General features: G+C 56.0%; 5 protein-coding genes and 1 long non-coding RNA gene across 14 annotated transcripts; 3 read left to right on the forward strand and 3 right to left on the reverse strand.

The window, feature by feature from the left end:
• Window positions 1-1,513: 1,513 nt before the first annotated feature.
• MKNK2 (MAPK interacting serine/threonine kinase 2) lies at window positions 1,514-12,552 on the forward strand. Of its 4 annotated transcripts, none has more exons than XM_080633771.1 (13): window positions 1,514-1,833; window positions 3,669-3,750; window positions 3,890-3,991; window positions 4,099-4,196; window positions 5,081-5,160; window positions 5,543-5,616; window positions 5,699-5,803; window positions 6,072-6,127; window positions 6,265-6,390; window positions 8,083-8,277; window positions 8,365-8,529; window positions 8,628-8,671; window positions 8,913-12,552. In XM_080633771.1, exons 1-13 carry the CDS (start codon window positions 1,786-1,788, stop codon window positions 9,178-9,180), a joined length of 1,443 nt encoding a protein of 480 aa, XP_080489897.1. In that variant the 5' UTR covers window positions 1,514-1,785; the 3' UTR covers window positions 9,181-12,552. The 4 variants fall into 4 exon arrangements, with proteins under 4 accessions (XP_080489897.1, XP_080489900.1, XP_080489899.1 ...); XM_080633774.1 differs by having other exon boundaries at window positions 12,085-12,552; XM_080633773.1 differs by having other exon boundaries at window positions 12,209-12,552.
• Window positions 12,553-12,914: 362 nt separating this feature from the next.
• On the forward strand, window positions 12,915-15,950 carry LOC308229638. Its single transcript, XR_013958440.1, has 3 exons — window positions 12,915-13,177; window positions 15,421-15,616; window positions 15,825-15,950. It is a non-coding gene; the product is annotated as an uncharacterized lncRNA (long non-coding RNA).
• A 1,145-nt stretch (window positions 15,951-17,095) lies between these two features.
• On the forward strand, window positions 17,096-37,971 carry BTBD2 (BTB domain containing 2). Of its 5 annotated transcripts, none has more exons than XR_013958424.1 (10): window positions 17,096-17,710; window positions 22,946-23,065; window positions 26,380-26,536; window positions 28,537-28,642; window positions 29,422-29,619; window positions 31,744-31,936; window positions 33,572-33,659; window positions 34,691-34,837; window positions 35,518-37,650; window positions 37,731-37,971. XR_013958424.1 is itself a non-coding variant. In XM_080633770.1 (9 exons), exons 1-9 carry the CDS (start codon window positions 17,136-17,138, stop codon window positions 35,677-35,679), a joined length of 1,746 nt encoding a protein of 581 aa, XP_080489896.1. In that variant the 5' UTR covers window positions 17,096-17,135; the 3' UTR covers window positions 35,680-37,971. The 5 variants fall into 5 exon arrangements, 1 of the variants encoding a protein (XP_080489896.1); XR_013958425.1 differs by having other exon boundaries at window positions 37,756-37,971; XR_013958426.1 differs by having other exon boundaries at window positions 35,518-36,246; window positions 37,493-37,971.
• Window positions 37,972-39,931: 1,960 nt separating this feature from the next.
• On the reverse strand, window positions 39,932-72,790 carry CSNK1G2 (casein kinase 1 gamma 2). 2 transcript variants are annotated; one of them, XM_080633778.1, is made up of 12 exons: window positions 72,725-72,790; window positions 51,691-52,187; window positions 47,384-47,424; window positions 46,832-46,901; window positions 46,307-46,455; window positions 45,642-45,876; window positions 45,374-45,459; window positions 44,830-44,914; window positions 44,590-44,738; window positions 44,063-44,146; window positions 40,828-40,934; window positions 39,932-40,516 (listed from the first exon to the last, which is right to left on the reverse strand). In XM_080633778.1, exons 2-12 carry the CDS (start codon window positions 51,875-51,877, stop codon window positions 40,462-40,464), a joined length of 1,248 nt encoding a protein of 415 aa, XP_080489904.1. In that variant the 5' UTR covers window positions 51,878-52,187; window positions 72,725-72,790; the 3' UTR covers window positions 39,932-40,461. The 2 variants fall into 2 exon arrangements, with proteins under 2 accessions (XP_080489904.1, XP_080489903.1); XM_080633777.1 differs by lacking the exon at window positions 72,725-72,790 and adding an exon at window positions 72,515-72,718.
• Window positions 72,791-74,130: 1,340 nt separating this feature from the next.
• On the reverse strand, window positions 74,131-92,271 carry SCAMP4 (secretory carrier membrane protein 4). The gene is made up of 8 exons (XM_080633782.1): window positions 92,194-92,271; window positions 88,588-88,657; window positions 87,780-87,835; window positions 85,427-85,555; window positions 82,084-82,240; window positions 78,968-79,069; window positions 77,909-78,026; window positions 74,131-77,225 (listed from the first exon to the last, which is right to left on the reverse strand). Exons 3-8 carry the CDS (start codon window positions 87,784-87,786, stop codon window positions 77,049-77,051), a joined length of 690 nt encoding a protein of 229 aa, XP_080489908.1. The 5' UTR covers window positions 87,787-87,835; window positions 88,588-88,657; window positions 92,194-92,271; the 3' UTR covers window positions 74,131-77,048.
• A 6,367-nt stretch (window positions 92,272-98,638) lies between these two features.
• LOC308229886 (nuclear receptor ROR-beta-like) lies at window positions 98,639-106,690 on the reverse strand (the record flags this gene model as incomplete). The annotated part of the gene is made up of 12 exons (XM_080634214.1): window positions 98,639-98,800; window positions 99,274-99,386; window positions 99,542-99,652; window positions 99,958-100,065; window positions 101,396-101,528; window positions 101,841-101,962; window positions 102,356-102,769; window positions 103,320-103,461; window positions 103,561-103,646; window positions 105,406-105,520; window positions 106,014-106,082; window positions 106,484-106,690. The coding sequence occupies 12 exons, from the start codon at window positions 106,688-106,690 to the stop codon at window positions 98,639-98,641; spliced, it is 1,782 nt and encodes a 593-aa protein (XP_080490340.1).
• Between the last annotated feature and the right edge of the window lie 18,171 nt (window positions 106,691-124,861).

The following is a 124,861-nucleotide window of genomic DNA, read 5'->3' on the forward strand; positions in this document are numbered from 1 at the left end:
GGCTGTGACGTGGGGCGCAGTCAGCGCCTGCGACGGCGTCGGGGCCGCAGCCAATGCGCGGCGCGGGCGGTGAAGTCATGCACGGCGGTGCCGCCGCCATTGGCCCCGCGCAGCGCCATGAGCGCGTCTGTGCTCAGCCCCGCGGGCGTCACGCGAGGTGGGGGGGCCTCGGGGTGAGCCCGCAATGGGGGGTCCTGTTCACGGCGTCCCCCCCCCCGCCACCAGCGCTGGGCCGGCAGGGACAGAGGGACGTGACCCTGCGCCCTGCTCCCCCCCCGCCCCATCCTTGGAGCAGGCCTGGACGTGGGGCTGAGCACGGCCCCACTCGTGCCATGTGTGGAATGGGGGGGGGGTCAAGGCCGGCCCCCCCCGCCCTGAGCCTCAGGGGCATAGAAAGTGAACACGGAGCCGCAGTGTCCTTGTCACTGGGTGCAGGGGGGTCCCCAAGGGGGGCCCTTGGGGACAGTGTGGGGGGTCCAGGGGTGCCCACGTCCTTGTGCCGGGAGGTGGGGGGGGGTGGTCGGGGTGCCGGGGGGATGTTATTGCCCCCTGGTGCAGGAGGGGTGCCCCCGTGTGCAGTGCAGGGGGGTGCCCCTGTCCCCGTGTGCAGTGCAGGGGGGTGCCCCTGTCCCCGTGTGCAGTGCAGGGGGGGTGCCCCCGGGTGCAGTGCAGGGGGGTGCCCCTGTCCCCGTGTGCAGTGCAGGGGGGTGCCCCCGGGTGCAGTGCAGGGGGGTGCCCCTGGGTGCAGTGCAGGGGGGGGTGCCCCTGTCCCTGGGTGCAGTGCAGGGGGGTGCCCCTGTCCCCGTGTGCAGTGCAGGGGGGGTGCCCCTGTCCCCGTGTGCAGTGCAGGGGGGTGCCCCCCTGTGCAGTGCAGGGGGGGATGCCCCTGTCCCTGGGTGCAGTGCAGGGGGGTGCCCCTGTCCCCGTGTGCAGTGCAGGGGGGTGCCCCCGGGTGCAGTGCAGGGGGGGGTGCCCCTGTCCCTGGGTGCAGTGCAGGGGGGGGTGCCCCTGTCCCTGGGTGCAGTGCAGGGGGGTGCCCCTGTCCCCGTGTGCAGTGCAGGGGGGTGCCCCCGGGTGCAGTGCAGGGGGGGATGCCCCTGTCCCCGTGTGCAGTGCAGGGGGGTGCCCCCGGGTGCAGTGCAGGGGGGGGTGCCCCTGTCCCTGGGTGCAGTGCAGGGGGGGTGTCCGGGAGGTGCCCCTCTCTCTGACCACCGCACAGGAGGGTGCCGGGATCAGGGCGCAGGCACAGGCTGGTCCCTGCGCAGAGGGGAGCCCCAGTGCAGCGCGGGGGTGCCCGTGGCGGGGGTCGTGTCCCCGGTTCAATACGGGAGGGTTCGGGGGGGGTTTCGTGTCCCCGTGGGTGCTCAAGTTCCTGCTGAGGGGCCCGGGGGGGGGGGGTGTTTGTGTCCCCGATGGGGGCCCGGGGGGTGTCCCCTTCCCGGGGCGGGCCGGGGCGGGCCGCGGCCGCCTCTATAAAGGCGTCGGGGGCGGGAGCAGCGCGTCCCCTCCTGGCGGCGGCGCGGAGCGGAGCGGGCGGCGGTGCGGGCTGGGCTGCGGTACCGGTACCGGCGGGGCCGCGCCGGTGAGCGCCGTCGGGGCGGGGACCGGGACCGGGACCGGGGGCTCGGTGCGGGGCCGCAGCCGCTTGACCGCGCTCCTCTCCCGCAGGTCTCGGCCTCCCCCCGGGCTCCCTCCGCCTCCCTCCCCCCTGCCCGGTTTTTTTCCCACCCCCCCCCCCCGTTTCTCCCCGCAACGCCGCCCCCCGCACCCCCCCCCCGCAGCAAGATGGTGCAGAAGAAATCGGAGATCCCGGGTTTCCACCGCTCCTTCAAGGTAAGCGGCTGCCCCCCCCCCGCCGGGGGTGTTCCGGGGGGGCTCCGTGGCCGGGGTGCGAGCAGGGCCCGCGGGGGCCGCATCCTGCGCCTGCAGCGCCGCAGCCCCTGCATGGGGGGGGGGGGGGGGCGTTGGCGAGACCCCCGCGATGGGGGGGAAGCGCCGGTGCTGCCCAACCGAGCAGCGGGACCCCCCTGCCCCGGGGGTCGGGTCTGCAGCCGCCCCGGCCCTTCTGTCCCCCGGGTGGGTGCTTTATGCTGCAGGTTACATAGGGCCCCCCATGGGGTACGTGGGGGCTGCGCTGCAGGCAGCCGCCCCCATTCACCCCATTCTGGAAGCGGGGTGCAGGCCGGGGGGGGCAGGGGGTGCCCGGACCTGTCGTGCAAGCGCCTTGTGCGAGGGCCAGGTCCTGGCAGCACGGGCTTGGGCTGCGGCTGCAGCCGGGGGGGGGGGGGGGGGGGGCCGGGGTCACCCCGACCCCTGTGCCCCCCTCGGGGGGGGTCTGTGCGGGGCCGATCCCGCTCCCCGAGCGCTCGCTGCTGTCCCGGCTCTTGGGATCTTTGTTCAGTTTTGGCTCCCGGCGCTCCGAGGGATGCTGGGAGCTCCCCCCGAACCCGGCTCGTTTTAGCTGGGGCCTCATCCTGCTCTCGAGGCTTTAGGCCGGGGTTTGGCTCTGTCCGCACCCCCCCCCCCCCGGGGTGGCTGGGGATGGGGACGGGGCTGGGGGCACCTCGGCTGTGGGGATGGAGCCGGTGCTCAGCGCCCGCCCCGCACCTCCCATCCCCCAAACCTTTTGTGTCGTTGCTGCAGTAGCTGCCACGGCCCTGGGCCCCCCTTTTTCTCTCCCGCTTCCCCCCGAAGGCCTCATCCTGCCCGTGCTGCAGGGCCCTGGGGGGGGGGGGGGGCAGCTGGAGGGTGATGCTGCGCTCTGTAAATCCAGGGGTTTCTTGGAGGGGGGGGGGAAGTTGGCAAAGGGCTGGGCAGGAGCGTTCTGCCCCCAGGGTGATGCTCGGTGCGGGGGTGCCCCTCGTGGTGCGGTGGGGACCCCCCGAGAGCCGCCCCGGCTGTAAACAGGCACTTTCTGGCCGGGGTTGGCTGGGGCTGGCAGCCGGCCCGGGCACCGGGGCACCGGGGCGGGTTTGGGAACGCGGCCGGGAGCTGCCTCCTCCACCCAAACACATTGCGTAACCCTGGGGAGGAGGGGGCCCGTTCCCCGCCCCGGCCGCGCACCCCCGATGCTGCTCTGCCCCGTGCTGGGGCGGCGCGGGGGTGCCCGTGTCCCCTGTGGGGTTGAGGGGGCAGAACATCACCGTTCCCGTGCCCATCAACGATCCTGGGAGCAGGGAGGGTTTGGGGTCGGGACTGATCCTGCTGGTCCCGGCTGTCTCACAGCCTGATGGGCACAGCGCTCACTGGAGCGGGGCTGAGCGGGCTCCAGCCCACTGTGACCTTGCAGGGAGCTGGGAGGACAGAGCACGGTGGCTCTGGAGCCCATCCTGCCCCTGTGGCTTTCCTTCCCCACCGCTCGCTGTAGTTCAGGTCTGGGTGGGGAATTGGGGCTGGGTTGGTGCCGGTGTCCCCGATCCCTCTCATCATGCCCCGTGTGGAGGCAGGACCGCGCAGCACTGTCCCCATCAGGAGATGTGGTCAGACCTTTCCTCCTCCTCCGCCGGCTCTGCCGTGTGCCTCCAGCAGCACCATGACCTGGTGGCGCACAGCACCCCACACCGATGGGGCGGGTGAGCAGGGTGCGTGCCAGGCTCCATGGGCTCAGCACTGGTGGTGGTGGATCCAGCGGCTGCTGCCATCTCACTCCTGTTCTTGGCCCCCCCCAGGGACAAAACCCCTTCGACCTGGAGTTCGACCAATCCAACCACCTGGAGCCTGTCTTCAACTTCGAGTGCCCGCCCCGTCCCGGTGAGCTGCGGGTGCCCCCCCGCCTTCTTCTTGGCTCTTTAAGTTCCCTCGAGGGTTTTGGGGTGCCCAGGGGTGGCCGTGCTGGGGCAGCCATGGGCGGACGGGGGTGACTCACAGCGGTGGCTTTGCTCCGGCCCAGACATGCCTTCGAGTCAACCCATCGACATCCCTGACGCCAAGAAAAGGAACAAGAAGAAGAAGCGCTGCAGAGCAACCGACAGCTTCTCCGGCAGGTTCGAAGGTGAGTGGCGAAGGGCTGGAGCCCTCCTGGTGTCCCCAGTTTAGGGGCAGCGGAGGTGCCCGGTGCTGCTGTGGGGCCGGGAGCTCAGGCAGCCTCTCCCCTGCCAGATGTTTACCAGCTGCAGGAGGAGGTGCTGGGAGAAGGGGCCCACGCCAGAGTCCAGTCCTGCGTTAACCTCATCACCAACAAGGAGTACGCGGTGAAGGTAAAGCTCTGCTGCTCGGGGCCGCGCACCCGGCTCCCTCCCACCCCCTGCCTCAGTTTCCCTTCCCACCCTCCACATCTGGCTCCCGCAACCACCCGGTGCCGGCGCAGGACATGGGCTGGAGCGGTGGGGATGTGGCCGGGCTGGTGGCACATTGTCCCCTGCCACCACCCGGCGCTGGCACCTCGGACCCTCTTGGCCACGCTCCTCTCCTGTGAGGCAGGGCAGGCAGGAGGTTAAATTGATGCCCGTGGCACATCGGGGGGCTCAGGGCAAGCAGGGGCACATGGTGCTGGTGCCATGTCCCTGTGAGCTTGTGGGTGCTGCAGGAGTGGCCCGGCTGCGTTTGGGGTCAGGGGATGCTGGTCCCATGGCCCTGCACCCCATAGGCTCCCAGGCACGGTGTGGAGCTGGGATGGGTTCTGTGTCAAAACGCAGCCGGATCCAAGGGGATTATGGCTTTGCCCATCGCCCTGGGGAGCCTTTGGGTGCCCCAGTGGGGAAACTGAGTCAGCAGGGAGGGCTGCACGGTGGCAGCACCCAGCTTTTCCTCTATGAGGCTGTGTGTGGGGACCCCCTGCCCACCCCATGGCACATCCAGCACCCGCTGGGGCGCAGGGCCCTTCTCCAGCACCATGGCTCAGCGCCGGGCCAGTGTCACATGGACCTCGGCTTGGCTGTGGCCGGGGAGGGAGCGGCTTGGCAGCGCTGCCGGGAACAGGGAACAGCCTGTTCTGCTGCCTTAACCCCTTCAGGCAGCCCCTGCCTGCCTCAGCCGGCCCCAGCACCGGCTCCTTGAGTGCTGTGGGGGGGTTGCCGGGCTCGGTGGGTGCCAGTCCCAGCAGCGGTGCTGCTCCCTGAGCATCCCCCTTTTTGCCTTTCAGATCATAGAGAAACGCCTGGGGCACATCCGCAGCAGGGTCTTCAGGGAGGTGGAGATGCTGTATCAGTGCCAGGGACACAGGTACCACGGGACTGGGCTGTGCTAGAGACACCCGTGGGCTCCCTCCCCTTGGCCTCGGGAGCATCTCGGGGGGACATGAAGTGGTTTTGCCATGACAACGGGGGGCTGAGGCAGCCAAATTGGAGCTGAGCCGAGCATGGCTGCGGTCCTGCTGAGCAGGGCGAGCGAGCCAGGAGGGTCTGCGAGCAATTAGGGAGCAGAGCTGGGCGCCGGGAGTCCCTCTCCCCCCCTGGAATGCAGCCGGGGCCCCAACCAGTGTGGTTTCAATCACTGGGAACCCGGTTTTGTTGTCCCACGTCCTCACCCAGGACCCGCGCTCTGGGGCTGCGGGGATGCGGCAGGTTTTGGGGGGATGCTGGGCTGATGCCATTCATCCCTGCAGGAACGTCCTGGAGCTGATCGAGTTCTTTGAGGAAGAGGAGAGGTTTTACCTGGTGTTTGAGAAGATGAGAGGAGGTGAGCGTGGCGCTGGGGTTGGGGTTAGGGTTACCAGCAGGGACCCCCCCTGAGCCCCTGCTCCGTTCTTACCTGTCCGCAGGCTCCATCCTGACCCACATCCACCGGAGACGCCACTTCAACGAGCTGGAGGCCAGCGTGGTGGTGCGGGACATCGCCAGCGCCCTGCACTTTTTGCACAACAAAGGTGAGCTGTGCCCCCCCCCAGTCCTCCTGCCCAGGGGCTACTGCTGGCCCTGGGCACGCAGGGTCAGGCCCAGCCGCATCACGAGGCGCTTGGTGCGGAGCCTGTTCCTCCGGTTCAGCTGGGACTCGGGGCCAGCAGCGATCCCTGCCCTTTGCCACGATGCAGGCAGCGATTTGGGGCGGGGAGGGAGGGTTCCCTGTGCCACCCCCAGACCCGTCAGCATGGAAGGGGGGGGATTTTTGCCCTCATCCTCTCTTTTTCCCTGCAGGAATTGCACACAGGGATCTAAAACCGGAAAATATTCTGTGTGAGAGCCTGGACCAGGTGAGTGGGGTCCTTGGCGGGGGGGGGGGGGGGGGGGGGGGCAGATGTGGCGTGTCCCCATGGGGCAGCACATGTGGGGTGTGAAGCATGGCACATCCAGGCATTAACAGGAGGTGACACAAGGCTGTGGACCCCAGGGGTCACCACTTCTCCTCCCCCCCCCCAAGGTCTCCCCAGTGAAGATCTGCGACTTTGACCTGGGAAGTGGCATCAAACTCAATGGCGACTGCTCCCCCATCTCCACCCCGGAGCTGCTCACCCCGGTAAGCACGGGGGGGGTTGGCAGTGGTCCCCCACAGGTACCCCCAGGCTTTGGCCATGGGGCTCATTCATACCCCCCCCATCCCATCCCATCCCACCCCATTGCTCCGGGGGCTGACGCTGCCTGTCCCGGCCCCCCCGCGGTGCCGAGCTGCGCTTGCATAATGCGGGGGGGCCGGGGGGGGCTGGCGCACAGCCCGGGCTGCTGCGAGCCCTTAGCAACAGCCACGGCCCCGCGGCTGCGCCGAGGCTGCTGCAGGGAGAAGTGGGTCAGGAGAGGGGCTGGGGGGGGGGCCGGGGCTGCCGCTGTGATTCCCATGTAGTTGGGGGACAAGGGGTTCCCCCCCCACGCCGTGGGGTGCAGCTTGCTTGCAATGCAGGGGGGGCCCCCAAAGTTTGTGGGGTGAGCCCTGTGTTGCACAGATGTGTCCCCACGCGGCGGGGGGGGGCACTGAGCTTGTCTCCATCCACCCCATCCTCTGCCCGCTCCCCTTATCTCCAGCAGCAGGGATGCCCCCATGCAGGGTGTTGCCCTGCGCCCCGGTGTTTTCGGGGTGCTCACGTGCCGGGGTGCACAACGGCAGGGGTGGGGGCCAAAACGCACTGCTCCCCCCCTTACTCCTCCTCATTTATCCTCCTCCTGGGGCAGGCTCTACACCCCCGAGCTGCCCTGAGTCCCCCCGTTCTCAGCAAGGGCTGGGGCGCAGCACCCTGGTCCCTGCAGGGTTAAGCCTGGCGCTGGGTGCTGCTGAGGCTGGGGTTTGTTGGTTTGTGTTCGTGTTTTGTCTCTTGGGGTGGCATCAGCTGCCGGGGCCTCTCGCTGGGAGCCTCTCGCTCTGTGACAGCCGCTGATTATCTGCTGGCTGCAGCTTGCTTCTCCCCTGGTCACGAGGCCCGTGTGGGCTGCGTGCGGGTCATGCGTGCTGGAAAGCCCCAGAGTCCCTGGAGCGATATGGGAACAGGGCTTGCATCAGGGTTAACTCCTCCCGCCCCGCAGCCCTGCCTGCTCCCCAGGCTTTGCCAGCGTCAGGCAGGGAACAGGCAGGGAACAGGCAGAGCAGGCTCATCCCTGCTGCTTCACAGCCGCTCCCAGGCCATGGGAAAGGGACGGACGCAGCCGCGCGGAGCCGGTTGGGTGGTGTTGGGAGGTGTGGGTCCAGCTTCCATCCCTGAGGGGATGCCCAGGAGGACGGGGCTGGGCTCTGCTCCCAAGGAACAAGGGATGGGACAAGAGGAACCGGCCTCAAGCTGCACCAGGGCAGGTTTAGATGGAGCTGAGGAACAATTCCTGCCCCAGAGGGTGCTCAGGCATTGGAACAGGCTGCCCAGGGCAGGGCTGCAGGCACCGTCCCTGCAAGGGTTCACACCCCGTGGAGACGAGGCCTCAGTGCCATGGGTTAGGGGTGGCCTTGGCAGTGCTGGGAACGGTTGGATTGGATGCTCTTAAAGCTCTTTTCCAAAACAGCTGATTTTGTGATTTAGGCTTTTTTGGGGGTGGCAGCCCCACTATTGGGTGACCCCCAGGTCTGCGGTGGTGCGGAACCCATCAGTGGTGACTTGCCCTGCACGCTGCATTTGCACCCTCATTTCAGCGGGGGCAGCCCCATAGCTCTGGTGGGATCCCCCCCCCAGTCCCATCAGTCCCCCATCCTTTGGGACCCCCGTGCTGGGGCTCACTCCCACCTCTCCCCCAGTGTGGCTCTGCCGAGTACATGGCCCCAGAAGTGGTGGAAGCCTTCAACGAGGAGGCGTCCATCTACGACAAGCGCTGCGACCTGTGGAGCCTGGGGGTCATCCTGTACATCATGCTGAGCGGGTACCCCCCCTTCGTGGGTCACTGCGGCTCCGACTGCGGCTGGGACCGGGGCGAGGCGTGCCACACGTGCCAGGTACACGGAGCACCGCGGCAGTGCCAGAACTCACCTCTCCTTTGGCCGCACCACCCCCAGCTCACCCCCCTTTTCCTTCTCCCCTAGAACATGCTCTTCGAAAGCATCCAGGAGGGCAAGTACGAGTTCCCTGACAAGGACTGGGCGCACATCTCCTTCGGAGCCAAAGATCTCATTTCCAAGCTGTTGGTGAGAGATGCCAAGAAGCGGCTCAGTGCTGCCCAGGTCCTGGAGCACCCCTGGGTGCAGGGGGTGAGTGCTGCTGCCCCCCCATCTCTGCTGCCCAACGCTGCGGTGGGGTTCACCCCCCTATGGGGTGCCCGGCTCTGACCGGCTGCCTTCTGTTGCAGTGCGCTCCGGATAACACCCTGCCGACCCCCATCATCCTGCAGAGGTGAGCATCCTGCAGGGTGCCCTGCGATGGGGGGGACACATCCCAGCACCCCACATCCGGCCCCTTCTCCCCAGTTGCTGCTTTTGGGGGGGCTCTGTCATAGTTTTGGCCAGCGGTTGCTGCCGTGATTCCCGTTTAAGCCATGCTGCTGGTGCCTGACCGGCCTGGCATGGCATGCGTGCGGAGAGGGACACCCCAATACTTGCCCCCGTTGCCCCCCTGAGCCCCTGCCTCCCCGCAGGAACAGCAGTGCCAAAGAGCTCACCTCCTTTGCTGCCGAGGCCATGGCCGTCAATCGCCAGCTGACACGGCGCGATGAGGATGAGGAGGATGAGGCGGAGGAGGAAGCACGACCCATCATCATCAAAGCTACCTCACGGGCCATGCAGCTCTCCCCCCCCTCCGAGTCCAAGCTGGCCAAGCGGCGGCAGAAGAGCAGCCTGGCCAAGGCAGTGGCCACCGGGCAGCACCTCGTGGCCCCGCTGGTCCTGGTGGCCGACCAAGCCTGAGCTGTGCCCCGCAGACCTGCTGTACCCTGTGTCATCCCCCCCCTCCTCCTGTGTTCTTTCTCTCCCCCCTCCCTCCCTGAGCCCCACCGTTTCTGGCTGGTGACAAGATCAGGACTCGTCCCTGTGGCTGGTTTCCAAGGCTTTGCTGATCTTGTAGGTCGGGGGTGGGAGGGTTTGTTTCAGATGTTTTTCTTCTGTTAAGGTGTTAAATCAAGCATGAGGTTGCTTCACCCGGGGCACATTCAAGGACATCTGACAGACACACGGACTTTTGTTTCCTGACTCTTGGTTTCTCCTCTGACATTTCCCCCCTCCCCGGCTCCCCATCCCGACACCAAAGGACTCTTTGTACCCGCGGCTGCTTTGACGATTTCAGCTCGTTTCATACTGTGAACAAAAGACCCTCGGTCGCGTTTTCAGCAGCGGCGGTTGTGTATGAACCTCCTCCCTCCCCTCGGAGCTGCGGGGTTTCCTCCCATGTCGGGGTAGATCCCACAGGACCCGCATCCTGGGTGCAGGGAGCCCCTCCATGCTGTGCTCCGGGGGGATGCGATGGGTGTTGTGCAGGGAATCGCTTGGGCCGGGAGGAGATGGTGCCAGCGAGGGAGCAGCTCCGCATCCCACCGAGCCACCCTCTCTGCTCAGCAACCTGCTTCCAGAATAAGCTATTGACCCCCTTTTCCTTCCTTCTTCCCTTTAGTTAGTGTTGGTTTTAAACTGCTAAGCTGTGCTTCTCTACAGGGCACAGGGAAATGTCTTCCTTTGCTCCCGTGCTCCAGATGGCGGCTCCTGGGCTTAAGGTCAGAGCCAGGGGGATGCACAAGCATTGGGCCGTGCTCTTGTGCCGGGTCGGGTGTTGTATCCCTGTTTTTGGAGGGGCTGCTTGCCGGTGGATGTGCTCTTATGGAGGTGCAGAGGGAATGAGGTCTGCAGGGTGGCTGGAGCAGCCCCAAAATACCCCTCTGGGAATAGCAGATGCTCCATGGAAAGCAAAGGACACCCTTTAAAGAGCTTTGGGCTGGTCCTGAGGCTGCTGTGGCCAGAGGGGCTGGGGGTGCTGAGCACCCCAAGGTGCTGTGCTGGGGGGTGAGCACCTGAGTTGGTGGCAGCACCCATGGGCCAGGGGGAGCTTGGGATGTGGGGCTGGAGGGTATGGGGTCGGCGGCAGCACCGGGGCAGTGCAGGGTGTGATGGGCGGCCAGGGAGAGCTGAGCACGCTGATGTGTGTGCATGTGTCCGTGTTCATGCGTGTCCACGTGTCCACGTTCATGTGTGTCCACACGTCTGCCTGCATGGCGCTGCCCTTTGCTCAGAGCTTTGGGGAAGGAGGGAACGCAGCACTTGGGATGCTGCATCAGGACAAGGCCCTTGGCTGGTTGCTGCTGCGTGGGGCTGGGTCAGGCGCTCGGAGCCTGGCTGGCTCCAGCTCCTCCAGGCACCCCCTGCACCAAACCTGCTCCCCAACACAGCTCGTGCCACCGTCCCCACGTCCCACAGCGAGGGAGGGTGACCTCTTCGTCAGCAACCTCCTTTCCCTTCTCATCCACTGCTGTGAGCTTTATACCTTGAAAAAGCAGTCTCAGTCCCTTGTGTGCACAGGTGGAGGCTTTGGGAGCTTGCTTTGGGGTCTTCAGCTGAGGACAGTCACTGTCTCCCGAGGGGGAAAGTTCTCCTTTTGATTTTAAAACTGCTGACAGCAATACTATGCAATATGTGTTGGTTTTTGTTTCAGGGAGGTGTGCGTGAGTTATCTTGGGAGATGATGATCTGGGGTCTTGATGGAGTTTGGGGCAGGGGCTTCTCTTCTCGCCCTTCCACCGAGTGGCATCTGTGGGTCAGGGAGGGTGGTTTTTCCCCTCTCCATCCCCCCCAAAACTGCCTCACACTTGCAATCTCCTCTCTCCCTCCCGGTCCCACTGTGCAGGGTGGTGGTGAGGGGCCATCCCCTCAGGCACCGGGATGCCCTGGAGAGGCCTCCTTTAAAGCAAGACAAAACAAAATCCATCTTGATTGTACATTACTTTTTTACAGCTTATTTTGTTTTATCAGTTGTAGATAATTCCTTGTTGTCTTATATTAAGAAATACTTGAATGCTGTACAGTGTGCGATGCCTCGAGCTGGTGTTGTGAAAGCTATCGGCAGTGCTGCACGCCGCAGCCTGGGTTCTTCTTGGTTTTAAACCTCACCATGGGAAGGGGATGGCAGGGGGGTGGCTATAAAATCTGCGTTGTTTGTTCCTGCCACCCCCCCCCATGCCTTTGTTGGCAAACTGAGCTTCCCCCTCTTCCCATGTGTGAATCCTTTTAGATCTATGTATGCACCCACTGTTCCGAAGGCTGGTGAGCGGCCTGGGTGGCCCGTGCATGTGGGAGCTTGTCCCCATGGGTGTTTTGCTGGTGTGATGGCATTGAGGGGATGGACATCCCGGGAGCATCGAGCTCCTCGCTGGTTGCTCAGCCCAGGTTTGGTGCCGTGTTTTGGCTTCGGGGGTCAGGTTGGTGGTGGAGCTGGTGCACGTGGAGGGAGCCGTTTGGCCAGGATGGTGAGCTCCGGTCTGTGTGTTCATGGAGAACCTGAAATGCCTCTAGAGCCAGGGGATGGGCTCTGAAACACCTCGATGCACCCATGGGTGCCTCGCACCGCACTGGGCTGGTTGGCGAGATGCTTGTGCCAGGGCCAGACATCCCCTCCCTGCCACCAGCACCTCTCAAGGGGGAATGCTTCCAGACAGATGCTCCCTGACCCGTGGTCCAGCACCAGCTAACCCCTCTCACCACCACCCTTGTTCCTCCTCTTCCTCCTTCAAAGTCTTCCCCCCTTTCCCTTCCCCCATAGAGCATCTGTCTTGGAAACCAACTTCAAAAAGATGATGATTATTGTTATTATTATTATTTCTTTTTTAGGCTGGAAATTTTAAGCGTTTTGGCTTCCTGTCCTTCCCCCCCGCCCTTCCTTCAGCCCACTAACTCCACTTAGAACTGGTTAGAAACGTTTACTGTGAAGCTAACTTTGTTTTTATGAGAACAGGAGAGACTTTCTCTACTTTACAATGGAAGAAGACTGCCAAAGCCGGGTTGACAAGAGTCTCGTTAACGCACTGTTGGTTTGTACAACCGCGGCCTCTGCTCGGGGGCTGGCTGCAACCTGAAACTGAAACAGGGGCAAAGAAACCCGCAAGAAAAACCACAAAAAAAAAAAAAAACCAAGAAAACAAGGAAAAAAAAAAAGACGAAACCATAAAACCAAGCACTTTACTGGATGTACCAGGTGACCTGATACAGCTGAATTGAAGTTTTCCTTTATAACAATTGTTGATTCCAGAATTTTGTATTCTGTTTTGTAAGAATTTAATAAAAATGCATTGACATCTATGGGGTGAGGCTGTGGTTGCTGGGGGGAAGGGGGGGGGTAGCAACATCCATCCCAAGGGCTCTTCCCAGTGTTCTCCTGCGTCTCCACCAGGCAGGGCTGGAGCTGGTTGGGATGCCAGGAATGGGGCTGGCAGTGGCTCAGGCCCTGACTCACTTTTCCCAGTGGGGTGGTGCAAGCTGCTGCAGCCCCACACGGGCACTGCAGGGTCACAGTGCAGCACTGCTCCTGCTGCCCTGCCAGCCGGGGCCCATTCCCAACCTACAGCTGTCTGTCAGGGTGTGGAGGGGGAAACAAGCAAGAGGTAAGTGTGTGGTGGGATGGGAATGGGCTAGGGGAAGCAGGAGGGGCTGGTGATCAGGAGAAGGGCTGCCTGAGCCCTGCTGTGCTTTCTCCTGTGGATTGGGAAGATGCTGTTGAGGTTGGTTTTAATCTACTTTGATTTTTAAGGTATTTTCTGGGCTGGTGAGTGAGTTTTCCAGCCCTGTGCCATGTGGATGGAGCTGTAACCCTCCGGATGCCATCACTGTGGCTGCGGGGGACACCCTGCCTGGTGCTGTCCTGGCAGCCCCTGCTCCGTGGCACCCTCAGTTGTGAGGATGGGGCTGCTCCTGGCTCTGCACATGGGTGAGTGCAGCTCTGAGCTGAGGAAGCCCCAAAGTGGCCACGAAGTCCACTTGATAAATAGTGCAGCTGCTTCCTGCAGCATCTGGATCTGGACAGGGTGGCTCCAGGAGTCTCTGGGCTGCTCCAGACCTTAAAGCTCATCCAGTTCCAACCCCTGCTTAGAGCAGCTTGCTCCAAGCCCCTGTGTCCAACCTGGCCTTGAACACTGCCAGGGATGGGGCAGCCACAGCTTCTCTGGGCACCCTGGGCCAGTGCCTCAGCACCCTCACAGGGAAGAGCTTCTGCCTCAGAGCTCAGCTCAGTCTCCCCTCTGGCAGGTTAAAGCCATTCCCCTTGGCCTGTCCCTACAGGCCCTTGTCCCAAGCCCCTCTCCAGCTTTCCTGCAGCCCCTTTAGGCACTGGAGCTGCTCTCAGGTCTCCCCTTCAGGAGCCTTCTCTTCTCCAGGCTGCCCCAGCCCAGCTCTCTCAGCCTGGCTCCAGAGCAGAGCTGCTCCAGCCCTCGCAGCAGCTCCATGGCCTCCTCTGGCCTCGCTCCAACAGCTCCATGTCCCTCTTGTGCTGTTGCTCCAAAGCTTGATCAGGACTGCACGGGGGGTCTCCTCAGAGCTGCTCCATCCAGTCTCCTCCAGCCTGTGTTTGTGCTTGGGATTGCCCTGACCCAGGGGCAGGACCTTTTACTGGCCTTGTTGAGCTTCATGATGTTCGCTCGGGTCCACCTCTCCAGCCTGTCAAGGTTCCTGTCAAAGACGCTGTGTGGATCCAGTCTGTCAAAGGCAGCTTTGCTGCAGAGGATGCTTTAGTTTTGAATCTCTATAAAATTGCTTCATATGGTCCCTCTTTACCCCCACCCCTTGTCACACCACACCGAGAAAGCACCTGGTAGCTGGAACCCATCCCGGAGCACGTGCAGCGAAGAGCAGCTCTGAAAATAACCTGGTGCAGGGTTAAAATAACCTGCGCTGCGCTGCTCTGGTGCTGGAGCATCGGCCCAAAATAGGCTCTCCTGCTGGGAGAAGGTGCTATAAATAAGTCTGTGTTAATTTGCATTGAAGAAAAGCCCCACAGCAGGAGCAGCAACGATGTCACCCATGCTGGCCCCATGGCACCATGACAGTAAAGGGGCCACTGCAGAGCCACCAGGGTGGCCTGGCTGATGTAACCGGTCAGTGACTGGGGCTTTGGGTGACACGGTGGCTTGTTCTCCTGTGCTCAAGATTCTTCTGTTCTCAGGGGTAATGGCTTTAACCTGCCCGAGGGGAGATTCAGCTGAGCTCATAGGCAGAAGCTCTTCCCTGTGAGGGTGCTGAGGCGCTGGCACACGGTGCCCAGAGAAGCTGTGGCTGCCCCATCCCTGGCAGTGTTCAAGGCCAGGTTGGACACAGGGGCTTGGAGCAAGCTGCTCCAGTGGAAGGGGTCCCTGCCCGTGGCAGGGGTTGGAGCTGGGTGAACTTTAAGGTCCCTTCCAACCCAAACCAGGCTGGGATTCTATGAATTCCCATTAAGCCTCAGGCTTTGCACAGTGCAAGGAGCTGGATGCTGGGCACTCCCTGGCTGTACCAGGAACTCCGGTTGCCTGGCAAAGGTAGGAAGTGGCAAATAGAGATCCAAACGTCCGGATACTCCTGATTGTACCAGCTCTTTCGGGCTGATCAGTCATTCCCTGGCATCTGGAACACAACTGTTGTGCGACTGGTGGAACTCACACAGAATTGAGGCCAGGCTGGAAATTCACTGATGGCTAAAGCCACACACCTTATGACCCCATAAATAGAGGTCCCAAGATAGGACCTTTTGAGCTCTTTGTTTACCTGGGCTGTTAGTTCTGCTCAGTGATACTCAGCCGCTTGCCTGTTGAGGAATGCTGAGAAAGCTGATGATATCCTTTCATTGACTCCAGGGAATTTTTTTAACAGGATCCTTTCTATATCACAGAATCAGAGATTAAGACTAAGATTAAAACTAGATCCAGCTGCACCTATGCTCCCTCAGGAGTTTAGAAAGCGAGGGGGGCCAATCTGAACCTCAGTACTCAACAGGAGGGTCTCCCTTACTTTGTGCCTCCAGCCTCTGTATCAGTCATCTTTAGCTCAATTTAACGTTGATGTTCCTCATGTAAGAAGAGAGTGAGCCTCCCCGTTGAATTCTTAACTCATGCCTTTATAAATGGTATTAAAACTGCTCTTGCTAATACCTTTGATGGTCATTCTTTGAGTGACCCTAAACCACCCATCTTTCCACAACAGACCCTCCTGGCAGCACTCCTGGACCTGAAGGACCGGTGTCCACCTGCCCTGGGATGAGGATCCAGGCCACCCCTGTCAGAAACCCAGTGTCCAACCACCCACTTGGGTGCATGCAGCAGCCTTTAGCTCCCTCTAATGTTTATGGCCAGAATGGAGCATCCAAACAGGACTGAGCAGGGACCCGGCCGAAGTCCAGGTATCACCTCTGTGATGCTGAACTGCATGAGAACAGCTTGGCCAGCAAGGGGGTGTGAGTGTGTGATGTGCTAAGCAAATGCCATGAAAGACAAAAGGATGCAGCGTTTTTAACAGAGAATCCATCTGTATTTGATGCTTGGTTGTGACTAAGAAAGATTCCATGGAAAAAGAGCTGTTCCTCTAAAGGCTTTTCCTCCTTCCTGCAGGCACAGACCAGATTCCAGAAGGCAGCAGTAGGACAGCCAGCTCTGAACTCCAGAGCTGTGGCTACAAGGAGTTTCCCAACCTCCCCCATGGGAAGTGTTAACACAGCTTTAAGGACTGCAGCAGAAACCTGCCGGCACATAAGGCAGCAGGTACGGGTATTTGATAACATGATACAAAACCAGGCTGGAAGCTCTCAATCAAAATGAGTGGTGTAACACCACTGCTGCAATGTGCCACGGTGGCCATAGTGGCTGATGGGTGAGATCCCTGAGCTATACAAGCCTCGGGAAGCTTTGAATCAATACAAACAGCCTGTCTTCGTGTTCCAAACTATTACACAAAGGCACAGAAAACAAGGGGCAGACAGGACATCTCCCCACTGAACACCTTCGAACCAAGCACATTTTGCACGCGCACCCATCTCCAGGAGCCGAACAGAGATCGGGGGACGGAAAACAGAGAAAGGGGGGGACGGAATTACCCTGAGAAGAATAAATCAGTGCTCCTGCCTCCTGGTGCCATTCTCCACCTCACGCTGGCTGGGTGGCCATCGGTGAGCACGCAGCGGTGCGTGATACCTGCAGTGCTCCAGGCTCAGGCTCAGCAGCAGCCCATAACTCCAAGCTACGTACTCCAAGGAGTTGCTAGGCACAAAGCAGGGTGTCCTGGGGGTGGTAGAGGCTTGGGTGGCTGCTGTAGAGGAAAGGCTGCTTTGTGAGAGCAGGAAGGGAGCAACCTCCATATCCCCCTTTCCCTGCCTCCCACCCTGTGCTGCGCCCCCTCCTTCACCTCTCCGTGGCCCAAACTTCCCTCACCACTGACCCCCTTCATCCCCATAAATCCCAACCTCCCCTCCACGAACTGCCCCTCATAAACTGCTCCCTGGGCCTCCCCACCTTCATCCGCCCTGGAATGTCTCTGCTCTCAGGAGGGCCGCTCACCCCCAAAACAGCTCCTCGGGGATTGCTCCCCTTGTCCTCCGCCCCCTTATTGCTCCTCAGGAGATGGCTCCTTTATCGCCCCAAACCACCCTTCAGGGATCGCCCATCATCCTCCTTCGGGTCTGTCCCCTCAGGGATCACCTCCTTCTCCTTCCTGCTCAGGGATCTTCCACCCACACCCCTCAGCCATGGCTCCTCATCCCCTCGCTCCCACAGCGATCGCCCCTCTCCCCTCATGCCCCGCACCCCGGCGCGGCTCCGCCTGCTCCCGCCACCGCCCCACGCCCTCTCCCCGCCCCGCTCCGCCGCCGCCGCTGCTTCCCCCCGCCTTGGCCCGGCCGGCGGCGGCGCCGCGCCGCGCCCCATCCCATGCACCGCTGCTGCCCGGCTCTCTGCATCAGCACCAGCGCCGGCAGCCGCCCCGCCGCCGCCATCGCCATCGCCGCCCCGCTCCCGCCCGCCGCCGCCGTGTCCCGCCCGCCGCTGCTGGTGCTGGTGCTGCTGCAGCGCCGCCCCGCGCCGCCCGCTCCTGCGCCTCCGCCGCACAAGATGGCGGCCGGTGGCAGCGGCGGGGGCCCCGGGGGCCTTTCCTCCTCCTGCCCGCAGCCGCCGCCGCCGCCGCCGGGCAACGGTGCCGCCGCCGCCGCCTGCACCAACGGCGCCCCCGCGTCGCCTCCCGGCCTCACCTACAACCAGTGCGGCGCTTCCAACCCGGCGGCCAGCGGCGGAGGCGCGGGGGGCCCGGCGGCGGCGGGGGCGGCGGGGGCCGGCGGGGGGGCGGGCGGGCCCGGCGGGGCGCTGCAGCGGGAGCCGGTCTATAACTGGCAGGCGACGAAGCCGACGGTGCAGGAGCGCTTCGCTTTCCTCTTCAACAACGAGGTGCTCAGCGACGTGCACTTCCTAGTGGGGAAGGGCCGCGGCTCGCAGCGCATCCCGGCGCACAGGTGGGCCGCGGAGGGGACCCGCGGGCGGGGACCGGTGCGGGCCGCGGGGGGGTCCAGGGTCTGTGGCGGCCTGGGCAGGCTGTGGGGTGGCGCGTAGGCCCTGCGGGGGCCTGCGAGATGGTCGGGGGTCCTGGGCCCGGGGGCAGGCCGTGGGCTGGGTGCGGGGTGCTGGCGCGGTGCTGTAGGAGGGTGCTGGGTTCGGGCTGATCGGCTCCGTTGGAGAAGGGGATCGGGGAACTCCACCCGCGTTTTATCCACCGAGCGCCGGGGGATGCGGCTTCAGCGAGGCCCAGCTCCCCTCGCACGCCACGGCGGGATGGAGGGAGCTGGGCTGCTGCGAGTCCGGGCCTGAGACCGCCCTGGTTTGCTCCCGCACATGCCGGGAGGTGTCTGTGCCCCGCGGCCTGGTCACCTCCCCGTGGTCAGTCACCATCACCTCCAATCTCTGCCAGCCCGCGGGTCATGGCGGTGTGCATCCGCACGGTTACCAGCCCAGCTGATGGGTCTGGCTTTGGGCTGGGAGCGTTTTCCATGGAGGGCTGGTGCGAGGGGGGAAAGCGCAGCGGGAGAACCCCAAATGACGGGAACTCGCTTGGAAGCAACCCTTGGTTTGGTGGGTAGTGGAGGAGAGGACGAATAGTCTCCAAGACGGCGTGATTTCTGCTGACGGGAATAGGGATCATTGAGAGTGCTGGGGGTGGAAAGGAAAGCAATCATTTGAGAAACCAAATTTCTGCCACAGCGTTTGCTTTTAAAAATAACCTGTATTGAGTCTTTTTTCTCTGTATCTTGGGGCGTTAATCCTCTACTGTAAACCAGACACCACGATTCTGGAAGAGCTCTATTGAGAATGACATCTGGGAGTGAGGGAACCAGTCGAGCTTGACGTCGAAGGCTGAGCTGCCATTTAAGAGTTCGCAGCCCTGAGCTGCGCGCTGCTTGAGAAGCTGGGATTGCTTCCACCCGGATAATGCAAAGCCCATGTGGCCTGTGGATGCTTGGCTGCTTCTCGGGACAGCTTTGGTGAATTGGTGCATGCCATTCACACGCCACAGCTCCGGGAAGTGCCTCCCGGGCTGCTCGGCCGTGCCAACAGTGAATGCCAGAGCCTTGTGCTCAAAGCCAGGACCTGCTGTAACTGGGGGCAGGCTTGTTGGTGTGCTTAGAACTGGTGCTTGGCAAAGGGAGCCTTGCTCCAAACTGCTTTGGACTATTGCTTTTCTCCTAAGTGCCTGTGTTCCTGGAAGCTTCCCCTTCAGATTTCCCTTTTTCTCTTGCTTTCCGATCAAAACTCTTGTTTTAGGCTGCTCTGAGTGCTTTAGGGTGTCAGTTCTGCTTTATAACTTGAAGCCTATTTAGTGTTTGGGTAAGCTTGCTCCTGTGTTGAGAACTAAGCTTGGTGGAGGCGCGGAGGGGCAATGTTCAGCCCAGAAATAAATGGAAAATAAATGAAGCTTTTTTGGGGGGGAAAAAGGGGGGGGGGGGGGCAGCAAGAAGAAAAGGCCCAAAGCGAAATGCTGCTTAATTGCTTTGAAATCCATCTGTGCTCTAGGTGGTGAAGATAGGTGCCGTGTCATCCCACTTAACAGATTATATAGGCTTTAGTAAAACTTGCCTAATTGGTATTACGGTTGGGATACCCCAATGATTCATGAAGTACAGTGGTTATTTCAGAAACAGAGAGCTTAAAATAAACCCACCCAGACCCCTTCTGTGCTCAGCTCTCCCGCAGCAACCTGACAGCACAAGGTATTTTGCTCTGGAATTGGTTGGATGGGGCTTGAAGCAGCCTGGTGTAGTGGAAGGTGTCCTTGTCCATGGCAGGGGGTTGGAACTGGATGAGCTTTAAGGTCCCTTCACCCCAAACCAGGTTTCTGAGTGTGACAGAGCTGTAGGTTCAGGTGGGTTTCGAAGAGAGTGCCAAGTTCAGCAGTTCACCTGGTGTCTCTAGTCCTTGTACTAGAAGCAGCACTGGATAACTCACACAGCAATGAAGAGCACTCATTCTGTGTGTGAAAAGCCCTGTTTGTAGATAAATGGGGTAAGTGGTTGTGCTGGGTTCAACTGAAGGTTCATCTATCCAAGCATCGGTCCTGTGAAGCATCTGAAGCCCTGAGATCCAGTGTTTTCCACCTTCAGGAGGCTCCAGACCCTGTGGAAGTTGCTTGCCTCCCCTGAAGAAAACTCAGTCTCTGGGCCTTGAGTTTGTTTCTTCTTGCTGCTGAGTCAGCCATAGAGATGGAACAGCCTTACGGTCTCTCTTTAAGGTCAAGGCTGGACTGAGCAGGCTGCTTCAGTGCAAACATGGCCAAGGTCAATGTGTGGATTAGGCTAAACATGAGGGAAGTTTGGGGTTTGTTTCATCTTTTTTCCAGATTTGCTTCATTGAGAACGTGAAAGATTAGAAACATCTGAACCTCGTCAACCAGGAGCTGCATGGGTGTGATGGGTGTGAAACATGGCCCAGAAGGGAACAGGGGAAGTGTGTGGTGATGCATCCCTGTGTATACTCCAGCCTGGGACATCTGTAGCTTGGGCATGGTCTGAATAGGTTTTTGACTGCTTGTTTCCAGGGGTCTCTTCTGAGCTCATCCTCTCTTTTCTTGGCTGTGTACTGCTCGGCAGCACCTCCAGTGTTGTGTGCTGAGGTGTCCCACTGCACAGCTCCTCCGGCTGCATGTGATGGGCTTCTCCTGGGGGTTTTGAACCTGCCTCCTCCTCGTTTCACCTGGTGTCTCTTAAGTCCTTGTGCTGGAAGGATGCAGTGAGCAAACGATCCTCATTGATGAGTTTCTCATCACCTGTGGTTTCACCAAGCTCCAGCACATCACGTGTTGCTCTATTTGCTAGCTCTTCTGGAACAGATATTTTAAGGTTTCTCCACAACGGAGCAGATGGAGAAGGAAGGTGACACGTAGCAGTGGATAGTTATGGTTCTGGAGTGGTTTATTTTATCATTAGTATATCTTAGTGCCTAGAAAGGGAGCAGGACTGTTTGGTATACAGATAAACTGAGTGACAGATGGAGGTGCCAAGGTGAACAAGGAAGCAGTGAAAACTGGTGAGTTGGAAGCTATAAGTAGCAGAATAAAAGGCATTTTGTTGCCGACCTTCGAAAGCCTTTGGGGTCAACTTTGGATCCTCATGAAGACAAATCAAATTATTAACCTCATGGAAGTTTCTGTGACTCTTCTAGCTGAAAATGTTGATTTTTGAAAGATTTAAGAAGACGCCATGAAGAGAGAGGGGTTTTCTTGCATTGTGTTCCCTTAATGTTTTAAGAGAATTTCAAATTTGGAGCCCTGTGCATCTCTCTGGCACCTACTGGGATCCCTTTAGGGCTCAGCAGTTGAAACCAAGTCAGACTGACTTGTCCTCGAGTGAAATGGAAGCAAAAACTGGAGAGGTTCTTTTAAATGAATGCCCTTTTCAAACAGCTTCTGCAAGCTGCTCATGGAGGCTGTGCACTGTGCTGGCTGTGAGAAGGGAAAATTCAGAGTGCAATTAATATATGTTAATTTTTAGTAGCAGACAATGCCTGTGATTGTCTCACCACCGTCACCGCTCCTGTAAGAACAAGGATTTTTGTTTCAACTGGCAATTCTAGTATTGTGAAGAAGGTTCTTTTATTTGTTCTGGGCATTTTTCTGCAGAACGCTTTGACAGAAATATGCATGTGTGTGTTTTCTGTAACCGCTGTGGTTTGTCCCTCGCTCTCTTAACCCATCAGAAACAATGCAACCCGGCTTGTCAGCCCGTCTGTCACAGCAAACAGGCCTGGCACGTCCATGGTGCTTTGCTCCATTGTGTTCATGGAAGGCCTCCTCTGGATGGGAGGGGAGTGAAAAGGAAGAAAATGAAGAATTTTGTTGCAAAGGGGGGGGGGAAAGGCTTCTGTATCATTTCCTGCTGCAGCCAAGGCAAACTGAAATTCCCCTGCAGTGATGGGCTTTCCTTGGGGTCCAGTTGGAGGTTTCTGCCTTGTGCCTCTGTCCTGGACAGGTTTTTCCCCTGCAGTTCTTGATGCTTCTCTATTGAAGTCGAATTGCTGCAGTGAGAGCCCCTGAATTTTCCAGCTTCTTCCTTTTAATACTTGGTTGGAGAAGTGGGTTGCAGGAATCGCTTTGGTAGCCTCGTCTCCTCTGCTGGCCCACACTGCTGAGCTGTGACCTTTGTGGCCTGTCGGGAACTTCAAGGAGCTGCTTGATTGCAGACCCTAGAAACAAGGTGGTTTTACTGGGAAGAACTTGCCTCTGCATTTTCAAACAATGGAAGTTCTCCAAATGGCTTTTCTGAGCCATAAGGCAGGTACAGCAGCTTAAATATACACGAGCCTCTCAGCAGCCTGACCTGTGCCTGTGCTGCTCCTAAAATAGGAGTTGGTGTTTATCAGCAAGGGAAATAATCTTGTTTACATGGGAGCATTGGGTTATTATTTTCGGTCTCAGACCTGGTTTGTGGGAATTCTTGCTTCCTATTCCCGTAGGGCTGATAATGCCTCTTGTTAGTTACCACCCAAACGCACAGCAGGGTTGGTGTGCACCTGACGGTGTTACTTTACTTTGTGCCAGGTTTTCTCTGCCTTCTGGGCTCAGCCTGAAGCAGGGTTTGCATGGAAGCAGATAACAGCGTGCCTGGGGAAGGCAGCTCCTGTGCTGGGTGCTGCAGGAGGTGCTGGTGTCCACAGCTCCCAATGCCATTGGCATGGTTTGAGAGCTTGCTCTGCGGTCGCCAAGGATGTCTTCCTTGTCTGGGGAGCAGGGAAAGGGATGGTTAGTGTGTAGTGACAAATTTTCCATCAGTGTTTTCACTATGTAACTGTGGGGAATTGCACCAAGACTTGGGCTCTCTTCACTGGAAGAACTTGGATTCCTTAACTTCATTGTGTTTCTTAGCTTCTCAACCTCATGAATGGGCCTTAGGCTCCTGCAGGGGCCAAGCAGCCACGTGTATTGTGTTCCATGACGCAGAGACTCCCGTCTTTGGGGAGCCATTCCTGTGCTGCATGCAGGGACAGGGCTCAGGATGAAGTTGCAGCTTTGATATTCTTGCAGCAAATGAACAGAAACCCTGACACTCCCTTCTGTTGCAAAACATCTTTGCTTTAACACTAGGAACGATTTGCTTTTCCTGAGGGTGGCCTTAGGGAATAGCAGCCAGCCTGGGATTTTTTGGGGGGGAATTGGATATGATTTAACATCAGGGTTTTTTTGCTTGTCTGTTTTTTGATGATAGGTTTGTGCTGGCTGTGGGCAGCGCAGTCTTCGATGCAATGTTTAATGGTGGAATGGCCACAACTTCTACAGAGATTGAGCTGCCTGACGTGGAGCCTGCTGCCTTCCTCGCTCTGCTGAAGTAAGCGTCTAACATCCGGTATAACTGGGATGAACAGATTTACTATAGAAAAAGGCATTTTTAATGAAAGCAGTGATCTCTTTTGTAGAGTGGTGAGCGTCAAGTTTCCAGATGAAACCCCTCTTTGTTGATCTGCTCTAGGGTGTTTAAATGCTGCCTCTTTTCCTGGGTACTCTAGACTGAGTAGCTACTGCAGACAAATACCTGACCTGCTCCATCGTTTGGCTTAGCAATAGTTAAATGAATATGTCCTCCTGCCCCTGATCTGCAGTATGGAAAGACTAAACTATAAGTATATAATTGTGTAAATATTTAGTTATATATGTAGTTACACCACACAGATGCAGCTGTAGGGAGGTAGGTGTTCTGGTTAGCAACTGGAGTAAGTGCCCATGCTGGCCCTTGTAGTTAAGTTGGTCGTCACCTCTTCAGACATTCTCATAAACTCTCCTTCTTGAATTGGTTTGATGTGATCCAAATGCTATTTGAGAGAAGTGGGGAAAAGTATTCCTCTTACAACTCTTAAGTTACAAATACTTGGAGCTCATTTAGGTTAACGGGCAAATGAGCAAGTTGTAAGAGGTAAGTAAGGGGATGGAATCAGTGTCAGCCGTTCTGTGTGGTATCTCCCCTTTTGTGTGTTTTATTCCTCTTTTGAGGAGCTGGTTTTGAATTTACATCTACAGCCTGTGTTGTAAGTCCTCGTGCTGGGGGCAGGAGGAGGAAGGGGCCATAACATCCTATTCACCGATTTCTTTAAGCTCTGCTGGTGCTCTATAACATCCCACAGCGATCCTGAATGTGTGCTGAAAAGTCATTGTCCCCTCTCTATAGGATTTCTGTAACCTACTTCCAGGGGTTTCCAATCCTGTGTGCTCTTGACATGTTCCCCGCTCGCTTCCTCTTGGGAGCACTGACTATATATAGCTTTGGCACGCTTTTTGCTTTACCTTCAGAAAGTGCTTTGGTCATGACTGTGCTGGCTTAGAAAACGTAAAAATTGATCTTCCCTAGAATGAAAAGCCAGAAATAATAGGGAGCCCCCTCCCCTTCGGCTCATTTTAAACCAGACACCAGCACTTGGGGAATCCCTGTAATTGGTATCTGACTCTCTACCAGCCAGGTAGGTCTCTGGAGTGCAGAGTTAGCATCTAGCTTTAAAACTTAGTTACGCTAAAATATTGAATGAATTTGAGGCAAAGTCATGGTGTTTCCCTGCCAGTGCCGAGTTTTCAGCACTTGGATAAGCAGTGTGATCTTGGAAGAGATCTGTTTTACATAGTGAAGCACCTGAGAAGATGAAAATGGTGAATTTGGGTGGATTTCAACAGAAATGTTTCTGTTTTGTACAGGAGAAGGTGCGTGTGGACTATCACAGTGCCTCTAAAGCTTGCAGTCATGCAAGTAGTCACGCTGCAGTAGCTGTGCACATGGTCCTGTGATATACTGGATGCTTCAGTCTGGAATCAAGCTGTCACTTTTAAAATGCTCAAAGCTTAAATGTGCCAAAGGAAGTTTGGGTGCTGCGTTCCAGTAGGAAGCATACCAAGTACATGGTATGAACTTTCCCAGAGTAAAAACAGTCCCACCGATCTGAAATGGCAGCTGAGCCTTACATATGTCTCTGGACTTGGTCCAAGCCATGGCCTAGTGCTGTAGGATTAGGAGCTCATCAAGGGACAAAGTGCCCATCCTGAATGGTCAGCAGAAGGTCCCTTCTGGGCCCTAGATTGTCATTGTGTTGGTGGGCTTTAACAGGTCTGCTGAAATCGTGCAGGAGATACTTTTTTTGTTGTTCTTATTTTCATAACCCAAAGAATAGTTTTGATTCCCTGGGGTTATAATCTACATCTTCTTTTAAATTGATACTACATTTTTCCGCAGTTTGAGCCTCTCCTGTTATCCCTCAGGACACGCTGCTTGGACTGTTGTAAAAATCAGTGCTAACATAGTCACTGCAGTAAATAGAACTGGTTGTTTTACAGCAACTGTGTCCTTTTAGTCTTGTAATAAACAGGATTACTTGGTGAAAATAGGACTGGTGAAAGGGATGTGTGCAGAATACATTCACGAGCCTGTGGCTTGATGCTGTTATTAACAGATGCTCTAGAGCAGCACAAAAGCTGCTTTCAGCAGCAATGAGAGCGCTTCCCTGCCTCTGCATCCCCCTGCTTATGCTTCCCTGAATTACATCCTGGCCCTCTTTAGCTAGAAGACCAGGAGCTCCACTGCGGCTCTGCAGCAAGTCCCTCCAGACAGGGACACTGCCTGGCATCCACCTGGAAGAAGGCCTGAAGCCTTCAGGAACAGCAGCTGCACAACGTGTTGCTGTGTCCCCTACAGAGGGACCTAGGAGGAGAAATGGCAGGAATTTCCAGAATACCCCGTGGAATAGGAATGCCAAGCATAGCTAACACACTCTGTGCTTCCTGCCTTTCAGATCCTGATTGGCAAATGCTTGACTGGTTAGAGGAAAAACAGTAAACAAAAACTCTGCATGGGATTGGGACTGACATCAAGTGTGTAACTGCTTTTACTGAACTCAGCCTGTCAGGTCCTGTTGTCTCTCATCAGCATGCTTGGGTATGAGGAGACTTGCTCAGGCTTCCTATGAAGACCTTTGTTTTTCCATGCAGTGTGAATGTACTTCCTTGTTTTGGCCTAACGGTGAAGGCCGTTGCTTTGCTTGCAGCGTGGCAGTCCTTGTGGTTGCATTGCAATTAACTCTTGCTTTGTGCTGAAGTTAGATGACGTGCTGTACGTGAACATCTGGATAATGAAATGGAGCGGTTCACTCTAAAGTGAGGAGATGAGAAAGTGGGGCATGGGGAAAACACCTCATCGGCAGTGAACGTTTGAGTGCTTTTGATCACTGTTGAATTAGTGTGTAAACCAGCTTGTCTCCTGCAGCAGGCAGGTTTGAATTTTTGTCCTGTTTAGTCTAAATGAACAGCCAAACACATTAATTTTAAGGGGGATGCTTGGCCAGAGGCTGTTCTGGCCTAGCCTGAGTGGCAGCCTAAGCAGCTCGCTGGCTGTGGGATGCCGACCAGTTCAAGATGCTTCAGCAGATACCCCAGCTGTTCATTCATTGAAAGTTACACTGGAAAGAGTGTTTCTTTAAAACAGAAAGCTTCTCCTTGGTAAAGCAGAGTCAGTGGAAAGGCTGTGAGAACACATCCATCTCTCAAGCGCAGGAAACGGGGTCAGGATGATGGGCAGAAGCACAAACATGCGGTCTATGAATTGCAAGGTGTTTTTACCCTGCTATCTTCTTGGCTTCACCAGAGCAATGTTTGTTTGAATGTTTTCAGATTTCTTTATTCAGACGAAGTTCAGATTGGACCAGAGACTGTTATGACAACGCTTTACACAGCTAAAAAATATGCAGTTCCAGCCCTTGAAGCTCATTGTGTGGAGTTCCTTAAAAAAAACCTCCGAGCAGACAACGCATTCATGCTGTTAACACAGGTGAGTGGTGAGTCCCTCAAGCAAGGTCCATCCCAATAAGAGAACAGAGCTTTTGTAAGTGTTAACGGAGATGAGAATTCAAAATGGAGCAGTTCTGTGTCATTCTGAATTCTTCCTTACAGGATTTCAGTGCTGATGAGCAGGTTCTTACAAAGAACAATAAAATACAGCAAATGCTGCTGCTGTTTCAGATCTGCTTTGTGTTTTGGTGTGACGGGCAATTCCTTCCAGAGTGTGAGCTGGGGGAGAAATGAACAGGGTGGAAAACTTTCGTCTGCCAAGAAGAAAAGTGGAATGAGAGGATTTTCATGTGCTCAAATTCAGGACTGGTGTAATAAGCTTTCTCTGTGCAGAGCTTGCTGCATCTAGCTGGTCAGACAGTCTTAAAGGGCTTTTTTGCAATAGTTTCCTTGAAATGGGGGTGAAAAATGAACTTCATGAGCGCTTCAGGTTATTTTCTTAGGAGAGGAACAAAGTGATTTCTTCCTCAGCCTGTTCCAGCTCACCCTTCTGCCATACTGAAGGCATGCAGACCTGGAGATTGAGTGCAGCTGTGTTTTTTGACTCTATGAGGCCAGTTGCACATCCTTGTCTGTGATGATCCAGTCTGTGAGTGCAGGACTCCTCCATCTTCTATTTGACTTCTTTAAGCAGCAAAGTACATGCCAGTGTTTATTACTTCTTATTTTGGAGAAGATCAGACTTTGCATGCAGGTTGATTACATTAGCATCACTACCCTGCCCATTTCCAAACCCCTCTTTTCTATCTGATCACTGCCACCCTCTCTGCTGGCAGCTGATGACATACCACAGTGCTGTCACCGGTGTGTTGCGGTGCTTTAGCATTGCCAGGGACACCCTGTTCTGGGTGGTGTAGGAACGAGAAGCAAATTGGCACTGTGTGTGTGAGGTTCATTCCTTTAGGAAATAGGGACTAGCTCGGGGGATCTGCCAGCTCAGGAAAGCTGCCCTCATTTCTGATGTTAAACCTTGCAGAGGAGTTTTCACAGCTGCCCTGACTTGGGAACCAGGGCAATCGGGTGGTCTGCCTCTGAAGGGTTGTCTTGCCTAGCCCAGCATACGTGTCTGCTGGCTTTTATCCTCTTTGTCAGCAACAGTGCAAGCATCTTTCAGGCTCTGACTGTAGTTACTGTGTCAGTGGCAGTGTCTCACGGAAGTTGAAGCAGTGGTGGCCTGAAGCAGTCGCTGCTGAGCTCTTCACTTGTTCACTGCGATTAGGCTGGGATTTTATTTAAGTATTAGGATCAAGTCCTCAAAGTAGTTCCACGTTACATTGCACCATGTCTTGGCAGTCCAGGAGGATATGAAGTGGTAGTGAAATTGTTACGTGACTGCACTTTAGTTGGGTAGAGAGATTCTGAGCAACTCTCCAAGCTGTGTGCAGGCTTTGTTTGGAATAGTAACCTATTCTGGGGGGAGTTCTTTAAGGTAACCAGATTAGAGTAGCTGTTTCTGTGCAAAACATGCAGATACACAGAGCAGGCTGAGTACCCCATGGGGTTCTGCACATCTCCCTTGGATACAAACAATGTGCCTGTTAATACATGAGATCAGTGTGACCATGTTCTTACAGAATAAGCTGTCTCTGCATATTCCTAGAGGGAGCATGCGTGGAGTCCCTGGGCAAAGCTTTCTTCTAAATATAAAAAATGATGTAGTAAGAACTACCCATGCTCAGCTGCCATGGTCAGTATGGTGCTAGAAAGCACTTTAGCTGCCTTAAGTGCTGTGATGTTAGAAGAAAGATGTGCCTGAAGACCTGCACAGCTAAACCAGAACTGATGCCAAACGCAGCTTTATCTGGTGTTTGCCTTGTCATGTTTAACTGCTTGTGAAAGACAGCTGCAGGCCAGTGAATTCCTGATGCACTCAGGCATGGTATTGCTAATGAAGACAGGCTCTGGGAGAGAAGGGGGGGTCCTTACTTCGTGTAAACTTTAAAGTACCTTTTATGTTAACTTCTGCTTCTTCATTACTAGGCAAGACTCTTTGATGAGCCTCAGCTGGCCAGCCTTTGCCTGGAGAACATAGACAAGAACACATCGGATGCCATCAATGCGGAGGGGTTTACAGACATTGATCTGGGTAAGCTTTTCTCCCTCCTCCCTTGACGTGCTTTCCTCTCAAGTTATTACAGGTTAATACTTGGCGCTTCTCTCCTGTGGCTTTGCTCTTCTGGAGCAATCTGTTGAACGAACAGTCTCTGGCACGAAGTGGCTCAAGACAAGGTGTTTGCAAAAGAGCATGCTGGCTTGCAGAAATATCCTGGGATCTGCTTACTTTGGTGCAACTTGAGTTTCTGGGCATGATACAAAGCCCATTTCCTCTGTTGATGTTGGCAGGTTTCGGGTGGGTGTAACTCACCTTCTTTCGTGGGGTTGGCATTGCTCCCTGAGTCAGGTTTTGGAGCTAAAAAGGTGTTGAGTTTTTGGAAGCAAGAACTGGCTGTTTTAATGATCAGATGCAATTTCCAGACTTGCTGGGCACACTTAATAAACATTAAAATGTAGACTTTAACCTTCTTTAATGAGATGGACTGTGGAGGTAAGGCACGGGTAACCTTCTGGCTTTCATGCTGCTCGCTTCATCCAGATTTGATGTCAAGTAAGTTGCAGTTCATTCTACTGCACTTCCATTAATACGCCAATTAAATGAGCACTGTTTGCTGCTCCAGTGAGTTACTTGCTTATGGAATATGCAGATAAATCTTCCTCAGAGGCTGCAGGCAGCACTTCTGGGAGATGCTGGTTTTTCAGTTGCTTCTCTTCTACTTACCTTGGTTGTACATAGGATAGTTGTGGCTAGGTAAAATGGGGTGATTTGGGATAGTGCCTGAAGTTGTCGCTGTCTGTCCTGCCTTGCAGACACCCTGGTTGCGGTGCTGGAGAGGGATACCCTGGGGATCCGGGAGGTTCGTTTGTTTAATGCAGTGGTTCGCTGGTCGGAGGCTGAGTGTCAACGGCAGCAGCTTCAGGTGATTCCAGAGAACAAGCGGAAAGTTCTGGGCAAAGCACTTTCTCTTATCCGCTTCCCACTGATGACTATTGAGGAGTTTGCAGCAGGTAACTGAACAAAAGTGTTTCTGGCAACCCTGGTCTTTGCTTTCTGTGAGCTACAGAGTCAGATAGATGACAGTGGATTTTCTCTGTGTGTCCTGAAATAATTTGAGGTTATCCCCGTTCCCACTGATCCACAAAATCACCTGTGTAAATGCTGTTTGCATTCATGCTCATTTACCCTTCTTTTAAAGACTGTGGTGTTCCATCAGCGAGGAGCAAGTCGGATCATAGCTGGCTTTGTATTCACTGTATGTTTAGATGGTTACTTTCTCATTCATCCCAGAGCAAAGATCTAAATGTGTTCAGGTGCTTTCCCTTGTAACCGTTCCAAGCATTTAAACTACACAAAGCTAATGGAGTCGCAAATAGTTGGTGTTGGTTATAGCATGCTCCCAAAGAGAAATGAGGCTGTTTCTCCCCATCCTCTGTCTGCTGCCACCTGTAGTCCAAGGGTGGTTGACCTTGTCTTGCTGCTGCTGTTCAGAAAAGAGTCCCATAACAGAAAAAACTTCCAGAATGTTCTCTGAGCCGAAGGACTGGTGTTCTTTAGTCTGTTAGCAGCTTGCTCCAAGCCCCTGTGTCCAACCTGGCCTTGAACACTGCCAGGGATGGGGCAGCCACAGCTTCTCTGGGCACCCTGGGCCAGCGCCTCAGCACCCTCACAGGGAAGAGCTTCTGCCTAAGAGCTCAGCTCAGTCTCCCCTGTCTTACTGGGAGGAACCTGTTAATTTTGGCATATTTGGGTTGAAGTCTTTGAGCTGGGAATGTCCATACCGCTCCCCATGCTGTCGGTTCAGCTTGGATCTTTGGTTAGTCCTCTTGCCTTGAGGACGTTTTCTCGGCTTTAACCTAAAAAGATGAGCAAAAGAAACGCCAAACCTGCGAGGCTGCGCTGTCAGCTCTTCCTTAAACAAGGGACTACCTTGGAATTGCTTCAGCTTTGTCCTTTTTCTGAGTGACTCTGAAAAAAGGAAGGATTTTTCCAGGCAGTGGTTTCACCAGTTCATTGTGTGGCCTGGAACTGAACACAGAGTTTTGCATGAAGATGTTTTAACTGGCAGATCTGTCACTGCCTTCCCTCAGAGCAAGTAATTTGAACCATTTGAGGATTGAATGACAGCAGCAGGATGAGTTTAGACATGATCAGTGAGGGCTCATTTTTGCTGAGCAAAGGATCCATAAGCTCATTTATCTGTTAACAGTCGACTTCTTTAAATCCTTTCATCTCTACCTATTGCAGCCTTGGGCCACATTATGTCTGCATAACATGTGCTGAAAGTTTTGGACCAACCAGTAGCCAGGCATTGGCTTCCCACATTAAAGAGCACTTAATGCTATTGTGTCTCCAGTATGCAGTAGTTTCTGTTAAAAGCCTCTTGCAAATAAGAGGTGCAGAGCAGCTTTTAACTCTTCTGCTGAAGGCTGATTTTTAGCTGGTTCCACTTTAGAAAGTCTTTGAAGTAGTTTCCGAAGCTTGAATTTAGCATCACTTTGGAAAAAACCATCTGGTTCCTGGAAAAAAGATGAGAACACTTTTCAGTTCTTGCTGAAGTCACTAGCATTTTTCCCTAGATTCTACAATAAGGACATCAGAAAACCTAAACCAACACAAAGCAGGGTTTAAATGCCCAAGGGAAGGAGGGAGTCGGAGCAGGGTGTGAGCTGAACCACCTTTATCTTGACTGAAAAACACTTGATGGTGACGTTCCCTCCCACTTCCCCTTGTGGGCTTTCATGATGTCTGATCAGTAATGTTATAAAATACCAGCGTAGATGTATGAAAATCCCTGTCTCACCAACGCTACCATCTCCTGAGGGAGTGGGGGAAGGATTAGCTGCCTGGTTTAGGTTTTTACATCAGTCCTGTTAGTCAAATGCATTTCAGCTCTGCAGAGCTGTGCGATGAATCTGTGTCGTGAACGTGCCCCATGCAGAGACTCTGCAGCCCATAAAACTCAGCAGCACTTTTCTGTCTGGGGTTGAACTTCCTGGCACACCAGTGAGATCCTGTGTGTGATGCTAGCATGACCCACTCTTAACTGCAAGTCACGTTTGCCTCTCCATGTAAATCCCCAAAGGCTCCCTTCTGGTTCCTGACGGTGTCACTGCTTCCATGCTCCTTTGCAGGGCCTGCCCAGTCGGGAATCCTCACGGACCGGGAAGTGGTGAGCCTCTTCCTCCACTTCACAGTGAACCCAAAGCCCCGGGTGGAGTTCATCGACCGGCCGCGCTGCTGCCTGCGGGGGAAGGAGTGCAGCATCAGCCGTTTCCAGCAGGTGGAGAGCCGCTGGGGGTACAGTGGGACTAGTGACAGGATAAGGTCAGCTTCTCTGCTCATTCTGCTGCTGATAGATTCGTGTTTACTGAGCTTTGAGCCCACTTTAGCCCTAAAACCCGCAAGGTTACGTGCGAGACCTTGACTTCCACCATATAAACCCTGAAGGGAAAGTGTTGCTGGGCAAAAGCATCGCCTGATGCATTAACCTGCATGTGCAGCTGCAGGCTGCCACTTTGCTTCCGTATTGGCAGAGGTTTCCATAAAATGTGGCAGCACAGGACTCTTGGGGGGTTATTTCTCTCCTTTGCAAGTGGCTTCCTGCAGCTGCATGGGCACATAGTGGTTGGAGTCACCACGCAGCTTGTGGCTTCCTTCTGTGCCCAAGTATGTCAACTAACCAGTGCTCCATCAGGTTGTAAGTGTAAATGTGGCTTGTTGAAGCCCCTTCATCTTGCCTATTTGAGGGAGGGATTAGGGTAAAATGCTTGCTGTGCCTGCTTTTCTGCTAATATCTAGTTTGTTTAGACCTAAGCTTATAAAGAAACAGCAAAGCCCAGTCATGATGACAGAGACGTGGAGGTGTGATGTGGGAAATGGGGGTCTGCAGGCCTTGTGCAGCCAAGTGGTTAGAGCAAGACAGGAGGTAATCAGCCTGGGCTATTTACTGATTCATCTTTGTCTTAGGTAGAAGGGGAACTTGCTTTAATACAGTCTTTAAGATTTATAAGCCTTTTCATCAGTGGTTCTCTTGCACATCGATACGGCTGTTGGTTGGATCTTCTGATCCATTCATCCCTTTATGGGAGGTAGTAATTGGAAGAGCTGCTATCTCCAAACACTTCCTGCTCTCAGATCTAATGCTCAGAGACCTTTTGGAGCTTGTACTTGACTCTTAATTTCAACTGCTGTTAGCACCAGGGTCAGTCTTCAGCAAGGCTTGTGTGTGTGTCAGCACTGAATAGCTCATGGGGGTTGCAGACCAGTGGCTTCCAGCCTGCTGCAGTTTGGTCTTGAAACATGCAGGACTCAAAGAGTTGGTGGATGGGTGAAGAAATCATGTTGGCTGTTTGGCAGGCACTGAGGCTTTCTGCTACCTGAGAAGATGGAGCTGTAGTGGGGCACTGGGGTGAATATCCTTCCCTTTGCTCCCTTAGGCAGAAGGGATTCCTGTTCTCAGGAGCTATTGAATCTTATTTTCTACTCTTTAATCCTGAGTGCAGCTATATGCAGCAAATACTCAGAAGCACATTAACAGTTCTCTTCCAGTGCTCAGCAGTGAAATATCTAATGACACTTCATATGGTCTTTGCTGTTACCTTGATGGAAAGCCTTCTGTTACTGTGAGGGCTCCACACTGCAGGGCACCCTGCCTCTGCCTGCCTGGGGGTTTTGGATGCTGATGTTGAACCACAACCTTGACGTGCTTTCTGAGCCTGGACTGTGGAGTTAGTGATGGGCTTGTGCACCTTTGTGTTTTACATGAGCAAACAAAGTTCCTGCCAGCCCATTAGGGCAGTCAAAAGTGTAAGCTTGGAGGTTGTGGTGTCTGGAAAGGATTTCAGTTATTAGGAAGAGTTGCTCTTTAAACTGTAGCATGTTTGATATTGGTGCGTCATCCTTGTACGAAACCAATACAGGAGTAGCAGTTGGTCTGACTTCCCTGATCTGTTCCTGCAGGTTCTCTGTAAACAAAAGGATATTTGTAGTTGGGTTTGGATTATACGGATCCATACATGGGCCAACGGATTACCAAGTAAATATACAGGTAATTCTCTCTTCTACATTAAAAATACTTGCTGCTGGAGGGACTGATTTACACTTTTCAGTGCATATGCAGCATCTTGAGTTAGAAGGGCATGTCTTTGTTTCCTAGATTGGGTGGCTGGCAGATGGAGTGAGGGCCAGGTGGGGCACTGGCGATAAGAGGGATTATTGCTCTCCATGTTACGCAGCCTTCCCTTGCATGCGTCACTGCAGCATCTCCCCAAGTCCACTTGCTGTCCTTTGAAAATACATCTCTAAGAGCTGTGACACGAGCTCAGAAGAAGCTCTGTGTGTTTTCCCACAGAGGCCAAGCCTGCCCTGCAGGTGCTGCAGCAGAGTTGGGTGCTGCAATAGTCCTTGGGCTGTCTTCTGGTCTGAGCTGTACAGATTGAGTGGAGCAGCTACAATTCAACAAGGGAAGAGAAGAAAGCAATTGCTATGTCTGTGCTGGGCCTGTGCAGTGCTGACAGGCAGCCTTATGTCGTCAGCATCCTGTTTGGGATGATGAGTAGGACTGAGGGAGACTCAGTTGTCCAGAGTCCATTGCGATCTTGTTCAAAGACTGGGGCAGAGCTTATCTTGTGTGCCTTGATCCAGATGTGCGTCCATAACGCCAGTCGGGATCACTGGAGAAGAACCGTCTCCAGGATGGTTTTCCCAGCGCAGCAAGGCTGATGTGCCGACACACTGTGCTTGTTAGTTTTTATTTGATAGTCAGGGTCTCATTCTGGTGCCCCTTGGGCTTTTGGAGGAGCGAAGCAAGTGAAGATCTAAGCACAGAATGTCAGCCTGTAGTCCTCTGACAGGCTTCAGGGTAAGGTGGGATTGTCTTGTGCTGTCTGGGAGCCAAGACCACGGTTGTTTTGTGTGATCACTGAAGACAGACTTAAGTAATGGGTTAGTGCAGTTGTAGTGGGGCTGGTCAAACTGTCGAGCCCCTCAGATTCAGTCCAGTTCAGGGGCAACACGCCTGCACTGGTGCAGGGCAGCATTCAGCTAACTGCAGATTAGAAGTTAACACGTGTCTTACAGATCATCCACACCGACAGCAACACGGTGCTGGGGCAGAATGACACCGGGTTCAGCTGTGATGGATCATCAAACACCTTCCGGGTCATGTTCAAGGAGCCTGTTGAGATTCTACCCAACGTCAACTATACAGCATGTGCTACTCTAAAGGTACCGCACTGGGGTGTGTGGGTTGAAGAGACAAAATGGGAGCAGGTGAGAGCAGGCTCTGTTGTTCAACAGGGTTCTTGCTCTATGATTTTCAAGGCCTAACGTGTAAGCTGTGGCTGCCCCATCCCTGGCAGTGTTCAAGGCCAGGTTGGATGGGAATTGGAGCAAGCTGCTCTAGTGGAAGGCGTCCCTGCCCTTAGCAGGGGTTGGAGCTGGATGAGCTTTAAGGTCCTTCCAACACAAACCAGGCTGGGATTCTCAGGCCTGCTCTGTAGCCCTTTGGTGTGTGTCATGGTGTCATGAGCATGTTCCCCACCAGCACTCAGAGGTGGTTTTGAACTTGTCCCACCATGACCAGGCTGTGTTAGTGATGAAGCACTGGGCTTGTTTTTAGGTTACAGACAAGCCGTCAGTGCTGCAGGTCTGTAAGGCAGGGCCTGCCTGCAGTGGCTTTAAGAAGCTGATATTTAACTGTCGAGATCCTGTTCAGTGTAGGGTCACGTTCTGATAGAGATGAGAACTTTGCCCCAAATTCCTGAGGTGCAAGAGCCAGGTTAGAAAAGGGAGGTGCTGAGACCTCCCAGGCTGGGTGCTTTGGGCCTTTTGGCTGTGAGGCCAAACCTCTCGAGGGGTCTTGCGAGCCCTGTCTTGATCTGTTGTGTCTTCCACGACCATCGCAGGGTCCAGATTCCCACTATGGAACCAAAGGACTGCGCAAAGTGATCCATGAATCGCCAACAACGGGAGCCAAGACCTGTTTCACGTTCTGTTACGCGGCTGGGAATAACAACGGCACTTCCGTGGAGGATGGACAAATCCCAGAGATCATCTTCTACACATAGTGCAGCTGCGGAGCGGGCGCTGGACTCCTCTGTTCTCTTCCCCGTGACCTTCCAAACTAAATTCCTGGCTGAGTTTGCCCACACCGATTGGAGCCACACTAGCCAAAGGTCTCAGTAAAACCATTTCAAAGCTCATGTTTTGCCTTGTGCTAGTGATTCTGCTGCTATCACGTACCAGACTAACTGGTACCCCAGTACCATTTGTAGGTGTCCGTGGCTAGTCATTCTTCACTTCCCTGGTTAATCCTATCTAACAACATGCATTTTTTGGACTGTAATGAATGTAGATGCTTTTCCACCGGTCAGAAGCATGGAAACGAGTGGCTCTGGTTGTGGTGGGACTTGCTGTGAGGAGAGAATCCTGCCTAAAGACACGCTCGAGGGCTGGGTGGCCCCGTCCTCATCCCGCCAGCCACTGCACGCAGGAAGTTTTGGGAAGTGGCTTTTTCCCCTGAGGCTTCGCTGTTCCAGCACTACAGGGTCTTGAGGGAGACCTCAAAACTGGAGAGACTGCAGCGTCCTCGTGCTCCTCTCCCTGCTCTGTGACAATCCTTGGCCTTGGGGACGGTGAGTGGAGCTCCTGGCGGAGCAGGGACAAGGCTTGGCCCTGCCCTGGGTGCAGGCTGGGTCCTGGGGGTGCTTCCTCCAAGCACACCTCAGACACCCCAGGCAGGGTTCAGGGTGCCCACAGTAGTTGTTACTGTGCTGAGTCCTTTGCAGGTAGTGCCGGGTTTGTTGGTTGGAGCAGGGGAGCTGCCTGCCCTGCCCCTGTTCCTGTGATTGCTGCTGCTCTCATGCACGTTTCAATGCAGTTTCTCTCTGTTCTGAGCATGGCTAAACCTGCCCTGGGCCACGTTGGATGTGCAGGAGGCAGAGAGGCTCGATGTGCAACTGCCCCTTCCCTGATAACACAGCAGATGGGCAGGGGTTTATGAAGCAGTTAGGAAAACAGTAAGGATTTTCTCTTTGCCTGTGTGTGCTTGCGCAGCCCAACGGCCTGGACAGGCACAGGAGGAGGATGGGGGAGTTACAGACGTTGCCTGGCTTTGGGCCCCAGAGCTTGGTCATCTTGAAGATGCCCCTTCTGAGCTGCTGTGGGCCGGGTGCTTTTCCCCCCCCAGCAGGTACGACTGTGGCTGAGCAGGGACGGGCTGGGAAGGAAGGGGGGGACTTGTCCTTGCCCAGCCTCATGGGCAGTGCCCACTGATGAGGACCACGAGGCTGTTCCCTCCGCTGCAGAGGAAACCATCATTGAAGCCTTGCTTCGCAGCACGGCCGGAGCGTTCCCAAGTCCATGTGGGACTTGCTGCAGGGCTGGTGCTGCCTTAGAGCTCTTCACAAGCCTCCCCCTTGGTTCCAGGCAGGCGCTGGAACTCAGCGGGCAGCAGTTACCCCTGCATCGAGCTGCTCGAAGCTGAAACCTCGTGGTCCTTTGCTGGTGGGGACAGCTCGGTGCCTGCTTGCTCTCTGGGGCTGTGTCACCTCCTCCTGCTCCCTGTGGTCTGTGGCTGCCGGGTATCTCCAGCAGCAGCACTGCCAGGAACACCCTCACCAGTAGCTCGTAGAGATGTCCATAGTGCGTTACGTTCCCTAGGAAGGCGTCGTGAGATGTGTCTGTTGTCGGCCTGCTCCAGGGTTTAGGATGGTTTTGATATGGCCAGTACTTAGAAGAAAACCGGATGGGTCCATGGCTTTGTGATTGAACCTGACTCTCTGCAATGCAAACTTCGTGAGATGGATTCATGGTCCGGGCACGCTCCTTGTCGAGAGGGAGGTGTCCGTTGGGATGCTGACCCCTGCTCCTTTTCCCAAGGGTGATGGGAACTTCACTGCTGGCACCCGAGAGCTGCGTCAGGGCCTTTTGCACAGACGTGGCAATAGTGGGAACCGTTGGAATGTGGCGGCCTTGCTCTTCCCGGGAACAGCTGCAGGTTCTCTTCCCAAATCCAGCCTCCTGCCATCACCCATGAGGTAGGTCTGGTGGCTTGAGGCGGGGAGGAGGCAAACTGAACGACACCCGAGCAGCTTCTGTTCTTACGGCTTTTACGCAGCTCAATGCAATCCTGGCTTCTGTAGATAGGTGAATGTAATCCCGTGTTGGACATGCCTGTGCCCAGAAGTACGAGACATCCTGTTGTACCACGTCACCTTCCGAGCGGAGCCGGGCCTGTCCCCGCTCCGGTGCTGTATTGATGAATGTATCGACGCTCTCGTTCCGTGTTCACACTCTGCTTTTGGCCAGCTTTGTGATTTGTAAATAGGAAATCAATAAAGACATTCAGGTTGTCTTTACAGGAGCGTTTGTTGTTATGAATTCAAGGGAGCTGATGGGGCATCAATGGAAAGGTGGAGGGGGGAACCACGTCCTTCATCCCCCACCAAGGGCATGGGGTCCTCGGCTTCCCCTCTGTGTTGGAGCTGCCCTGTGCATGCTCTCCTATGGGAAGCATCAAGCGGTCTGGGCTGGAGGCTTTGTTGGGAGCACCCGAGTGCTGGGGACAGTGGGACCTCGGCCTGGCCCCTCTGGGTGCATTGGTGCTGTGCTTGAGGAAGCTGGAACTGCCCACCCTGTGCCCCCCACCAGCTTCCCGGCTTTGACATGGGAACATCCACCGGGAGCCATGGGGCGAGCCGGGTTGGGCAGGGAGATGCTGGAGCCCCGGTCTCCCCCCAGCACATGAGAAGGAAACGAGGGGATGCATTTGGACCCTGTGCTGTTCTGCAGCAGGGCTGGGAGCTGGAGCCAGCCGTGGAGGGGCTGAGGAACCCGCTGCTGGTCCAGCCCCCATGGGAAGGCGCTGAGCAGTGAAGCGCAGAAGCACAGGGAGGGTTTTAAAAGATTTTTTTTTTTTTATTTGATTTTTTTTAACGGTTTTTATTAAAAAAAAAAAAAAAAAAAAAAAGCCCCTAAATCCTATGGCTTCCAGGAAGCGTCCGAGAACCCGAAAACGCCGTTTCCTGTACACTTTAGTCTTAAAGCAGAACCTACACTCGCGATGGGACGCACACCCTCACGTACAACCGCGGTGCCGGGGGCTCTTCGCGGCAGGGCACTGAGGCCCGGGGCTGCCCCCGCGGCTCCTCCTCGGCTGCTCCGTCAGGATCCGCTTCCGGGGACAATTTAAGGCGATTTTGACAACTTCTCTGTCTGTTTCTTTGCCCCTTTGGGAAGTGAGGCCAAACCCTGCCCATGGCCCAGGGCTGGGGCTGCTCCCCCCCTGCCCTGGCAGAAGCCAAAGCCAGGGTCAATCCCGAATGCAGGAAGAGGGGCCCTCCCCAGGGCGCCCATGTACAGCCAGGACAGGGTGACCCCAACCCCTGACTTGGGACCTCCCCCCAGAGATGCTCAGTTTGGACAAACGTCTTGAAGCAGCCACAGATGGTCCCATCCCCTCCCATTCCTCCCCCCCAGAGCCTCAGCCCCTCTCTTGGGGCAGAACAACAGGGTTTTGGTAAAGAGAAGTGTGCCCTCCCCCCCCCCTCCCCGCAGTGTGCCATGATCAATACACACAACAGCGCACGGGTCCATCATGTGGGGAAGCTGCAGTGCCCTGGGGGTGATGAGGAACAGGGGGAGCGTGTGTGGGGTGTCCGTGTGTGTCCATGTGTGTGTCCGTGTGTGTCCATGTGTGTGTCCATGTGTAAGTTGGAAAAGCTCCAGCTTCCCCCAGCCCGGTGCAGGCAGGACAGAGGCGAAGCCACGCGGCAGCTCCAGCAGCTCCATCCACCTCAACGCCCTTCACCATCGGCCACGCTTACCCTGTGCCTCCTCCCTGGCACCGTGGGGCAGCCCCAGGGCCCAGACACGTGGCAAAGGCTCTGTACCACCAAAGAGGCTGAGAAAACGCAGCCCCACGGCCATGGCGGCCTCTGCCAATAACCCAACACTGCTGCTGCAGCACATCCAGCCCCGCCGCGGCGCTGGGGCTGAGCCGCCTCCTGCTTCTCCTCCGTGCTCTGCTCACCGGTCCCTTTGGTCTCAGCCAGGCGGCTCCGGCAGCGAGGCTGGTGCCCAACGTCCCTGCCCCGCGTGCCCCAGCCCCGCAGTCACCGCCCTGTCCCTGCAGGCCCCGCGCTCGCCTGTATCGCTCACAAAAGTGCATCGTGACCTGGTCTGTAAACGCGATTCCCGGCCCCGGCGCTGCTCACGGTACCGAGCGCTCGGCCCCCAGCGGGGAACCCACATGGGGCAGAAGCAAGAGCAGGATGCAGGAACGCTGCAGCTGACGGTCAAAGACTGAGGACTCTGCACTCGGCACCGAGACTCACTTTAAATTAACTTAAAGAGACAGAGAAGCAACAGAAAAAAAGGAGAAAAAAGGGGAAAAAAAGAGAAAAAACCCAGCTCTGTTCCTCCTGCGCCCGCGGCTCTCACCCCGCTCCTGCGCCCGTCGGCAGCGCCGCCTCAGTCTGGAGCTGATCCCCCCTTTGCAAGCGAGAGCCTCCCGCGGAGCCCCCCCGGGGCCTCCGGAGCCGCCGCTGCCGGGGCTGAGATTTCTGACTTTTTTTCTTTTTTTTTTTTTTCCTTTTTTTTCTTCTTTTTTTCTTTTCTTTTTGCCGGGCGCGGGAACTGCAGCGGCTGCGCCGGGGCCGCCCCCGGCCAGGGCAGGGCAGGGCAGGGCAGAGCGGGGAGGCCCCGCTCCCCGCCTGGGGCGCTGGGGGAGCCCGGCCGGCTCGGACCCCCCCCTCCGGCCCCGGCCAAACCCAGGGGGCCACCACCGGCTCCACGGGACAAGATCCAGCCACGGCCGGAGGGAGAGGAGCCACCGCGGCCCCGGCCGCTCACTTGCGACGCTTGGTGGTTTTCCTCTTCCTTCTCTTGAAGAAACAGCAGCACCTGGGGACAGGGGGGACATTGGGGACATCATCAGCGGCTGGGCCTGGACACGGTGGTCAGGGAAGAGCTGGCGGGGGACAGAAAACCCTCAGTGAGCCCCATGGGTGCAGAGCTGTGCCAGGAAGCGCCCCTGGGGCTGGACCTGGAGCACCAAGATGGTCACAGTGAGAGATGTTGGCCACAGCACACAGTGCCGGCCATGGCACTCCTCACCGGTTGCTTGCTCTGGGGGGAACCTGCCAAGGCAGCAGCCGAACCATCCCCAACCCCACGTCCACCCCAGCCCCAAGGGACGGGGTCTGTGCCCTTACTTTGTATCGTCTGTCACCTCCACCTCGGTGGGGGCTGTGATGGGCGCGTTCGAATGTCCTGCCGTGGGGTCATCCGTGTTCAGCTCTCCGTTGGTGGAGCTCATCACCTGGGGAGAGACGAGCGTCAGCGCGGGGCAGCCCATAGGGCGCAGGCTGGTCCTGAGCCTCATGCCCAGCCCCACGGCAGCTGCAGCCCCAGGAGGGGGCACAGCCCCCCCCGGCCCTGCTGGGAGCACAGAGCCCTCCATGCAGGCAGCAGGAGGGTGCTCAGCCCCGGTGCTGTGCACGCCCAGGAGCTCCACGGCACAGAGGGGTTTGAGCCCTCCGTGTCTCCAGGAACCCATGAACCTACCAGGAGAGGGGCGCGCTGGCAGCCGGCTCCAACCTGCCCCGAGACACAGTCCTGAAGCTGTGTTAGCTCCAAGGAGGCTTTGCCACGGTTGAGCATCTGGACACAGTTTTGCTCCCCAGCCCCAAGCCCCGACAGTGCTGGGCGCTGTGGGACTCAGCCCAGTGCCCCGAGCTCCTGCCCGCTTGCCGGAGCAGCAGGGCCACGCGTGGTGCCAGGAGGAGCCCCAAGTCCCCAAAGCAAGGACAGGGCTGGCAAAGGCACCTGGAACTTGCTTGAATCCCCCCTCCTGTGCTCGCTGCCCCCAAGCAGGGCCAGGAGCAACGTGGGGATGCTCCAGAGCATCACCGAGCTGGCGAGGAGGCTCAGCCGTACTCATGGCTGAGCTGCCATCCGACAGCCGCAGTGCCCAGCCAGGGCACATCAAGCTACCAAAGCACATCCACCCCTGAACGAAGCCCAGAGACCCCCCTGCGTCACCAACACCCCCCCTGCAGCGCGGGCGCAGGCACAGGATGGGGTGGGAGGGTGCAGAGCAAGAAGAGCAGGAGCAGACGCCGTGGTGGGGGGGAAGCGGCGCAGGGGGAGCAGGGCAGAGCACAAGCTGACCCCCGGTCTGCCCTGGCAGCAGTGGGAGCCGGGCCCATGCCTGGCACCGAGCACCAACAGAGCCCCAGAGGAGCAGCAGGAACGAGCAGCAGTGGCAAGGGAGGAAGCAGAGACGAAGGAAGCAGCGCAGGCCCAGCCGGGGGGGAACCCAGCATGGATCCACATGGGCTGGACCCCACCAGCCCAAGAGGGGCCGAGTGGTGGCGGCGAGCACAGGGCTGACGGCGCAAATGCAGGACCAAGGCGGGGAGATGAAGACGAGGAGTGCCCAGGGCAAAGGAGGAGAAGCCGGGCCCGAAGCCATCGCTCCCATCATGGAGGCACAGGGAAGTCCCCAAGTGGGATGAGGCCACGATGTCCGGCATTGCTGGTGGGCAGAGCCTGATGCCCACCCTGCTGCTCGCGCCGCTTCATCCACCTCTAACCGCCCTCCGAGTCCCACCGGCAGCACAAGGGAGCCCTGGGAAGCAGCGCCAGCCTCGGGGACAGGGCAGCCCATGCTGCAGCCGAGGCCAGGCCTTGGGCACGTGTGGCCGCTCCCCTGGCAGGGCCGGCAGACACGAGGCACAGGTTGGGCTCTGCTCCCCCCCGCGCCCGCCCCTGCCCTCGGCGCGTGTTGCATGTACCTGGACGGACCCCCCGAGCCTGCCGGCTGCCAGGTGAGCTCCCAAAGGCTCCTCGGCAGGCTGCCCACCGGCCTGAGGATCCCACAACTCCGTCCCCTCGGGCGGCTGCTTGCGCCAGGCAGGAGGAACAGAATGAAAAGAAACAAAAGAAAAGAAGAGGAAGAATGGGGGAAGAGAAGGGAGAGGCGGAGGGGAAAGGGCAGGAGAAGAGTGGCAAAGGGAGTCGAGAAAAGTAAGACATGCAAAAGCAAAAACGTGATCGGAGCAGCTCGAGTTTGGGGAGGGCGCTCCCAGAACAGTCCCTGCGGTGACACTGGGGGTCTGCAGCCCCCCTGCCACGTCCACACACACACACGCACCCCCCAGCAATGGGGCTGGGCTCTGGGTAGGTCCTCTCCACGCCAGGGAGGGCGAGCAGCCCGCAGAGCACGGCCAGCGCCATGCAGAGCTGCAGGGGAGATGCAGCCAGGCCGAGGTGACACTGGCTGCTCCCCTGCAACCACAACGTCCCGGGGCTGAAGCTCTGCTCCTCGAGGGCACCCCACTGCCAAACCCTGGCCATGGGGAGCCTGGCACAGCCCCACGGCTGCTGGCGGACCCTGCACCCCCAGCTTGGACACTGCTCCCATGCTGTGGGGGTTTTGTGCTTTGCTTTTCCCAGTGCCGTCAAGAAGGAATAGGGAACCCAGCGTTTCTCAGCTGCTGCAGAGCAGAGAGCAGACCTTCCTGGGAGCAAGTTCCCAGGAATGAGACAGAGAAGCTTGGAAGATGTCACCCTCTCCCGATGGAAGCACAGCCCAGCCAGGGGCCAGTGGGAGCCAGGGCTGACCCAGGCTGCCCGAGCTTGGCCAGGAGCCATTAGAGTGACAAGGACAGGGTGCTGAACCCTCAGCTCCAGGCGCTCTGCTCCACATGGAGGTTCAAGGCAAGAGGATGAGGGTCTGTACAGGACTGCTGGGGACACGCATGAGGCTCTGCTCTTGATGGCACCAGTCCCACAGCCGTGTTTCCTGCTTCAGGGTAGGCCAGGCCATGGCACCAGAGAAGGGCTGGGCAGCCCAGCCCCTTTCCCACACTGATGCAGACAGGGAGCTGCCTGCACAGCTCTGCCCGTCTCCTTGCCCAGGGCTGCTCCCTGTGTTCCCAGGGCACAGCCAGCCCTGCGCTCTCCCGCATGGGGCAAACACTGCCAAGCTGCACCACAAATCCCCCTGAGGCCCAGACATCGTCCTCCCTTGTCCTGTGCCCTCATCACACTGATGAAAGTGGCACCACGAAGTTAGCAACAAGCTACTCCCATAAGGACACGGCACTGGGGACATCGTCCTCAACACAAGGTGGCTCAGCCTGTGCTGTGCCCTCACTCACCAGCCAGTGCCAAACCGTGCAGCTTGTCCAGGCCTGGTGCTTCTCCACTGTGCCACAGCCTCCCATGGCTGCTTCATCCCGCTTCTGCCTGACTGCCTGGCCCCAGGGACACTGCCCTGGTCCCTCCACCAACCCCATTCCTGCAGGGAGGGAGGCCTCCCGCACACAGCACTGGGGGGAGAAGGATGCTCCAGGCCCCGCTGGGTGCTATGGGTTGGTGGGCAGGAGCCCGCACTGTGCTCACCCACAGTCCCGTGCCCCATAGGGCAGTGCCGCTGCTCACCTGGTGTTTGGTGTGTGGCTGTGCTTTGTCTCTGTTCGGGGGCTGCACCTGCACCTCGCTGTGCATCGTGCCAATGGGGGTGGGCTGGGGACAGGACAAGGACAACATCAGCCACAGCACAGCAGCCCACCCGCCACCCCGTGCCCCTCAACCGAGCAACCTCTGGACAAATATGCACAACATCCCAAAATCGGGGCCTGATCCCAGTCCCACCAGCTCCACGCTTGGTATTGGGCTGCAGTGAGCTCATGGAGGGTGCCCATTGCAGAAAGCAAGGTGCCAACTCAACTGCTGGGTTCCTCTTAGCTCCAGCAGCCTCCTATTTCTGTGTCACAACTTCAACCCATAGGCATGGCAGCCCCAGTGGGGAGCTGGCTGCTGGTGGAGCTGATCTCTTGGGCACAAGTGGCGCGTGGCAGCAATGACTGCTGACCTGCTGCTGCCTCAGACCATGCTGATCTCCCACCACCTCCCCGGGCACCCTGGGGCCCAGCACCCTCTGCCTGCTCCTGCTCCCTCACACTCACCAGTGGTTTCCCTGCCCAGTCGTATTCGTAGTCGAACGCGTAACCGTTCCTCTCGAACAGGTCTGTGAAGAGCTTCCGCAGGTAGTCATAGTCAGGCTTCTCAAAGAAATCCAACCGCCGCACGTAGCGCAGGTACGTGGCCATCTCCTCTGCGGGGACAGAGCGGGCTCAGTTGGGGCAGGGGGACCACGCGCCAGGCCAGTGTGTGCTCTGGGGCCAGGCCATGCAGAGTGCCCTCACCTGGGAAGTTCTCACAGAGCACCTCCACTGGAGTGGCTCTTTTGGTGTCGCCGATCTTCTGATACCTCTCCTTTAGTGTGTCAGCCTGCAGAGACAAGGAGCAGGTCAGCAAAAGGGCCAGGCATGGCCCCAAAGAGGGGCAGGTGCTGGGTGCTATCAAACCACAGATGGTTTCTTGCTCCCCCCTTTTCCAGGGAATAGCGAGAGCTCATTCCCAGGGAATCCCCTCACCCAGGGCAGGTCTGGAGGACAAACACCAGGGAGTGCAGTTCCAAGACAGCCACTGTGAGAGCAGTTGGGATGCCCACAAAATGGAGGAGGAGGATGGTACAGAGAGGTGGACATGGCACAGCAGTGGCCTGGCACAGAGCTCAGAATAGCACAGCAAGGGCCTCACATAGAGCAGCAACCCCTGCATCTGGCAGGATGCTGACTCTCTGACACCTCAAAGGCCACTGTTTCCCCCCCACTCTCCAATGCTGCCTGTTCCAGGGCAGAACCAGACCCACAGGGTAGCCCAGGGACAGCGGGGGGTGGTTGTTACCTTGAGGCCTTGCCAAGGAAGGCTCCCACGGAGGAAGTACATAAACATGTGCCCTAATGCTTCCAGGTCATCCCTGCGGCTTTGTTCTGCATAGAGAGAAAAGGAAACATGGGCACATTCCCACTACAGCTACTGTCCCTGCCAGACCCTGCAGCACCCCAAGTCCCCTGCCAACATCCCAGGCTGAAGAGCAGGAGAGGCATTTTGTCCCCAGTAAGTCCCTTTCCCTGTTCTTTTTTGCCCAACAGGCAGGGCTGGCCACACACACCTTTCCCAAGGTGGGTGTTGATGCTCATGTAGCGTGCTGTCCCTGTCAAGCTCTTGTGCTCTCGGTAGGGGATGTGTTTTTTGGTCTCGGGGTCAATATACTCTTTGGCCAGGCCAAAATCAATGATGTGGATGGTGTGCTGCCGCTTGCTGCCCGGCCGCCCCACCAGGAAGTTCTCTGGCTTGACGTCTCTGTAGATCAGGCTTTTGGTGTGGACATACTCCATCCGTGTGATCTGAGGGCAGAAGGAGACGTCAGCACCATGGCAGAGATGCACCATGTGTCCCGCACACCTCCCTGCACCCTTTTCTGATACCCTCACCACCAACCAGCAGTCCTGCTCCTGTCACCCTGGGTTGAAAGGATGGGCACAACAAACCCTCCAGCCCTGGGAGACATCCTTAGTCTGGCTGCATTTCAGACACACAGTGAGAGATGCTCGTTTGTGCTGCATGGGGGTGAGGGAGAGGGTGAGGTATGGACGAGGTGGTCTAGGATGTGCCAGGAGGCAGGGTCTCCTGCAGCCTGCCAGGCACTTGGTCACCCCTCCTTCCCATCTCCTTCCCTGTGGGGACCCCACACTGCTCAACCAGCCCAGGCTGGGCTGTGGCCAGGCTGCAATGAGCTGTGCAGAGCTGTGGGTGAAGTGGAGGTGCTGCACTCACCAGCTGGATTGCGATCATCAGGACAGTCTTGAGCGTGAAGGTCCGATCACACAGATCAAAGAGATCTTCTAGGCTGGGTCCTAGCAGCTCCAACACCATGGCATTGTACTTCCCACAGGGGCCAAAGTAGTAAACCTGAGGAATTCCTTCTGCAAGACAGAGCAAGGGCTGTCAGGGCTTGCAACATGGCCATGCTGTCACAGCTATGCCATTGCTGGAGCTGGGGCAGGGGGCTGCAGATGGGATGGCTCTGCACTGCCCTCCCTCCCAGCTGCATACAGCCTGGCTCTGCTCTTGGCTGGAAGGCAAAGGAGGCAGCTCCATCTGCATCCCTACATCCCTCTGCCTGCTGCGGGGGAGGTGGGGGGGGTTAGAACTCAACAAAAAGGGATCAAAGATTAGATGTGGCTCTGGGTAAAACCAACCTTCCCCAGCAGAGCAGATGGGCAGGAGGTGCTCAGGCGGGGGAGCAAAGGGGCAGAGTCACCTTTAAAGGAAGGCTCTTTCCCTGCAGTGTCACCGTACCTGCATTGCCGAGCTGTTTGTAGAACCGGTACTCCAGGTGCAGCTGGGGGGCCCGGGATTTTATGGGTTCCTTGGAGGAGAGAAGGAGAACAGTTAAGGCTTTTGTAGGGAGCAGGATGTCAGGGTGTCAGACACCTCTTTCACGTGCTGGCAGCAGCTGGACTAAGGGCATTTGGACTTGAGAAAAACTGGTATAAAATGGGACGATGAGAGAAAACCAGTCCATACAGGAGGCAGACCAACACCCCTCTCCAGAGAGACTTGGGTACTAGGGCAGACGTCAGTGGGTGTAGGTATAAGTGGGGATCATCCTCTCCTCGAGGTCTCTCTGCTGCCACAGCAAAGCCTGGAGAAGCAAAGCCCCAGGTCCAGATCACCCCACCTGCAGTGACGTGCGCTACTTTGCCTGCCCTCAATTCCTGCAGCAAGCACAGCTCCTCACAGCCACCCATCCACCACAGATCCAACCCACCCTGCTCCAACAGCCTGGGTACCACCACCAATCCTTCCCAGATGGCCTGAACATCCCACTCCAACCACAGAGGGACTCACCAATTTGATAGCTACGTATTCGTTCGTGTAGAGGTTCTTTCCTGCAGAGGGAGACACCAAAAAGGCAATTGAAAACAAGTGAGCCTCTGCATCAACCCCACTTCAGAGCCTGTCCAGGCCCTAGGGGCTGCAGAACATCCTGAACAGGTTCAGCAGCTCCCACAACACATAAACAGGCCTCAAGGAACCAGGCAGAGCAGGAGCCCACTGTGGGGAGTTGCAACATGCCTGGTAATTACCCCCAGGTGGGGTACATGGATTCCTCTGGGATGGGCAGTGCTGCTGGGAGGGGGCAGCTTCCCAATCCAGACCTGCAGGGATGTGACTGGCCAAGGCAGGAGCAAGGCTGGGCTTCATGTTCCTCCCAGCCCCAGCCTTGCATGCAGAGGGGCCACCCTGCTCTGGGAGGGTTGTCCAGAGTTGGGGATGCTGCTCTGTTGCCCTTGGGACCATGCAGAGGGTGGCAGGAAGGAAAGACCCCCAGGAGCACTGGGGCAGCTCAAGGCTTTGCAGCTGGCAGGGGTTTGAAGACACTGTAGGTAGGTGGAAATCCCTTCCCCAGGCCTGGGGTCACTCCTAGGGATGGCACAAACATCCCCGGGAGCATCCTTTGGGATGCTCCCACCCACTCCAGGGTGCCCGGGAAGCCAGGAGCAGATCCATGCACGAGGGGCAGCTGAAGGCACTGATGTGCTGCAAGGAGGGTCGGATGACTGCCTCCAAGCAGCCAGGAGAGCTGCAAAGGCAGCCAAGCCACCCCAAAACCTGGAAATGAGTTCCTAGACAGCTCAGCACCTTCACAGAACTTTTCACCCCCATAACTACAGAAAAGTTGAGCTAATGGTGTCTACACATCATCCTGCTCACCCAGGGTGGGACAGCCAAGCAGGGGGCATAAGAAAGGTATTACACCCATCAGTACAACTTCTGCCCCACATCCATAAAGGCTAAAAGACTAAAGAGGTTTGCAGAAATAGCTCTGAGGGCCTCTTGTGCCCTTCAGGGCCCTGGGGAGATGGGAGTTAAGGCAGCAGGTTCCCTGCAGGGCAGCAGAGCTGCAGCCACACTGCCGGGTGCGTGCGTGGCTGAGGAAGCTGCATCTGTCTGCTCGGATCTTCTCCAAGCAATTTGCTCAGGGAACAAACTCCTCCTGGCATAAGATTTCATCTGCTCTGACTGCTGCTCTGCACCTGAAGCAGCAATAAATCCTCGCCGGCTGACATCAGAGCCAGCTGCTGAGCGCCAGAGTTGGTGGCAGGATTACGGGAAGACGGATGAATGGGAGATATTAATGGACCAGCTCCTCCCAGGGACAGGCTCTGCAGCCAGAGGGGCTCAATCCTGCTGCCTCTTGTCCCATTCCTTGTTCCTTGGGAGCAGAGCCCAGCCCCTCCTGGCTCCATCCTCCTCTCAGGCACTTGTAGGGAGCCATCAGGTCCCCCCTGAGCCTTCTCTTCTCCAGACTGAACCCCCCAGGTCCCTCAGCCCTTCCCCATCACACTTGGGCTCCAGGCCCTGCACCAGCTCTGCTGCCCTTCTCTGGCCCTGCTCCAGCCCCTCAATGTCTCTCTTGGAGTGAGAGGCCCAGAGCTGAGCACAGGATTCGAGGCGCAGCCTCACCAGTGCCCATTGCAGGGGCACAATCCCTGCCCTGGCCCTGCTGCCGCACTGGTGCTGATCCAGGCCAGGATGCTGGTCACCTCCTTGGCTGCCTGGTTAGTGTCTGGGTTTTCCTCCTCTCCCAACCCACCCCAAAGCACCACAGAGGAACTGCCATGAGGCCCTGCTGCGAGCAGAAGGTGCTGGCCTCACTCCTGAGGACACAGGGAGCTGACAGAGGCACTGGGCTGCAGGCACAGGAGCCACCAGCCATGCTCCGGTCACCCCTGCTGCCACCAGCTTGCCTTCTGCCCTGGCAAGGAGGCAGCAGATGAGCAGGAGGGACCACATGGGGCTGCAGGCAGCGAGGGCTGCAGGCAGGGAGTGGTGCCCAGGGGACAGGGACTGGCACTGTGCTTGTGCATCACCCAGCACTCCAAGACCAGGATCAACATGGAGGGGCAGGAACCCAGCATGGCTCTGGCAGCCAGGAACTCCTGCCCAAGTCGTTCCTCTGCTGGCTTCCCACAAAGGCCACAAACTACGTTTGATTTTGAACCCCTCTGCCCCTAGGATGACACTGGTTTTGATCCAGGGCAGCTGAGCTGCGGCACCTGAAGGACAGAGCAGCACCCACCTGCTTTGGGAAGACAACCTCATCTTCCTCCATCCCCGAGCCCTGGGAGCTGAGGAGGCATCTCCTGCCTTTTATTTTATTGAAAGGTAAATGTCCACAGAAGACTTGGGAGCTTTTAAACACTGAGCTACAGTTTGCAACCAGCCTGTCTTGAGGAATGAATTCCTCAAGGAATGAATCCTTCAAGAAATCCCATCCCCAGGGAAAACTGAATGTCCAGCAACAGCTGGAAAGCATTCCTGCTCATGCCACCACTTCACAGCAGGATCCCTCTGGTCCCTTGCCATTCATCTGCAGTTGGAGGAATCCCTCCTTTCCGTGAGGTGCTGAATGCATTCCTGAGCCCTGATGCAGCTCAGAGGCACACCTAAGGAAGAGAGATGTGATTTTAGGAGAAAAGCCACATAGCTGTGGCTTTCACTGCTGTGATGAGATCCTTTGCTCAGGCCTTTACCCTGTTACAGCCAGCACTACAAGAGTGTGACAGGGCAGGAAAACCATGTGAAGGGACTAGAAGCTTCTCTTGCTGATGGCAAGGACAAACTCTCACAGCAAGAATCGACCACTGCAGAGCCCCAGAGCGAGAGCTCATCCCTTCAGCCATGAGCAAACAGAGCACACTGCTCCCAAAGCCCTGCAGCAGCTCTGCTCTGAGCAGCCCTGACTGCCAGCTTCACAGATGCTCCTCAAATCCCTGTGAGACTCGTGTCCACCTCGGTGCTGTTCCCACAAAGCAAGGGAGAGGCCAAGGCAGGGGTCCCACTGACCCTCAGAACTGAGCACATCAGACAAAGAACAGCCACGGCCGCAGCTCTTTCAGAGTCAACTGAAACTGATCCTGCTTAGAGCAATCCCTGGGTCTCTCTTCAGCACTGGGAGAGACAGACCCTCCACTGCTGAATGTGGGAACCTCTTGGCTGGATTTTAAACAGTGTTTTCCCAAGCTCTGCAATTAAGTGGTGATCCCATCGGGAATTCGGGATCGGGACAGTTCAGCCTGGCACCAGCCAGTCTGTCAGCTGGGAAGAGCTCTGCCATTAACTCCCTGCAGATAGGGGCAGCCCAGCGAGGTGGGAAAACTCTCCCCACCCTTCATACAGTACCTGCAGCCCCCCACCTCCTGCTCCTCCTCAGGCAAACACCCTGCCCAGATCACCATGTCCTTGTGGGGATAGCACTCAGCTGGCCTTTGAAAGGTGCTGCTTAGCACAGAGCAACAAGGCAACTGCTGCCCCAGGCTCCCTCTGCCCAGGACACCAGCACCTTCCCAAAGCACTCGCAGCCAAGTCCAAGGCTCCATTGGCATGTTCCATGTGCATTCCTGGGGACATCCCGACCACACTGCTGGGCACTGCCACCTCTCCCAGCTGCCTGATGTCAACCCAAGAGTTGACAGCTTGCTGAAAGCCTCCTGGGACAGGAGCAACCTACCCACCCTCCAAACAAGAGTCTGCTTGAACCTGAGATTTAGACCAGCACGGAAAGTGACCATGGGAGGTGTTTGGGTTTCATTCAGCCCTTTCTTTCACCTGCATAAAATTTGAGAAGAGTCTCTGAACACCCAGTTTTAACAACTGAAGAGTTCACCCAGGATAAAACACTGACGCTTCCCCAGCAGAGCCCACCTCCTGAGGCATGTGGTGCAGCTACTGAGGACACAGCAGCATCCCATGAAACACTCCTCGCTAAGTGTTCCTGGACTGGGGGTGGACACACACACCCAGGCCTGCACGGGCCACCACCACTTCCAACAGACAGGACTGAGCTGTAACATTCTCCCTGACAAACCCAAGAGTAACAGGTACGGGGAGGAGATGGGCACCATGTCTGGATTGGGTCCTTTGGTTCTAACAGGCTTTGAAAGACTGAACACAGCATGAAGGGGCTGAGGAAATCTGTGAAGGAAGGAAAAGGAGATTTCCTTGTGAAGGAAGCAGGGGCTACCTGCGATGTGCAAGGCTTCAATACTGGATGGCCGGTCAACACCCTTGGTGCTGATGGTCACAGGCACCCTCCTGCTGCCTGAGTGGGATGCCAGGGCCCAGTGAGGACAGAAGATGACCCTTCTCACCTAGACGGAGCTCTCCGAAATTGCCGCATCCAATCTTCTTGCCGACCCGGAAGTTGGGACCCACCATTAAGACTCCCGAGTTGGTTCCAGCACTCCGGCTTCCATGACTGCTCCTTCCTCCACCTGCCTTGGACATCCTTTTACCTTCCTCCAGCTCCCCTTTCCCTCCTCTCTTATCAAAATCCATAAGTTTGTGATACCCCGGCCTCTCCACGGTTACGCTGCTGCCATACAAATCCCAGAGCTGCCGAAAGTTGAGGGGTGAGGAGGACAGAAGCAGGGCTCTTCCTGGTTAATACACCATCCCGGGGAGCAGTGGGAGGGCGGGGTGTGGAGGAGGCGGGGGAGGCGGCCACACAAGGGTGCTGGGCTACTGAAATGTTAGTGCTTCCCAAGGTCCGGCCGGGATTGTCATCGTCGCCTGTTACAGGGAGGTCTTTGGTGGGGAGAACATCCTGTGGAGAGGGTCCTCCCACCTCGGCTCCTCGGGCTCCCAGCTGTAAGAGGAGAGGGAGAAAATCAGCACAAGAAAACACAGGGGCAGAAGACAATGGGAGGCTCCAGGCTCCCGCCCCCAGAGCCCCTCTGACACCATCCCCGAGTTACAGGTAACCCACACTGATGAAGGGTGCTGCAGCCAAGGGGTGGGAGAAGCTGGGGTAGCAGGAGCATCACAGGGGGGCCTCACATCTAAGATGCAGGCACAACTAAATTACAATCCAGCCAGGGCAGGAGGTGAAACACTTCATCACCAGGTTAGAGCCAGCAGAGAGTTATGTGGAGAGAACAGTGTCCCCATGGGGAAGGGCTGATGGCAGCAGGGACCTTCAGAGGTACCAGCCAAGCTGCTCAGGGCCAAGCTCCAGTTGGTCAGACTTGAACCCCCCCACCCCAAGTGCAGAGGACAAATAGAACCATGGAATGGCTTGGGTTGGAAGGGACCTTAAAGCTCCTCCAGCTCCAATCCCTGCCATGAGCAGGGACTCCTTCCACTGGAGCAGCTTGCTCCAAGCCCCTGTGTCCAACCTGGCCTTGAACACTGCCAGGGATGGGGCAGCCACAGCTTCTCTGGGCACCCTGGGCCAGCGCCTCAGCACCCTCACAGGGAAGAACTTGTGCCTTGTATCTAACCTGGACTTCCCCTGCTTTACTTGTAACCCATTACCCCTTGCGCTACCACTACAGCCCCTGACGAAGAAAAGACACACATAATCCTCTGCACCACGACACAAACCACATCAGGCATGCCCTTTCCTACGAAGCGAAAAGAGGATATTCTGAATCCTGCTTGTGCAAAGGCTGTGCCCAGCGGAGTCACAGCACAGCCCCCAGCATCAGCCTCCACTGCAGCAAGGCCAGGACCTTTTGTGCCAGCGATGCTAGGAGAGGCCCTGTGCTTAAGGCATTCCCCCTTGTCCTGTCCCTACACACCCTTGTCCAAAGCCCATCTCCAGGTTTCCTGCAGCCCCTTTAGGCACTGGGAGCTGCTCTAAGGTCTCCCCTTAAGGAGCCTTCTTTTCTGTAGGCTGATCCAGCCCAGCTCTCTCAGCCTGGCTCCACAGCAGAGCTGCTCCAGCCCTTGCAGCATCTCCGTGGCCTCTGGACTCACTCCAACAGCTCCACGTCCCTCTTGTGCTGTTGCCCCAGAGCTGGATGTAAGACTCAGGTAAAGTTCAAGTACTGGGGAACGAGGCCTTCCCGTGGGATGGAAGCCCCCTTCTTCCCTCACAGGCTTCATCCTTCAGGCCAGCATCTCCAGAGCATCCCCAGAGCACAGCAGCCTGGTCTTCCAAGGCCACCCCCAGTAGGTGAACAGGCAGCAGCCTGGGTTCCATGCCAGCAGGAAGCGGGGTGGGAGCAGCTCTGGAGCAGGGCTTCCCTGCGCTTTGTTCTCCCCAGCCCTGCGCGCACACAGCCCACACGTGATATCCTGCTCATTCTTTGCTCCCCCAATGGTTTCCGCTCCAGGTTCGGTGCATGGCCATGCCCTCCCGCCCCTCTCCTGCTTTTCCCCACCTCTTGGCCTCAGGCAAGGACATGCAGGAGCAAGGAGCCGCCTGAGAGGGTGGCACAGCATGGCTATCCCCGGGCATTTTGGGAACCACCATCCCTGGGCCATGGCTGCAGCCACATACAGGGCAAGGGGAGGCAGTGGGATGCGTGGGATACGTTCCTGCACATCCCGTTTTGGGTTTGAATCAGACCTTTATGTTCCTTCCCGGGGGATTTCAGGCCCAGACTGTTTGCATAGAGTCAGGCGGCCACCAGCCAGAGCCCAGGGAGCTCCAGCCCCCACACTTGGGGTTATTTTGTTTTACACAAGAGTTATGGGCCACTCTCTGCAAGGGAATTCCAGACAATGGAGCCACACAGAGACCTAACAGAAGGGAAAAAATAAAGCCTGTTTCCTGTGAGCACTGGGAGGCTGCACTGTTCCCCCCTGGCCCAGACGAACGCAGGCAGGACTCTTCAGCAAAGCCCAGCTTTGGGAGCAGCTCTGCTCAAAGCTCCCAGCTCCACAGCCCAATTCCAGACAGCTGGGCCAAGGCAGCCCCCAGCCCTGCGCCGCAATTCCTGCTTTCCCAAAGCAGGGCGGGCAGAGCAGCAGGAAGCCGTGGCTGAGTCAGGCTGGGGTGAGTGATGCTGCTCCAGGCTCTGCCACCGGCTTCCCCCCGGGATGAGCCAAGGGGAGCTCAGGGCTGGCAGGGATCTATTTCTGCCTCCAAAGAGCACCCAGGAGAGGCATCAGCTCACTGCACCTCAGCACCAAAGCAGGACCCACCACGCAGTGAGTGGTCAGGTTTTCCACTCTGTGCCATAAAGAGATCCCTGGCCTTTAGAACTGAGAACAACCTAATTAGAAACAGAAACCTTTGGTAAAACCCCAGGACTTCCACTGCTCTGGAGCAAACAGCCCTGCAAAACCTGTGTTTGTCACAACACAGCAGCCTCTGGATGGGCAGCAGGGCCCCAGGCTGCCCTGTCCTGCCAGCCCAGGGGAGCAGCACCATGGGGAAGATGCCCCTGATAATAAATAGTTGCATTTTTGAACAGGAATCCTCACCCAGAAGGTCACATCAAGGCAAGCAGCCTCAGAAAAGCACCTTCGAGGCTGGATTTGTTGGCCTCGTATCAAATCTGATGCAAGATGAGAGTAGGAAGACTTCTTTCTCTCTTTGGGGGGAAGGGAGAGGGATGAATAAGGAAAAAAATATAAAATTGGCCTGAAATTTGGTAGAAGAAATTTCAAAGCAAGGTCTTAAGGCAAATGAGTGCTGCCCTGCAGTGTCTGCACTGCAACTGCTCCAAGGCAGGGAGCCTGAAAGGGAAACAAGCTGCAGCCAAGTGCAAGCGGCTTCAGCAACTCCCCAAAACAGACCCACAGACACTGAGGGGGCAAACCCACGGCCAAGCAATTGCTGAAACCCAAAGGGGTTCATGCTGGTTTTGGTGCAATATTGGGTTCTATTTGCCACGTGGTTCTGAGCACACCAGGGCTGCTCCAGTCACATCTCCAGGCTTTTCCCTGCAGTCAGGGGGTGAGAAGAAGGGACTGGGGATGGTTTGTTGTTTTAAGTAAAACGAAGCAGCAGCTGTGATTCTGGTGCTAGCCCTCGTCTCTGAGACCTGGAGACTGCAGTTGTCGAGGCTCAGGAAGTTCCTGGCCACATCTGCAAGCATAAAATGCTTGTACACCACCAGCTGGGGCACATTGTTCTAGGCTCTTTCTATACACACTGTGCTCCTGCCCAAAAGAGGGGCAAGACAAAAGAGGGGAAGAGGAGGCAACAACAGCAGCCCAGAGCAGGGAGTGAAGGTTAGGAGCAGGTCCATGGTGCTTTTTGGAACAGAGCCCAGGTGTCCTGGACCAGCCAGCACCCTCAGGATGCTCCTACCAGCCATGGAGGCTTGACCACAGCGAGCCCTTATCTCCACAAGCCTTTGAGCTGGTTACTTAAAGCTGGTTTCCCTGTGTACTCTGTGCTTTGTGAGCAAGAAATACAGCTGCATGCAGATGAAAGAGAAAAGCAAGCTTCTTGAGAGCACAAGGAAGAAAAGCCCTTGACACTACACAGTTCCAAGTACAGATCACTGCCAATTAAAAGCTAAAAATAATCCCAAATACTCTGATGTCCCAAAAGATGACCCATCAGCTGGCTCCCAAACCCAAAATGCAGACCAAAAAGCAACCACTGGCCTACACAGCTGAAACCAAACCCCAATACATTTTAAAACTTGAAGAGGCAGATGAAGTCTCAGCTTGCAAAGAGATCAAGTCTGAAAACAAAGCAAGATTCAACATCTTTAAAGCAAGTACAGATGGTCCCAGATGACAGTTCCAAAGGTTTGTAGTTAGAAATGGATTCCAGTCTCTAGTGTGGCAGCCAATGCTGTTCATCCCAAACAGGGACACGCTGTGCCACAACACAGAGGTTTCCCAAAATAAGGGGCATTGAAAGCCTCATCAGGCTTCCCATAGGAGACCCCTGTCATGGGCATGGTCCAGCTGGAGGTAGGAGTGGTGGCACGGGAGAGACACAGGGCAGGAGGACCAGGGCATCCCTAAACAAGCTCCCTGATGTGTGAGTGCTTCCAAGTGTATGGAGACCACTATGGGGCTGCTGGGGCCCCTCTACATCCAGCCCACCATCTACACGAGGCCTCCAGGGACGCAAACGAGCAGGACAACTCTTGGTACTCATGCATGGCCCTGACCAGGGCCTTCCAGGTTAAGCAGGTTCAGAAGGGAAACAACTCATCCGGGCTGGGGGAGCTACAAAATGAGAAAGAGATGGGGCGGCAAAACAACCCCAACCAAATAGGCTCATTCCAACCTAATGCTGTGAACTGCAGCGGTACAAAAGGTCCTCCTGAGATGCATGTTTGGGTCCACATCTACATCCTCCATGGACCAGGCCACCATGCACACAAGTGCCTGTGGCAGTGGGAAGCAGAGGAAGCCAACACAAGCTGCAGGAACAAGACAGCAGCTTGTGGACAAGGCCTGTTCCAGCTGCTTCAAAGGACAAGATCTGGCCATAAAGTCACCTTCTCCCCCCAGCTTTGCTCTGGACCAACAGGAAAGGAAGAAACCTTCCGGACTGTTGCAGTGCAGCAGAAACCTGTGGTCTGCAGTGTCCTGTGCTCTACAAGGTTGGTTGGGGTCCTCTCTCTGGGCTGAAGCTCCTCACTTCTCTTTCAACAGCTGAAAGCTTCAAGGAAAAACCTGTCCACACAAAAGAGAAATCCAGTGGATTTTCCAAGATGTAAAAATAATGCTAACTTCTCACATCCTGGCAATTCTGTGTTCAAGCCGTATCTGTCCAAACCCAAAACCACCAGGATTAAAAACCAAAAGTAAGTGAAATACTAATAATAAAGCATTTGTGGTTTTCCCTCCAGAGCTGTGCTGTGCTGGATTTTTCCTCCTGGTTTCCTCTTCCAGCTATCACATCTATGAAGCTTTTCTCTAAATTAGAAGCATTCCCTTGTTATTGCCTATTCCCTATCCCAGGAGATTTTTTAGACACTGCGAACTTTGGTCAGCTCTTAACCTACAACAGATGAAGCTCCAAATCTCTTCTTTCTCCCAGCTTCCAAACACAAATATGGCTTTTTAATGGATTTTGAGTTTTCAGTGTATCTTCTTTCTAAAAAGGTTTGTGCCACATTGTCCCCTCCACAACCCCACGAGCAGCAGAGTTTCAATCTCGCAGCAGAGACCTGCTCCTGCTGAAGGGCAGTCACAACTTGGAGGCCTCACCAGTGCTCAGCTACAGCAGGTTCTCACCACACGAAACCAGCCCAGACCCACAGGGGATTTCACGAAGCTCTTTAGAGGATACCGGATGACAAAGTCAAACCCAGCAGCCTGCTTTAAAAGAAAAGTCTCAGGTGTTCCTCAAGCCCAGCACCACAACAGTGCAGCTGGTGCTGGGCAGCCAGACCATCCTCTTGCTGTGCTCATGACCCTGGAGTGCACGCAGCGACCCCAACTCAACTCCAGCCCCAATAAAGAGTCAGAGCAAAGCTGAAACCTGTTCTCTGAACATAATGAAATTAAGTAGTAAAAAACCACCAGTAGTAGTGTTTTCAGTTTCTAGCAGAGCCCAGAAGGCAACATGCTAAGAGTCTGTAGGACCTCACGTGAAAGTGTAAATTCCCTGTTGTGATTTTAGAGCAGTTCCCTCTCTTTTGAGATGGCCACGGAAGAGCCATAGAAGCCACATGATGGACAACATCCCTGGACCAACAGGCAGGTGACTTCACCCTCAAGCCTGAACCACTCGCACCGCAGCTCGGTGTGCACAAGAACTCCCTTCTGAGCAGGAGGCAGGAGGACACGTCTGTTCCAAGCCTTATGAAGAAGCAGCTTCTGGCAGCAGCTCAGCAGTAATTACTTTGCATCAAAATTTCTTAATGAGGAAACAGGCCCCTCTGTAACCACCGGGAGCAGGACCATTGCAGTGAGTGTCTGCTCACTGCTTGCATAAGCAGAAATGGAAATCAATGTGCTTTGGATAGTCCAAATTGAGAACAACCCAGATCCTCAACGTTTTTGAACACAAACATGCTTGCAGAGCCAACAGCTCTTCCAGGGCAGGTCCTGAATTTCTCAGTAAAAGAAGCCACAAAGAAAACTTCACAAAGCATCTCACCACCGCTGCGAGGTGCTGAATGCAGAGGCACAGAATGAGCCAGGCTGGAAAAGACCTTTAAGAGCATCAAGTCCAACCATTCCCAGCACTGCCAAGGCCACCCCTAACCCATGGCACCGAGGCCTCGTCTCCACGGGGTGTGAACACTTGCAGGGACGGTGCCTGCAGCCCTGCCCTGGGCAGCCTGTTCCAATGCCTGAGCACCCTCTGGGGCAGGAATTGTTCCTCAGCTCCATCTAAACCTGCCCTGGTGCAGCTTGAGGCCGGTTCCTCTTGTCCCATCCCTTGTTCCTTGGGAGCAGAGCCCAGCCCCTCCTGGCTCCATCCTCCTCTCAGGCACTTGTAGGGAGCCATCAGGTCCCCCCTGAGCCTTCTCTTCTCCAGACTGAACCCCCCAGGTCCCTCAGCCCTTCCCCATCACACTGTGCTCCAGGCCCTGCACCAGCTCCATTGCCCTTCTCTGGCCCTGCTCCAGCCCCTCAATGTCTCTCTTGCAGTGAGAGGCCAAAACTGAACACAGGATTCAAATCTCACTCTTTTTGTTGGATCCCTGTTTAAAGCAGTTACACCTGGATGGAAAATATTAACCAAACTTCAGCAAGGAGCCGGAAATATCGTGATGGAAACTTCAGCAGCAGCACAGGAATCAGGCAAAAAGCTGAAAATACTTCTCTAGGAAAATTAATAATAGTAAATACACACATGCTAAATTAAGACCAGATCTGAAAACTAGGCTGGAGAAGATGAAACACAGCACAAGTAAAACACATCCATCCAAGAACCAAGTGCCCAAGAGAGTCGATGCACATTTTTGGGCTCAGCCACAAATTTAAACTTCCAGTGACAGAATTCCTAACATCTACCAGAAAACACACGGAGGCTTTATCAGAGAGACTCAAAGAGAAGCAGCTTTAGGGCTGACTTTACAGAGCCCACAAAACAGGTCTGACTGTACCCCTTGATTTACCCCTTGTGTAAACACACTAAGCCCCAGGGCAGCCACCTCCCTGTTCTCAAGCCACATCCACCTCCGGAGCCATTCCCATGGTCCCTATGCTGAATCCACACCATGTGGAAACAGCGGCAACATCAAACCTCAGTGGGGTTTGCAAACCTGTGCTGCAAAAGCATAACCCCCGGTTGCAAGAGGGAGTCAGGCAGCAAGATACCCATCCACCTCCTACTTATCATGCCACTGGGATGCTTCCAGCATCTTCTACCTGCTCTCCGCTCCAATATCCCTTCTCCAGGACCAGCAACAGCCATCCTCAGGGCTGCTGAGCCAGGAGAGGTTCTGGGACACAGCTGGAAGATGGCAAGATCAGCAAATAGCCCCCCCAGCCCCAGCCTGCTGCTCACTGCTCGTACGAGGGTCACTGTGGTGCTCCTGCTCAAGGATGGAGCACTTTCGGTCTGAGAAAGTGCAACTTGCTTTGCTGTTACTGTAAGAGGGACGCCGCAGGTAACACGTGTAAGCAGAGCAGCAAACCTGGTTCTGACCAACAGAAAAGACACGGGCTCACCTCTGCCCCTGCGTGAGTGAATCACCCGCTTCTGCAGAATCTAGAGCATCAGTTCAGCACAGAACAAAGCCAATAGGATGCTGAAGTGGTTTCAGTTTTACTAACATCAAGTTAGTGGTACTGGAAGAAAGGAAATGCATTACAAAGGCAAGTCGCTGGCTGGGAGACCTTTAAAGGACAGTAGTCAGAGCCTCAGTTTTCCATCCCTTCCCACAGCCATATGCTCCAGTGGTTTTCCTGGGACACATCCCAGCCAAGGTGCTGACATTGCCTTTCACCACGAGAGCTGGATTCAATGAGGCAGCTCATACATGGAGACACTTGAACCGTGGCCTGAGCCACCAAGTCCGTCGCAGGAGCTGGGTTCTGCAGCTCTCTAGTGAGTTCCTGTTTGAACCAAACAACACATCCACAATGCAGCAAGCTCCAGTTCCACACTGGATCAAATCAAATCCAGAGCTGCAAAGGAACTAGCTGCCTTCCAGAAGTCCCCAGCAGCCAGCCAGCACAAACCTGTTCACCAGTGCTGTGCCTTCCCTTTCTCCTGCTCTCCCCTCCACACATTTACCATGCTTGACCTAAAGAGCAAAACCTGATTCTTTTCCAGCCAGTCCCATCCTGCCCAGTTCCTGCACCAATTTCATTGTCACAAGTGCACTCATCTTGGGAGGGAACCTGGAACCATTTTGTTTCTACAGTCAAGACCCAAGACTGGCATTTACTCCACTTGTGCCCAGAGCATGAAGCACGACACTTCATCCAGCTCCAACCCCTGCCACGGGCAGGGACCCCTTCCACTGGAGCAGCTTGCTCCAAGCCCCTGTGTCCAACCTGGCCTTGAACACTGCCAGGGATGGGGCAGCCACAGCTTCTCTGGGCACCCTGGGCCAGCACCTCAGCACCCTCACAGGGAAGAGCTTCTGCCTAAGAGCTCATCTCAATTTCTCCTCTAGCAGGTTAAAGCCATTCCCCCCTGGTCCTACCATTATGAGCAGCAGCATGCAGAGCCGTGCCTCATCAGAGCAGGACAAGGCTCTGAAGAAAGCCCAGGCAGAGGTGTTTTGGTGTGCATGAGACAGAGGGTCCCACTGGATGGTGGGACGAGACCTTCCCCTTCCACCCTGGGATGGCTCCTCACAGCTCTGCTGACAAAGCACACACCACCCCTGTGTCCCACAGGCTGGGCAGCAGCAGAAGGGCAGCAGAGGACACAGGAAGACACAGCCATCCAAGCACCGTCTCACAGGGAGCCATTCGAGAGCAGAGGAAGAACGCAGCCCTTTCGAAGGTGTCCTCAGAGATCCCAAAGCCTTGCATTCCAAGTGTTCTTCCTTCTGGCACTGCGAAGCATCAGCTGCGTCTAGAATGAGGGGCTCCACATCTGCTCTCCAAAGGATAAGGGACATTTCTCAACTCCTTTCCTTATAAACAAAGGAAAATTCCTGGATGCATGTCTCCCTTCCCTTCCTTTCCTCCCCCAAGCCCAAGCTGGGTGACAGTCTCAAATCCTTCCATCCACCTGGAGATGATTTCTTCCTTGCAGAGGAGCTCCACTGAACAGCAACATGGTGAACCAGGGAGCAGGACACCAGAGTGACACACTCAGCACTTGTTCCTCCCCACGGCCTTTGGACAGGCTCCAAAGTAACCTCAGCAGCAGGAGCCTGGGACAGACCCTGCCCTCGGTCACTCACACCATGGGTCTCCCCACAACACAAATGGCTTGGAAGTGGCCAGAGCTGCCTCAGCATCACTGAACAACCCAGAGTGTCCCCACTTGCTCCCAAGTTCTAGGGAGCAGAAGATCAATGTTTAGCAGAGCATTAGCTCTCAGCACTTCCATTCTCCCTCCCTGCAGCCCCAAAGCAGGCACAGAACAAGCTAAAGCACTCCCTGCACTCACCAATTAATAGGCCAGGGCAGAAACCTGCTCCCACATCAGGTGGTGTTCACTCTTCTGGAACCACCAACCCTGCAGGCAGGACATCCCTGCTGCCCAAGCTGAAGCCACACTGCACGTCCACAGCAGACTTTCTCTGAACCACAGCTTCCCAGGAAAATCCTCTCTAGTTACCTCTCTGTCCACCACAGTCCAGGCCACCAGGGAACTCCGGATGACACCGGGTGTCATCCTGACCACATCTGTCACACCACATGGGACAACCCACAAGAGTCAGATGGCTCCAGGGGCTGGGCATGTCTCCTTCCCTTAAAGGGGTAAGCAAACCCACAAGGACCCCGGCTCAGCAGATGGGATGTGCACATCCAGCCCGGCTGCCAAAGGCCTGTGCCCTGCAAGGACAAGAGGTGTGCCAGCAGGTTCCCCGCTCCCATCTGGGGACTGTCACTCTGCAGGGATCTGCTTGGCCTCCTGTCATGTGTGTCGCTATCACAGGCTTTTCTGTCAGCAGGATCTGGGTTGGCACAAGCACTTTGAATAGTAGGATTTTTTTTCTTTCTTCCTTCAACCCATATCCTCTCGACAGAAGCAGGTTGGGGAGCAGCTGCACCTGCAGTTCTGGGGTGGCCTTCTGCAAGGCAAGGTGGTGAAAGATGGGGTGCCTGCATCTAGTTCTCTAACCACCAAACTACAGCTAATTGCGGCTCCCTCACAGTCACACGGAAGGGGGAATAATGCCACTCTGCTGTCCCAGCCCAGGAGCACCCTGGAAAGCCCTGGTGCGTGTGGGGGGTGTCATTCCCACTGGTGACAAGGGCTGTTTCCATTTCTGGGTTGCAGAGCTGCAGCTCTGCCAAGCTGAGCTGTCCCACATTCAAGCAAACACCACTTCCCCCTCTGCCTTCTTCCCCAGGCTGCTCGAAGCCCCATAGGTTTCCTCTCCTCAATTGACTGCCAAACCTTGGGAAGGAGGGAGGGAGGGAAGGGTGAGCTTCTGGGGGGGGAGGGCAACAGGGAAGCCTCTCCCCAGAGAGCTGCCAAACTCCTTGTGCCAAGCGCCAAAATCACTTCCCTGATGCATAAATCACCCAGGAGCTGGTCGCTGCCCCAGGTAGCTGCTCCCAGCTCTTCACCCAAATGGGGACAGTCACCACCTTCCAGGACCACCAGCAGCAACCACAGCCCAGACTGGGAGGGGAAGGAGTAGCACCAGGCAATTACTCTTTGCTGCAGAGTAACTGGGGCAGAGAGATGCTCTGTGGCACGACAGGATCCATCGGCTTACATGCAAGAGTCAGCAGCGTCTTCAGAGAAGCAACGAGCAATCCATGAGGCAATCCTCTTCCCACCCCCTCTATTACAAGGCCAAGCAGCTCAATCCACTCCACATTTTTCCTTGCAAGCTCCTGAAGGCACAGAAGCGACCTGCTTGTTTTAGAGACAGGGAAGCAAAGCATCTGTGAGCTCAGAGAAGAGGAGGAAGGTAAAAAAGGGCAATTCCCAACTAACCGGAGACAAATTCCTAAGACCTAAACAAATACGCCTGGCTTGCAGGGAGGAATGAACTTCAGAATACAGGGGCCAGAGACTTACAGCCCACTCCTGGTCATGCCACAAACTGTCCAGGGTCTTTCTCTCCTCCATCCCACACACAGAGGATCAGACACGCAACCCTTTATTAAGCACCGTGACAGCTTTGTGGATTAAGGACTCAGTGTGGTTTGCCACAAGCTTCACACTCCAAAGGTTGTTTCTCATCTGCCCTCTTTGCCCACCTGTGTGTATTTTGCACAGTATCAGATGGCCAGGACTGAAACAGGGACACCACAGGAGCAGCTACAGCTAAAAGGTGGCTACAGAGGTGCTGCAGACTGGGAAAGGAAACTTCTTAAGGGCTCACCCAAAAGACTGCTCTCAAACAGGCAGATCTAGCATGACCTCACTGGTCCCCCCCTTTACCTTACCTGCTCAAGACCTTCTCCTCTGGGCCCTACACAAAGGGCTTCATTTATAAAGTCAGAGGGCTCACCCACGTGGAGGAACAGGCAGGATACACCCCCCAGGAGGACCCATTTCATCTTCCTGCTATTAATATCCGGAACATGATTTGCACGAACAAAGTGTCCCTTCTCCCTCATTTCTGGGCTCTCACTTCTCTGGTTTGTCCCAGAAACCCCAGCCAACACACGTCCATCCTACTCTAGTGCACACTGCCATCCAAAACCCAAAACTTGCCTTCTTTGAGTTAATCACTCCTGAGTCCAGCTCCCATCACCTCTTCCAGCTCCTGCAGACAGGACACAGCTCCCCTGACTCCCTCATTCGTTATGCAGCCAGTTTGTGGGCTTAAACACATCAGCACTCATGGAAATAAGCCAAGACTTCCCGCAGCTGCACAGTGCTGTTGGGTGCCCACTCACAGCAGCCCCTCTGTGGCCCTTCAAAGTGGGAACACAACCCCAGAGGGGCTCTAGGATGTGGTGCAGACACTACCAGAGCCTGTGGGTTGGATGGACACAGCTCAGTTGTCACCGCTGATTCATCACCTCCATTACAGATGGTACGAGGTGCCTACAGAACATGCAAAAAGGAGTCTGTTTGTCACCTTCCTATACAGCGCCTGATCCCCTTTATTGCTGGATGGAGCTCTGACAAAAGCCTTTGCTTCCTCAGCACCAAACCTGTGACTAAAAGCCACAGCTGGACTTGGCCCTCCCTCACATGGCTCCAGGCTGGGATTGAGGGCTGCCTACAAGCCCTCTGCTACACTGGAAGGAGAAAGTCCTCAGTCTTTCAGAGCTGGGCTGAACTCTGAACACAAGCGCCCAGGCAAAGCCTTCTCCTTGGGCTGGCTTGCAAACAGCCTCTGATTTGGCTTCAAGAGAAAACATGTTCTTTCTGGATCTAAGCATAAAAGAGTTAAACATGGCCAGAAGCATCCAATCAAGAGCACAGGAAGTCAGGGCAGAGGGTTACCATGTAGCTAAGGAAGCCCAGATTTCACATCCAGACCCAGAATTACCAACCTGCCCTGCCTGCAGAGGGGCTGCCTGCTCTGCCTGAGGCACCTATGGAGCTGGGAACAGAGGAGCAGGCTCCTCTTCATCACCATATCCTCATGCACCACAACCAGCCCATACAGCCCACAGAGATGCCAGCACAACCTGAGCTGACATGCACCACCAGCATCCCAGCGCACAGCCCCACAGAGCTGCTATCAGCACTGGCCAGCAGCAGCAAACACCCCCCACAGGCTCACACAGGCTGAGCAGTGGTGTGTGTGCGGGGGGGGGGGGGGAACACTGTGAGAAGCATCATCCATCCAGAAAGGCGAGAGAGAACAGGAGGAGCCACAAGCACCTCATTGAGCAGGTCACAGAATATAAGAATCAATGAGGTTGGAGAAGACCTTTACGAGCATAAAGTCCAACCGCTCTGCAACACTGCCAAGGCCACCACTGCTGCTGGGTTCAGAGGACGGGAAATCCTGCCCTTAGCAGGATCCACTGCAGAGTGGATCACAGCTCAGGGCCTCTTGCCACCAAAGAAAGCAGAAGCAGCAGAGCATTACTTGTCCGATAAGCTGCTTTTATCACAGAGTTCCTGCCCGCTCCAGCCCAGCTGTGCACAGCAGCCCTGGCTGGGAAGCGTCTCCAAGCCTGTGCCTTTAAAGCCTGGCTGCTGCGAGCAGTGAGCAGTGAGCAGACACACCCTGCTCCAGCCCAGCACACAAACATTTCCTCTCGCTGCTCCCGCGCTGCGGCGCAGCCTCAGCCGCTGCCGGACCTGCCAGAACAGCAACGCAGCCTGTTCCACGCAGCCCTGCAAACACACACACTGCAACTGCTTCCTGAACCCCCCCTGCTGCCCTGCCCCCAGCAGTGGGCCTTCTCCCCTCAAACTTCTTCCTTAAATCAAATATTTAGAGTCTAACAGGCATTCCTCATCACAGGCACAAGTTAAATATTGGCCCTAAAACAACAGCAAGTGCTTTTAAATGACTGTGGCTGGAGAAGCACTGCTCTGGACTTTGATTCCTGGCTCTGCACAAGAACAGGAGCAAAGCACCGAGTGTCACAGTTTTCTCGCAGGAGAAGTCAGATTTCAGGCTCTGCAAGTCCCCTGCTAGGACCAAAACCAGCAGTGGGAACTGTCCCCTGCTTGTGCCTAACCACACTTCGGGTTCCTGTCTGCTGTCACCAAGCCAAGCCCACTGCAGTGCATCCTCTGCACAGGATTATTTTGAGTCTTGTTTCCAGGTCTGCACTTATATATACTCAGAGACACATCAGAGAAGACCTGCTGGGAAGCATGGGTGCCATCCAGACTGCAGTGATGGCATTTGTATGTGCTGTCCTCCCTGCTCTGGCTGCTCCACCACCTTTCTCCCAAGATGCCCACCTTTCCATGCCTGGCAAAGCAATGTTTCCAGTGCAGACGATGCTCTGGGCTGTTCCTCCTCTGCAGACAGCTCAGCTCTTGCAAGAAAATACCTCAGCATGATAAGAGCCCCAGGAGTCAGAGAGATGTCAGAGAAAGGAAAAGACAAGGAGAAAATACAACATGCGGTGAGGTCAGTACACCTGAAGCACAGCAGCACTGGGCTCGGGGACGCTGTGGGCATTTTCCATGCGGAGCAGAGCTCCCGTTGTGACTCTGCAGCAGAGCTGGGCCTGGCCTCACCCCAAAGCAACCCTGTGATGCTGAGCCCAGTGGCAGGCAGGACTGCTGCAATTCCCTCCCTGCTCGCACAGCTCCTGCTGAAGGCAGGCCTGAAACCACCTGAAACCAGAGTGTGATCCAACACAACAGGGCTGCCCAATGTTTCTCCATGGCAAAATGCCACAACAGGTTTACCCAGAGAGCTTTAGGTACAAAAAGGCTCCTGCAGCACAGACAGCAGGAACAGAACAGCATACTGCACAGTAACCCCCATTCACAGGATTTATTCTAGACCCAGCTAAGTTCAGTATGGTGTGTGTTAAATAAGCTTCATTTCACCCTCCTGAAATTGGTGCCTGCAGATCTGGTGAGCCTGAGCAGCACTTTGCTCAGCTCTCCCCACTCCAAGCAGCAGCCTGGGAGACAGAGCAGAGACCCGAGCAGCGGAGAGATGCTCCCTGGCAACATCCCCTGCTATTGGGTAGATGGAGAGTGTGACAGTCTGCTCTGCCTCTGTCTGCACCCTTCCCTGCACTCAGTCCTACCACAGCACTTCAAGCTGGAAAATCTGCTGAGGCCTCTGACAATCTCTTCTGATCAGGCAGACACCCCTATGGAAACAGCCTGGGTTTAAAATCAGCTGCAAGTTACCCTGGAGGAAATGTTAAAACCCCATCTCTCCAAGCACTTCCTACTCCTTCCCGTACCACCGAAGCCCACTGAGCGACGAGCTCCAGCAAGTTTGTGCAGGAATTCCCAAAGCTCAAGGCAGAGACTAGTCTCTACCTGTCAGCACCAACACCTCTGGTGCCTCGTCCCACAACACACTGACCCCACACCCACCAGAGCTGACTTCTGCTCCTCAGCTGCTGGCTGCCAGCAGTCCCTTCCAACACACACACCACCCCTCTGCTTCCAGCGCTTGTCCCAGGTCACATCCTTCATATTCTCTGTACTTGGGAACAAAAAAAAATGAGCCTTTGACTCAAACCTGCATCACCTTCAGGATACGGGGAATCAGCATAGTTTGGGGTGGGGGAATTCCAGCACAGCCTGCCCCTCGCCCACATGTATGGGACAGAAGGTGCTGGTAAGCACCATCCTCTCCCTGCATCAAACTGGGGAAGCCAGGAAAAGAGTATAAACTCTGCCAATAGTCCATGCTAAAGAAAGGAAAAGAAAGAAGTTTCTGGCTTTGTTGTTGATACCGTCAGGACCATCTCAAAAGCAAAAAGCAGTGAGATTTGCCACCTGAAAATATGGGGCAACAAGTCTGTAAGAACAGAGTTTCTGAGCAGGACAAGACCATTACACCTTCTGGCTCTGAATTGGATTAGTGCTGACCTTTCAGAGCCCAACCAACAGCAAGACTTTCCAGCCTTTGGACTGGGAAGGGGATCAAGTCCCCAGAGCCATGGCCATGCTTCCAGGGGACCTGCAACCCCCCCCCTGCCCCAAGCAGGGCTGCAAAGCTCTTCCAAAGGGAAGCTTCACAAAAATCCAAGTTCAAACCAACCTTAACACTTGTTTATTAAGTACAGAACATCCCTCTCTGAGAAAGCCTGGCCATCACCTGTGTCATTCACTGTCTGGAAAGCAAAAGCCAGGCCTCCCTCATTAAAAACCATTACATAAGGTTAAATAACAAAGGGCCACAGGACACGTGGGTATGTAAAAGTGAACAATCACAAAAAGCTTCTTGGTGTCTCAAACAACTCAAAGAACCCAACCAGCACCTCATATCCAAGGCCTGCCTGCAACAACGTCCTGGCTCATCCCAAGCACTGCTCTGGTGTTCAACTTACTGCCACCTCCACTCCACAGCCACCAAAGGGACGCCAGCCCTTCCTGGCTCTGTCCCCACCGACGGGGCTGGATTCTGCTGCCTGACTGACACTAGAGAGGAAGCTGAGGTCTTGAACCCTTCCCAGGCCTGAGGCTCAGCCCCTCCGGACCTCGCAGGCCAGAACTCCACTTCCCTCACGTCACCATCATCACGCAAGTCCCCTCGGCAGACGAGCTCATGGGAGCCTGTGGGTTTCTCACAGCTGAGCCAGCCAAGACCTTCCTTTCCTACAAGTGAGGATGTTTATGCTGCAACATGTTAAGTGACACGGTCTGACTGCAGCAGAGAAGGCAGGTGTCACCAGGGGACTGCCTGGAAAATGCAACTGTCACCAATCTTCCAGCAGCATGCAGACTGCATGGGCACCTGGGAAAGCTTTCTGGGCACATGGAGAACATTTGTCTTTGTGGAACCAAAGAAGCCAATTTAAAGTCTTGAAAGAACTAACTGGATTCCTCTACTGCAAGAGCAAACTCTCCTTAGTGTAGGCCACAAAAGAAATCATGGACATCTTGCTCCATGCAGCATTTTGAAACACCTGCAAAGTCTGACCTACAAGTTTCAGCTTATCTGAAGAACCATTTCCTAAATGACACAGTGTGGGATCACCTGGAGTGCACCCATGTGCTGCAGGGTTCCCTGCAGGAGGCAGGAGACATGCACTGCACTCGCACCCTGCGCTCTGCACTCCAATTCCCTCTCTGTCCCAGCAGGACTGGGGAGGAATCACAGCTCTGATCCGAGACTTGAAAAGGCAGCCCCATGTCTCACCCTGGCAGCTGATGGGGTAGTGAAGACAAGGCAAGAGAGAGCCGGGAACATCTCAGCTCGATGCATGCTCTGCAGGAAGCTTTTTTTAAAGGCAGTTATTAAGAATAATGCATCACCAGAACATGCAAGGGAGGGGCTGGCCAACAGGAAGGGCTGCAGCTTGCGCAGGCATTCAGAATTCCCCAGGAGATGGAGGGCAGCTTAGTGGGAATGTGGGAGCCAGGCAGAGAGCCCCAAGACTCAGCTGGCCCAGCAGAAAGTCACCTTTACACCCTCCTCACAGCCAAGTCCTACTTCTTTCTCTACAGCGACAGACCAGCTGGAGACACAGACTATCCATAGGAAGTATAAACATCCAGTGAAATGAAACCTCAAAACTATTTATAAGCACGCAGCTTTTCTAACAGGAAGGTAACTTGTTCTCCAGCAGGATCCCTGAGCTGCTGACACTGGCTCCTGCTCCTCCCTTTCCAGCTCACAGGGTAGAGCAGGACCAAAGCAGTCTCCAAACCACGCCACGTCTGGTCTGGGCTCGGGAAGGAGGGTCAATTTCACAGCTTCTCACTGTGCCCAGGACAAGCCACGGCTGCCAGTCAAAGCCCAATTACAGGGCTGTGGGCAGAGCTGCTCCCACAAGCTCCGAGGAAGAAGCCGTTATAAGCACATGAAGGAAGCTCCTGCACTGGCACCCGAGTCTCCCCCCTCTCAGCAGCACTGTGAGGGAAGAGGGTTTGAGTCCTGATGCAGCTGGAAGTCACAGGAGTAGCACAAGGCAAAGCAGGCCACGGCACCCTGGTACCAAACCTCATGTTCACCAGCCCTGCTGAGCCAAAGGCGAGCATCCCTTACACAGCCCTGAGCTCTGCACCTCTCCTGTACACACCCAGGAAGGAGCAAAGCACAGCAAGGCTTGCTGCTCACCTGAGGCTTCCTCACCACCTCCAGGAAGCCTTTAATGCCTGTAGTGCTGCAGCTCTTCTACCTGAAAAGCAGAGATAAACAGCTTCCTACCCAGCCTGGCTCATGCAAGCACTGGTCCTTCTAGCAGGCTGTAAAGCCCCCAGACTGGACGCTAGGCACATACCTGGATGGAGCAGCCAAAGCAAAGGCTTGCTGTTCCAGCACAGTTCATCAGGGCTCCTCCCGGCCAGGAAAACCATGGGGGGCATGGGAAGAAAGCTATAAAGCACCATCAGGCCTGAGTCCAGTAAAGATGTTTACTGGCAGTTGTTCTCAGACATCGTCTCTTCCAGCCCAGGGGGGCTGGAGGGGGTGGGAGGAAAAACACTGATTGTCAGTGAGTACAGCCCTCATGTCATTCCCATTGATCCGCTGAGTCACTCCCGTATGAACAGTTTTGACCACACTGGGGCTGCACAGGAGCTTGGCAGGGGAATACAGAGCATGAGGTGATGCGAAGCCTCCTCACGTACCGACACCAGCAGAGCCAAGCACTCGCAGAGCAGCACCCAGAAACCTGCTGCACTGCAAGTGCCAACTTCCTCCTCTCTGCTCGCTCTGCTCAAGAGTGCTGCAACAACAAAAGCAACCCCAAACCCACTGCAAGGGCAGAGCACAGAGCTCCATTCAGTAGGACCTGAGAAACTGCCGCACAAAAGAAAGTCTCCCCTGCAAACCACCAACTGCACCCCAGTAGTTTTGATGCAACTGCAAATCAGAACAGCAGCTGGTTTGGCAAAGAAACAACTGATTGATAAGGCCTTACAGATTTGTACGCTAATGAGAAGGAGATCAAACCCTGAGCAGACAGACATGGGAGGGCAGTTGACCCTACAAGCTAAGTAGACAACCCCCCAGGGAGAACCGGAGGCTCCCCAAGTGCACAGACCACCACAGACCCCAGAGAAGCTGCTACAAGCCAGGCAGCACGTTGGGGTTAGACCATCCTCATCCATACAAGACTACAACCCACCCAAAGGCCCAAAAGATGCCAAGCAGCAATAAAACCATCACCAAACAATGTTCCTCCCTGTTGCACCAAATTCAACCAAACCCAAGGCAGCTTTGGCAAGTTCCTCCCAGCAGTCGAGCCCATCCCGCCACAGAGAAGGCCTCTCAACAGGATCCCCACGGAGGCCTCCTGCCCTAATTTACAGCAATTCTTTTTCAGACACACTGGCAAACGCCAAACGTTGTCTCCAGTCTGTTATATAAGGCCCGATTTTGAAAGCTCTGTGCTGGAGATGGGGGCTCACTGCATGTGGCAGGGCGATGGGACAGTCCAGCTGGGAAAGGGACATCCACACTCCTCAGAATGCACCTCCAGATGCCAACCACTTGTTGTACGGAAGGGAAACAAAGGGATTAGTTCATGAGGCAACTTCCAAACACACCGGTGCAAGCCACTCGCCAGCCTGCAGCTGTTTCAAACAGGGTTTCACCTGGGTCCCTGTTACCTGTAGTTTGCTCAGAGCACATTCATTTTATGGCAACTTGAAAGAGGTTTAATGAAGTTTGGGTTTTAACTCCAAAATACACAGCAGGTCCCCGTGCTGCCCAGAGCCATTCCTCAAAAGAAAAGACACCGTACCAAATATCCCCACAACTTCACATTCTTTGCCCCCCCAAGAGCCTCACTCAGTTCCCTCTGCCCGTCACCAAACAGGAGGCACAGGCCTCTGGTGGCCTGGTTCCACAGGAGAGCTGCTTCTCATGTGCAAACCCCTCTTCTTGGCTGCCTTAGGAAGGGATAAAGTCAGCTCCTGTCTGCTGGGGGCAGAAGGGGGAGGGTATTTTTCCTGTTTCTCACATTCATCCTCACCCACTTTGCTAAAGAAAAAAAAGCTATTTTAAATATCAGATTCAGCATAGTCCCTTTCCCCAAATAAACACTTCCCAAGCCCTCTGGAGAGAGGAAAGCCACATACAAAGGAGCCAACATCCTGCGAGGCTCCGGCTCCAGCGGGCAGGCCGGGGCAGGGCGCGGGCCCGGCAGACACAACCGGGGAAGGCCCGGCCCCATCCCTGACACCGACCTGGCCCCAAGGGGCTTTAGGAGAGGGGGGACCGCGATCCCGGGTGGACCTGGACCCTTTGCCCAGGGCCATGAAAGAGGGACGGCCGGGAGGAAACGGAGCCAGGCGGCGCTGGGCCCTCCGGCCCGGCCTAACCCGAGCCCCACAGCCCCTTCAGATCCCCGGGCCCTGCCTGACTCCCCCAGGCCCAGCCTGTTTCCCCCTAGCCCCACCACCCCCGCGGCCCCCCCAGGCCAAGCCTGGGCCTCCCCACAGCACCTACCTCGCCCCGTGGCCCCTCCAGCTCTGCGGGCCCTGCCCGGCCCCCACAGCCCCCCAGCCAGCGCCCCGGGCCCGGCCCCCGCCAGCCCCCGCCTGCGGCACCGCCCGGCCCGGCCCGGCCCCCCCACTCCCCGGCACTGCCCGGTCCCGGCCGGGCCGAACCGCAGCAACAGGGCACGGCCCCGGCGCCCCGCGGCAGCCGTTACCTCGGCGGGCCCTCAGCGGCGGGCCCCGCTGCCCCGCGGCCGCCTGCCCATGGCGGCGCCCCCGGCCCGGCTCGCCTCACGCCGCCTCTCGCCTCCCCTCACCACTCCGCCGCCAGCCAGCCACAACGCTACGCCGTCGGCGTAGGCTCCGCAAGCACCCATACGCCCCCCGCCAAGCCGCCGGCGTAAGCGCCCTTCCTGAATACCAACTCCAAAGCGGAGAGGCCCGGCGAAGCCCGGCGCAAGCGCAGCCGATAGGAGGGTGGTGGCGCAACGGCGTTGGCGTAAAGTGCGTTGGAGAATAGGAGGCTTCAGGCAAGCGACGGGAGGGAAGCTTTGCGGCAGCGCGGGGGCACTTTACGGCAGGACCGCGCTTGGCGGCTGCTGGCGGAGTCACCGTTTAACTGCCTGGTGCCCGGAGGTCGGAGCGATCCGACCCGGCCGTGGGAACAGGTCCCGGTACGGGCCGTGGCACCGCTGTAGGGTGAGCTACAGCCCCGGTGTGGGGTGATCGGTGTGGGATCATAGAATAACCGGGTTGGAAAAGACCTTTAAGAGCATCAAATCCAACCATTGCCCAGCAGTGCCAAGGCCACCCCTAACCCATGGCACTGAGGCCTCGTCTCCACGCTGTGTGAACACTTGCAGGGACGGTGCCTGCAGCCCTGCCCTGGGCAGCCTGTTCCAATGCCTGAGCACCCTCTGGGGCAGGAATTGTTCCTCAGCTCCATCTAAACCTGCCCTGGTGCAGCTTGAGGCCGGTTCCTCTTGTCCCATCCCTTGTTCCTTGGGAGCAGAGCCCAGCCCCTCCTGGCTCCATCCTCCTCTCAGGCAGTTGTAGGGAGCCATCAGGTCCCCCTGAGCCTTCTCTTCTCCAGACTGAACCCCCCAGGTCCCTCAGCCCTTCCCCATCACACTTGGGCTCCAGGCCCTGCACCAGCTCCGGTGCCCTTCTCTGGCCCTGCTCCAGCCCCTCAATGTCTCTCTTGGAGTGAGGGACAGTGTGGGATGTATTGACCCAGGTATAGGGGACAGGCCCTGATACATGGTTGAGAGCACACCACTAGAGCAGAGCCCCTGTGGGGGTACAGCCCTGGCATGATGTGCAGCCCTGCAGTGTTCAGTATCTCCATCAGCAACACAGTGGGATCGAGCGCACTCAGCAAGCTCAAGGACAACGCTGAACTGTATGGTATAAGTGACACACTGGGCAGAAAGGATGGGAGCCATCCAGAAGGAATGGGAACCTAGACAGGCTGGAACCTCATGGAGTTCAACAAGGCCAAGGGCAAGGCCAGGAGAAAGAGCTCAGTGCTAGTGCTTGGGAGATGGGACCTTCTCAGCACCACCCACACCTCTGCTCTTTGTTCCCTTCATAGGACATAATAGCAGCACCTTTTGTAAATGCTTATTGGGCACCTGTAAGAGTACAACGCACATTGTGCTGCTCTCACACCTGTCCCAGCACAGAGGATGAGCTTCAGCCATAAACATGCTGTTCTTTTAAAGGAAAGAATAAACAACATCAGGTGGGAGATACTGGAGGAAAACAGAGATTTCACCATTTCTCTCTGCCAGATCACTGTGGTTACCTAGGAACAGACACACTTCTCTGGTGCAGCCAGTTCCCATCAAGCACAGGATGAGCATTTATTGTCTTGTGATCAGGAGAAAAAAAAAACCACAAACAAACCTCAGAGCTCCACAAGTGACAGGAAACATTGCACACAGACACACCACGTGCCACAGAGCACAACCAGGAGCCAGGTCTAGGTTAATGGTGTTCGAAATCTAATGTAAACACTTAAAAATGTACAGAATCCCAAAGAAAAAAACCCAGCCCACCCCAAATATGCCACGGGTAGTTCAGGCAGAGTGTTGTCAGCTTTCTGGAATTACAGTTCCTGGCACTGAAGAGGATGGAGGGGGATGAAAGGTGGCAGATCTCATCCAGAGAGGTTCATCCAAGCTCTGTGGAGATCTTGGCAGTGTATATGAATGGGGCACGAGTTTGGTGTCCGGCTCCAACCATTTTAGTGGGCTCCTCTCTGGCATCAAGCATTTTCGACATGACTGGAGATGGGTACTTCAAAGCAGCCCCAAGGGGAAAAAAAACCCCAAGGAGAAGCAGGATGTGGAATCCCCAGCAATGCTTCTCTGCTTGGTTTCTCTGAAACCTCCAGCCTCACACACTAAAAAAGCACAGACACCAATTGCTTCTGAAGGACTTTAGCAAGAGGCTGAGGATGGCAAGGGGCAGGGCTGGAGGGAGCATGGCACTCTGGAGCATTGTGTTCCAGCTTCCAGGCATGGCCAGTCTTGGTTTAATGAGCCCCATTAAACCCTCCTGCTCCCCTGTAGTGCAGTCGTATTTCCAGGGAGTTAGTCGCCAGGCAGGCCTCCTACCATTGATGGCAAAGCAACAAAGAACACTTAAAATCACACTTGACACAAGACAAAGGCACCTAAAAGCTTGACAATGGGATCAGGTTGTGTTCTGGTAAGTTCAAGCACATTGCACATTCACAAGGCAAAAGCCCTCACGCTGTGTTCCCAGTTCATGGAACACCCAAGCATGAGGCAGGGGCTGCAGCAGGATGGTGCTCTGCCCTCTGGGTCACGGTCACTTTGGCCCTAGTACCAAACGTGTCACGCAGCCTCTGATCTGTTCTGCACTCAGTATTTACAGTGTGACACAGGAAAAGTTAATAGAGCAAATGGGGAGTTCTGCAGGGGCAGTGGGGAAGGAAGAGTGCTCCTTTGTGAACTATTAATTCTTTAGATAAGGCACATTTAGAGACAGTTTTCAAAAGATCACTTGCAAATCAGTTCCACTGAGCCAGGACAACCTCTCCGGCCCTTTCCAGGAGCCAAGGTTGTTTTCCAGTTACTCAGTGTGACTACAACACCTCTGGCAGCCTGTTGGCAGCCTCTGGGTCTGACCCAACAGGGTGCCCAACACCTTCCAAGCCTCTGCAATGGACCACTCTGTCCCTTACAGGACTATTGGCCAGAACTTTCAGAGCCAAAGACTTTGAACTCTCACTTCCTATAAAAAAATCTTGGGAATTGACCTTCCAGTTTTGATGTTTGAAGAAGTAAAATAATAAAAAGAAATTCACAGCAAGCTGTTGAAGGGGAAGAAAAAACTGCAGGATCTGCAGCAGGATCTGCTGCCTGGAGGACACGGGGGAATTGGATGGCTCAGACTCCAGGAGTCCTGATGTGCACGCACAGAACAGAGATGAATGATGAGATGGATGCTGCCTCTCAGGGAAAACAATCCCTGCCAGCAGCTCTACCCTCTCTCAAGCTGCTTCTTGGAGAAAGGCAAGAATCAGTCTCTCCCTGCTCATACATGGAAGGGAAGTGCTGCTGGCTACACAGACACAGACCAGGTCTGCCCAGTAACACCAGTTACAAGCACTAACAAGCTTCCCTTTGCCTACCACTGTGTGTTTGGATTTCAACTACATCAGCAGAAGGCAGATTGCAAACTATTCATTGTAATAGAATTATTCCAAATCCACAGTGGGGGCCCAGCACTGAGATCAACAACTATCTTGCATCTAGGGGGGGAGCTCAGAAAACAGGGTGTCCCAAAAGGGCACGATGTGTCTAGCAGGGCATTCCTTGGGTCAGCACAAAACCTGGCTAGCACAGAAGTGGAAGTTGGATGGTGCAGAGATCTCGTGCTGCCTACCTGTGATGGAGTGACCATCCCCCAGGCAGCCAGCTCCAAAGCCCAGCATCAGCCAGCTTCTCAGTAGTGTTCAGTGGGCTTTGAATCAGGCTTTTAGCGAGCAATCATTAACCAAATGAGATGAACCTGCACCTTTGAAGCACACAGATCCTTTTGGCAGCAGGGAAAACAAGACTTCTAGCATAACAATAGTCCTAGCCAGGCAAATGAGGACTCTTGTGGACTTCCCATCAGAACAACACTCACCCACAGCAAGCACCGTTATCTACAGGATTCTTCACCAGGGTGTGCAAGCAAATGAGGTTGTAGATATTACAATACCTTTGATATCACTAGTACCAAATAATTTAGGTGTTGTGTTTCCCTTACAGTGAAAAATTCCAGATTATTCATCCAGGAGAGTAAACACCAGTTGCTACTAATGCTCTGATTGCATTTGTTAAAGACGACTCAGGTAGTGGCAGCTGATGAAGACTGAGCAGGGAAGGCAGTAGGAGCAGTTGTGATAGTGTGGGGAAGCGAAGCCTCTTCACGTATGGTCACGAGAGGATTCCCTCAAACAAGGGCAGGGAATGGTTGGTTCCTCAGTCTGCAACGAGGCAAATACTGGTAATTCAACACAAACAAAAGACTTTCTGATAAGGCCGTGCAGTGCTCTGGAGGTGGCAGGGGCTGACAGCATCTATCTGCTGCAGAGATGAGGAGGCAAAAACCAAAAGAGTCCCCAAGGTGACTGGGGTGCTTGGGGAGGAATGCAAACGATCTTTTCCACTAACAATAATAAAAAAGACCAAAAAGAAGAGAATCCAGGCAGTTTGCAGCTCGTGCTGCTTAAGGCCATTGGTTTCCCGGGGGATAGTTGGGTACTGTGGGATACTCTGGCAGGCTGTTTCCAGAAAAATTGCTGTACTGGGCCTCCCTGCTGGGGGGGTTCCTCCACGTGCCGCTGTTCCACTCATCCTGAGCTTTCTGAAAGCTTCCACCAGCCCCTCGGTAGATTTTATGTACCTAATGGATGAAAGAGAGATCAAGAAGAAGATCAGCAACATGCACCCACACCTCTCCTCGAAAGAGCTGTAGCCACTTTGGTACTGCAGCGTGGATTTGCTTCTCTCTCTGTAAAGAGCTGTATTTCCATGGCACAAAAGCACTAAGACTGTAATAATACCGTGAACAGAGGTGCAAACTGATAGTATCAACCCAAGACTTGAACCCAGTACAGCTCCAAGTGTGGGATTCCGGTTGGGGATCCCAAAGCAAGGCCAGTGGGCTGAAACCTCTCTAGAACTGACACTGCTGCTTCAGCAGGGCTTCCACCTTCCCTCCTCCTCTGCCATCAACCTACTGAAGTGTTCCAGACCTACCTCCACATCCTGCTGAGAGAACCAAGGACCACTTCCAATCCTGCCAACCATTGCCCACTGCAGGCCATCTCAAGATGCTTCACCTTTACCATCAATGACCATCCTAATAAGCAATGAAGCTTGCTTCGAGTGCTGTGACATGGTGACAACATCCAGCCCCAGCTGCCTTGTGTTATCTGGACTTGTCCTCTAGATGAGACACCAACTGACTGCAGTATAAAACCTTCAAAGCAGTGATGCCTTACGGTGGCTGCTAAGCTGCCTGTTCACATCACTGTGATACAAAACGCAGATAGGCCAAATCAGAGACACATATAAAGCACCTACCCTTATAATGCTGACGAGCATCGCAACCGCTGACATCGTGAACATGATGGCAGGAAAGAGCATAAACACAGCAGCTGCAACGTTGGTGCTGAAGAAAGTAATGGCGGCCAACCATCCGCTGGAAGAAGCACAAATAAAGGAACAATATCATGATAACTCTCATTTTAAAGTGCCCTTATCACCAGAAAACGTGGTTACTCATACCCAGAAATTACAAGGTAGCTTCAAAGCTCTTGAGAATGAAAAGAACAATGAAGAAAATGGACAGGATTAAACAGAGCTCAGGCAGGTACTTCCCCAAGCCCCCAAATCTCACTCGCCAGCATCCTTCCCTAACCCAGCCTCAGCCCTGGGGACAGCCAGCTGCACAGACTTTGCAAAGAGCAGGTTTATTCCTAAGGTGCTTTTGGTTGTGCAAAGGTCATGTGTCCAGAGACCAGAATTGGGATCAGGGAACGTGAGGGCCCTATGATTTACACTGCATCTTTACTCCTCTGATGGTAATAACCAGGTAGGGCAACTGGAGAACACTGGAGAAAACAAAATGCTATATGGAGTGCTTGGACTTTCTGTTGTCGTTTCAGCAGCAATTGCTCTCAAGTGTCAACAGACAGGAAGTTAAAATGCCAAACAATTATAACATAACCAGGGACAGCCACTAAAGTCTCATTTATTTTGAGACAACTCTGACAATACTTCCTCTATAGGCCAACAGTGAGTCATCACACACTGCTCACCATGTGCTGTGAGCACATTGAGGGCAATGCTAAGAGAGGATCAGATGAATCTTGCCACTGGCTGGTTAAAAAGGAATGGGCATTGCAGGAAGATGCTAAAAAGGACAAGCAGGTAACAGATACCTGAGTTCTGTCAATACAGCAATGAAAACACAACTGTGTACCCCAAGAGGGCCACAGAGGAAACCAGAAAGCTTCTTCCGCTTCACCTTGTACAGACTCCCAACCAGTTTCTCAAAAGTTGATGGAAGCAGCCCACAGCCTGAAACTCTCAGGCCCGGGAGCTGAGTGCTGAGCTCCAGGGCGGAAGGATGCTGCTTACCAGGCTCCCCAGCCAGAGAATCCGATCGCCTGCAGGAGCGTGATGATGAACTGTGCACCAAAGATGAAGAAAAAGGCCATAAAATTAAAGGAGCTGTCTGACCTGTGGAGGAAGAGAGGAAGTGAGTGAGAGGGAGACGGGCACCTCACGTGGCTTTGCACCGGGTGTTTGACCCCATCACACACAAACGTGGTACCTCAGAAGAGGTCCCTTTGCAGCTGTGTACTTTGATGGCTACTCCTCTCTCCCTGGCAGTGAACGCACACAGACCTATGAATCATCAGTGCCTCATCTCTTCCAATAAGGCTGGCTCCTGCAATAGCTCTCCCAGAGTAATTGCATATATGATGACACAGGAGGAGAGACAGTCTCCAGCAGAACAGAGTGCCTGAATCATTTCTCTGACCACACATCTCAAGTCAGCACAGCCTGACACCTGAGCAGCTCAGCCACTAGAAAGGAGGAACAAGGGGGCTGAACACTGGCAGGCAGTGTCCCTATACATACGCTCATAGTGATAACCAAGCATGAGAATTCCAGCTGGGAATATCTCAGTGGCTGCTCATCATCACATTTATACACCCGTGGTTAATAATCCAGCACTGGGACATAATAGCAGGAAAAACAGCCACAGGAGGTACCCTGGCTGGGGAAATGCAGAAGCAGGCTTTGACATCTTTGCAGGCTCCACACCTTCAGGATGCACAGGCTGAGAGGATCCCAAATATGTGAGGTGCTTTAATTTATGCAGGTGTAACAGGCAGATGAACATGGACCCAAGGCAGCTGACCAGTTACTTTGAGGGTCTCTCTGTCATGGGTGCACTGGGCACTGTCCTGTCCTGCCCAAGTTTGGGCTCTGCCACAGAACTGCAGCAGAACATCTTCATCCCATTATCCCAGCTATGTCAGGTGCATCTAAGGCTTCCAAACTATCATTTTTAATGGTACAAACGATTCCCATTTTCTCAGGAACTCAAAGGGCCCATGATTTACAGAAGAGATTTACAGAAAACACTTCAGTTGCTTATGAGGCAGCTTAGTGCAAGGGGGAGTTTACAAAAGAGCTCCAGCCATTCCCAGCTCCTGCTTAAGCCCTGAAAGTATTGAAATCTTTATGATTTTATTATCATTTTCATGTTTATTAGTATTCTAATCCTAGCCCCTGCTGCCTAAAGGGATGAGGGAGGAAGGACCCCAGGCTCTGGAGAGGCCAAGCTGTGGACCCTGGCTAGTCTCAGACAAGTGGAAAAGCCTCCAGCCACTCCAAGCCACGTGTGTTGGCCAGAGATGCTGGGAAAGAAATCTGTATCCTTATGATCCCACCCTTCAAATATCACCTCAGCATACAGCAATGTGAAAGAAATACTTTAAACACGGCCTGTTCACAGGAGGGCCTATCATAATCCAATTAACAAGGATTAGGCTCGAAGCTGAGCCTTCAAACGCTCTTGCAACTACAACCTGAAAAAGCTGGAGGAGCCTTCGTTTGAAAGGATCTGTGGGAATTAGTGAGCATACCCAGAAAAGGTGATTTCAGCTCCAGCTTTCTGGTGCAGATTTGCAGCAGCTTTGCCCTAGCACCAAAGCTCCGCAGCTCATTTCATTCTGGGTGCAGATGTGTGACAAAGGCTTTCCAGAAGCATCCTCCCAGCACGAGGCCCAGGGTGGCCTGTGCCCAGAACCAGAGGCAGCGAGTGGCTCTACCCTCACTGTCCTCATCCACTGCTAGCTGTGATCCCCCAGTAACCTGCTGCCCCACTGCAGTGGTTTGCAAGCCTCTTCTACAACTGCTGTCAAAGATCTCTGGGCTTGCCAGGCTGTCCCTAGGCCTTATTCTCTTTTTAACTGTAGAAGTCTTTACACAGAATAACCTTGGGGACCTTTCAGAATTCAGCTGCATAAATGCATGCAAGCAACATTAAAGAAATCATTAGAAACTGTCCTTGGGAAGCCCAGAGGAGGTCAACGGGGAGGAGTGATTTCTCCCAGACTTCAGAATGGAAATTGCTCTTTGCAGCACTTGGAGGCACTCAGGCTTCTGAACTACGGATGGGGACAAACCCCCAGCTCCAGAGGGCAAGAGTTCACAGCTGGTATTTTCATGTCTTAAAACTTTCAGAGTAATCCAACCCAGTGGCCTTCCATCTCCACCAGAAGGAATCCTCCCCTGTGCTCCCTGAGGCAGTCACTGGTGGGTTAAGTCCCACCAGCACAAATGCCCCGTGCTGTTGGCATACAAAACATATATTCAGAAGAACATTTAAACAACTAATTCAGCATGTACCGAATCGATAGGGCCCCACCTGCCAACTCTAACCCTGTCAACTGCTTCTGCTGTAATTTAAAGCAACTCCTTCCAGTATCTGGTGAATAATCAAAATCCAGAGTATTCTGGTAATGGGGTACCAGAAAGAGATTCACCTTCAGAGCCCAAATCCCTGACTGGGGTCTGGGGTCTGCTGGTGACCTGCAGTGTGACATGGGGAAGTTCTCTCCCTCCTCTGTGTCAGGCTGGAAACTGCTTGGGACCTTCACGGCTCTGACAAGCATCATGTATTGCCATGTGAATGATGCCTTGTGATCCACAGTGAGATGAGCAAATGCAAATGTCAGTAATTAAAGTGAAAATGTGGCATGGCTTTAAATAGTTGTGGAGTTTCAGAAGGGCTCGCTCCAGGGAACTGCTTTTATCTAGAAAGCAAAGCAGCCAAGCTCTCAAATACCTAGAGACAAACCCCACCAGAGTGCTCAAAAACTAATAACTTAATAGTTTGCCATCAAAATAAACCTCAGCGAAGCTTTAACAAATTAACATCTATCTTAATGCTACCCTGATATGAGGCTGCTGCTAAGCTTGAGGTATTTAAGTAAAATCTGAATTTCATCCTCATGGAAGTGGCAAACCACTCACTGCTGCCCACCTCCAACCCGAGGCAGGTGACCTTCAGTCCTACGTCTAGCATTGAGAAGTAGCCACGTTCTTCTTCAGTTTGAAAGTAACCAAGACATTCAGACATCAAGTCCTTAACTTTATCCCATACAGAGCTCTCCCCAGCAACATCTCTGTCTCCCAGAAGAAACTGAAACTAAACCACCTTGTGGGCCTCTACTCACCGAAAGGCTTTGTAGGCAGGTCGGAACCAGCAGACGTAGCCACAGGGACTGAAGAGGATAAGCCAGAGGATGGCCAGACCAAAATTGACCCCGTAGCCTCCTCCGATCCACCATGCCAGGCACGCAATGATATTCACTACCAGTGTGATGCAGTAAACTGGAATAGGGACAGAGGAAAGAACATGAGTTGTGCAGTTCCACTTCTTCACGCAAAAAGGAAACAAAAACCCGGAATTACAATAGGAAGGGTCCATGCTGCAGTGGGAAACCCAAGCCCAGTAATGCAGCCGCCCCCAGGGAGGCTCAGGATCCTGCATAACCCCAGGAGCTGGCAGCAGAGACACGTCCATTTCCTGAGGGAGTGCTGCGGCAGAAGGATGAGGAAACTCTTTTGGGACCTGCCAAAGGATGGGTAGCAAAGAGGGTGAGCAATACAAGACTCAGGCAGGTATTATGATGACTTATGAGCAAGGTTCAATCCTCACTTGGAGCAAAACCCCTTTATGAGAGGAGAGGGGTGTAAAACACTGCCCTGCACCCAGCCTCAACGTGACTTTGGTTTCTGTGCTTGCTGAGGCTGCCTCAAGAGCTCTTACAGAGCCAGCACACTGCTTGTGGGCTCACTCTCTGCTTCCCTGAGCCTCCGAGGAAGCCTGGAAGTTAACTTCAGGGCTTGAAAGTGCTGCCTTGAGCAAGGGAGAAAGCAAACTCCAATTAAGCTGAGAACATGGGACCATAGGGGTGGCTTAAAGGCCTTTTCACAAAAAGGAATAGTTGACAACGGCCCCCAGAGCAAACTAGCGCCGGGCTAAGTAGACACGAACAAAGTGATGCTGCTCCCCCCTTTCCCTGAAGCTGATCATCACTGCAGATGGGGGCTGCACACTTCTGAGCTTTGCAGGTGACCTCCATGCCAGAGGCTCTCTGCTTTCCTCCATGTGCTTCTCTTAGTGCCCCAGGGACTCCCTGCAGGTGTCCTTGCATCCCTCAAGCTCTGCCAGTGTCAAAGGGGCTTGGCACAATTACAAGCTCCTGCTCTGGAAAACAGATGACAACTCTTAAAAACTTTGTGGTAGCCTGTGAGAGTGCTGAGGCGCTGGCCCAGGGTGCCCAGAGAAGCTGTGGCTGCCCCATCCCTGGCAGTGTTCAAGGCCAGGTTGGACACAGGGGCTTGGAGCAAGCTGCTCCAGTGGAAGGGGTCCCTGCCCGTGGCAGGGGTTGGGACTGAATGAGTTTTAAGGTCTCTTCAACCCAAACCAGGCTGGGATTCTAAGAACCTCTATCAGTTAGCACACAAAAAATGAGAAGGCAGAGGGTCCAAGACCCTTGGGTCCCACTTGGTGATGAGCTCACAGTAACACTTTAGGCCCTGGCCTCATTTATTCAGTCAAAATTAAATCCCTGCCTGCCTTTCACCCATGGGAAGTGCACATGCTCTGCCCATTCCTTGCTTCACTGCACGTGGTGCCCTGCATCATGCCTGCACGTCATGGTCCAGCCTGGCCCCTCCTTCTGACTTCTATTTCCTCCTCTTGGCACAGACCCACCTGCCTCCAGCAGCCACGGGACCGCTGAACAACTACAAGGTTTTGTGGTTGTAAATTAATATTGATAACAGTTGGGAGACTCTAGGGTGATAACATTGATCCCAGCTGCTGCCTCTGACACACACATTACAGGAGACTTACAATCAAACACTGTTTTACTACAAAGAAAACTTCTGCTGAGTAGCTAACAAGGCTTTTTGTATGCAGTGGTTTAGATGTACCTAAATATTGGTGGGGCAAAGGAAGAATTTTAATGATTTCAACTTCATCTACACAGTAATCAGCTGTAATTCTCCACATTTTTCATTTTCAGAAGTCATTTATTCTCCAAAAGCTACTTAATGGAAAAACCAAAGCCACCAAGCCAAGAGCACCCAGCAAGTTTGAAGGAACTGGTGATTCCCCCAGGTAGGAGTTTGTTCTCCAGCAGTGGGAGCTCTGGTACAGGTTTCCTCAACTCACCACCCACCTTCATAAGAGGTTCACATCCAACTCACCAGCATTCAACCTTCTAGCAACGACTTTTATGTTTCTATCTTCAACAGCAGCATTTTCTTCTTTACTGCCTTCCTTCCTATGTGTCTCTCTCCATCCTATCCCAAAAAGTCAGGGAGACCCCAAAAGGAAGCCTGCTGCAGATGGGAATTTCCCACTCCTGGTGAAAATGCCAGGTCCCCCCAGCCATGGGCTCATGTCCCAAATGGCACCTTTCCAGCCTGCCATTAACTGGCATGAGGGACGCTTTGTCTAGGGAGAGCCACAGACAAAGGCAGCTTTACAGCATGCAACGTTTCAGCAGTTAGTCTGAAGGGACAAGCAGCTTCTTCAGGCAAGAAAATTACAGAGCTCATTTCAGCCTCTCTAAATAACGAAAGAACAATAGAGGGATAGATTATTCCATTATTTATGCACCCAAATCTCTCTCGTACACACATCCTATGCATCGGGAATAAAAGCCATGCCACCAAACGCCTAGCTGGCAGAAAACAAGCTTTCCTTCAGTGAGAAGGGTAAAAAAGGATGACAAGCATTTTGGGGGAAAAACGATAAGCAAGGCAAAAGGATTTTTAATCTTCCAAAGCCTTCCCTGTGCTTTTCCAGATCTGCCCCACCATTTTTCATCCCATTTCATTCCTTGGAGAAGAACGGTCAATTTTCATGACTGGCTTTTGAACAGCTAAGCCTGACGAGAAGAGCTCAGAGCCAGGAGGTCTGTTCAGGCTGAGTATCAGCAAAGCACCAGCTGTGACCAAGAGGATCAGCACCCTTCTCCAGCAGGCCAGGGAATGCTTTGTGGCCTTGGATAGCTAAGGAAGAGACAGTGTATGGCTAGAGACACTGCTTCAGTCGGGAAGGGAAACCTGTGGATGGCACAGACAAGGGGGAATTTTACCCCTCCCTATAGCTAAGCATATGGGCCACATTTTCTTGTCTAAAATTCTCCCACTCATCTTTAGGTGAATTGGGAATTACTTTAGGAGGGCTATTTTTGGGGAGTAAAACATCACTTAACATTAACAAAGGTATTAGATGTGGTCTGCTTTCTTCTTCCTCAAGTTTACTAACAGACTTTTCTAGCACCCACACTCTCTCTCCAACAGCTTCTCTGTGGCAAAGATTCAAGGCACAGCAGCTTCAAATTTGGGCCTAAAGTTGTTTTACAGTATTCTAAGAGGAATCACTGTTTCTCAACAACTAATTGCAGTCAAAACTTTAAAGCAGGTAAGTCACTGAGATCTATGGGGTTTTTACTACATACATATGTTTTCCCAGCACAGATTTCTTATTCAACTTACAGATCCATACGTGGTAGATTCTCTTCACCAGAGACTGATAATCGATGGGAATTTCATCAGCAAAATTCTGGTAGAAACATGGCTTCAGCGGGATGAACTTAGGGAGTGGTGGGAAGTTATTCACCTTTTCTGCAACACAGAACACAGAGGTTAGCTGAATGCAGAAACATTCTGAGGGATGAGCAACAGCCTCTGCACCTTTCCAGTACACACCCTTTAAACCTCAGGTTGAGGGGACTCATAAAAATGAAGAGGAACCATGGCTCTGGCCATTCACGTTACTCACTGCAGCCTGTTCATCCTCACCCTGGGGACCAAACCTTTGGTTCTTCCTCAGCAGTGAACAGCAGCGCATGCAAGGCTTGGAGTGAGGAACAGAAACGAGCTAATAAGTAACATGTGGATTGGATACCTTTACACATCCGTGTAAAGTTGTGCCAAATGTGCTGCAAGACCAAAACCTTCAAGTAAGCCCCAGGGTGAGGTTCCTCACGAAGGGGGAGATGCCAGCAACATCTGGGGAAACAAACTGCTCAGAGATGTTGAGTTCCAACCTCAGAAAACCAAAGCACGAGAAAAGGCTGGCAATTGCCCAGACAAGAAGATTGACCTTCAGACACAAGCTCCGAGTAAGTAGGTTTGCTGGTGCATGGGTCAGGCCTTAGGACCTATAATAGCTATGTCTCTGTAACAGTAGGAAAAGGTGCCTTTGGGAAGCATCTCAAATTGGAATTTAGCACTCAGACATCATCCCGTTCAGGGAAGACAAGTCAGGTGTCAGGGATGATTTTGTTGTGACAAGACTCATTAAAAGTCAAGTTTTTCTGTCAGGTTAAGCCCCAGGAAAGAAATAAATGGACAAAACCTAAAAAAAAGCTTTGCATGCAGATACAATAAATCAGCAAATGCTGACAAAAGTGAGATGGTGAAGAAAGCCTTACCTTCGAAAGAAATTGGGGTTTAAAATCAAGTCATTAAATGCCTATGGCCTCTGTATTTAAGCTGCCATCAGCTTCCAGCCAGATGCGCAGATTTGGGGTGTATATGTGCCTGGATGTGTGTTTCTACATGTTAGGGAATGTTTGCTCTTGCCTTCCAGTGCTGATTGAAGTCTGATTCCAGGGCATTGGGACTAATTGTCTCTAGTCTACTTCAGCCCCAGTAAACAGAATTAAAAACAACCAGAGGAGGAGATGAAGAATGTCCTGGGAAAACCTCCAAATGGCACAGAAGACAAGAGGAAATGTCTGAACAAGAACTGTCAGCACAAGAGTTCCCCTTCTCTTGCCATTATCTCTGCGTGAAGAGATATTTTGCAGGAGCAGCTCCTGAGCCTCATTTGAAGGTTGGCAGGGAAGAATCTAAAGCTGCTTTAGGAAAGAAAAGGCTTTTCTTCATGCAAAGGACACGCATATTTTCACACAGAAACCATGAGGAGGAGAACGCCCACTGTGAGAACATCAGAGCTAAATATGGAATCCTGCCTGAAGTCACCAGCCCAGTTTGGCTTTTCAGTAGACTTTTCCTTATAAAAATAAACACAAAGTCTTCTGTGGCTCCTCACCCATCTCCACTCAATGCATTTCACATTGAGATTCCTCCTAAAGCTGGCATTAGTTACTGGTTAACAGATACTGCTGACCCCATCACAGGTAGTGCGGATGCCCCATGGCTGCTTCAAAGTCCATAGGAAGTTTTGGTCTCCTGAGCACTCATTTTCTGTTTGCTATAAACACCTAATGGGCTTTCTCCTGCATTGTCTGTCTCAGCAGCCTAGGAAAGAACATACCAATGCTGGATCAAAGGAATGGAAGGGGCAAAGCTTTTGAAGCTCTCTGGGGAAGTCAATATGACCAAATACAACTGAGAGAGGTGGGCTTGTTCTGCCTGGAGAAGGCTTCAGGGAGACTTTAAAGCAGCTCCCAAAGCCTAAAGGGGCTACAAGAAACCTGGAGAGGGGCTTTGGACAAGGGCCTGTAGGGACAGGCCAAGGGGAATGGCTTGAACCTGCCAGAGGGGAGACTGAGATGAGCTCTTAGGCAGAAGCTCTTCCCTGTGAGGGTGCTGAGGTGCTGGCACAGGGTGCCCAGAGAAGCTGTGGCTGCCCCATCCCTGGCAGTGTTCAAGGCCAGGTTGGACACAGGGGCTTGGAGCAAGCTGCTCCAGTTGAAGGGGTCCCTGCCCGTGGCAGGGGTTGGAGCTGGAGGAGCTTTAAGGTCCCTTCCAACCCAAACCAGGTGGGGATTCTGTGATTTTAAGATTAACTGAGCAAAGGACAAGCAGATTTTCCAACAATCACCTTTTTTTAAAATTTTCTTTTCTCCCTCCATTGCCATATTTTGAGATCTCTTACCTGCCATTTCTATTGGGAGTGTGCTCTAGTGAAGCTTCAGACAGATAGTAACAGATCTATGGAAGAAAGAAAATCAGATCAGCACAATACCTAAAGGGGTCCAACATGAAATCTGGAGAGGGACTTTTTACAGAGGCATGCAGTGACAGGCCAAGGGGAATGGCTTTAACCTGCCAGAGGGGAGACTGAGCTGAGCTCTTAGGCAGAAGCTCTTCCCTGTGAGGGTGCTGAGGCGCTGGCACAGGGTGCCCAGAGAAGCTGTGGCTGCCCCATCCCTGGCAGTGTTCAAGGCCAGGTTGGACACAGGGGCTTGGAGCAAGCTGCTCTAGTGGAAGGGGTCCCTGCTATGGCAGGGGTTGGAGCTGGAGGAGCTTTAAGGTCCCCCCCAAACCAAACCATTCCATGGTTCTGAATCAGTAACCCATAGACCCTCCCAGAACCAGGAGCATCACCGATGCAGTTTGATAGGTTGTGAGCCCAGGGTTCCCACTACAAATTGTTCATCTCCAGTTGCCCAAAAAGCAGTGGAACCTCACAGAAAGGATCACAACTCCTCCTTGTTCATATGAAGCCCCACCTGGTAGCATCTCATTCAACACAACCCCACTGTCAACTACTTTTAAGGCTTGTTTTATTCAGCAGCAAACATCTGTGCTCTTAGCAGTACCTGGCAAAGGCTGAAGACGAACAGAGAGCCACTGCCAGAACACATGTACCTTCTGGCTGCAGCCAGACAAGCTGAGACAGACAGGTCTGGGTGGGACCCAGCAAAGCCCATATACTGGAAGAGAAATTTGCACAAGCTCACCAGACTTAATGCCTCATTTAGGTGTTGAGATGATGTGTTGGCTCCTGGCTCTCTGTGGACCTTCCCACTGCTGAAACGAACAGATAATCACCGTTAGCCAGGAAGTCGGCTGTTAAAAGAGAATCAGCTGGGACACAAACCCCATCAACCTCATTACTTTCATAATTCTGCACAAACCCTTCTTTTTAAATGCAGATTCATTCTTCCTGTCACCACCACTGGACATGACCATCACTCTGGAAGAATCGAATCATGCAAAGTTTACTCAGCATCAGCCATGTTGCTGATTTTGGCAGAGCTGATCACACAGATGAAAGCCGCAAAGGTCTGTGCTGAGCTTTGATTCTACCCCTTCTTCCTAAGGATAAAGACATCATGTGCCCCTACCTGCAAATCCCAGAATTCTACAAACCAACCCCCTAATCCAGCACTACAGGACTGCCAAGAGTTATCCAGAATGAAGGAAATCTAGACTGAAAACTGCCCCTACAAAAACACAACAAACACCCCATGCTGCTGCCAGCACTGAGGTCAGAATAGCTGCACTGTATCCAAAGCCCCTGGGATTTACAGCAGCTCGTTCCCCTTTCCTGCACCTCTGTGCCCCATGCATGGTTTGCAGGTTGCAGAGTTTACGCTGGCACAATTATATTGTTGGGGTTGAATTTACTTTCCTTTTTAACTGAGCTGCTGGAGCACAGTCCTTGGTGGAAACAATGGCACTCTGATGAGAAGTGCCACCTGTGCAGGCAGCTTATTCTTCCTGTAGGTAGAGATACAGTTATATATAAGCTTAACTATGTCTACAGAGAGGATAACACATTAGTTTGCCTGTACCGGTTTAAAGCAAGCAATAGAGTGTGGACAGGATTGCTATGGCACCCGTGAGCTGCTCAGGGCTAGGGCACTCCCTGGGGAACGTCGCAGCCTCTGCCTTTCACACAACACACACAGAAAATTTCCCTGTGTAGCCTAAACAACTTCAAGTCAAGCTCCAGCTGTAAGGTCCTGGCATAAGGAAACAGATTCACAGCAAATACAGGTGCATAAACAGGTATCACCGACCACACATGAATTTGTGCAAGATACATCTAAACAAACTCTCTACTTACTGGATCGGTTTGTATTTAACTGGGAAGAGAGAAAACCCAACATCCCGCGCTTCAGAGATTTCTTCATCTATAACCCACTATGGGGAATGAGGGAAAAACCACACATACCCCAAGGAAACCAGGGTGTGTGAAGTGAGCTTCCTTTTCCCACTGTGCTCATGCGCCGTCAATGAATAGCTCTAAAGCTTACAGGCCAAGGCACATGACTCACAAGAGCCCACTGGAGACAGTGGGAGCTTTTCTTCCCCAGTGTTTCAAAGACAAAACTGCCCTGTCTCATTTTAAGGGACAGCGCTTCCCTTTTAAACCCAGACGCGAGTGCAAGCAGCAGTTTTTCTAGGCAGACAATGACACCATGACTTGGGAGTGTGATTTCTGTGTGAAACACGTTTCCCCAGCTGAGATGAGGGAGGATTCTGTGAGTGAATGCCCGCAGCAGGCTGCTGAGGCACACAATATGAACGCATGGATGTTGCTATTTGTTTAGCCTGTCAATATTAAACAGTCTCCTACAAGAGAGGAAGGTGGTAGGAGACATACATAAAGGACAGACCAAAGGGAGAGTTCTGAAAGGGAAGTGGGAGAGCTGAGCTCTGCCATAAACCTGCCTGGTGACCTAAGACCAGATTTACAAGACACCGGCTCCTCTCATGCCACCTGCAGCCAAACTCATCCCGACAGCCTATGCTTTCCATGCAGCAAAATCCACCAGCTTCTCAAGTCTTGCTTTAGGCTATTTGCAGTACTGCTTTTATGTTTTCATTCTGGTACGATGAATGTGGTGAGGTCAAGAGCTTCTACGCAGATCTGTCCCCAAGGGTTTAATCCAGAAGCAAATCGAGGGGCAGGATCTGTACATAACAGCAACAGCAGAAGAGCTTGCCAACACTCCCTCATAAGACAGTGATTTAATGATTAGAGCACAAGCATTATAAGAAGACCTGGGCAAAACACACATCTCCTGAAGCGCTTCAAGCTAGAGAGAGCAACCACCAGAGCCAGGCTTCCGGAAAAGCAAATGCCCTAAAAGCAAAGGCACCTGCAGGGATCTGGGAGATGTGGATTTGAAACCACCAAGCTCAGCAGAGAATGAGCTCAGCCTCCAGTGCTCCCAAGACAAGCCAATGCCTTGCTCGTATCCCTCTCCAGGTGCATTTAAAAACAAAGTGGTGACTCTGCCCTGGTTTTAAGAGAAAAGGCTGGGTTTGAGTCTCATTCGGATGCTCACTCTTGTCAGGACAGCCCAGAGAGCCCAAGGCAGCAGAGGTCACACCCTACAAGACACCAAAATGCTTGGCTCAGCTTTGAGCCTAGACTTTGTAGAGCTATGGCAGCACTGCTGCTGAGAAACTGCACAGGAAACAATGAAGTTAGCAGGGTCAGTGTCCTCCCGCGTCAGCCTGACGCACAGCTCCATGTTACCAGAGCATCCTGCCTGCACAGGGTATTTTGCTGCCTCCCGTTCCCCCATCCTGGCGCAGATGGGCAGAAGCCTTGATAAGGTACTACAGAACCCACAGCAGACAAACACTGACATTGGTACAACTGCTTCAGAAGCAAAGCTTGGTGGCTCAGGGTCAGAACTGCAGAAGGCTCAAGAAGCATTCATGGCTGCATTGGATGGGGATTCGAGCAACCTGGTCTAGTGGAAGGTGTCCCTGCCTGTGGCAGACGGCTGGAACTCGATGATCTTTAAGGTTCCTTCCAACCCAAACTATTATACCTATATAATATATATATATATATATAAAAGACAGAAGGCACAAAACAGACATACTTAGGACACAAACCTATTCCACCACTTGGACTGGCCTCACACTAAACACCTGGGCTGCAAACAGCAGCACCAGGATTTCCATCACACACACGAACTTCCCCAGCTGGAGCCTGCGTTTACCCAGCCTTGTCCCCTGGGTGCCCCGGCTTCTCCTGAGACCCCCAAGCACCGGCCCTGGTGTCCCGGTGGATGCCTCACAGGGCCCGGGCAGATTCCCGAGCACCCTCCGGAGCGGATGGAGCGCAGCGGGGTGCTCCCAGCTCCCGCCCGGTCGGCAGCAGCCTCCATACCCCCGCCGCCATGCTCGGGGGACACGGGGACCCCAGCGCCCTCGGCGGGGCCGCCTGCAGCACAGCCCGCACACGCTGGCCCCGATCGCTGCTCCCACCAGAGCTGACCCCAATCCCGCTCCTCACCAGGGTTGGTCCCGATTCCTCCCCACACAAGCGCCATCCCCCCAGGACCTGTCCCCGATACCTCCCCAAGCAGCCCCTCTCCTCTCCATCACCCCTTACCGCTGTTGTCCTCAGCGCTGCCCCCTTTGCCCCCGCTCTGCCGGGACACCCCCACCCCGGCAGGCCCCGTAACAGAGCTAGGGTAACTCTGCCACCGCCCGCCCCTCCTGGGGCAGGCCGAGGCACCGCGGCACACCCGGTCCCCCCCCGACCCCAGCTCCCCTCATTGCCCCCCGAGGCTCAGCCCCGATCCGGCGCTCACCGCGCTCCCCTCAAGCAGCAGCGTCAGACACCAGCTCCCGCGGGCTCGGCGCGGGGCGCGCTGGGAAATAGAGTCCCGGCAAATGGCCGAAGGCCCGGCGCGCCCCGCGGCGCGGACTACACTTCCCAGCGTGCCCCGCAGCACGCCCCTCCCACACATCACGTGAGGGAACAGCCGGGACGGAGCTTGCTACGGCGGCCGGGAGGGACGGGGGTTGTCACGGGAGGGAGGTGGGGCCGGCGGGGCCAGTTCTGTGCGGAGCTGGGCATAGAATCACAGAGTGAACCGGGGCTGGAGAAGACCATGGAGAGCATCAACCATTGCCAGCACTGCCAAGGCCACCCCTAACCCATGGCACTGAGGCCTCGTCTCCACGCTGTGTGAACCCTTGCAGGGACGGTGCCTGCAGCCCTGCCCTGGGCAGCCTGTTCCAATGCCTGAGCACCCTCTGGGGCAGGAATTGTTCCTCAGCTCCATCTAAACCTGCCCTGGTGCAGCTTGAGGCCGGTTCCTCTTGTCCCATCCCTTGTTCCTTGGGAGCAGAGCCCAGCCCCTCCTGGCTCCATCCTCCTCTCAGACACTTGTAGGGAGCCATCAGGTCCCCCCTGAGCCTTCTCTTCTCCAGACTGAACCCCCCAGGTCCCTCAGCCCTTCCCCATCACACTGTGCTCCAGGCCCTGCACCAGCTCCATTGCCCTTCTCTGGCCCCACTCCAGCACCTCAATGTCTCTCTTGCAGTGAGGGGCCAGAACTGAGCACAGGACCCGAGGCGCGGCCTCACCAGTGCCCATTGCAGGGGCACAGGCACTGCCCTGGTCCTGCTGGTCTCAGGTCTTCATCACCCCATCCCCTCTGTACCCTTTCACACCAAGCACAGCGCTGGGGGGGTGCTGCCACCCTGCTGGTGCTCTGGGTACACAGCGGGTTTGGGACAGGGTTGCCCTGTCACAGGGGACGCGCCAGCACCGAGCTCCTCCTGAGCCGCATGCGGGCTCCATCTCCAGCAGCATTACAGCAGCCAGCAGCCAGCTCTCGCCACAGCTTGGCTCCAGGGTTAGTTACAACAGTTCAGAGGATCATTACATTATGCTTGAGCAAACGCTGAGGCCTTCACACCACAAGTCCCTGAAATACAGGTCTTGGGGCTCACTGCTTGTGTTCAGCCCCAGCTTTGCTGGGGTTTGCTCCCCAAAACAGGCACACGCAATGGCACTGGCTGCAGTATGGGCCAGCTGGGCAGATGTTCTGGGAGGCCTCCTGTCTCCATCCATTGAGAAACATCACCCAGGGAGACCTTAGAGCAGCTCCAGTGCCTAAAGGGGCTGCAGGAAACGTGGAGAGGGGCTTGGGACAAGGGCCTGTAGGGCCAGGCCAAGGGGAATGGCTTGAACCTGCCAGAGGGGAGACTGAGCTGAGCTCTTAGGCAGAAGCTCTTCCCTGTGAGGGTGCTGAGGCGCTGGCCCAGGGTGCCCAGAGAAGCTGTGGCTGCCCCATCCCTGGCAGTGTTCAAGGCCAGGTTGGACACAGGGGCTTGGAGCAAGCTGCTCCAGTGGAAGGGGTCCCTGCCCGTGGCAGGGGTTGGAGCTGGAGGAGCTTTAAGGTGTCTTCCAACCCAACCCATTCATTATCACAAACACGCGGGGAATATTTTAGCTATAAACCAGTAGAGGTCACTCCGCCCCAGTAAATCCAGCGCTACTGGAGATGTGTGGCCAACAGTAAGGGTAAGGTAGTGCTTACTGAGCGAAGGTGATGGGCGGTGGGATGGCAAAACCCAAGGACGGGGATATCAGGCACTAAGGTCCCCCCAATACAAGGCAGCTCCCGTCCTCGCTATGCCCCATGTGGGACGGACACACTCGGGTGGTCCCATCCTGCCACTTCTTGGTGTTTGGTGTTCCAGGGTCCTGCAGAGTCCGTTCACCCGCTGATGTTAACACTGGAACTGAAGGTTCATTTTTCACGAACATGGCTTAAGGAATAGCCCTTTGCAAGGATTTTTAAAGCAGATTTCCCGAGTTTTATTGATTTTATTAAAAATAACAAACCATGGAGAAACGTGTCCATTGCTGTTCCCATCTCTTGGTAGCAGCCAGGTTTTATCCTGCAATATAGAAACTCTGCACATGGGACCCAGGAGGAGGACGTGTGCTGATCCTGGGAAGGGCAGAACAGCAGCCGTTGTGGAGCTGCTGAGGTGAGGCTGAGGATTTCCTGACCCTGCAGGTTACCTGCGGGTACAAGGATTCCTTCACGTTGCTCTGCTCCACAGCTCCAAACAGTTCCCAACAGATCCTGATGCTGTTGAGGGACTCAGCTGCTCTGGATTTGCATAGGGAGTGTGCACCCAGGTGAGGTTTTGAGGGGAAGCAGAGGAGAATCAGGATGAGCTTTGCACACTTAATACAGAGAGGTACCTTTGAACTGTCTGCATCCTGATGGAGAGGAGTCCTCGCATTCCAGTCCTAGCATCCTTTTATCCAGGGTGTGTGTCTTCCTTCCTTCCCTCCTAGGCCTGGGCACTGTTTGAATCCGTGTACCCTCTGGCCCGAAATGTGTCCCCAGCACAGCCGGGTGCTTGGTGCTGGTTGAACAGGTTTCCAAGATGAAGCCTCCCTTGGAATGCTCTGGCTGGAGGATGATGCGCCGTGGTTGGGAAGCGCTTGCAAGGGCTCTGAACCCAACGCACACCCATGGCAGACAAACCCAACCTCCTCCCCTGCTCCCATCAGCGTGTGCCTGCCTTTAAGTGAACCAATAACCATAGAATCCCAGCCTGGTTTGGGTTGGAAGGGACCTCAAAGCTCATCCACTTCCAACCCCTTGCCACAGGCAGGGACACCTTCCACTAGAGCAGCTTGCTCCAACCACTCTCACCCTTTGCTAGACTGTGGAATCCCAGTCGCTGTTTCCAACAGTATTCATTTTGTTACCTGCTAAAACAGACTTTTATTTCAATTCCTGTGAATTCTCTGCAGTACACATGGATAAACCTATAGAATACACCTTCAAACAAAAGGGTTGGGGTTTTTTTTGTCCATACATTATATTACTTTTTATTGAATGTCATCCAAAATCCAGACAACACCTTTGTCCTTAAATAAACGTTTCTCCCTCCCCTGCCCTCCCTTCCGAGCTGACTGGTCCGAAAGAGGACATTTTATTTAGTTCTTTGCTTTGCTTTAAAAAAATAGAAATTACAATCTTCCACGACGGAACATTCCATGAGAACAGAAGCATCTGCCTACGTCTACAAACAGTTCCAGGAGACCTGTTGCTATCTACAGGTAGGGGTGTGTGGAGGGTGCTGAACGGAAAGAAAAGTGGTTTCCATTCCTTCCTTTCATTCATAGAGATAAAAAAGAACATAAAACCGACCGAAACTTTAGATAGTTTTCTCTTTTGCACCAACATTCACAAGAATATATTATATATATATATATTTTATCCATTTTTATACACAGTGTGAGGGTTCTGGAGGTGGAAATGCACACTCAGCTAAACTGCCGGAGCGAACAAACACAAAAGGAATCTGCGTGTGGAAAAGAGCAATCCCCTTGCGCTGAGGCTGCCCCGCTCACAGGAACCATTGGACATCAAAGGTCAGTGGGATGGCAACGACCCCAAGACACCAAGGACCTGAAGCTGGGGGTCTGGGGGCTCCCATCCGTCATCTCCCCCAGCCCCACGCAGCTCTGGTGCAGGGAGAGGGGAAATCTCCCTTTTCCAGGCATTTCCACCCAGGGTTTTCCAATTGCTCTTTCCCTACAAGCTCGATGCCTGCCTCTGCTGAGCCACTGCTCATGGGGGCACAGGGGGAGCGTGAGGGACCTTGGCACAGCCACCGTGGCTGAAAGCAGGGCCTGCAGCCCCAGCGGTGCTATGGGGGTCCCTGTCACCCCTTCCAACGTGTGCCACCCATCCCAGGCAGGAGGCAAGTCAGTTCCTGTAAGGAGAACTTCAAAGTGCAGGTTCCCACAGTTTGGCAGGTTGAGTTACACACGTTTAATGCTTCGAGTCTTCCCGAGATTCCCCACAGGAACCTCTTATTGCTCAGAATCCAAAATCTCTCCCATGAGATGGATGCTGTGGCAAGGGCTCCGTCTTTTCCCGACTTAAGGTGCTTTCTTGATTTCTTTGCCAGATGAAATGAGAACAGTGACATTGACCATTGGTGCATGTTGGCTGACGAATGCTGGGGACACAAATAAAGGTCTGTGCATTCCAAGCATTTCAAACCACCCGAGGCTGTTTCCTCCAAGGGAGTGCTGCTGTCCTGCAGAACCAGGGGGCAAGAGCCCCTTCCTCAAAGCACATTGGTTTTCTTGAGTGCTTTTCCCTGCAGAGAGGAGCTGGGAAGTGAACGGTGCTGTCAGAAATGATGCTTCAGGAAAAGGCACAACCCTTTAGATGAACAAGGCAGTGCTGACTTCTCACTTCTGTCCAAGCCTTTAGGATCCAAGAGGGCAGGAAACAAGCACGGTGCATCCCCACCCCGGCGAACACTGCACTGGAGAACAACACATTGGCACTCAGCATCAGCAGCCTTCACCAGGGACCTGGGCTCCAATGCCTTTGGGAGGAGAAACAAAGCTGACCAACTCCAATATGCTCTGGGAAGCAGTTCAGATGGTGGTTAGCAAAACCAGACAGCACAGGGCTGTATGTGGTGGGTGGCAGCTGCCAGGGAATAACACGGTCCCTAAATTTTCTCTGCCTTATACCAAAGCAAAAATCCCATTGGTTTCCTAGCGAGCCTTTCCTGGTTAAGGTTGGTCCATGGTTTTCCATAGGTCTTTAAACTGAAAACACAAATATCCCCTACATGGCTAAGAAAGCTGCTCGCTTAGTTTAAGGGATGCAGTTATGGAACTGAAGGTCTTCGGCTCACACCTGGAGATGATCCGAGCTGCCATTGGACAGGGTTGGACGCATGAGGAATCAACAAGAAGCAGGGACGGGGCTTGGGATTTGAGCCCTTTGTCAGCAGAAACTGGGGCTGCCTTGGAGCAGGTTCTTTCCCTGTAGCTTTTGGCATTTGCTGTAGGAGGAACAGGAACAGGGACAGAAAAACCATGTGCACAGCCTGGCCATGGAGTCCACCAAGTGTCCCTGCCGGCTGTGGGCTATCGCAGCATCACCTCATGAATCCATCCCTTCTTCACCTTCTGAGCCTCCCAAGCTCAGAGCAGCAGGTCCTGACCACACCAGGGAAGGAATAAGGACCTTTCGCTTCCCCTTGACCCCAATGGGCAGTTTCTCCCCCTAAAAAGCTCCCAGGCCCTGCTAAATAGAGAGCAAACCCCAACATAACAGAGCTCCTTGGAGTGAAAGCTTGAGTCCAACTCAACCTGCAACAGCAGCCATGGCCGTGCTTCCAATGGTCCCAGAGTGGGAACTGGCGACCTGGCTGTGGGCTGGGCAGAGGAAAGGCCACAAAACCTCCTCTGGGTGCTGAGCTGTGGGTCTCGATAACAGAACTACACACAAGAGCCAGCACCAAAAGAGCCCCTGCCTGCTACGACGCGCAGTCAGGCACCGAGCCCTGATGCCTGCACCACTGCCTGCACCTGCCTCCTGGGTGCAGCAGCCAGGAGCTGGGGTTTGGCCACAGTTCCAAGGGCAAAGCCCCTCCTCGGAAAGCCCTTGGGATGCAGAAAGGTGGCAGGAGGCGGGTGGATGTGCCGGATCAGCTCCAAGCACCAGCTGGATGGGCATTTGGGAGAATGCTGCGACGGAGGGCACGGAGACCTGCACAGCTCGTTTCCCTTGAACCAGCCTCCTCCATGGGAAAATCCTGTGCTAAATCCCACCCCAAGCCACAGCCGGAGCTTTCTCACCCAAGCTCCTGAGGTCACCCCGTGTCCTATGGGCTCGCTGCACCTGTGGGAGAAGGAATAAAGCAAAGGCTCTGCCTTCACCCTCTCCTTGGCTCCAGCTGGGAGCCCAAAGCTGCCGCCACCGACCTGGCTCACTCCCGGCCAGCCAGGTCTGCGTTGCCCCTTCTTTATCCCACGCCTTGTGTTTGGGTAATAAAAAAATAAAATAAAAATAATAATTAAAAGTAAAAAACGAAACCCAGGGATGGAGACAGCAGCCAGGACAGCGGGCAGGGCCGTGCCGCCAGCGCGGCGGCGCGCGCTCCCTCCTCCTGTGCTGCCCGGAGGAGTCGGTCCCTTACCACTGCCAGGAGCATCTCCTCTCCCGAGCAGGGATTTCACATTCATTTCACTGGTATGGCAAAGTCTGTTTGCTTTTTCCTTCAAGGTGCTTTACATTCAAGAGCTATTGCAATCCACAGCGAGGAAACGGGGCTGGGAGAGACCCCAGCCCCCGGGGTTCTCTTGAGTTTGATTATTTGATTTAAATAAACTTCCCCAAACCTCTGAAGTTTCGTTTGCTTCCAAATTTTGGGGAACTCGAAGAGGGCCGGTGGCTCCCAGCTTTAGCTCTCCCGTGGGTCACTGTACTGAAGCTCCGAGTTGAAGACCTCCTTATAGAGGGGTGGGAAGTTCATGGCAGTCTCCGGATGCAGGAGACGGAAAAACTCCAGCTTGTCCAAGTGCAGGTTGCAAATGGTCTTCATCAAGGGCAGCTTGGAAACCATCTGCAGGGAAAGGAGGAGCTGGTGACCATGGGGGTCCTGCCTAAAATCCCTTCCCTTGGGGACAAGCAGGTGGGTTTGGGGCCCACTGGCACCGTGGACAACTTCCACCATCGGGCAGCCTGGCAGCAATGTGGCTTTGTCTCCAAACCCATGTCTTTCTGCAGGACAACCCAACCCAAGGAGCCCTCCATGTCCCGCTCCCCATCCCAGCCCCATTCTGCCCAAAGCGCTCCTTTTGCTCCAAACACCCACTGCCCGCACACTGACAGGTTCAGTGGCACGGGGCTGCCTGTGGTGAGGATGCCTCTGCCTTCACTGCAATGGAGATGCCTGTGGAAAGGGAAATTCTCCTCCTTCCATAGCTCCCAGGGCTCGCTGCCCATGCGTGGCTCATGAGCTGCAGCACAGCCACCTCCACCAGCTGAGACATCTCCCCATGCCCCGACCTGGCTCCATGCATGCATCACCACTACCTTCGAGAGCTTGTCCTCAGCGGAGTGTTTCTTCTGGATCTCGTGCTGCAGGGCCACATAGATCTTGTCCTGGAGCTTCTGCACCTTCTTGGACTCGGTCAACCAGGGGCGATCTGCAGGAGATGGCAGGTCAGAAACCCCATGGGGGCTCCCCCAGCCTCCTTCCCTTAAGTCACCCACCAAGGAAGCAGCACTGAGATGTACGGGTCCTCTCTCCCCAGCTTTGGCATGAGGCACCCCCCTCCCCGGCTGCAGTGTCCCCCCATACCCGGGGAGAGCAGGACGGCGGCGGTGAAGAGGGCGAGCTCCTCATCTGATAGCTGCAGGCGGCACAGGGTCCTCCCCAGCTCAAAGACAGCACCGATGAGGTCGTCACAGCCTGATGGGGGACAGCAGGGAAGAGGGGGACGTCACCCCCGGCAGCACCCGAGGCTCGGAAAGCTTTCGGAAGATGAGATGGGTGAAGGGGGGTCCCCAGCCTCGCGGGGCTTCAGACCAGGGCAGAAAGCGCAATCCCAGCCATGGCGCACATCAACCCGATCCCAACAGGAGTGGGGGCCAACGCAGCAGGGTCTCACCCGCTGCTGCTCACCCGCCCAGCCATGGGGATGCTGCTTTTCACCCAGCCCTGTGCGGGTGTCAGAAGGAGAGGAAAAGGGGAGGAGAGCCCTGAGAGGCTCTTACCGAGTGACTTGAACATCTGCATGCCGCCAAACTTCCCCTCGAAGAGCACGGTGTTGTTCAAGGGGTTGAACGCGCGAATCATGCGGATCAGGAGCACCTCGAGGCAACCTGACACAGGCAGAGAGAGCACAGACAAGGGCAGGGGGTTCCCATCATCCCAGGACCAAATATAAGACAGAAGAAAGCCCCCAGGGCAGGTTTTGAAGTCCAGATTGTTCATTCCCAAGAGTGATTCCCATGATGATTTCCAATAAATCCAGGTCGGGGGGGGGTTGGTTTTGGGGTTGGTTTTTTTTATGTTTAGGTGTCCAATTGTGACCACAATGTTTCACCAAAGGGAAATGTGATCCATCATTTGCAGCCGGCCACAGAGATCCATCGAGGTCGTGGTGGAGCACCGAGAGGGGAGAGGGTGAAAACAAAAGACATGAAAAGAAAATGGAAGGAAGAAAGGAAAGAACGAGTTAAACTCCAGCGTGTCAGGCACGGCCAGCTCTGGCTTTGGGATACAACACCCGGGATGCTGGCACATGTCTCCCTCTCCTCTTAGCTCCCCAGCCCTGAACATCTAGGAACTAGGAGGGGATTCCATTGTTTGAGGCATGTGGGGGCTTTTGCCCACTGAGCTCCCTGGCCAGGCAGACTGGGGGGACACGGGTGTGCGCTGCTGTTGTCCTGCTCTTCCCAGTCTCTTGCCAGGAGAAGAGGCCAATCCTTTCCTCTTCTCCCTCCCGGCACAACTTTTCCGGGTGGGAAACCAGCTGTGCTCATTTCCATCCCTGGTTCCCGGTGACATTTACTTGAGGGTGCCCATGGAGAAAAGGCTCTGCCTGGAGTGGCCACTCCCCACGTCCCTCTCTATCCCATCACCTTTAAACGCGACCTTCAGCTCCTTCTAGCCCAGTACCTGCTCCCCAGGCGCTGATGTTGAGCCTGGAGGCAACCAGGGCGGAGGAGAGATCCTGAAAGGAAAGCACTAGCCAAAAGGAAAGATGGGATACACGTATCCTTGTAGTGCCTAAAGGGGCTGCAGGAAACCTGGAGAGGGGCTTTGGACAAGGGGGAATGGCTTGAACCTGCCCGAGGGGAGACTGAGATGAGCTCTTAGGCAGAAGCTCTTCCCTGTGAGGGTGCTGAGGCGCTGGCCCAGGGTGCCCAGAGAAGCTGTGGCTGCCCCATCCCTGGCAGTGTTCAAGGCCAGGTTGGACACAGGGGCTTGGAGCAAGCTGCTCCAGTGGAAGGGGTCCCTGCCCGTGGCAGGGGTTGGAGCTGGAGGAGCTTTAAGGTCCCTTCCAACATAAATCATTCGATGGTGATTCTATGATGCCTTTGGCACCATGGCTGCTGCCTGGGAGAGGTGTTGGGGTCATGAGGAGTCTGGCAGGGACGCGAGAGGGACAAGGACATGAGAGGGGCATGGCCGGGTCCCCGCTCTTACCGGCTTTCAGGAGGATGATTTGGTCATTCTGGCAGAGCTCCATGAAGCCGTCGATGCGCTTGGCGAACTCCACCACGTACTGGATGGCGTTGGAGATCTGCAGCGAGCACTGCTGCCACATGGCCTCGCAGCTCTGCCGGACAGCGGGGACAGCCCTTAGGGCTCCATCACCCCGGCTCCACTGTCCCCCCCCATCCCACTGCACAGGGCAGGGAAGGGACCCAGGCCATCCATGGTGGGTGCTGGCATGAGGACAGCCAGGATGTGACTGCCGCCGCATCCACCTCCCAATATTGGGCTTTGGCAGCTCCTCGAGCACTGATTGACCTTCCTCATCCTCTCCACCCTCACCCCTGCCTCAGCACAGCACCGGGGGACAGCCGTGGCCCTTGCTGGGGGCTGCTGCAGCGCTGGGGAGCCGTGGGGGCCGCAGAGCAGTGCTCACCTTGCTCTGCAGAGCACGGACCTCCTCGGGGGAGTAGAGGCTCCATGCCAGGCGCTTGAGCTCCTCTGTTGTGTACTGGCACGTCTCCAGGTGGGACTTCAGCACGTTCTGGGCCACCCGGTCTGCAAGGCGAGGGCAGTGCGGGGTGAGCCCTGGGGACCCCCCAGCCTCACGCCCCAACACCGTCCTCTCCTGGGTCTCCTTATGGGAGCTGCTAGGGCTGGAGGGGCTCATGCGTGGTGTCATGGGGATATGAGGACAGACGGAGCTGTTCCCAAGGCACACTTAGGGGGAGCTTCATTGTGCTGAGCTCCATCAGTGCTCAGCCTGCAGGAGGGATGTGCTCGGGGCTGCTCTGAGCGCCGAGGCTGGGTTGGTCGCTTGTTGTGAGTGTGCCCAGCGCAATGTGGGCGCCCAGGGCTGGATTCATACTGCAAGGTGCCCGGGGCTGCACCCAGCACCATGCCCAGGGCTGCACACCCCAAGCGTGCCCGGTATCACACACCAACACTCACCAATCTCAAGGACGGAGATATCAGCAGCCAGCTGAGCACCCTCCAGCGCGCCGTGCGCGAACAGGGCTGGCTCCAGCATCAGCTCGTAGATGGACTCCTGCTTGATGAGCGTGGCATCGGCCACATCCAGGCTGGACTGGTCGGGCGAGGGCTGCGCCGAGGCGAGCAGGTCGAGGTTGTAGTAGGTGCTGCTGCCATCAGGGGTGAGGGGGAAGTCAAAGAGGAGCCCGTCCGACAGCGTGGAGATGTCGTCCAGGTCCGAGAGCCCGCTGCTGACACTGGTGGTGTAGACGCGGCTCAGAGGCTCAGACTCATCCTTGGTGCCACCGCTCTGCTCCTGGCTCTGCTGGTGCTTCTGCACCTCGGCGTAGAGGCTGTCCCGCTGCTTCTTTGACATGCGGCCGAACTTCACCGCTGCCGGGGGGGAGAGAGCAGCGTCAGGGCAGCTTCCACCCCGCAGAGCATCAGCCGTGACCACCGGCCTGCCCTGGGATGGGTCCTGGCTCCCGGAGGAGTGCGTGGTTTCATAGCATCACAGGATCATGGAATGGGTTGGGTTGGAGGGGACCTTAAAGCTCCTCCAGCTCCAACCCCTGCCACGGGCAGGGACCCCTTCCACTGGAGCAGCTTGCTCCAAGCCCCTGTGTCCAACCTGGCCTTGAACACTGCCAGGGATGGGGCAGCCACAGCTTCCCTGGGCACCCTGGGCCAGCTAACCTATGTCACCTTGTCTCCACGGGGTGTGAACCCTTGCAGGGACGGTGCCTGCAGCCCTGCCCTGGGCAGCCTGTTCCAATGCCTGAGCACCCTCTGGGGCAGGAATTGTTCCTCAGCTCCATCTAAACCTGCCTTGGTGCAGCTTGAGGCCGGTTCCTCTTGTCCCATCCCTTGTTCCTTGGGAGCAGAGCCCAGCCCCACCTCACTACAACAAGGAGGAGGGAGAAGGCGCTGGGGCAGGACTCACCATCGCGGGACATGCCGAGCGCCAGGCATTTCTGCAGGCGGCAGTGCTGACAGCGGTTGCGGTTGGTGCGGTCGATCAGGCAGTTCCGCTGCCGGGAGCAGGAGTAGCTGGCGTTGTTCTGCTGGCTCCTCCGGAAAAATCCCTGCGCAGGACAGGGATGTGTTGGGAAAGCGCCCGGCGAGACGCCAACCCCGCGGCCGCGCACCCGCCGGCTCCCATCTCCAGGCAGCCCTGGGCTCACCTTGCAGCCTTCGCAGGTGATAACGCCATAGTGGATCCCTGAGGATTTGTCTCCGCAGATCTTGCACGGGATCACCTCGATTTGGGCTGCGGCGGAGGGGAAAAGGAGGGGAAACCACGGTGTTAATGACGGTCACCACTGAACTGAGGGAGGGAGATGCCCTCCCGCTGGGACAGGGGGGAAACTGAGGCACGAAAGCCGGAACTGCTGCAGCTCAGCCCTTCCCACAAGGATGCTTGAGCATCAGAGAGACCCTTCACAGGGTGTGGGGTACCCCCAACTGCTCCACCATCCTCTCCAGCAAAGACAGGCAGAAAAGCCTTTTGATCTACAGGGGTGTTTGGGGACCATTCTGCCCGGGACCCCGTTTTGGAATCATTCCCCTTATTTTTCAGTGTGAGCACACTTTGGGGCACCCAGGACAGGGACATCCTTGGCACAGGCACCATCCCCATCCCATGGCTCTCCTCATAGAGGTCTGGCCCAAGCAGAGGGTCCAGGGGCCCCGTTGCCCCCCTGCCAGCTCCTCCTAAACCCAGGACTGATGCAGCCATCACCAGCTCAAGGTCTCGGTCCCCTTCCCCCCGCAAATCCTCTTCCCTCCCGCTTCTGCTTCGCTGGCACTGAGCTGCTAATAGGCTTCGTCCTCCTCATTTTCCAGCTGCCCCAGATCTGGGCTGCCTCTGCCCGCCCCACACACACCGGGGGGGGGCGTGGGGCACCCCCGGGACTCGTACGTGCCTCGCAGCATCTCTGCACCCTCTAATCCCTGCTCCAGCCCCAGCCGGGCTCATCCTGGCTTCGCTTTCGAGGGTGCTGGGCAGCCCCGCCAAAATAACCCCCGCAGCCAGATTATGGTTATTTCAAACCTCCTGGGGCTCTGCAAATCCCCAGCTCGGGTAATTCCCTTCTGCCTCTCTTCTCCCCTGGGAATGACCGGTTCTGGTCATGGTTTGGAGGTCGCTGCTGCGGGTGACAGCCCCAGTGCTGGGCCAGCACCGCCTGCACCCGGCTGTGTCCTGGGGTCCCTCCTGAGCTCTGGAGCCAACCATCACCCCTAGGAGCTGCGCAGGAGAAGCCCTGACTGCTCAAGGAGGCTGGGCTGGGTCACGCAAGCCTCGTTGTGCAGTGGCTGCCATCGGTCCCCCAGCCATATGGGGTTAGGACTCATCCCAAGTCTGGGTGCAAGCAGAGGGACGGATCCCTCCTCCATCACTGCTCAGCTCCTGCCCCAAATGCACTGGGTGATTTTGGGGTTCACCCCTTCCTCCTCAGGCTGCCAAACCGGGCTTCTCCCAGGACTGTGTTCTTTCCCTCCCCAACCCAAGGGGGTCACATCCCACCCTGTCCCTCCTCTGCCTGCACCTCTGCTGTAGTTTTGCGCCTGGGGCAGCAGAGGTGACCCCCCCCCGGGTGGGCAGGGATGGCCAGGGCATCACCACAGCCACACCAGTCCCAGCACCCCAACTGCGCCGGCATTGCCGCCCCGGGTCAGCCCTTTGGGAGGCACCAGGAGGGTGCCGTGTGGCCACCCCCATCTCACCACCCAGCTCTGACGGCTGAGAGACCCCTCCCCAGTTCCCTGGCCCCTGCCACCACCTCCACCCCTGCTGCTGCGGACGGGTGCAACCCGCAAACCACGGCGACCACCGCGCACCCCAGCACCCGGGGATGGGCTGGAGGCGGAGGCACGTCGGGGGGCACAGGGTGATGCTGCTGCTGCTGCCACCCCCAGCAGGAAGCGGCGTCGGGTCCTTATGCAATGTAATTGCAGGCGCGGGTGAGGCACCGCGGTGACACCGCGCCCTCACGCCCGCGGCCGATACTGCCGGACCCCGCAATTACCGGCACCACGCGCCCGCACAACAGCCGGAGCCAGCGTGGCCCTGGCACCCACGGCACCCAATGAGCACAGACCCCAGAACCCGCTCACAACGATGCCAATGCTGTTCCCATAGCCCTGGTCCAGGCAGAGGGGACGCCCCTAAGAGCCCCCTGTAGCCAGCGCGGCAGAGCTCAGGGTACAGGGGGTGACGCTGTTCTGGCTCCTCCGGAGCTGAGCATCACCCCTGGGTGTTGTGAAGGAGAAGCCCCTGCTGCTCACTGGGTGCCCGCAGCCTTTGGGGCTCTAATTAGCATCCTGCTAATTACACATTGTGCTGCCGGCGGCACCTGACCCGCTCCTAAGACGTTCGCCCCAAATAACTGCCGTGGGGCTGCGGCCGTAACCCCGGCGCGGTGGCAATTACAGCCCAGGACAGCGTTTCATTGACGCTCTGTTTGTAAGCACTGGGTGAATCACGGTGCCAGCTCCCTCAGTTTCCCCTCATGCCATGGCCACATGGCCCCTGGGGTGGCCAAACACCACCCTTAGGCAAACCCAGCAGCACAGGGAGGGATGCGGGTGCTGGTGGGGTGGCCTCCGCATCCTCTAGATCTCACCATGATCTCACATTGCAGCGAACCCCACACACCAGGCATAGCTCCCCCCACTGTGCCTCAGTTTCCCCACTGGAGCTGGGCTAAAACAGGGCACAGGGAATAAAACGAAAGGGTTAAAAGGAATAAGCTCACATCTTCAGCCGGCAATTACATTGTCCCGGCCGCGGTATTTGCCCTCCTCCCACTGTAAACACTTCTTGCCCAACTCCTGGCCCTTATGTAAGTGGCACCGTGGCACCGTCCAGCCACCGGCTCGGCTGTGATGGTGACAACCGGCCCCTGGTCCGGTGGCCCTGTGGCTGGAGCCATCCTGTCCCACTGACACACTTTCTGCCCGTGGCCCCATGCGCTTGTGTAACACCGCAGCCGTTAACCCTTCCCACGGCCACACCGGGATGGAGCCGCAGCTGCATCCTGACCTCCCGCCCTGGGGATGGGACCTCTGGGGTATTTTGGGGGTGATGCCTCAGCCTGGGGACACCTGTTTGCTGCCCCGAGCTGTGGGTGGCTGTGGAGGACGCAGGTCCATCCCTGCATGGTCCCCCAGGTCCCCTGCCACCCGCTTGCCTTCCATGACAGACACCCTCCTCTCCACCACCTCCGCATCTTCTTGCACCCCAAAACATGACAGGCCCTGCACGATCTGACCACGAGGGTCTGGTCCCTCCCTTTGTGGTGCAGCAGCCATGGGCGGCCCCATCTCCCTCCTCCTCCCTATCCTTCCCCTCAGCTGTACGATCTCACTGCTAACAGGGGTCACCCCAAAGCCCTCAGCACCCTACCGAGCCCTGGGATGTGCTGCAACCCCACTGCTGCGAGGAGCTGCCCCCGACTCCAGCCAACTCCATGGGGACTGGGTGTCCCTTGGCTGAGGGGGGAGGACTCCTGCGGGATGCAAAAAGTGGTGGGGGGCACCAGCAGGTCCCTGCAAAGCCTTTGCACAGACCCCTAAGAGCCCACACCCCCTCCAACCCGTGGGGCTGGGGTCAGGATACAGCCACAGGAGCAAACCCACGCCTGGGACCCGGGTGTCCCTTGCTGGGGAGCCCCGCTCTGGGTGTTTTGGAGGGGGCTCTGTGGCCATCCCTGCCTCAAATCCCCCCTCGGCTGCTGCGGCCAGAGCAGGGCCGGCAGCTTCCCCAGTGCCCTGGCTCATTACCCAGTGAACCTGCTGGGAAAGTAGGTCTGTGCCCCATCCTGCTGCCACGATCGATGCTGCAGGACGGGCACCTCCGGTAATTAACGGCAGCCCCGCAGCCCTCCCTCACCCCCCAGCCCCAGCCAGGGCACCGGGATGCTCTGATGCTCATCACCACCATCCTGTCCCCTCTGGCTCAGCATCCCCACCGGTGCACCCGGAGCAGGGGGAGGAGGATGGGTCCAGGCTGCACGGGGACATGCAGGGACCCATGGGGACAGCAGGGACCCATGACGCTACCCCACATCTCCATCCCTGCCCCAAAACCCGGCTCTGCTCCCTCATCCCCTGCAGCAACCTCTGCCCCGGTTGCTGCTCCCCACTGCACCCACCTCCAGGAGCCTCTGCGCTTCCCCACAGCAATTAGGCACCGTTGTATTTGGGGAATGGTTGGCCGTGGGGTAAAGGAGGTGCAGAAGGAATGAGTAAGTGAGTAAAGGGAATGCTCAGCCCTTTACATCTGCTGCTGGATTTGCTTTTAAACCGGCTCCCGCACTGCAGCACCCTGGAGTCCCCCAGCACCCCAGCATTCCGCTATCAATGCTAGCAAATCCCATCCTCATCCATGCACCCTGTGAGTAACCCCAGGTGGGCTGGGGCTGTTGGCAGGCAAAGCTCCGGCTCCAGAGGCGCCGGCAGCACCGTGGCTGTGCGGGCAATAAGGAAAACGTGAATTACCCAACTCCAGCCCCGCGCTGGGTGATGCTGGACGTGGGAAGCGGCTCCTTCATAGATTAGCACAGATTTCCTGGAAACTTCGGGCAGAACCGGGCTCAGCCGCTCACTCCCTGCCCTGGTGACCCCATGGCCACGCAGCCGATGGCTTCACAGCCAGCCCCAAGGAGCCGTTTGTTTCCTGTCCTGTGGTGCAGTGCATGTCCCCAGCTTGGAAATCACAGCAAGCAGCTCACCCCAAGCAGCAGCAGGCGATGAGGGTCCGCACGGCCACATTGCTCCTGCCCTGGCTGCTCTGGTTCATTGCCTCACCTGCTGCACAGCACAGCACCAGGCCCACTGGTGCAGGATGCAGTCCTCTGCACATTGGCTGGCACAGGAGGCAAAGGTGCCAGTGGTGGGGATAGGGACCTGCCATCAGAGTGGGGTGTGCAGAAACCGGGCTCTGGTGGGAGAAACCTCCGGCCCCACAGCTGAATCAGGGGGAATTATCTCCATGGGGCTAAATACAGGCACTGAGAGAGGCTCTGCTCACCACATCCAATAAACCAAGTGTGATTTAGACATCAGCAGCTCTTTAAATAGCCACTGCCAAGTTCAAAGTTAAATGTGACAGGGAGGAGGGACAGGCAGGGATGCTGCCAGCATGGCCCTGGCTAAGCTGCAGGGTGAACCCATGAGGAAGGGACCAACATCTCCCCATCGCTTTGCTCTCCCCCTCCATGTGCTGCTGCTCCTCAGGGTTATCGGGGTCAAGGATCTCAAATGCTACCTGGATCCCTCAGGACCCCACACTGCCGGCAGCCACCTTTCTCCTCCAACCTTCTTTCTGGGAGGCGAAGGGCATGGACATCCCCATCCCATGGTACCCAGGTCAGGTGCAGCCGTCGTCGTGCCGGGCATCCTTGCCCGCGCCAGTGTGTGCACGCTACCGAAACGGGCAGGGAAGCTCCTCCTCCACCCTCTCTGATTTTTCCAATGACAGATCTAGGTCACTAGGACAAGTCGGGAAGGCAGCCGAGCCACCGCACGCTCCGAGCCACGCCGCTTGCAAAACAAGCGAGCGGGAGGGCTGGAAACCCTATAGGATTATACAAGGCAAAGCCTCTCGCCTGGCCCTGGCGCAGCCGCCGTGCGGGGAAGGACAAGAGCAAGGAGCTGCTGTGGTCCCCGGGGAAAGGGGCAGAGCCGTGGTCCTTTGAGGGGAGAAAACGGAGACTGAAGCCATTTGGGCATCGTCTCCAAATGTAGCACTTGGGCGAGAGATGGGGACCCTGTGCCAGGCAGGACTGCAGGAAAAACGCCTGGTGGGGGGAAATGGTGTGAAATCAGGGGGGATGGGCCTTAATTTGGGGCAACACGCAGGAATTTGGGGGTGAGGAAAGACATTTCTATAAAGAAAGGAAAAGTTCACCCAGCTGCTAATTAAACCCAGTGCTGGCTGTGTAAGTGCTACATAGGAGCCAGTGTTATCCATCAGGCAGGCGTTAATGCTGCCCTCCATACCAATAAAGGTGAAATCCCAGGATGTCATGGGGTGGGAAGGGGAGCTGGGGGCTCACCTTACCCTGGCCCCACCATGACATGAGAGCGCGGCTGGTGGCAGAGTCGCAGCACCCACACCCGCACCAGGAGGGAGGAAACCCCATATGAGGAGCTTCAAGATGTACGTCCTAGTACATACAACCCCCAAAATGTGCCATTTACGCACATGCACCCCCAAAATACACCTAAGGAGGTGCAGAAAAGGGTCCTGGTGGGGTGAAGGGCTCGGGCATGGTGGGTGATGATGGAAAACAGGGATGGAAATCCCAAGCTGCGGTGCGAGGTCCCAGCCGTGCTCCCAGCAGCTCCACCAGGAAGAGGCACAGGACGCTCTGGGTCCGGCCACCACTGCGTCACCATCACCGGGCCCCGTGGATCATCCCGCCGGAGCCTTCCTCCCTCCCTCCATCCTCCTCCCAACCGCCTGCTTTGCAAAGCGGAGGGATGAAAAGTAGGAATCGTCTTTATCAGAACGGCTGAATCCAAGCAGGCACTGGCGCGACCCAGCCCTTTCCCTGGACAAGGGGCACCCAAAATCGCGGCTGGTTTTCCCCTCTCTCTCCGGCGGCACCGGCCCGGCCCCAAACCACCCCCAAAGCAGCGGGAAGGGGGAAAAGGGGGGAAAAACAACCATAAATCCAGCCCTGGTGGGAGCAACATATTGGAGAGGAGATTAAGGGGTTTAGTGCGAGGAAAAGCTTAAGAGCGGGTTTAAGCCGGCGTCGGAAAGCGAAGCAAAACAAACAATTTTATTCCTAATGAAGGGGGGAGCGGGACAGAACCCGGCGGGGCTCATGCGGGTCCCCCCCTGTCCTCGGCGGGGCTGATGCGGGTCCCCCCCATGCCCCACCGGCGACAACTTTTGCCGCTGCCTCCCCGCAGCCGCCCCCCGCTCTCCCCGCACTCACCTCGCATCGTGGCCAGCGGAGCTCAGGACCGCGCCGGGGGGCGCATGGGGCGGCACCGGGGGTCCCTGCGGCGGGGCGGGGAGCGGCGGCACCGGAGGGGGGGCACCGGGAGGCACCGGGAGGCACCGGGCGGCTCTGGCACCTGCCCCTCCGCCGCGCCGCTGACCCACTTCTGCCCGAGCATGCGGCCGTTCACATGACGAGCCCGCTCCGCCCCCCCCAAATCGGTTTCACTTCCAGCCCCACCTCCTGCCCTTCCTCCTCCTCCTCCTCCTCCTCCTCTCCTCTTCGTCCCCCCCCCGTCCCCTCCGCTCCCACCGGGCCGGTGCTCGGCGCTGCCCACGGGCGCTGCGCGGGGTCCGCTCGCCCCGGGCTGGGGGGGACACGGCTCTGGCAGCTGGGGGGGTGCTCGGCGCTGCCCGCCCCTGGGAGGGCGCTGCCGGTGCCGGTCCTGCCCCGGCTCGCCCAGGCACGGGGCCCGCTGCGTGTCCCGCTGAATCACTTCGCCCTTACGCGGCTCCGCTGCTCCCCACCGGGTGCCCTGCTCGGCTCTGGGACCCCGCAACCCGGCGGGATGGGGGGGGGGGGGGCCGAGAAGGAGCAGACACCCGGCGCTGGGGGGATGTGGGAAGCGTGGAGACCCCCCGAGCAGCCCCACCATGACCCAACATCAGGGTGGGGATGCTGAGGACCAAGGGGTGCCTGGCCAGGTCTGCGTGCACACAGTGTGCAGTGGAAGCAGTGGGAAGCTTTGGAGCTCAGAGAGAGACATTGCCAGCCTGTCCTTTGGGTTGGGATGCACACAGAAGGCTTTCGGGCCTGGGGTTGTATCTTCGGGGTGTTCCAACACACTGCTGTGATAAATGTAAAGAAATGATGGCTCTGGACCATGAAAGGAGATGTTGTGGTGCAATGCCAAGGTCTCAGCACGGACAAAGCACCAAGGCTGGGGTTTGTGGGGAAGCTCCTGCACCACGTCACCAGAGACCCATGGTGCCACACCACAGAGGGGGAGGTGGTTGGTCTATGTCGTGGGCTCAGAGTGCAAAGGATGCCCTTGAGTGATGCTGCTGAGCACCCAGGGGCTGTACAATGGTTTGGTTTGGAAGGGACCTTAAATTGTCTAGTTCCAGCCCCCTAGTGCCTGAGCCTGAGGATGGTGGTACTGGCCTGGAAATGTGCTGTGAGTAGAGAAAGCATCCACTATGGACATAGATAGAGTGCTGAGGCGCTGGCCCAGGGTGCCCAGAGAAGCTGTGGCTGCCCCATCCCTGGCAGTGTTCAAGGCCAGGTTGGACAGAGGGGCTTGGAGCAAGCTGCTCTAGTGGAAGGTGTGCCTGCCCATGGCAGGGGCTGGAGCTGCATGAGCTTTAAAGTCCTTTCCAACCCAAACCATTCCATGATTCTATGGAGATAGAAATGGTACCCACCATCACCATCACAAGTGGCATGGCTCCCTGGTCTCCTCTGCCCTTGCAGATGGGCTCTGCAGAACCCCCACAGCCCCAAACCCTTAAATTAAACCGCTTAAGCACGGCTGAAGGAGGTGATTTCAACCCGCGTCCATCCCAAAGGCTGGGGCTGAGCCGGGAGACGCTGCCGGGCTGGTGGCAGAGGGGCTCCCCCCGCGCTCGGAGCCATCTCCCCGCTCTGGCAGCGGCAGAGGGACAGCGGCGCTGAGCCGCGGTGGCACCCGGTGCGCTCCCACCCGTGTGCGAGCTGCGCCCCGCTCTGCCCCGCAGCGGGAGCGGTGCCGCGGGGCTGGGGTCGGGGCGGGGGCCGCGCCGCGCTCCAGTGCCGCTGCCTGATGCGATCTCGCTGATGGCGGCTGGGGACGGGTCCGCTGCTGTCGCCGGTCGGGTTCGCTCCTTCCCTCCCAGCTTCCCGCCCGCTTCCCCCCGCTGCGCTCCGCATGGATGCGCACATGGACGGGACGCGGGGCGACGGCTCGCCTCGGTCCTCACCGGCTCCGCTTCCAGCGCGGCTCTGCGGGCGCAGCTCCAGGCCGGAGCCTGCAATCCCACCCCGGCTCCCACCTCCACCGGCTCCCGTGAGGCCGCTGCCTGTCACCGGAGGTCACGGCCGCTGCCTGCAGGAGGTCACCCTCATTAGCCCCGTTTCACAGATGGGGAAACTGAGACCGCGAGCAATGTGGGGACTCTCTGGGGCCCTGGTGAGCTCGCCCCTCCCACCAGGCGGTCGCCAGCTCGCCCAGCACGGCCCTGATTGCCAATATTGGGACAGTCTTGGCCAAACCGTGCCAGAGCGAGAGCGAAAATACAGCCTGAGCAACTCACAGGTATTACATAAATGGCACTAACCACACCTGCAGTGAGCAATGCCGGACCCACGCACGCTCCGACACTGACTCCTTAACCCCTCACACCGTGGAAGTCCGGGAGACAAGGAGATGCTGTGGGGTCACGTAAGCAGGAGCAGCCTGCAGGCGCTGCAGGTCTGGGACTCAGCCCCCTGGTTTTGGGGGCCCAGGAGTGGAGATGTGAGGTTACACCAGAGCAGAACCCCCTTTATTTTGTTCAATGTCTCACCCTGCGGATTCAGACAGCTTTAAATTGGGGTTCTGGACCCAGCAAAGCCAGAACTGAGGTGGAGCCAGGTCAGCGGTGGTGACACTGGAGTCCTTGGTATAACATTTGCTCCAAAGAGAGGAGCAGCTTCCCCTCTGCTTGCCCAGGGCTGGTTTGGATGTAGCAGCATTGGAGATCACTGAACCACTCCTAAATGTCTCCCCCTCCATACAGTGTGGTGTGGAGCCTGGTGCTGCTGCACTTGCAGCCAGCTGGTGCAGAGATGCTGACCCCAGCATCGACTGGTGCCATTCCCAGTGATGGAAAAGCAGCGGGGCCAGAGGGTCCAGAGCTGCTCTTTGGTGTCAGGGTGCTGCCAGGATCGGGCTCAGTGCCAGGGACCTGCCCCTGCCCGGGTGATGCCAGGGGATGTGTCCAGCGGGGCTGGATCCAGCCCGTTGCAGTGGCACCAGCAGCACCAGGCATTGGAATCACGGGAAGGAGATGGCCCCTGGGAATGGACAAGGAGCAAAACCTCTGCCACCCTGTGACCATCCAGCCCTTCTCCTTCCCCTCCTCCCTGGCCCAGCCTCGCTGCTGACTCTGGTCAGGACCAGAACAGACGCTGGGTGCTGCCAGCCCGTGGCCACCTCAAAGTGGCAACCACCGGCACAGCTCCACTGCCAGGGTTGGCCCGATCAGCTGCTGGCTGGGCTGGAGGTGAGCAGGGATTTGGGATGACACCACTGCACCTTAATCACTGCTTGCTCTCACTCACACCGCACCCAGTGAGAGGGGAACCAGCATCATCCCATCCTGCACCCGCAGACTTGGCGACCACCAAACTCCCATCGGGGCTGGGCTGGGAATGCCCAGTGCCCGCTGAGCCCTGGCACAGCCACTGACAATGGCCACTGCGATGGCTCTGCCGTGGGCTCCCCGCCATGGGCACTGCCAGGTCTCTTCTCCTTACTGTGACTCAGTTTCCCGTTGGGAAGGGCTGACCTACCCGGTTGGGAGCAGGTCACAGGGTGAACCCACTGATGGGGAGGGACCGCAGTGTTGGTGCCCCCAAACCTCGTCTTTGGGTGGCAGTGCAGGGACGTGTCCCATGGCAGCCCCAGCCCCAAGGCCGGGTGGGGGTTCTGTCCCCCATGCTGGGGGTGCAGGCAGCAGGAACAGGGTGGCTGCAGGGAAGCTGCGGTGGTTGCCCCTACCAAGCATCAGTGTGTCCCTGGCTGTGGGGTTAACACCATGGAGAACTCCACCACTTTGTCCTCTCCATGGCACCGGTGCCACCCTTCCTCCCAACCCCGCTGCCAGAGCACTCCAGTGGCACAGGACGAGGGTCCCCCCATTGCACTGGATGGGGCCAGTGCCATAAACCCCTTAGATCCCTCGGATCCCTCAGACCATGGGAGCCAGATGTGGCTTTGCTGCCTGTGCCAGCCCCTGCCCGCTGCTCAATCTGGCATGGTGCTGGGCACGTGGACCTGCAGAAGCAGTGTGAGTCACTGCCCCATGGCACTCGTTATGCAAAGGCCATCGTCTAGGGCTGGGGCACAGAGTGAGTGCTGCCTGGGCACACAGGGCAGGTGACTGGTGCAAAGAGGGAAACCGAGGCAACAGTGGGGTGCACCCCGAGCCCGCTGCCCCTGTGGGGCTGTCCCTGTGCCCACTGGGGCCAGAGGCTGTGGGTCTGGTGTAACCAGAGCCCCCGGGCTGGCCTGACCAGCTCACGTAACGCCTGCCTGGCGCTTATGCAATAGCTGCTGCCATGAGGGACACCCAACGCCGCAGCAATTACCTGCCCCTTCGTCAGAGGCGACGCGGGATAATGAGGCTAATTGGAGCCGTGGCCATGGAGCTGCCGCTGGGCCAGGGAAGGGGCGTTCGGTCTCACCCAGCACCCCAAGGGTGGCCCCAAGCAATTAGTGATGCTGAGCCTTCGTTAGGTGCTGGGGGGGGTGAGCAGGGCATGGACCCTGCTGTGCCCCGGGCAGCGTCTGTGGGTGCCTGTGGGGTGGGATGGAGCAGCACCGTGGCATTGCCAGCCCCATCCCAGCAGCCTGCAGCACAGTGAGGGGCAGTGTGCTGGGTACCCTACAGCATCCGCCCTGGGGGGTTCCTCCGGAGGGGGGCTCAGCCTCCACCGACCCCATCATCCCGCTCATCACCCCTCTGGGCTCTGGGGTCCCGGAGGAGGAAGGGGGGGGCTATAGGCAGCTTGTGCCCAGGGCCAGGCTGCAGAGCCCTGGCACCGCTCATTGCACTGATGATGCCTGAAGGAGGGTCCTGCCTCCCCCCTCGCCCCTTGCGGGTCCCAGGCACCCCGGGTACTCAGCCTGCGGGCAGGTCCCCAGGCATCCCCCGGCCTTCACCCCCGGCTCCGGCTCGGCACCAGCTCGGGGCACCGCGCGGTGCTGCCGAATCTCCAGCGTCGTAATTAGGAGATAAACAGGAAAGAGGAGAGGGGCAGACTCCATATCCCACCCGCTCCCCCGGGACAGATAAAAGCAGAGCGGGGGGACGCGATGGGGGCTTTTTTCCCACTTGTTTCTGCTGAATCAAACATTTTTCCTCCTGCTTAGAAGATTTCCCTGCTCCCCCGCGCCCCCCCCCCCCCCCCCCCCCCGCTCCTGCCTTAATGAGGTTTTGCTGTAAAAGTCTCCGAGCCTCCACCGTGGCCTTGAGTTAATCTCCAGGTACCTTCAAAGCCGGGTTGTTCCTGCCCCCCCCCATCCATCCCCCTTCGCCTCCATCTTTTTGAACTTCCCAGCCACAAAAATAGCGAGTTTTGTGTGATGCTGCAGGCAAGGGGGGAGCAGGGGTAGATGGGGGCAGACAGGGGGGGACATGGACCCCAGGGCTGGGGCAGGGATGCGGGATGGGGGCTCCCCAGGGGTGGAAAAGCAGCCTGCCTTTGGGGGGAGTTTAAATTGAGGTGAAAAGGGGCTGGTTTGGGATATTTTTTACCCTAAACTAGAATATTGTGGAAATAAGAGTCCTTGGTCAGCTGAGGCGGTGGCCAGAGCTCTCTGTGGCACTGACAGCGGTCCAGGGACTGGTGACACCGGGGCATCACCGGGTGCTCAGCCCTGACCACAGCAGGTCCTAAACCCCAGAGAGGGGAGAAGCTTTCAGCACCCAAGCTGGTCGAGCATGGGGAGTGCTGCACCCACCCAACCATGCTCACACTGCTTGGCTTCCTCCTCCTGACCATTGTGCCCTTACCTGGGCGTCCCGCTCCAGAGCCGATCTGGAGGCTTTAGCACAAGTTAATCTCATCAATCCCTTAATTCCAGGGACCGAAATAGGAAAGATCAGTAGGTCAGTGGGAAAAGCTCTTGGCCAAAGTTAACGTTAATGCGGAGAGAGGGCGAGAGGAAGAGCAGGGCAGAGAAAAGCATCCAGGGATCTGCTCCGGTCACCGCGAATCCTGTTGGGAAGCCGTTCTGGGGATGCAAAGCACCGATGGGGCAGGGTGACTCCGAGGGGAGGGAAGCTGTTCTCCCCCTCCCACCCAAACAACGTCCCCAGGATGGTTTTGCTGCAGTTTAAATGCCGGCCTCCAGAGGCGAGGTTTCCTATCACCCCGCTGCGCTGCCGAGCGGCTCTAATTAGGGCTTGGCAGGCTCCAGCCTCAGCCCTGAAGCACCTTTTTGGCTGCTGCTCTGGAAAAAGCCTTGCCAGAGGACTCAGCTTTTAATGCAGCCAAAGCCCAGGTGAGCTCCCACCGCTGCCTGCCTCGCCTGGGCATGGAACCGTGGAACCACAGAACCGGCTGGGTTGGGAAAGCCCTTCAAGCTCATCCAGTCCAACCGTGCCCAGCACTGCCAAGGCCACCCCTAACCCATGGCACTGAGGCCTCGTCTCCACGGGGTGTGAACCCTTGCAGGGACGGTGCCTGCAGCCCTGCCCTGGGCAGCCTGTTCCAATGCCTGAGCACCCTCTGGGGCAGGAATTGTTCCTCAGCTCCATCTAAACCTGCCCTGGTGCAGCTTGAGGCCGGTTCCTCTTGTCCCATCCCTTGTTCCTTGGGAGCAGAGCCCAGCCCCTCCTGGCTCCATCCTCCTCTCAGGCACTTGTAGGGAGCCATCAGGTCCCCCCTGAGCCTTCTCTTCTCCAGACTGAACCCCCCAGGTCCCTCAGCCCTTCCCCATCACACTGTGCTCCAGGCCCCGCACCAGCTCCATTGCCCTTCTCTGGCCCCGCTCCAGCCCCTCAATGTCTCTCTTGTAGTGAGGGGCCCAGAACTGAACACAGGATTCGAGGTGCATCCACACCGGTGCCCATTGCAGGGGCACAATCCCTGCCCTGGCCCTGCTGCTGCACTGGTGCTGATCCAGGCCAGGATGCTGGGGGCTCCTTGGCTGCCTGGGCACAAGCTGCTCCTGTTCAGCTCCATCAATCAGCACCCCCAGCTCCTTTCCCATGAGCAGTTTTCCAGCCACTCTTCCCCAAGCCTGGAGCATTCCATGGGGTTGGTGTGGCCCAAGTGCAGCACCCAGCGCTTTGCCTTCTTGAACCTCATCCCATTGGCCACAGCCCATGGATCCAGCCGGTCCAGATCCCTCTGCAGAGCCTTTGCAGGTCCCAGCCCCAGCTATGGCCCTGTAGGCAAGACCCCCCAGCCCTGCAGTGCTGATGCATCCCAAGAGGGACCAGCCCGGAGCCTTTCCTGCATTCCCGGCTGCTTTCCCCTGGGCTGGGTGCTTTCGGGCAATAATATCGCTATGGGAGCAGTTTCCTTAAATCCATCTTTGTTACCACAAGCAGCTTAGCACCAGGAACTCTCTTCCGCCCTGTTCTTTTAATACGATCCCAGCTTAGCAAAGCCCCAGGCTTAGCCACTGCCCCTGCAGTGCAAGTGAGGAGAATTAAATAATATGAAAGCAGAAAACAAAGAGCTCTGCTTGATTTAAGCAGCTGGAGGGGGGGGTCATGGGGGCCCAGCCCTGTGCTGGTGTTACCTGGGGAGGGAGATGCTCAGGTGGAGGATACAGGCTGTGGCCCCTCCAGGATGTGGGTTTTGTGGGTCAGTGGGTCAGGGATGCTCTGATGCTTTCAGCCATTGCTCCTGCTGCTGGGGACCCAAGGGGGCCTAGCTCAGAGACACGCTCACCCGCAAGATTCCCATTTTCCAGGGTTTTCCCATCTCAGGCTCTGCCACAACCACTGAGCGGCTTTGGGGAACTCATTGCCCTTTGCAGAGGCAGCATCACACCAAGAAATGGATCCCTTTGGTCTTTCCCACCCAACCCACAGCACCAGTGCCTGGGATGGTGCTTCCCGGCTGCCTGTGCTGTGCCGATGCTCTGGGGGTTATTGCTCATCCTCTGGGATGAGCTGTGGCTCCATCGCCAGCACCCGGCTCACCTTGGACTCCGCTCCCGGCTCGGCGTGACGGCCGCTGGGTTGCTGGGGAGACCGGTGGTTTATTTACCATCAGGGCTGCGATAAGGAGCGTGGAAGGGGAGGCGAAGCACATGGTGTCCAATGTGCCTGACCCACTTTTCCAGCGCCTGGGCATCGCTTGCCCTCGGCTATTGGATTGCAGTGGCGGAGGCACAGGGAGCCCCGCTGCTTGCCGAAGCCACTGTGCTACGAGGGTTTAGGGTGTCCTTGCCTCCGAACCCCATTTTCTCTGGGCTGGTTAGGAAGAGAAGAAAAGCATCCCTAGGCACCGTGGGTGCATCGTGGCTGGATGCAGAGACACGCGGATGGGGACAGAAACGCTCGTGGACGCTTGCTGTGCCCGGCTCCTCGTGCCCGTCCTTGGCCGTGGTCCCCGCCGTGGCGTGGCCCCCGCCGGCGCTGGCACAGTGGCCCAGATCTGCCATTCCGCATGGCTTCCCCGGCTGTCCCCGGGGCCGGGCGCCGGCAGGCAGGGCGCTCGCTCCGCGCCTCCCCGTAATCCAACATGACTCTTCCATTAGAGACGAGATGAGGGCAAAGAGCTTTTCAGTGTAGGAGTTAACTCCTTCGCCCACCCTGGAGCTGCCAGGCCTGGAGCTTCGGCTCTGTCTCCATCGCCCGCATGGCCTGGGGTCTGCAGGATGCCCTCTGCCGTCATCCCCAGTTTGGTGATGGGTCCCTGTGGGAGCCGGCTAAGCCTTTGCATGTGCGTCTCCATCCTCCTTTGAGGATGTGGGATCAGAGCAGAGACCCAGTGTTGTGGTACTGGAGGGTGTCAGAGAAGGGGCTCCACAGGCCCCCCAGAGCAGCAGGAGGGGCCCCGGCCTGGCCATGGGTGGCCCCAGCTGCAGCACCAGCTGCTTCCCTTATTGATCTCCTCTCCTGCTGTTGATTATCAGCTCTAATTTAGCCTGATCAGAGCTGTGGCTCCCTGCAAAGGACCTGTCTCGTGGTGGCCATCATCCCCAAGGGCACTGGGACTGCTGGCAAGCGCATGGGACCCAAACGGGGAGCATGGGGGGGTTCAGGGTGAGCATCCCAGCCGGGTGTGCTCCCTGAGCAAGGAGACCTGGTGGGGACCAATGGCAGGGGGATGAGCCCAAGCCAGGAGCCAGCATCTGACCCCCCCCAAGGGCACAAATGTCCCAGCTTGGAGGTGTCAGCATCCCACATCCAATATGACACCGTGGCGGGGGGAACGGTGGCAGTGACTCTGTGCTGGCAGCCAGCTCCAGCAACAGAGGAGCGTGGGGTCAAAACACAGCACAGGGACCACTTGAGGACTACCCCTGCCCCAAGGACAGTCACCTTCCTGTGTCAGGGCCGTTGCTCATGTCCCTGCTCCCCTGGAGCCGCTCAGGGGAGGTGACAGTGGTCCTTGGTCCCCTGCTTCAAGGACAGGCTCCAGCATCCTTTCAGAGAGGGGAGGCAAAGCTGATCTTGACTGGTGCTGGCCCCTGGGGTGCCCGGCCCAGGCTCCTGCTCCTCCCATTTGATGGAGAAAACGATGGGTGAATGGGTTCCTTGGCCACCTCTCCCATCAGTGTGCTCGGAGCTGGGGTCTGTCCCTTGGTGGAGGTCAGGATCCCACCCGTATCCTGTTTTCTTGCTCATGGCCCTGCACGGTGGCCTTAGCTCCCTACAAAATGCCTGAGGGCTGGCTCATCCCCAGGGTACAGTGGGGAAACTGAGGCACAGAGTGAGGTGGGGACGTGCACGATGATGGGGTCTGCCCAGGCAGAGACAGGGGCTCTGGGGCATCATCAGAACCACACCAGTGCTTGAGCCCAGTCAGGCTGCAGCATCCCTGTCCCTGCCGTGGGATGTGGGGGCTCTGCTGCCCTCCCCGGCTTCATCTAAGGGGGTTTCAGAGGCAGCCCCCGTCAGCAGTCCCCCAAATGCAGGAAAGGCAGAAGCTGCTTGAGCAGGTCCCCAGCCAAGGGGGCTGGAGGAGAAGGGGCTGCTCTAGGCAATGTGTTCTTGCCATCAGCTCCCTATCACTGCCCTGCCACAGGCCAGCTGCAGGGCCTGGGGGCCTGATTTGGGTCAGGATCCTGCATTATGGCGGGATGCCCCCACGGGGAGCTGAGCTGGACCCCAGCACCCCAGCGGCTGCTACCTCCTGTGCCACCACTTGTCCCTGCAAGAAGGACTTCCAGCATGGGGACAGCCCTGCAGTGGGCAGGGAGGACAGGATGGGGACGGCTGCTGTCCGTGTCCCCATCCCTCGTGATGGACCCCACACAGTGCTTTGGGACGTCCACTGAAGGCGGTTTGGGAGGTCACATCGGAGACCCCAACCCTGCCCCCAGGATCTCCTGCTTCCCCCTGGAGCAGAGATTCCCAGCAGGACGTCTGCTCCTCCTGCGCTGGAGCTGACCCTGGATTACTGCTATGGGACTCTTTGGCTGTGGATCAGGGCATCATCACCCTTCTTCCACGCTGGACGTCTGAGACTTCACAGCAGGGTGGGGATGTGGTGGCAGCAGTGGAGGAAACCCTCCCAAAATCCTGGTGCAGAGCCACCCAGGAAATATTCAGGCCGTTCAGTGCAATTCCTGGGTTGCCATTGAAAGCACCATGAATATTGCAGGCAGGCATTAAAGTTTGATGGGTACCATGCTCCAGCACAGCCCCATGGACACTGGTATTGTGGGAATCCCCTCTGCTGGGATGGGGTGCACCTCTGCTGGGCTCCAGCAACGTTTCCTTCTGGCTTATCCCCAAAACATGTGGTGGTGATGGGTTGGGTCCCTGAAGTGCTCCAAGAGCAAATGGACTCAAATCATGGAATTATAGCATCATGGAATGGGTTGGGTTGGAAGGGACCTCAAAGCTCCTCCAGCTCCAACCCCTGCCACAGGCAGGGACCCCTTCCACTGGAGCAGCTTGCTCCAAGCCCCTGTGTCCAACCTGGCCTTGAACACTGCCAGGGATGGGGCAGCCACAGCTTCTCTGGGCACCCTGGGCCAGCGCCTCAGCACCCTCACAGGGAAGAGCTTCTGCCTAAGAGCTCAGCTCAGTCTCCCCTCTGGCAGGTTCAAGCCATTCCCCTTGGCCTGTCCCTACAGGCCCTTGAAGCTCCCCACCTCATCCCTAGGATGGAGCAGCAAAGCTCAAGGCAGAGCCGCAGGAGGGTGCAAGGTCCTGCAGGGCTGGGGCCAAGCACAGTTTGTGGCCAACCCATCCCAAATCTCAGCTGCGCTCCCACTTCCCCAACAGCCTCACTGCAGCCTGAGCGATGGCCACCCCAGGCACAGGAAGAGGTTTTCATCTCCCTGAGCGTCTCAGAGGGTTTCATCCTCCATGTCATGAGCTTTCCAGGTCAGTCCTCACCCAGAAGGGACCGTTCCCTTCTTCTTCACCTGCTCTCATAACTCGGCTCTTCCCGTGTTTATATAAGAGCGATGTCTCCCGCAGACCGGGGAGAGAATTGGCTGGGGAGAAATAATGAGGATAATTCAAGTCATTTGGGAAGATGAGGTTTGTGAGGTGCCCAGCGTCTTCCACCTTTTACATGTTGTCTCTAATCATCCGCAATCTCGGATGGCCATTGATGGAGCTCGTTGCTGTGGCGACGGATGAATAGCCCTGGGATCGTACCATGCCAAAAAAGTGCTGTCCTTCCATCAAAACAACAACAACAACAAAAATATCATTTTGTTCAGGAAATTAAGCAGTTTGCAACCAAATAGCAGCGTCTGAAAGGGCTCCCGCGTCTGTTCTTGCCTCCTGGCTCCCACGATGCCGGTGGGTTTGTCAGGAACATGCCCAGCGCCCCGGAGAGTCTCCTTTGTCTGCGCTGGCCAAGGAGAAGGTGGTAATTGCAGGGGGGTTTCTAACCCACTGAGCCTGTTAAAAGGCTTTTGTACCCCCCTCCCAGCTCTCTTCTTCCCCAGATGTGTGTCACGCAAGCAGGGAGCACAGGGCGCTGCGGCCAGGGGCTGGTGCAGCACTAGGTTAATGTGTTAGCTCTTGCAGGGGTGGACCAGGAGAGGGAAGCGGTGATGGGTGGCAGCCAGGCAGGGTGTTGGGGCTCAGGTCCCGCTCCTCCCCTGGGGAAGGGGCAATGTGTGGAGCTCCAGGCAGGGAGCACTGGGCTCCTGCCATTGTCAGCATCCCTGGTTTTCCACTTAACCAGGCAACATCTCCATTTCTCCCATGCAACACAGCCTGAGCCCAGGCACTCTCCTTCCTTCCCCACTCCTCTGGGAGCATCTTCTGGGCTGGCAGAGCCCCCATGGACAAGGCTGCAGGGCTGGGAGGAGGGATCTGAGGTCTGCTCAACCACAGCAACCTTTGCTCCGAGCTCCATCCAACCTGGCCTTGAACACTGCCAGGGATGGGGCAGCCACAGCTTCTCTGGGCACCCTGGGCCAGCGCCTCAGCACCCTCACAGGGAAGAGCTTCTGCCTAAGAGCTCAGCTCAGTCTCCCCTTGGGCAGGTTAAAGCCATTCCCCTTGGCCTGTCAATGTCCCTCTTGTCCTGCCACTTGTCCCTGCCAGGAATTGATCCTGGATTTGGGTTTGCCTCTGGCGGTGGAAGCATCTGACCCTCCTGATGCTGTGAACCACAGGCAAAGCTCCTGCCGCATCCCAAGGCCCACTCCATGGCTATTGTCTGTGCACTGCCACACTGGGCCATGGCACATTTTAAACTTTGATAGTCCCAAATGCTACCTGCCAGCAGCGATGTAAATGGTGTAATTCAGAGCTGTGTGACCCCGACCCTCATCCTGCAAGAGCACAAGAAACCAAATACCCTTAGGGCACGTGTCCAGTGGGCAGAATGGGAGAGCCTTGGGTGCAGCAGGGCTGGAGCCAGCCCCTGTGTGTTGGGGCAGTGGGGAGGAGCAGGGGGAAAGAGGGATGAAGACATGGAGAGAAGACATTTTACAGAGGACCCTAAGGATGAGAAATGGGTCATATTCTTGTGGCTCCACCTCCTCTTTGGGTGAGAGCCTCCATCAGGGCTTTGCTGACCATCCCCAGAGCCCTGCACCATCACAGGGCTCTGCCAGAGCCAGATGGAGCCACATCTTGGCTGCAGCGGGCTGGGGAGATTAACTCCACAGGGAAAACAAGCACAGCAGACGCTGCTGAGCCCAGCCCGCCGGCGCGTCTGCGTCTGCATGCACACGCATGTGCTACGAGCGTACATGGGCACGCGTGTGCGGACATGAAGTACTTGCGTGCGTGCAGATGTGTTTGGCCAAGCTGATGAACCAGTGTCTCGTCTCAGACGGGCAGACAGGCTATTGGAAATGTGTCCTCATCCTTTAATTGTGCTGCTTTGATAAAAGTGATAATTGGCCAGAAATCAATGGTGTTTTGCTCCTGTTTCTCCCATCCTGTCTCACCCGGCTCTCCCCTCTCTGGATGCGTTGCTCCCTTTAGTGGAGTGACATTTAAAGGCTCTGCCATAATTGTTAGATAACCCGGGCAGAGAAGATGCTGAAGAGAGGGCTCACGCAGCCAGGCAGCGGGCAGAGGTGGAGGCAGCTCCTCTCTTCACTGTCATGGCTCAAGGGCAGATGGAGATGATGCTCCAGAGCATGTCTGGGTGCTGTGGCAGTGAGAACATTGGGTGACTGCAGCCGTTCTGGGGGCGAGGGGAGAGTGGAGCAGGGAAGGGAGAAACTCTGGTTGTGTCAGCCAGGAGCAACCTCCCTGGTGCAGAGAGAGCATCATAGGACAACGTGTATTAGTCATAGAAAGCAGCCTGGTTTGTGCTGAAAGGGACCTTAAAGCTCCTCCAGCTCCAACCCCTGCCACGGGCAGGGACACCTTCTGTTAGAGCAGCTTGCTCCAAGCCCTGTGTCCAACCTGGCCTTGGGGACCTGCATTGGCCAAGAGGGGCTCCAGTTCCAGAGGGGGGCCCTGGGACCACCCAGGGCTGCAGGGAGCTGGGGGTGTCCGGTCAGTGATGGAAACACAGGGGGTGACCGGATGCACGGTGATGGGCACACGGAGGGTGACCGGTCGGTGATGGACATACGGGGGGTGACCGGATGCACGGTGATGGGCACACGGAGGGTGACCGGTCGGTGATGGACATACGGGGGGTGACCGGATGCACGGTGATGGGCTCGCGGCCCCGTTGCCGTGTGAGACTGGCGCCACCTGGCGGTCACACGCCCGTGTCCTCCAGGCCATGGCGGGAGAACATCCAAGAGCATCCGGAGCATCCAGAGCTTGGCGGTGGCTCCCAGGGGTTTCGCTCCCGGCTGCTTCCCGAGCCGCAGCGCAGCCGGGCAATGGGTGCTCTGCCTGCTGGGGTCTGTGCTGGGCACCCCACGGTCAGTGAGTCGGAGCTGAATCAGGCTGGTGACAGGCTGGGTCACAACAACAGCCATGGTTAAAACCCCAGCGACATCCAGGGCTTGCTGAAGAGCGGCAGGAACAGTTTGCAGCCGGGAATTCCTTCCAGCTGGAGACACCAGAGCATCATAGAACCATAGAATCATAGAATGGTTTGGGTTGAAGGGACCTTCAAGCTCATCCAATTCTAACCCTTAAGATCTAACCTTAATCTGTCCCCTTTCAATGTATCACAGCAGAAATGCCCGAGGGGCATTCAGGTCCCC

This window comes from Psittacula echo (genome assembly GCF_963264785.1).
Source record: "Psittacula echo genome assembly, chromosome: 24".
Taxonomy (NCBI): Eukaryota; Metazoa; Chordata; class Aves; order Psittaciformes; family Psittacidae; genus Psittacula; species Psittacula echo.

Bases quoted from the DNA above. Each gene is read 5' to 3' on its own strand.
- SCAMP4 (XM_080633782.1), bottom strand. The intron at 82,241-85,426 runs GTAAGTTGAATA...TCCCTATTCCAG, and splicing joins AATCTACCACGTATGGATCT to TTTACTGCATCACACTGGTA. The intron at 77,226-77,908 runs GTAGGTGCTTTA...TTCATCCATTAG, and splicing joins TGCTCGTCAGCATTATAAGG to GTACATAAAATCTACCGAGG.
- CSNK1G2 (XM_080633778.1), bottom strand. From the start codon at position 51,877: ATGGATTTTGATAAGAGAGGAGGGAAAGGGGAGCTGGAGGAAGGTAAA. The intron at 47,425-51,690 runs GTGAGAAGGGTC...CTCCCTCTGCAG, and splicing joins TTTCGGAGAGCTCCGTCTAG to GAAAGAACCTCTACACGAAC. The intron at 46,902-47,383 runs GTGAGTCCCTCT...CTCTCCTCCAAG, and splicing joins AATACGTAGCTATCAAATTG to GAACCCATAAAATCCCGGGC.
- MKNK2 (XM_080633771.1), top strand. From the start codon at position 1,786: ATGGTGCAGAAGAAATCGGAGATCCCGGGTTTCCACCGCTCCTTCAAG. The intron at 3,992-4,098 runs GTGAGTGGCGAA...CTCCCCTGCCAG, and splicing joins CTTCTCCGGCAGGTTCGAAG to ATGTTTACCAGCTGCAGGAG. The intron at 4,197-5,080 runs GTAAAGCTCTGC...TTTGCCTTTCAG, and splicing joins ACAAGGAGTACGCGGTGAAG to ATCATAGAGAAACGCCTGGG.
- BTBD2 (XM_080633770.1), top strand. From the start codon at position 17,136: ATGCACCGCTGCTGCCCGGCTCTCTGCATCAGCACCAGCGCCGGCAGC. The intron at 28,643-29,421 runs GTAAGCTTTTCT...CCTGCCTTGCAG, and splicing joins GTTTACAGACATTGATCTGG to ACACCCTGGTTGCGGTGCTG. The intron at 31,937-33,571 runs GTCAGCTTCTCT...CTGTTCCTGCAG, and splicing joins GGGACTAGTGACAGGATAAG to GTTCTCTGTAAACAAAAGGA.